Source organism: Stegostoma tigrinum, chromosome 4 (assembly GCF_030684315.1).
Source record: "Stegostoma tigrinum isolate sSteTig4 chromosome 4, sSteTig4.hap1, whole genome shotgun sequence".
In the NCBI taxonomy this organism is placed as follows: Eukaryota; Metazoa; Chordata; class Chondrichthyes; order Orectolobiformes; family Stegostomatidae; genus Stegostoma; species Stegostoma tigrinum.
This window is the reverse complement of record NC_081357.1, coordinates 10,751,810-10,880,689: the sequence shown is the minus strand read 5'-3', so window position 1 is coordinate 10,880,689 and position 128,880 is coordinate 10,751,810. Positions and strand designations below refer to the sequence as shown.

Genomic DNA, 128,880 nt, shown 5'->3' with positions numbered 1-128,880 from the left:
CATATACAACATGAAAGAATAGATTTAGTCAACTTCAAAGAAAACCAGCATCTTCTGTCAATCACAGGACCATTTCTCCATTTTCTTATTATGTGGAAGACGAAGCATAAACAATAGTATTTCCCCTTCCCATAAGTAGTTTTATTTGTGCGCATATCTATGCGCATAAATCTAGGCTGGGGTGTGCTACGATGTGTATTGCCCAATCAGTAATATTCTTGAGAGAATTATCATTTTTAGGCCAATAAACTCGTGGCCCTAGTGGAATAACTTTAATACTATGGGCAAAAATTTGCTTTGAATGCAAATTAGGCTTTGACTCCAGTGCATTAAAATATAATTATAAAAACAATATTGCAGTTATAGAAGTTTTATTTGCATATTTTGGTGCAGCAGATGTGGTTGTGTACCTAAAACAGCTCAAGTGTGGGACTAAATGAACCTTGTACAATGCCTTCCAATCAACCTGCGAAATTAGTTCTCAAATGTGCTGTTGCCTTATTCCAATATATAGCAATGTCCCCTTCTAGTCAAAGTTTGTCACTGTTTCAAAAGTTTTTTTCAATTGGTAGGTTGTTGCATGTGCCTTGCACAGTGCTTGGGCTACGTTTGAATAGCTCTGGATCAATAGGAAGACAGACTGTACATCTCTAGTCTACTCATAGGAGAAACCATTGGAAAAGCTACTTCTGGTTCATTCTTGAAGCATTATTTTTATTTTTACTTTTTAAAACAAAAATCACAGGCTGGCTATTTTCCATTCACAGGGTTTGGTGATTTGTTAGCAGAGTTGGTAGGTTGGTTTGCAGACATTTTGCCACCGTACAAGGTAACATTATCAATGTGCCTCTGAAGCATTGTTGGTCTGTCCTGGTTGTTACTTGTGGCCTGGTTGTGGTGGTTGGCCTCATTTCTCGTTCTGCTTTATAGTGGTTGGTTTATGGGGTCTATTTCCACATGTTTGGAGTTCCGGATTGAGTACCAGGCCTCTAGGAATTTCCATGTGCGTCTTTAGTTGGCTTGTTCTAGGATGGCTACATTGTCCCAGTTGAATCGGTGGCTTCTTTGTCTGCGTGTATAGAAATGAGTGATAGTTGGCTGTGTCTCTTAGTAACTAGTTGGTGTTCACATACACCGATGGCTAGGCTTCTCCTGGTCTGTCTGATGTGTTTGTGGCAGTCCTCACATGGGATTTTTATATATAACAGTCCTGTTAATTGTGGGTATGGGATTCTTTTGTTTTTGTCAGTTGTCATAATGTAGCTGAGGGCTTAAGTGCTACCACTATTGCCAGTAGTTGCAGTAGTCTGGTCATCTCTGATACGTTCTTGATGTATGGGAGAGTAACTAGCGTATTCGGGCATCCTGTCTTTCTGTTGTCCTTTTAAGTACTGACACTACGCTTTTTCGCTAGCCGTTTTTAAAGATATGATGGAGGTGTTCTTTGACTCTGCACAGTTCCAGCCTGCTGCAGTGTTCTGGCTCTTTTGAACAGAGTTCTGATGCAGCTGTTTGTGGGTCTTGGGGTGGTTGCTGTTGTAGTTAAGAATTTGGTCTGTATATGTGGCCTTCCTGTGCAAGCTGGTCTGGAGCTCACTGGCCCTTCATTTGACCACGTTGTCGTCGTCTTCCCTGGTGAATCTTAAACCAGTGAGGATTTTGAATAATGGGTGGGTTTCCTCCAGTTTTCTGTGTTTGATAATGACCCGTGTCATCCACATAGCAGACCTGTACTTTTGGCTGGACAGTGGGAAGGGGTGTCCGTTCTAGTCTTTGCATTACTACTTCAGCTATAAGTCCTGAGAATGTGCAGACTCCCCACGGATAATTGCCCAAGGTGGGAATCAAACCTTTGTCCCTGGTGCTGTGAGGCAGCTGTGCTAACTACTGAGCCACTGTGCTGTCCTAAAAACTAGATTTATATTCCAGACATATCAATTGAATTTAACTTCTGGCAATCTTGACATCATAGTGGGCAATCCCTTGGTTGACAGAAGTGGCTCTCAAATTAATTTCTTTCATCCCAGTAAGTTTCTTTTTGAGCAGCAGATTTCATTTGCAAACAATTACAAGTGAAGAGCAAGACAGTCCATTAGCAGAAAACAAAATGAGTGCATCTGTAAACTAATAGTCCTGTTCAGAGGGGCTGCAAAGTATGAGAAGTAATGCTGGAAATTCTTTGGGTGGCATTGAAATAATGTAAAGGGAAACTGCCTTCCTTACCTTTTTTAGGGAGCTTTTGACTGCCATACCATTTTTCTTGAGAAACAGCAAGGGATTCAGACCCTTTCACCTTTTTGCCAAGTGAGCTGATGAGTCACAGAACCCAAGCAGGGAGTTTGACAAATTCTCCAGATTCAGTTATTTTGCATTGGGTGGAGGGAAAAAAGCATGAACCCAACCTAGGTCAGAACTGGATTTTTGGCGCTATCATGGCACATAAGACAGATTTTGGAGAGTATGGGGTAAAGCAGAACATTTTGTCTGAGTTCTATAGTCAGTGGTGCAATATAGCACACTTCCAATGGCACATGACACTCAAATATTTACTTAAGCAGTAAATATTCAAGTAGTCTAAATATTTGTATGAAGCGTGCACTATTGTATGTGCACTGGCTGATACGTGCAAATTGGTTTTCATGCAGTCCTATCACCATTGCTTTTCCCCAGTTCTTTCCTATAAGCTTCCAGAAGTAGAAGATTGCCTGTGGAGTTGCTCATGAGAAGTCTTTATTCTGGCTACTAATTGTCCCTTTCAACCCACAGCTAACAATAACCAAATCCAGCCAAGCAAAATTCTTGAGCTCAGTCAAAGAGCACTGCTTGTACGTTTCAGGCTCATCATTCATGAAAATCTATATTCTCATATAAAAGACTTGATGCATCTTCAGATTTTTTTTGTGGGATAGATGTGTGCTAGCCATGAGGTTTTTCAATATACTAGATGACCTTTTTACCAGAAGAGGAGGAGAACATGTTCAAACTTTTTGATCAAATTTCAAGGAATTTTATATGGGAAATCTTTAAAAGATTATTCTAGTCACTGATTGTCAGATTTCCTGTTTTGGCAATGACTCAATACTTTGCAGAATTTGCAAAGTGATAAACAATGTTCAATAAATAGCAGAAGTTGTAAAAACCTTGGCTGAAACTCTGGTTTTTACAAGTGGCTCTGTGCAGAAGCCACCAATACCACTGGATGTTTGCACTACGTAGCACAATGTTGAATTCTATTTTCTCCAAGTTATTATACTTGTGTTCTCTACCTGTGCCTCTAAAATTTTGATAAATGATTGATTGCCATCACCAATCATTTGTGCTTGTAGATGGGAGTTGAGTCTTGGCACCACGGCTCAGGCCTCATCCACACCAAACTGGTTTCCAATTAAAAGGTCAATAAGTGGCAGGATATCAAGGAGGACTAGTCACAAGTCCTGGAAGTAAGCTCAGTCACATGGGTGATTCTTTGGCATAGTTTCGCAGCCGTGGTGTGGGGATTGATTGTTGCATCAGCTTTCCTGTTCGAATCTAGAAGCACAAGTTTTCCTTGCTGGCAGGAATGCCACTAGTTCAAGTAGCAGTCTGCAGAACGTACCTACATATGCACAGATAAAGTAGGAAGATGAGCAATTTCTTCATCCATGGTTGTTAAAATCCTGGATCATTTTAGGATTCCCAGGAATCTCAAAAGGCAATCGGAGCGGACAAAGTTAGTTAATTCCTAGAAGGAGACAAAGCAGGAAACTGCAGTCCTCAGTCCTTAACCTCTGTCATTAGAGATGATGTTGGTAGTTATTATTAAAGATGTAGCAGTGTATTTAAGTTTCAAGGTTATCAAGCAACATCAACGTGGCTTTGTGAAAGGGAAAAATTGCAGAACTCTTATAGTTCTTGCAATAAATGCTGTGGATAAAGGAGAACCATTGAACATACTGTGCTTGGATTTCCAGCTGGCATTTCATAATTTTTCACAATAGCCTTTCATGTGGAACCTTAACAGCTCATAATGGAGGTGGTAACACAATGACATGGTCGAAAGATTTGCTACTTAGTTGGAAAGTGTAGGCATATGGGTAATTTTCTTGTGAAAAAGTAACAACTTGTCACAATTGGTGCTGGGGCCACAAATATTTACAATTTTTATGGAAATTTGTATGAGCAGTCAAAAGATGGTGTGCCAGACTTGCCAAGGCACACAAATAAGTTGCAATGTAAGTTTATGAAGAAGACTGAAGGAATCTTATAAGTGATTATAGATAGGTTGAATGAATCAGCAAAGCTGTGGAAAATAGTGTTGTTTGGGAATACGTTTACCTGACCATTTTGGCATCAAAATAAAAAAGCATCTTATCTAAATGGTGAAGAATTGCAGAGGGATCTGGGTATCCTGGTGCAAATGTTTTGTATGCTGGTTTAGCATCTAATTAGGAAAGCTAGTAAAATGTTGTCTATTGCAAGTGAAATTGAATATAAACATAAGATGATATACTTAAACTAAAAGGCATTGGTGAGACTACATCTGGAATAGGTCTATCAGCTTCTTGAAAAATGTAGTTCAGAGAAGGTTTACTGGTCTAAGATCTGGAATGGGCAGGTTGTCTTGAGGGGAGATTGGACAAGCTAGTCATATCCACCAGAGTTTAGAGTATGAAGTGAATTGATTGAAGCATAAAAGGTTCTGAAGTCTTGACAAGGTGGATGTGAAAAGGATGAGCTGTGTTGTGAGAATCTAGAATGAGGGATGGCTGCTTAATAAGTATTACCCATTGTGGAATACTTGAAAAGGTGGTGGAAGCAGACTCCTTCAATGTCTTTAAGGATAAGTAAAAGGATGATAGGTTATCAAGGGTATGTAGGAATGCAGATTTTTTTTTGTTCACTCAAACGTGGGTATCACTGGCTGACCAGTGTTTATTGACTGTCCCTATTTGCCCTTGAAGGTGATGGTGAGCTGCATTCTTGAACTGTGGCAACCCACATGCTAAAGGTTGACTTGTTGCTGTTAGGGTGGGAATTCATGGATTTTGATCCAGTGATGGTGAAGGAATGTTGATTATATTTCCAAGCTTGGATAGTGAGTGGCTTGTAGGAGAATTTGCGGGTCATGGTGTTTTTATGTGTCTGCCTTTGTCCTTCCAGGTGCAAGTGGTCATGGTTTTGGAAAGAGCTGTCTGAGGATCTTTGCGGAAATTCACTAGTGCATCTTGTTAGTATCGTAGAATCCCGACAATGTGCAAATGGACCATTCAGCCCGTTCAGTCCACACTAGTCCTGGGAAGAGCATCCAACCACCCTTGTGCTATCCTCGTATTTCCCATTAATAATCCACCCAGCCTGTGCATCCCTGAAAACAGTGGGCAATTTAGCACAGCCAGTCCACCTAACCTGCACATCTTTGGACTATGAGATGAAACTGGAGTACCCAAAAGAAACCTATGTGCACACTGGAATTTGCACATTCACACCAACAGTTGAACCCAGGTTCCTGGCTCCATGAGGTAGCAGGGCTAATACTGAGCCACCGTGCCATCTGCCTGGCAATACACACTGCTGCTACTGCGCATCAATGGTGGAGGGAGTGGATACGTTGCCAATTAAGTGAACTGTTTTATTCTGGATAGTGTCTAGTTTCTGGAGTGTTGCTGGAGCTACACTCATCCGTGCATGTGGGGACTATGTTCCTTCACCCTTCTGACTTGTGCCTTGCAGATGGTGGACAGGCTTTAGGGAGTCGGGAGGTGAGTTACTTGCAGGATTCCTCGCTTCTCGCCTGCTGTTGTAGCTACCGTGTTTGTGGCGAGTCCAGTTGAGTTTCTGGTCACTAGTAACCCTCTTAGATGTTGATGATGGGGATTCAGTGACAGGAACATGATTGAATGTCAAAGGGCAGTGATTAGGTTGTCTCTTATTAGAGATAGTCATTGCCTTGCATTTGTGTGGCATGAATATTACAGGCCACTTGTCAGCCCAAGTCTGGATTTGCCTAGATCATGTTTTGAAAATGGACTGCTTCAGTATTGACTCTCAAATAGTGCTGAACCTTGTTCAATCTTCAGTGAATATCCCCATGTCTAACCTTATTATGGGGGGGGAGGAGGCCATTGAAGCAGCTGATGATGGTTGGGCCTGAGGAACTCCCTAGAGATGAAGTGACTGACCTCCAAAGACAAGCATCTTCCTCTGTGCCAGCTACGGTCCAACCACTGGAGAGTTTGTCCTCTATGAGCCATTGATTTCAGTTCCTTGATGCCACAGTCAGTCAAATGCAGGTTTGAGGTGAGAACAACAGCCCTTGACATCAACTATCATCAGCCATGATCTTATTGAATGATGGAGCAGGCTGAAGTAGTGTGCCCTAGTTTGTTCTGAATTTTCATGCCCTAATAGGGAAAGCAAGGTTGAGACTAAATTTGCCAGCTTAAGCATGAGTGACTGAATAGCAGCCCTCCTGTGCTATGCTATTATATACCCAAATATTGGATTTGGTGTCTCAGCTGAGTAAGCAAATGCTGGGAGGACAGGACTGAAATCAAAGGTGTTCAGATTGTAAAGTAAATTCTCTTATATTGAACATGACCTTTTGTTTTTATCTTGCTGCTTGTGCCAACACCACTGCACTAAACTTAGTCTGTTCTAGCATTGGCAAAACACAAATAATTTTTCAATCGTGGCCACACTTCATTATGTCATGCTATTCATGATTTAGCACCTGTGGGCTTAAAGAAAATGTCAGCACACCATTTCCTCCTCGCCTGGTCTTGGAACTGCTTATTGATTAATGTATATCAGTGACCACCTATGTTGAACTGACAACAGCTTCATAGTTGAACAACCACCCTTCTTTGAAAGCCTAAGATTTGGGTCAGCCTGTGTAGTAATGTTCCATTTTTCTCTCCTCAACCCCAGTAAAAGTATGTGCCAGTGTGCGTCATGTGTCATCATCTGTCAGAGTATAGAATGAAGTGCTCAGTAAGCTTTTGTTAAACTTTGAACCCTCAGCCTTCCACACACACATCCAATGTATGAATTCAACTGTAAATTCTTCTCAAGTTCAGTTTTAGAATAAAAGTCAGATTCAAACCTAGAACTAATAGCCTTTAAGTTAAAACAGATCACATGATAGTGGCAATTATCTACCAAACACCGTTTCCTCCAGAAATGTTGATTACTGTAACAGGATGTAAAGCTTGGGTGACTTGAAGCTCTACGATAAAAGAATTCTAAACCACAGTCAACAGTGTAGATAGAGAACCAAAGACACAAACTACTGGAGCAATGCAGCAGGTCTGGTAGCATCTTAGGGGAGAAGGCTGCATTAATGTTTAAGTCCACTGACCCCACCCCCCCCCCCCCCCAACCCAGCTCAGATGGAGATCAATCATCAACAACACTCCATTCCTGTGCCACCACCCTGAAGACCTGCTGTAACCAAACACCCCCCTCAAAAAAAATAACTTCAAAGAAATTAGCAAAACAAAACTTCCTATTCATCAAGGCTATTGAAAAAGGTAGAGTGCAAGTAAATGAGCTGTTGGACAATATCCATTCCTCTTGTGCCCCAACAGAGCTGTAACAGTACCACATGTGACCAGTCCAGTTCTAATCAGGTGTAGATTTCCTAGATCTCAGTAGCTCCCGTATCCACTAAAAATACTTGGTCATTATCTTGACTGTTGCCTGGAAAAGGTATATGCTGATTGCTGTTTTCCAAGGCACCATATGAAGGCTGGTCATGGTGCTCAAGTTGGCTGTTTTCAGACTTGGGTTCACGTAGGACTCTTGGGACATAGGTCTGCAATGGTTCAAAATAGATGTCAAAGATTAGAGGTCATCTCATTTGAAAGTAGCGCAACTGGCCATTCACCCTTTTAGTATCCCAGATTGCATGTGATGGTGACTATCCATGAGGTTATCTACAAACCAATTCAATCCTATCCTTGGAAGATGGCTGCAGAGGTAAAGCGTACTAACAGAAGGTACGGCACAGAAAATACTCATCAATATGACTATACCGTTCTGCCCTATGGATGATCAGTGAGTTTCACTGGTGCTATCCCACCCGAGATCAGCATGTAATAGTAAATGAGCCTTCTACCTTTCTGAGCTGACTTGCCCATGGAACAGGAGGAAAAAGGGTGAACATTATCATTTTTTTTTTGAAAGCTTATGGATGTTCATTTTATTCCAGTGCTTTCACTGGACAGCTTTACGAAGCTAATTTCAACTTCTGCTTCTACAACTGTCCATTAATCACTAACCTACAGGACTATTTGTACTGAAGGAGGCAGGAGTTACAGTTGATGTTGTCCTCTCCCATATTACCTGTGCTTTCTAGCAAAGGAGGCTAAGGGTTGTTAGTTATTAAGAGGGCTAATAATCTGTGAGCCTACAGGTAAAGGCATGTATATTGGCAGGCTAATGAAACATAGGGAAATTTCAGGCAATTGCAGGCTAGTCTGCACATTCTAGCAAAACTGATTTTAATGAGCCAGTGTTGAGACAGAACGTGGAAATGCCTGAACGCATTTCCACGTGCTAAGTTGTCGCAAGGGTGGACTCTTCTTTGCGACCAAATGGTCCGCACTGGAAAGTTGACTTCTCCATTCTCTCCATTTAATTTGGACATCTAGCAACTGCAGATTTTGTTTTCTAAACACTCCTGTGCTGGGTTTTTGAAGGATCAATTTACTCAGTCACACCCCTACCTCCTCTCCACATTCTTCCTTTTTTGGGAAGTAAGCCAAGTCTTTAAGTGTCTGAGTTGAACCTGCCACCGTCAGTCTCAGCTAACCCTATCATTTTCTACATCCTAACCATGCATTGTGTGGAAAAATTTATCCTCCTGTCACCAGTGCTACTTTTACCAATGATCTTAAATCCGTGGCCACTCATTCTCAATCCTTCCAATGTGATAGGGGGAGAAATGTTAAGAGAAACCTATAGTGTAAACTCATGATTTTGAACCCCTGTATCAAATTGGCTCTTCACTTCCATCGAGGGGAACAGTCCCAATTTATCGTATGTCTGAGAGTATGAGAGTGTGTGTGTGTGTGTGTGTGTGTGTGTGTGAGCTTTTATAGAAACATGACTGACAGCTTAATGTTTCAGGCTTTAGATACTGTAGGAAGGATAAGGGGGAGTGGTGATTTTGATAAGGGAAAACCTTCTGTACTTAGGATAGTCCTAGGCGCTTGGCCAATGAAGCTATATGGGTAAAACGCAGAAATAAAGCGATGATCACCTTTGAGATTGTACTGTAGGCCCCTCAAATTAGCAGGAAACCAAAGAGCACAGTTGTAGGGAGATTTCAGATATGTGTAAGAGTAATAGGGCTCTAATAGGGGATTTTAACTTTCCAAACACGGTCTGAGACAGTCATACTGTTGCAGGCTTGGAGGGGGAGAGAATTTGTTAAATATATTCAAGGAAATTTTTTTTCAATTTGTAGATGAACCTACTAGAGAAGGAACAAACCTTGATCTTCTCTTGGGAAATAAGGCAGGGCAAGTTACTGAAGTGTTAGTGGAGGAGCACTTTGGGAGCAGTGACCATAATCATCACAACATGTTGAGAACACCTCCCCTTGGTTCGCAATAAACAACCGCACCTCCCAGTCGCAAACCATTTTAACCATTTCTCTAGACGCCATGTCCATCATGGGCCTCCTGCAATGCCACAGTGATGCCACCCGAAGGTTGCAGGAACAGCAACTCATATTCCGCTTGGGAACCCTGCAGCCCAATGGTATCAATGTAGACTTCACCAGCTCCAAAATCTCCCCTTCCCCCTACCGCATCCCAAAACCAGCCCAGTTTGTCCCCTTTCCCCCCTGCCCCACTGCATCCCAAAACCAGCCCAGCCTGTCTCTGCCTCCCTAACCTGTTCTTCCTATCATCCATCCCTTCCTCCCACCTCAAGCCGCACCTCCATTTCCTACCTACTAACTTCATCCCATCTCCTTGACTTGTCTGTCTTCCCTAGACTAGCCTATCTCCTCCCTACCTGTACTCTCCTCTCCACCTAACTTCTTTTCTCTCCATCTTCAGTCCACCTCCCCCTATTTATTCCAGAACACACTCCCCATCCCCCTCTCTGATGAAGGTTCCAGGCCCGAAACGTCAACTTTTGTGCTCCTGAGATGCTTATTGGCCTGCTGTGTTCATCCTGCCCCACACTTTGTTATCTGAGGTTTTGCAGGACGTTGGTGAGGCATGATCTGGAGTACTATGCAATTCTGGTCACCTTGCTATGGGAAGGATGTTATTAAATTGGAGAGGGTTCAGAAAAGATTTACCAGGGCATTGCTAGGAATGAACAATTTGATTTATAAAAATATGCTGAAATTTTTTTTCCTGTAGTGTAGGAACTTGAGGAGTGATCTCGTAAGAGGTTTAAAAAATCATGAGTTGTGTAAACAAGCTTAATAGCAATGGTCTTTGCCCAGGGTAGGGGAGTTCAGAATGAGAGGGCTTATTTTTAAGGTGAGCAGAGAAAGATTTAACAGAGACATGGGTAACTTTGATCAGATGCAGGGTGGTTTATATGAATTGAGAGAGAAAGTGATAGAGACAGGTGCAGTTACAATTTTAAAAGACATTTGGACGGGTCCATAAATAGGAAAAATTGAGGGATATGAACTAAACACAGGTCCACGGGACTAATTTAGTTTGGGAAACCTGGTTGATGTGGATGAGCTGGATTGAAGGGTCTGTTCCTGTGCTGTGCAGCTCTATAACTGAAGTTCCTTATCATTGGCACTGCTGATTAAACTTCCCTGCATTTTCTTCAACACCTTCATATCCTTCCTTAAGTGTGACACCTAGAACTAGACACAATACGCCTGTTGAAGTTGATCCAGTGTTTTTTACAGGTACTCTATGCCCCTATCAATAATGCAAAAGGCATCCAAGGCTCTAAGGGCTCTTTCAATCTGTCCTGTCACCTTCAATAATTCATTCATTCATATAGATCTAATTCCTAGGACTCCTGCATCACATTTACTTTTGTACTCTTTATCTTGTCTCTGCATCTTCCTTCAAAATGAATAATTTTGTTCTCCACATTAAATATTGTTTGAGACTTGTCTATACATTTCACTAACCTACATCCCTGTGAAGTTCTAGAATATCCTCCTCACAGTTCACAAATTTTGTATCGTGCACAAGTTTTGAAATTGTGTCCGAACATCATTAAAATACATAACACATTTTGAAAGAACAAGAATCCCAACTCCAACCAGTGCAAAATTCTCTTGTAAGTCTTTGGAAGGTCAGTGAGGACTCTGAGCTGAATGGCCTTTGTTCACACTCCACAAATTCTATGAATTGACAGCATTTGGCGCATATCCTTCTAAACTTTTCCTATCCATGGATGTCATTTGTGGACAATGCCAGTTTTATGAGCTACACAAATAGTCTTTTTGACTGTAGGAAGATGTTGTTCTTCCCGTGTCTCAATGTTAAAACCTACTCTTGTGTTACTTACTTCAGATTGCCAGGCAGGGGCTGCAGCTTCTGTTTCTGTTTCCTCAGTCGGCAATTTTTTACCCTGGGGATGCAAAACATAGATTTTCTAATCAGTCATACGTCACCAGAAACAAGTCTCAAAATCAGTACCATATTCTACTTGCAGCTATGGTCTTGGTAAAGAAATATGGTTGCTCACTGCTGGAGGTATGAAAACATCACCAGGAGCCTGGGCCACTAATGTTAAGAAGGCAGCAAATCACTACTCTACCATCTTTCTAGCCTAAAGTACACCAAGTCTGCCTCATGGCTGTTTAGGAATCCTGCAGACAGGATGGATAGGACCCATTATGATGCCTCCATTCCTGGTATCCCATTCATGGCCTGTGGGCATTTACTGCCTGTCTCTAATTGCCCTTGAGTTGAGTGACCATTTCAGAGGTCAGTTGGAAGTCAACCTCATTGACATAGTTGAGTCATGTGTAGGCCAGCTCCGGTAAGGATGGCAGATTTCCTTCCCTAAAGGGCATTAGTGAACTAGAGGGTTTTTTAAACAGCAATTGACAGTGGTTAAGTAGTCAGTTTACTTTAAGATTATTTTGGTCATCAAATTCAAATATCTCAATCTGTGGTTGGATTCAAACCCATATCCCCATAACATCGGTCTAATAATGCAAAACCCAGTGAATGATCGCTATGTTGTTGCCTCCCTATGAACATTGAGGCATGCTGTAAATCTCTCTCCATTCCACTGTACTCTGTTAGGGATTTGTTACAGGATGCACTTTCTGCAGTCCACATTCAATAGACCAGGAGCACAGCCTAGTGATAGGTCTCTCTGGCTCCCTCCCCTGGCTTAAATGCATTATGTTGATTCTACCCTCTGCTTTCTGTTCTTTTCTGCAAGGATAGTGGAGATGCAATTTTACCAGTGCTTGTGATCCTAACAACCGGACACACTTCCAGTACATGAAGCCACCTCGTGATCCACCGAGTCACTGACTGGAACCGCTTTCACTACAGTCCAGTCTGGCCATACTCAGAAGCCGATAACACAATCTAGCACCGTGGGAATATCACGACAACCCCTCAAACCTCTTCCTCTCTTCTGCTGCCCTAACAATATATTGGTAATTGTAGTGCAGAGTGCAAACTCACCATCATGTTGACCGTGAAGTACTTGAAGTAGCCAAAACAACTGGAAATAATGCAGACAGCAATGGTACTCAGCACCACAGTCAAGGTGAAGATTGATGTTGCTGCAGACAGTCCTACATGACAGGGAGAGAGGAGATGCACGAAAACTAGGAAGGATCATAACTAATGAGAAAGTAGAGTGACAGGAGTTCTGTTTATGTTCAACTAACCATCTTCAGCTGCTTCATCAACCTGAAGCTAGAAGTAGGATGTTCACTGATGATAGAACACTTCATCATTTGTAACTCCTCAGATACTGGAGCAGTGCACTTCCACATGCAACAAGACCTAGACAATTTTCAGGCTTGGGTGGAAATAGCAAGTAACATTCACACTGCACAAGACCATTTCCAATAAGAGAAAATCTAACGCTCACCCTTTGTTCAATGGCATTACCATCACTGAATCTCTCATTATCAACATCTGAGGATTACCATTGATGAGAAACTGAACTGGACTAGCCACATAAATAGTGACTAGGAATACTGCAGCAAACTCACTTCCCGACTCCCTAAAGCCTTTCCACTATCGTTGGGGAGTGGGTTGAGATTACCAGATGCTCGGTTGATGGAAGGAAATGGACTTACCTCCTCTGAGCACAGAGAAGAAGAGCAGCCAGACCAGACAGATGATAGGGGCTGCCAGAGTTTGGTTCACAGCAGCAGCGTGGATCCTCCGGTTAAGTTTGGCAGGCAGGTAGGCATAGTATAAGTTGTACCTATCCACTAGGTGCTTCAGTAGGATGTAGATCAAGCCTGTAGTTGAAAGGAAAAAAAACATGACAGAAGGTGCAAGACACTGAGTGGGGCAAACTTCAGGTACTGTCTCCCATGCAGTGGAACTCATTCAGGAACATAATGGCTTACTCTGGCTCCTTCCAGATTGGGCTGTGGACATCAGGATCCCAGCTCTCCACCCATTCAACAACAGGCTATTTAACCATCTGGACTTGTCTGATGTGTTGTAGGCATCACTGCAAGCAGCGACCCTGTTCCGAGTCAATGAGGGTTAACTACAGCCCTTTAGCAGCTGTCCAGTTGAAAACAAGGTTTGACCTTGTGATCTTTCTTGTTTGTACAGCTGTGTAGTGCATTAAGCAAGGGGTTTTCTGCACATTTAGCATTAATGTGCATTTTTTTTAAAGGCAGAGCCAGACCTCTACAAGTCTGGTGCTGAGTTTTCATCAGAAGTATTCCAAGCGAGTGACTGTGAAACCTGGCAGTTTATTCTGTTTTCTCCTCTTGCCCAACACAGGGAACTCTCTAAAAACCAAAAGAACTGCAGATGTTCTTATCCAGAAACCCCAAAAAAACCCGAGAAACTGCTAGAAAAGCTCAGTGGTTCTGGCAGCATCTGTGGACAGAAATCAATTAACATTAGAGGTACGGTGACTCTTCCTTCAATGCAGTACTAAGGGAGTGTTGCACTGTCAAAGTGTTACACAGAATCCCTCCCTGTCTACAGGTGCACATAAAAGGTCTTGTGGTACTATTTCAAAGAGGAGCAGGAGAGTTTTGTTCATGATCTTGAATAGCATTTATCTCGCCCCTAACTTCACTAGAATTGAAATACCTGGTCATTTTATCCCTGTATTACAATTGGGGACTGGTACTTCAAAAATTACTGCATTGGCTGTGACAGACTTTCAGACTGCCCAACATTTAAAAGACATCAGCGTCATGCAAGTTTCCTTGTTGCCTTCTTCCAGTTGGAAGCCAAGTGCGATAACTGAATAATCTATGTAGCAGATTCACTGAGATACGAAATCCTTACCAAAGGGAACGATGGTCGGACAGGTGATGCTGTAAGCAACCACCACTGTGAATACACAGAGCATCCATGCATAATTCACTCCAAACTCAAACTCATATGCTTGATGCTGTAAGGCAATGAGATGTACATCAATAATGTTTGTAAAGAACTACTGGGTAAAGCAAAACAACAGGCCATTTACCTTCTGGTAATCTCAACCCACTCCCCAACGATAGTGGAAAGGCTTTAGGGAGTCGGGAAGTGAGTTTGCTGCAGGCCATTTAGCCCAACTGGTCTACACCCTCATTTCCTCTTCCTCTGCCATGCCATTTCATGTACTTCCTCTTGAATTAGAGCCCAGCACAGACACAGCAGATAAAAGCTTCTTTGGAAATCTCGGGTGGTGCACCGTGATATGGATTTCAACAACTCAACCCAATTCTGACAGCTCAAATAGTTCAGCATACGTTAGCAACTTCACTCCAGAAGGTATTGGGTGACTGCCTGAGAATGCATACTTGGGGCTCAGGGAAGGAGATATAAAAAGAAATAAACAAAAGTGGTCCACCTCCACTCCCATCTATTTGAGTGAAGGCTTGGTTTCATTGGCAGGAGGCACACTCTGCAAGATTTGAGTGTGAAATATAGATAGGATGCCGAGTTCCTGCACCACTATGAATAAGACTCAATGCAGGATGCATGGCAAAAGTGGGGAAAAATGAGCAAGGAGCTATCCGTTCAATAGTTGTTCTCAGAGACAGGAAATGCAATTTTTTTTGGTTTTGAAAAAGAAAAAGCTTGTCCAAGGATGCTGAATGACAAAGTCAAACTTTGATCTTGGCAATGATAACACAGGAATAACAACTTTTGTTTTTCACAGTCAGTTTGCACTGTGTCTCTATGGGTTTAGCTATAGGTTTGAACAGGTAAGTCAGTGAGCGAAGAGAACATGTCTAAGGGAAATGACATTTTGAGGGGAATGCCAGAGAAAGCGGATGACAAATTCTGAAAGCTTTGACAACATCAGAAGTCATCTCAACTCCAGTATTAAGGCTGAAGAACAGTTGAAAGAACTGGGCACGCAAGAAACCCTAGGACTCAAGATAACAAAGTTTGGTGGCTGTAGAATTAGAAGTGGAGTGGGGTTCAAGGCTCAGGGAGAGGAGGCCTAGTGCTTTTCTTTTGTGCTACATAAAACCTTCTGAAGTGAAGCTAGGTCCCAGGCAGATTTACAGAGAAGACCAGGACCTACCTGCTTGACAACTTTCCTTTCTGCTGCAGACTTGGCCATCAGCATCCGCAGAGAGTAGAGCAGCAGGCTGGGGAGGCGTAACAGAGCCATGGAGTTCCCCACAAAGGCTGATGCAATGACATAGTTCACAAAGAAGGCACCCTGGTCAGGAAGAAACACGCACCTGCAAATAAAACAAAATGACCGCATCTAGCAGGGAGCTACATTCAGACAGTCAATGGGGCTGACTTTAGTCAGCTCCAAGATTGAACATCCATGATGCACTCTGGGCAATCAACAACAGCAGAATTGTATTCCTGCACAATCTGCAACCTCTGGGCCTGGCATATCTCCCATTTCAACCTTTACCATCAGGACAAGGGATTAATGCTGGAGGGCACGTTAGGAGCAGCACCAGGCATACCTGAAGATGGTGTCAACCTGATGAAGCTACCAAACAGGACTACTTGCATGCCAAACAGCTTAAGCAGTGAGTGATAAACAGAGCTAAGCAATCCCACAACTAATGGATCAGATTTAAGCTCTGCAGTCTGGCCACATTCAGTTGTGAATGGTCGTGGGCAATGAAACTTCTCACTGGAGAAGGCTCCACAAATATCCCTATCCTCAATGATGGGAGAGACCAACACATACGTGCCAAAGATGAGACTGAAGCATTTGCAGTAATATTCAGCCAGAAGTGCCACATGGATGATCCATCTCAGCCTCCTCCAGTGGTCCCCAGCAATTCCTATACCAGACTTCAGCCGATGTGATTCATTTAAGTTAATATCAAGAAATGGCTGGAGGCACTGGATACTGCAACGGCTATGGGACCTGACAATATTCCAATGACAAAGCTGAAGACTTGTGCTCCAGAACTTGCTGTTCCCCTGGTCAAGCTATTCTAGTGCAGTTACAACACTGCCATCTACCCAGCAATGTACAAAATTGCCCAAGTAGGTGCTGCATATAAAAAGCAGGAATCCCCAACTGCATCCCTAAACCAGCCCAGTTCGTCCCCTCCCCCCCACTGCACCACACAACCAGCCCAGCTCCTCCCCCCCCCCCCCCCCCCACTGCATCCCAAAACCAGTCCAACCTGTCTCCGCCTCCCTAACCTGTTCTTCCTCTCACCCATCCCTTCCTCCCACCCCAAGCCGCACCCCCATCTACCTACTAACCTCATCCCACCTCCTTGACCTGTCCGTCTTCCCTGGACTGACCTATCCCCTCCCTACCTCCCCACCTATACTCTCTCCACCTATCTTCTTTTCTCTCCATCTTCGGTCCGCCTCCCCCTCTCTCCCTATTTATTCCAGAACCCTCACCCCATCCCCCTCTCTGATGAAGGGTCTAGGCCCGAAACGTCAGCTTTTGTGCTCCTGAGATGCTGCTTGGCCTGCTGTGTTCATCCAGCCTCACATTTTGTTGTCTTGAATTCTCCAGCATCTGCAGTTCCCATTATCTCTAACACACCATAAGCCTTCTTAACAGCACTATCAACCTGGGTGGCAACTTTCAGGGATCTATGTACATGGACACCAAGATCACTCTGCACATCCACACTATAAAGAATCTTTTCATTGACCCAGTATTCTGCCTTCCTATTATTCTTCCCAAAGTGAATTACGTCACATTTATCTGCATTGAACTCCATTTGCCACCTTTCAGCCCAATTCAGCAGTTTATCCAAGTCTCCCTGCAACCTGCAACGTTCTTCCACACTGTCCATCACTCCACCAACTTTAGTGTTGTCTGCAAACTTACTGACCCGTCCACCTATGCCTGCGTTCAAGTCATTTATAAAAATGACAAACAGCAGTGGTCCCAAAACAGATCCTTGAGGCACACCACTAGTGACCTGACTGCAGGCTGAATCTTTTCCATCAACCACCACTCGTTGCCTCCTTACAGAAAGCCAGTTTCTAATCCAAACTGCTAAATCTCCCTCAATCCTGTGCCTCTGTATTTTCTCCAATAGCCTACCATGTGGAACCTTATCAAAGGCTTTACCGAAGTCCATGTACACTACGTCAACTGCCTTACGCTCATTCACATACTTGGTCACCTTCTCAAAAAACTCAATGCGGTTTGTGAGATATGACCTGCCCTTGACTAATCCATGCTGACTATCTCCAATCAAATTGTTGCTTGCCATATGATTATAAATCCTATTTCTTATTATCCTTTCCAAAACTTTTCCTACAACAGACATAAGGCTCACAGGTCTATAATTACCTAGGTCATCCCAACTGCCCTTCTTGAACAAGGGCACAACATTTGCAATCCTCCAGTCCTCTGGTACTAAACCTGTAGACAATGAGGACTCAAAGATCAAGGCCAAAGGCTCCGCCACCTCCTCCCTAGCTTCCCAGAGAATCCTCGGAACAATACCATCCTGCCCAGGGGATTTATCTACCTTCACACATTCTAGAATTGATAACCCCTCCTCCTTACTAACCTTAATCCTTTCAATTCCAGTAGCCCGTAACTCAGTCATCTCCTCTACAATATTCCCCTGTTCCTCAGTGAAAACAGATGAGAAATTATAATTTAGCACCTCTCCGATCTCCACAGGGTCCACACACAACTTCCCACTTCTGTATTTGACAGACTCTACTCCCACCCTAGTCATCATCTTATTCCTCACATACCTATATAAAGCTTTAGGGTTCTCCTTTATTCTACCTGCTAATGTCTGCTCATGTCCCCTCCTTGCTCTTCTTAACTCTCTTTAAATCCTTCTTGTAACTCTCCATTGCCTCATCTGAACCATCTCGTCTCATCGTCACATAAGCCTCCCTCTTCCGCTTAACAAGAGATACAATTTCTTTAGTAAACCACAGTTCCCCTGCCTTATCGCTTCCTCCCTGCTGGACAGGGACATACCTATCAAGGACACGTAATATCTGTTCCTTAAACCAGCTCCACATTTCGACTGTCCCCATCCCCTGCATTTTGCTAACCCATTCTATGCCTCCTAAGTCTTGCCTAATTGCATTATAATTGCCCTTCCCCCATCTATAACTCTTGCACTGTGGCATGTTCCTATTCCTTTCCCTCGCTAAACTAAACATAACCAAATTATGTTTCTCCAAAGTGCTCAACTACCACTAAATCAAACACCTGGCCTGGTTCATTACCAAGTACCAGATCCAGTGTGGCCTCCCCTCTTGTCGGCCCTCCAACATACTGTGTCAGGAAACCGTCCTGCACACATTGCCTTATTCCCCCCATGTCCTTGCACGCTATGACTATCCATAAACAACCATCTAACGTCCTTGAATACCCCAGTTGAACTTGCCTCCGCCACATTTTCAGGCTGTGTATTCCATCCCCTGACGACCCAACTGCACTGGGCATTGTCAGGACTTTCCTGAGATTGAAGACCCCCAGAGGCAGGAGTTCTGTAGTATAGCCAGCTGGTTGGCAGCTCTCCTTTGGCGTTACCTGTAGACTCTACAGGTGACTAGTGACTGATGCCACAGGTCAGTGAGAGTGGAATGCAGATCGTGGGCAGTTTGCTGTGAACTGTTAAGGGTCAGTCAGTTAGTGATTGAAGGGAATACTGCTTGTGAGCCACCCTGAGCTGGATTTTATCGGAGCAAAGGGTTTGAGCGAGAATGGGATGGGGTGTGGTATTTAATTCCACATTTAATATCCATCCATAAAACCCTATCTGAGAGCACATCTACCGTCTGTTCACCCATCCTTCAAACTCGCAACCTTCATATATTTATTTTCCATCCATCCTGTATACATCAGCCTGTGTGTGTCACCTATCCCTATCACCTATATTTACAGCATATTAACTCAGTCCCGTATAAATTTATACCCATAAACCTTTTTCTTAAGCATGCAATTCACAAATATCCATCACCAACATATGCCAATCCATCATACGCTGATACATCTTCACCATAAATTCATCCCTTATAGTGTGATCACAAATCCTTAGATGTCAAAGACAGGATACTCACTCAAATCTAATCCTGGCTCGTTCAAGGAAACTCTTATCGAAAAGCCATCGGAAGAAGACATCAAGACTGTAACACAGATAGGGTACAGGGAGTGACTCCATTAAGACATCACTTGACAAGCAATGGTACAAGGGTACTAAAGGCTTCACAGGATCAATACAAGAGGACTTCAATGAGACTTAATTAATGCCGTCTCTGGAAGTTTAACAAATAAAAAACTGCTTATGGCTAAATTAAATCCCAAAAAATTTCAGAGACACAATAATACAAATGGAGGTCCAGCCTCTTCAATGAGATCAATGTTCTTTGGAAATGTACTGATAGTCATCATGGTCTACTTAATCTATCCTCACAAGATGATCAGCTCAACCCAAGTCTTAATCTGGTAACCATCATTCCATCTAAACTATGCTCACACAAACAATATTCCTGACAGGGATTTGCTATCAAGCTTTCAAAAGGTAAAGTTGCCATAGTCCTACCCGATCACAGGGCTGCTGTCTCATTCCAGAGAGGTGACCGGTGATGAGTTTAATGCTGCAGTGCATATTTGGCCGCCTCATCTAAATCATTGATGTAGTTTATAAATGACTGATACCCAGGCCCTGAACCTTATACCACCTGACTAAATGATGTTTGCCAATCCAAACTGACCTGTTTATTCCCTCTGTTTTATATTTGTTAGCCAATCCCGAATCCAAAACTAATTCTAACCTCAATACCAAGAGTTCAAATTACATGAAAATTGTCTTTGCATTTAATTGACTAATTCTGAACATCCAAATAGTCCACATCTATTGACTCCCCCTTATCTACCTAGCTGTTTACAGCCTTAAACAGCGTTTAATAACTTTGTCAAATATGGTTTCCCTTTAAGGTTTTGGAGTAGATCTGTGGCTCAGGTTGTGGGTGTTGAAGTTGGTTGGCTCGTCAAACTGGTTTGCTGTTCCGCAGACGTTTCGTTACCGTCCTTGGTGATATCCTCAGTGCAGCCTCTGATGAAGCATCAGTGTGTTTTCCTACCTGGTTTTTAAACTCTGGAGTCGATTGCCTCACTTCCGGGTTTCCTCCATAGTGGAATTTATACGGGGTCGATGTCAACGTGTTTATTAATAGCCTGCTTTGTGGAGTGCCAGCCTTCCAGGAATTCTTGTGCTTGCTTCTGCCTAACCTGTCCCAGGATCTTGGTGTTGTCCCAAAGTCATGGTTCTCCTTGTCCGTGTGGATTAACACCAAGATCCTGGTACAGGCTAGGCAGAGACAAGCACAAGAATTCCTGGAAGCCTGGCACTCCACAAAGCAGGCTATTAATAAACACGTTGACATCAACCCTGTATACATTCCACTGCGGAGGAAACCCGGACATGAGGCAATCCATCGCAATGAACCCCAGAGTTTAAAAACCAGGCGGGAAAACACACCGATGCTTCATCAGAGGCTGCATTGAGGATGTCACCAAGCACAGTAACAAAACGTCTGTGGAACACCAAACCAGCTTGGTGAGCCAACCAACTTCAACATGGTTTCCCTTTCCTGCTCCAGACTGACTCTGCAGTACAATCAGGTGACTTACTAAATGCCTCAACCCTAATAATTTTTTTTTAGCATTTTCCCTACTAATCACATCAGGCTAAATGGCCTATCTTTCTCAGTTTACCCCCCCTCCCTCCTTCCCTAAATAGTCATTTTATTTCTACCTTCCCATCCACAGAGACCAATTTGGAACAAGGCAAGACTTAGAAAATTACAATTATTCCATTCCACCACAGCTTCTAAAACCCCGGGATACCAGCCACCATATCCCAAAAATCTGTTGGCTTTTAGTCCCATTTATTTCTCCAATCCAGTGTCTTAACGAATATTAATATTCATAAGTTCCCCATTTACACTCAACCCTTAATTCCCCCATTCCTTCCGTAAGGTTTCGTTTTGCTTTCTACCATGAAGACAGACACACAACATTTATTTGATGCTACCATTTCCCATCTTCCATTGCACTTTTCTGCCTTTAAGGGAGTCATGTTTACTCTTGTTTTTCGAACCCGTACAAGCTTTTACAATCTCCTCCAATGTATCTTTTATTTGTTTATGCACTTCTTTGTGCCTTTACATAAAAACTAGCAGCAGGAGTAGGCCATTCAGCCCTTCAAGCCTACTCCACCATGTAATAAGATCATTGCCAATCTCATCTCAGCCTCAACTCCAAAATCTTACTTGGTCTCTCTAACCCTTCAACCCATTACTAATTAAAAACTGTCCATCTCCTCCTGAAATTTGCTCCATGTCCTAGCATTCACTGGGGGAGTGAATTCCACAGATTCATAAACCTTTGAGAGAAGTAATTCCTTCTCATCTGTTTAAAATCTGCTACCCCTTATCTGAAAACTATAACCTCTCATTCTAGATTGCCTCACATGAGAGAACATCCTCTCCATGTCCACTTTGTCAATCCCATTTAGCATCTCAATTAGATCTCCTCTCATTCTTATAAACTCTGCAGTGTATAGGCCTAAACTGCTCAATCTCTCCTCAAAATAATCCCTTCTCTTCTGGAACAATCTCATGAACCTGCTCTGAACTACTTCCAATTTAACTACATCTCTCCTCAAGTAAGGACACCAAAAACTGTATGCAGCACCTCAGCTGCGGTCTCACTAATGCCTTACACAGTTATATAGTCTGCTCCTTTTATGCTCTGACATTTATTGATAAAGGAATAAAGTTCCACGTGTCTACTTCTATTTCTCAATCTTCAAAAACCTGACATTCTCCATAAAATAAACTATTGTTTAGTAGACAGACTCAGGACACAGGATTTGAATGTGAACTTAGTTTTCTTTGAAAATGTGGCAGTAAAAATAAGCATAAATCTATCAAATCTGTGGTAAAATCATAACTGGTTGCATATGTCCTTTGAGAATGAAAACATTCCCTTCTTTATCAGTATCCTCTCTAAACTACAAACTTCTGTGATTAAACAGCAACCCAGAACAAACCTGTGCATGCTAGACATTGACAAAAAGCTCTGTGTATAAAAACTGAGAAGTCAGATGGGATGCTTGTCCTTACCTGGTCACTTTCTACCTGCAACAATAGTCCCACAACTCCTTATTGCCCTCTGGTGGCCATTGAGCTGTACCAATTCACTCAGAAAACATAGTGAACACCAGACTTTCAGCACTGCACATATCCCAAAAAATGTTTTAACAATGAGTTGCCTTTGGTTCAGAGTTAATAAAGTTCTTACCTAGTGAGGCCCAGGGATGGCAGTATCAGCACCATAATGATGAGGAAGCTGTAGAGTTTGTGCATTGTGACACGGTTTTCTGAAGACCTGAATTTTGAAAAAAAAACAAAAATGGGTAGATAATGAACTGAAAAGCTGCCTATTCCTTGGCCAGGCCCAGTCTTACCAGGGAGCGGCAAACATTCACAGTTTCGGGAAGCAAACTTGATCATAGAACAATACAGCGCAGAACAGACCCCTCGGCCCTCGATGTTGCGCCGACCTGTGAACTAATCTAAGCCCCTCCCCCTACACTATCCCATCGTCATCCACGTGCTTATCCAAGGACTGTTTAAATGCCCCTAATGTGGCTGAGTTAACTACATTGGCAGGCAGGGCGTTCCACACCCTTACCACTCTCATAATGTTTGTTTTCCCAAAGGATTAACATCGGCGGTTTAGGGAGTTCCAAATGTTCTTGTTGTGCTAAAATGAGGTCCCATGGTGTCATGTGAACATAGACATCGGGGGCAGGAGTAGGCCATTCAGCCTCTTGAACCTGCTCCACCATCCTGTGAGATCGTGGCTGATCTTATTGTAACCTTAAATCTGCATTCCTGCCTGCCGTCAATAACCTTTCAACTGATCGCTTCGCAAGAATCGACCTCAGAACTAAAAGTACTTTGCTTTCACCACCTTTACAGGAAGAGAGCTCTACAGACCCTCAATTCCCCAAGGAAAAGAAATTCACCTCATCTCCATCTGAAATGGGGGACCCCAGATTTTTAAACAGTAGCCATTAGTTCTAAATGGTAAGAGGAAACATTTTTTCCCACATCGACACTGCCACGACCCCTCAGGATTTTTGTGTTTCAATTAAGTACCCTCTTCCCTTTCTAAAGCTAAGCCTGTCCAACCTTTCCTCATGACACAACTTGCCCCTCTCCTAGCCCTTATTCCAGTCATTTGCCTGGTATACCTTCTCTGAACTGCATCCAATGTATACACATCCTTCATTAAATGAGGAGGACCAATATTGTGCACAGTACTCCAGATGTGACCTTATCAATGCCTTATAAAACTGTAGCATAACCTCCCTACTTTTGCATTTAATTTTCTTGACAATAAATGTGAATGCTTTTATTTCTATTAGCTTTTCTAATTATTTAATTAAAGATGCGAACCTCTGATTTCATGTAATCAGTCACCAGTAGAACCACAGAATTCCTAGAGTGTGGAAGCAAGCCATTCTGCCCACCAAGTCCACACCGCCCCTCCAATGAGTTTCCCCACACAGACGCAACCCCATCCTATCACTGTAACCCTGCATGTCCCACGGCTCATCCACCCAACCTGCACCTGCACATTCCTAGACACTGTGGGCAATTTAGGAGGGGCTGGCCTGACCTGCACATCTTTGGACTGTGGGAGGAAACAGCAGCAGACACAAGGAGTGCAAATTCCACACAATCACCCAAGACTTTAGAAATCAGCACAAATAAAAAATTGATCTTCTTATATTTTTAAAAATTCTTTCAGGGGATCTGGGTATGGCTGGTGAGGTTAGCATTTGTCGTCTGTTTGGGAAGTCAGTGGCTTGCAAGCCCAGTCAGAGCGCATGCGAAAGCCCCTGCACTGATATGCTACAGTGCGTTTATTGAAAGACTGTAATGTTTACCTTTTTAACCTGATTTATTTTTTTTTAAACTTTTTACTGTGTTTAATGGTAAGGTAATATACCTTTTTTTTAAATTTCTCTATTTTGGATCTAAGATTTGTATCTAGTTGTACGGAACATGGTGCCATGTGGGACAACATTGTAAACTTTTCAATGTACTCCTGAACTTGAGTAAACGTGACAATAAACCTAATTCTAATTCTAATTGCAATGGAGAAGGTGGTGGCTTTCAGCACTGCACGGAAAAGTGACTGAGCTAATCTCGTGTTATCTAGTTACAGTGGTCAACATCAAGTCAGCTTTTATTGAAGTTCCAAGCTGCAGGTGGACTGTTTAAAGGAAGAGGTTCTGCAGATGCCTGGGGTCTTTTCAAGGGTTCTACAAGAGCAGTGCCAGCCTTACACGTGTGTAGCTGCAAACAGTGAGTAAGTGGTTACCGAGTGCAGCCACCACATCTGCCTGTCCCACTGCCAGCCTCACCCAGGACGGAAGTGGCTGTTAAGGTGTGACACAAAGACCACCAGTTCTGTAAAACAAAAACCTGTATTCCCAAACATTGTTAAAACACTCGCTATGGGCACCACATCTATAGTATATAACATTACTGTGTCAATTTTGGATTGGTTCTTCAGCCAAACGGGTCAAAGATTGTAAGGGCTGCCTTTCTCATATTTCCCTAGAGGCCACTCAGCCCAACAAGTCCACACCAATCCTCCAAAGAGCATCCCACCCAGACCCATCCCCTTTCGCTGTAACCCTGTATTTCCCATGGCTAACACACCTAACCTACACATCCCTGAACACTATGGGAAATTTAGCATGGCAAATCCACGTAGCCTGCACATCTCTGAACCTGGAGGAAACCCACACAGACATGGGGCAAATGTGCAAACTCCACACAGACAGACAGTCACCTGAGGGTGGCATCGAGCCCAGGTCCCCGGCGCTATGAGGCAGTAGTGCTAACCACTCAGGCCACCACGGTCAGCTGAAGGACGGAGGTCGATTGTGGGAAACACTCAGTGCAGTGGGAATCAATTCCTTTCCATGCCTCACTGATTTTCCGAATGAAAACTGCAAGGGCACAGCACAAGGTGGATGATATTGTGGATAGTAACCGATTCAGATTTAGAAGATTCGGTTGGAATTTCGGAGGAATGTTTTGAATCAGGTCAGTTTCATGCTTCTCTCTGTAATGAGTGGGCAGGTAATCCGGAGTCACAGGGACCCCATAAATGAGGAGTACATCTGAAGCTGATTGTGTGCAGACTACATAGTGGACTTATGAAATGACAAGAAGAATAGACAGGCATGATGAGTTAACAATTTTTTTCCAGTTAGACAGGATCAGCGGTTATAGGATGCTGGGTCAAAGTTAGACCTCGGAAGGTGGCTCTCCACCTGGATGAAAAGTCAAACTTTAGAAGCAGCGATTCACCAATTTCTTTCGAACCACAGCTGGAACTGTTTCTGGCTGGGACAGACAAGTGATCACAAGCAAAAGCTAGGCACCAGTCTGCTGGGATGGCTCCCACTGCCTCAGTGAGATCAACAGAGCCTCCTCAGACACCCGAAGTTCATTAAACAAGGAATCGATCAGCTTCAAAACAGAAGCCCCTGTTTTGAGAGCCAAAGTGTACTGTTCCTTCCCTGTCTTTCCAAGATCACTTGTGCTGTGGTCAACCTACACCCAGCAAGGAGCCTTACAATATTCTTACAAATATTTATGTATGAGTACATCTTTCCTACCTTGTCCAATGGCCTTCAAAAATGGTTGAGTAGTAGACAATGGTTGGGAGCAGAGCACTGAAGGCCCACAGCAGGAGGGTGGGAAAGAACTGGCTGATGACAGGGTCCTGTGTCAAAGGCAATGAGAAGGTAACTGTTGTTTGACGTGATATAACAGGAAATCCTGTAGGCTGTGCCTCAGAGCCAGAAACTCTGGGTTCCAGTCCCACTCCAGAATGCCACGTCCACAGAAAGGGTAGCCGTTGCCAGGCAACCTAGAAATCTGCCCAGAACACTGACGACAGAAGGCAAGAGCCAGAGAGTCTGGGTGCACCATGCCTCACAGAGAGCTGCTCCTCGGCTTACAGTCTGCACTGACATTCCGCCAACCTGCGCCAGGAACAGCCTGCCACCTGACATGGCTATGTGCTCTATCTGTCTCATGTCTCAGCAAGCTTCGAAGTTCTGAGTCAGAAGTCCCTTTATTCATTCATGGGACGAGGGTGTCGGTGACCAGGCAGCATTTATTGCCCATCCCGAACTGCCCAGAGGGCAGTTGAGAGTCAACCACATTGCTGTGGGTCTGGAGTCACATGTCGGACAGATCAGGTATTTATGTTTCTTTCCCAAAATGGGAAATTAATGAACCAGATGGTTATTTTCCAACAATCAGCAATAGATTCATGGTCATTATTAGATTCTTAATTCCAGATATTTTATTGAATTCAAATTCCGCCACCTGCTGCGGCAGGATTCGAACCCAGGTCCCCAGAACGTCATCTGGGGTCTCTGGATTAACAGTCTATCGATAATACCACTAGGACATTGGCTCCCCTGACAGTGGACAGGGAAGTGAAGTGGACACCACATTCAGATCAGCCATGATGGTATTCAATGGCAAGGCACACACAAGGGGCTGAATGGTCTCCTCCTGCTCTGAATGCTTGGCCCTTATTGTGAATTCAAAAGATTAGAGAAAGCCCGGTTGAAATAACTCTACAGAAGCTGATATGTCGTCACCAAGTCACTCTTTATTTACACTTTGGAAGTCCTGGACACTGATCCAGCTTCTTAGAGCCAGCTTCAGAGTGAACTGAACTCCAAACGCTCCTGTTTATATCTGTCGGCTAGGGTTCCTTGGATGAGATTAACAGCCCAACCAGGGAACTCATATTCTATGAGATCCCACTGGCTGACCTCATTACAATCACACCCCGATGTCACAAGTAGGTGAGCATTTATCCCATTGCCAAAAAGTGGACTGTCAAATTACAAACTCATTTGGTTTGGTTTGGGTGTTGTTTTTATTCTTTAGAGGGAATTCCTGGATTGTCACCCAGCAACAGTGAGGGAACAGCGATATATTTCCAAGTCAGGATGGTGAGTGACTTGGAGAGGAACTTGCAGGGGGTGATGTTCCCATGTAGCTGCTGCCCTTGTCCTTCTAGATGGAAGTGGTCTTTGGTTTGGGAGGTGCTGCCTGAGGATCTTTGGTGAATTTCTGCAGTGCATGTTGTAGACAGTACACACTGCTGCTACTGAGGGTCGGTGGTGGAGGGAGAGGGATGTTTGTGGATGTGGTGCCAATCAAGTGGGCTGCTTTGTCCTGGATGGTGCTGAGCTTCCTGAGTGTTGTTGGGGCTGCACTCATCCAGGCAAGTGGGGAGTATTCCATCACACTCCTGACTTGTGCCTTGTAGATGGTGGACAGGCTTTAGGGAGTCAGGAGGAGAGTTACTCACTGCAGTATTCCTAGCTTTTGATCTGCTCTTACCGCCACTGTGTTTATGTGGTGAGATCAGCTGAGTTTCTGGCAAATAGTAACCCCCAGGATGTTGGTTGTAGGGGATTCAATATGGATTTGTCACAGAGCGTTGTTATTAGAGATGGTCATAGCTTGGCATTGGTGTGATACCAATGTTACTTGCCACTTGTCAGCCCAAGCCTGCATACTGTCAGATCTTGTTGCATTTGAACATGGACTGCTTCAATATCTGAGGAGTTGCCAATGGTACTTGAACATTGTGCAATCATCAAGCGAATATCACCAGTTCTGACATTATGATGAAAGGACGAAGCAGCTGAAGATGGGTGGGCCTAGGACACTGCCCTGAGGAGCTCCTGCAGTGATGTCCTGGGAGCTGAGATGATTGGCCTCCAACAACTACAACATATTCTTATGTATCAGATATGAATCCAACTACCAGAGAGTTTTCCCCCGATACCCATTGATTCCAATTTTGTTAGGGGTACTTGATGCCACACTCAGTTGATTGCAGCTTTGATGCCAAGAGCTGTCAGTCTCGCCTCACCTCTGGAGTTTCATAACAATAAAGGATTGAGTGAGTGGTTAAAGGAGGCTATGTGTTCATGAATTTTAGTAAAGCCTTTGACAGGGTTCCACGTGGTAGACTGTTTAGTAAAGTTGGATCACATGAGATTCAGGAAGAGTTTGGTAATTGGATACAAAATTGGTAAGACGATAGGAAACAGAGACTAGTGATGAAGGGTCATTTTTTGGACTGGAGCAGTGTTCCACAGGGATCATTGCTGGGTCCACTTTTGTTTGTCATTGATATCAATGATTTGGATGAGAATTTAGGAGGAATTGTTAGTAACGTGGCAGATGACACCAAAATTGGTGGTATAGTAGATAGTGAAGAATGTAATCTAAGATTACAAAGGGATCTTGATCAATTGGGTCAATGGGCTGAGGAATGGCAGATGGAGTTTAATTTTGATAAATGTGAGGATGGTTGGTGGCGTTTTGGTAAAACAAACAGGGGCAGGACTCATCCAGTTAATGGTACAGTCCTAGGCAGTGTTGTAGAACAGAGAGACCTAGGGGTTCAGGTACATAATTCGATGAAGTTTGTGTCACGTATAGATTGGATGGTTAAGGAGGCATTTAGCGCGCTTGCTTTCATTGCGCAGACATTTGAATATAGGAGCTGGGACAGCATGTCGAGGTTGTACAGGACATTGGTGAGGCCAATAATATAATATAACTAGAGAACTGTGTCCAGTTCTGGTCACCCTGCTATGGGAAGGATATTATGAAAATGGACAATGATCTGAAAAGATTTACCAGGGTGTTGCCGGATCTGGAGGATTTGAGTTATAAGAATAGTTTGGATAGGCTGGGACTTTTTTCTCTGGAGCATAGGAGCTGGAGGAATAACCTTTATAGAGGTTTATAAAATCATGAGCAGCGGATAAAGTGAATCGCTAAGGTCTTTTCCCCTGGGAACTAAGGGGCATATTTTTAAGGTGAGAGGAGAAAAATTTAAAAGGCACCTGAGGGGGCAACTTTTTCCATACAGAGGGCATACTAATGTAAATGAGCTGCCAGAGTTAGATGCAGAGACAGTTACAACATTTAAAAAGACTTTTGAACAGGTACATGAACAGGAAAGGTTTAGAGGGATATAGGCCAAACGCAGGCAAGTGGGACTAGTTTCGTTTGGGTAACCTGGTCAGCATGGACATGTTGGGCCAAAAAGTGTCTGTCTCCATGTCACAGGACTCTGAGTTGACGATAAAGGAGTGTGATTCTGATGTTCACGGCTTCAGGCTGGTTGGTACGAAGGGAAGTTGTTAGCTCCTGAAGATGGCTTACTGTGACACTGCTTCCTACAGTGTAGGTAGAACTCAGGTTCCATCCTCAGCCCGAGAAGGAATATCTAACCTTTAACAATGAAACATAGCTGGAAAGGTCAGGACAGGGAATAGTCAGCGGGATTGTCACTTGATGCGTGATCCCTGCTCAAAAGCAATAAGGCAGAACTGCATGGGACTCAGTCCTGACGCCCTCATCAGCAGCCAGTATCTGCTCTTACACACCCACAGAATGCAGTGCCCCCTGCAGGAGGAAGGGCCAAACTAGATGAGGAAGAAATGAGAGAGAGAGAGAAGAACAGACTTACGTTGAGGTAATAGATGGGTTTGGTGACGTTGAACTTGTCCATGGTAGACAGCATGATGGATGGAGTGGTGAGGAAGAACAGCAAAATAAACAGGAGGAAGTTCACTATGATACAACGGCCCCACCAGTGAATTCCCTGGATGGAGATGTTCTCCCTGTCAGAGGACAAGAGAAAGGACAACGTCAAAAGCTACAATCGCCAGCCAATATCCCTACCCCTCCAAAATCTACACTGCCTCCCATTTCCTTCCCTCCATCCTCCTCACCAATGGCTTCCTCCAATACAACAAGCTTCTCCTTGTTCAGTTCTACCTACAATTGCCTGGCAACACTTCAAGCTCACAATTGAGAGGTAGATGCTTCATTAACAGGGCAAGATTTAGACTCTGGATCATTCATCCACTCACATAATCTATTAGCTAAGCCACCACTTCCAATGACTTTTGGATAAAGAGAACTTTTCTGATACTCAGGGGTGAAGCCGTATGTTAAAGGAACTGGCAAGGGAACATAAGCGACATGAGGAACTGATTTTGTTTTTCAGGATGTAGGAGGTTCAGAAAGAAACTGTAAACGCTGACAACAGAAGCAAAGAGAGAGTATAAGAAAAGACAGACAGCTAACATAAAAGGCAATTCAAAAGTCTTCTGTAGGTCTATAAGTAGTAAAAAGGGCGCAAGGGGAGGAATGGGTCAATTGAGGAAAATTATGGGGACCAGTCTGAGGTATTAATAACTTTGCTTCTGTTGTACAAAGGAAGCAAATGCTATGCTGGTCACTGGGAGGACAGAGATAATTCCATCATTTCAGGAGCTTGGAATTAGGAGGGAGGCATTGGATACTATACTTAAAGTGGATAAGACACCAGGACTGGGTGAGATACATCCAAATATACTGAGGGAAGTGATAGTAGAAACTGCAGGGGCACTGGTCATACTTTACTAACGTTCCTTAAACTCAGCAGTGGTGTTATAGTACTGGAGAACTGCAAATGTTACACCCTTGCTCAAAAAAAAAATTTGCAGATAATTTCAGCAACTAAAGGCTCAGTAAACTCGGTAGAGGGGAAACAATAATTTGAGTCGGAATTAATTTATTGGGACAATGCAGCTTAATTAAGGAAAGCTTGCATCAATACGTTGACTCTTTGGACAAGAGTCCGCTACCATCCCACAGACCCCTTCGCTCAGCTCCACCCCACTCCCTCCACCTGGACACTTCCCTCTGGCCTTTTATCTGCACTCGATCTGCTCATCGAGAACTGTCGATGTGACGTCTCTGCCCCCCTCAATCCAATCAGTCTCCCTCTGAACTGACACTTAGGTCCAATCCTGACTTTGTTATTAAGCCTGTTGTAGTCTGGTGTACTAACCCCTACATTGCAGAGGCCGAGTGCCAGCTCTCAAATACGTCCTCCTGTCTTCCCCATAACCGCACTGTGGCACTGCAGGCTATTGTATCAACTACAGAAACTGACCTCATTTCCTCTGGTGATCTGCAACCACTTGCTTCCAAGCTGATAGTCCCCTGCCCCGCACAGCTCGCTTCCACCTCCTTCCAAAAATTCACAACCAGGACAGTCCAGACAGACTCATTGTTTCAGCCTGCTCCTACCCCACAGAACTCATCTCTTCCTACCTTCATTTGGTCTTTTCTCCCCTGGTCCAGTCCCTGCCCATGTACATCCATGTTTCCTCTGACTCTTTACACCAGTTTCAGAAATTTCCAGTTTGCAGACTCCAGCCTCTTTACTTTGGACATCCATCCCCCACCAGGGTAGTCTCAGGGCGCTCTGCTTCTTCCTCAAGCAAAGACCTGAACCATCCCCACCCACCACCACCCTCCTCTGCTTGACCAAGCTTGTCCTCACCCTCAACAACTTCTCTTAACTCCTCTCTATATTCTCCAGTTCAGATGGGTAGCCATGGATACCTGCATGGGCCTGTCTCTTCCTGGAGTTCAGGGAACATTCCTTGTTCCAGTCCTATTCCAGCCCTCAACCAGGTCCAACCTATCTCCTGCACTTCCGCCCTCACTCCCTCTCTTCCATCCCACAACAGGGATCAGGTACCCCTTGACCTTACCCATCATCCCACCAGCATCCACATCCAAAAGATCATCAGAAGCCATTTCCACCACTTTCAGCAAGATGCCACCACCAAACACCTGATCCCCTCCCTTCCCTTGTCCGCCTTCCGCTGGCACCGTTCCTTCCAGGACACCCTGGTCCACACTTCCTTCACACCGAACACCCCCCACAGCCCTACAGCACCTTCCCCTGTAACCGGCAAAGGTGCAACACCTGCCCATTTATCTCTCCCCCATACTATCCAGGGGCCCAAACATACCTTCCACGTGAAGCAACACTTTACCTGCACTTCCCAGAATCTAGTCTCCTGCATTCACTGCTCACAGTGTGATCTCCTCTACATTGGGGGGGAAATGAAGCGTAGACTTGGCGAGCACTTCATAGAACATCTACGTCCTGCTCGCATAAACGATCATGAACTACCTGTGGAGCTGGATGAACACAGCAAGTCAAGCAGCACCTTAGGAGCACAAAAGCTGACGTTTCGGTCTGATGAAGGTCTGCTGTGTTCATCCAGCTCTACACTTTGTTATCTCGGATTCTCCAGCATCTGCAGTTCCCATTATCCCCGAACTACCTGTTGCCTGCCACTTCAACGCACCACCCTGCTCCCTGGCCAACATCTCTGTCTCTGGCTTGCTGCAGTGCTCCAGTGAAGCCCAACATAAGCTGGAGGAACAACACCTCATTTTCCGCTTGGAGACCCTACAGCCCTCGAGACTCAATATTGAGTTCAATAAATTTTAGGGCCTAAATTCTCCCACGTCCCAGCCCCCCACCCCATACTCCAGGCCTTGTTACCACATAGCCTGCCATTGCATACCACCCCCCCTCCAGTTGTTAGTCACTAACAGTCCCCATTAACAGCTGTATACCGTAAGCTCATTAGAAGTAGTTCAGAGAAGCTTCTCACAAATAATCGCGATGCTATTGGGGGATTTATCGTACGAGGAAAGGTTGATCATGTTGTATCCATTGGGCTTTAGAAAATTAGCAATCTAATTGAGACACAAAAATCTATAGGCACTTGACAGGACAAATGCTGAAAGGGCAGATCATACAACAGTACAACACATGAACAGGCCTTTTGGCCCAACATATCTGTGTTGACCATGATGCCATTCTAAACTAATCCCAACCGCCTGCATGTTGTCTGTATCTTTTTATTCCCTACATGTTCATGTGCCTGTCTAGGTGCCACTTAAACAGTGCTAAAATTTCTGCTTCTACCACCTCCCCTGACAGCACGTTCCAGGCACCTACCACCTTCTGTGAAAAAGATTTTCTCCTTTAAACTTTCCCCTCTCACCTTAAACCTATGCCCCTTAAATATGTGGCATTTTCACTCTGAGAAAGTAAAAAAAAAAGAAAGAGTCTGACCATCCAACCTATCCATGTCTGGCAGTTTTACATACATCTATCAGGTCCCCTCGCCTCCAGCAAAAACAATCCAAAGTTTTTTCTCGCTTCTCCTTATAGCTCATACCCTCTAATCCAGGCAGCATCCTGGTAAACCTCTTCAGCACCCTCTCCAAAGCCTCCACATCCTTCCTGTAATGCGGTGACCAGAGGAGCTGGCACAGACCTAATGGGCCAAATGGCATCCAGCGCTGCAGCATGTGAGAAATCTCGGTTTTTTTTTGGGGGGGGCGGGTGTGTCGGGGGGTGGTGATGGTAGGAGGAGAACCGGAATGTTTCAGAGTTGCTGTACATTACCAGTAAATATTCTTGGGATCCGGTGCATAGGCCACATTCCACCTGGAAACTCTGAGGTTCTGGCTGTAACACGAAGACCGCATTTCCCCCCGACACTTACAGCCCTTGAACCTGAAGGTGTTGAAATCTCTCAGGACACTGAGGAAACAAAACAGGCATTTCTTATGTTACACACATTCGCATTAGGTTTGCAGCAGAAAAGTGGCTCTGCCCTGTAGCCTGGATTGGTATTCAGGGCCCATGACATAGAGGTGCATTGAGGACCAAAAACTGGGGTGGAGGATCTACAGCGGGGATAGCACTATGGCCTGTGCTTCCTAACTCTGTTTCTGCTGGTGTTTATACTCCAAACATTTCCAGCTACTTCAGCTCAGCCTCTCAGGAAAGGGAGGCTTCAACTCACATCGAAGCTGTTTCACAATGAGCAGACAACTTTCAAAATGCTGTCAGTGGCATAACACGGGAATCAGGATCACAGGAAGTTCCCGCAAACAGACTGTTCAATCTGCTGTATCACAAAGCTGACTGAAATGAATAAATACTATCCGAGACACCAGGATAACTCTGCTCATCTTCTTCCAGATCAGGCCAGGAGATTTTTTTTTACATCCTGATGACCAAGCCAGGCAGGATCTCAGCTTAACATCTCATCCAGATGCCAGCCCTAGCCCACCTGCCCACTTCTTCAGTAACTATGCTGGAAGGTCAGCCTGCACTGTGTGCCCGAGTCCTGGATGTGATGTGGCCACAGAACCTTGTGATAGAGAAGCGAGCGTGCTCCCAAAGGAGCCCACAGTCAACCTGATCTTCATTTCACCGTTTCTCTCACCTACCTCGTCTCATTTTCTAAAGCAGTGAAACTATTCACCTCAGTCACCATGTCTGGTAAAAAGCAACTGTTAAGACCATAAGAACTAGAAACAGGAGTAGGTGATTTGGGCCCTCGAGCCTGCTCTACCATTCAGTAGGATCCTGGCTAATCCGATAGTCGTCATGTCCACTTCCCTTCCTTTTCCCAGTAACTTTTGATCTGCCGACTGATCAAGAATCTATCTCAGCCTTAAATATGCCCATAGCTGTCTGTGCAAGGAGTTCCAAGGACTCATAACCCCCTGAGCAAAGGCATTCCTCCTCATCTCAGCCTTGAGTTGGTTCCCCTTTACTGTGACTATGCCCCTCTGATCCTAGACTCTCCCACCAGGGAAAAGATCCTCTCAGCATTTACCCTGTCAAACCCCTTAAGAATCCTATATGTCTCAATAAGATCACCTCTCATTCGTCTAAACTCCAGTGAGTAGGGTGCCAGTCTGTTTAGTCTTTGCTCATAAGACAATCCCTCCATACCAGGAACAAATCCGAGTGCACCTTCCCTGAAATGCTTCAATGAAATGATATCTATCCTTATATAAGGGAAACAAAACCGCTCACAGTACTCCAGATGTGGTCACAGCAGCATCTTGTACAGTTGCAGTAAGATGTACCTAGTCATTTACTTCAACCCTCCCCTTGAAATAAGGGCCAACATTCCATTAGTCTTCCTGATTACCGACTGCCCCTGTGTGCTAGCTTTCTGAGCTTCATGCACATGTACCCCCCAAGTCCCTTGGTGTTCCAGCTTTCTGCAGATTTTCTCCCTATAAATAATACTCTGTTCTTCAATACTTCTCCTGGAGAATCCATTGAGAGCTGAAAATCTCCCCATGAGATCCAATCAGAGTGACCCAACATTACTACAAAGCTCTTACTGTTTAGTAATGGACCAGATTTTTGGTGGGGGGGGGGGGGGGGGGTAAGAGGGGCAGTAGTGAAAGCTGACCTCTCCTCAATACATGGTGGTCAATCACTGAACATATTCATAACGTTATTTTCTAAATGGGGAGAAAACTCCGATGTCTGAAGTGCAAAGAGATGTGAGAGTTCTAATCCAGGATTCTCTCAAGGTAAACTTGCAGGTTGAGTCAGAAGTCAGGAAGGCAAATGCAACATTGGCATTTATTTTGAGAGGACTTGAATATAAAAGCAGGGATTTACTACTGAGGCTTTAAAAGGTTCTGGTCAGGCCACATTTGGAGTAGTGTGTGCAGTTTTGGGCCTCATATCTCAGGATGGAGGTACTGGCCCTGGAGCGGGTTCAGAGGATGTTCATGAGAATGGTCCCAGGAATGGAAACCCTAACATGTGAGGAATGTTTGAGGACACTGGGACTATATTCATTGGAGTTTAGAAGGATGAAGGAGGGTCTAATTGAAACTTACAGAATACTGAATGGCCTGGACAGAAGGAACATTGGGAAGGTGCTTCCATTGGTAGAAGTGCCTAGGACCTGAGGGCACAGCCTTAGAGTAATGGGAAAACCTTTTGGAACGGAGATAAGGAGAAACTTCTTCAGCCAGAATCTATGGAATTCACTGCCACAGAGGGCTGTGGAGGCCAGGTCATTGAGTACTTTTAAGACTGAGATAGATAGGTTCTTGATTATCAAGGGTGGCAAAGCGGGAGAATGAGGTTGAGGAACTTATCAGCCATGATTGAATGGTGGAGTAGACTCGATGGGCCAAATGGCTTATTTTCTGCTCCTATGTCTTATGGTCTTAATCGGCTGCCAGTGCACTTTTGACAAAAGAATGTTAGGAAATTCGTTCAAAAAGCTAGAAGACAATTTGGAAAGACCTATGATAAACAATATTGGGAATGTACACATTTGAAATATAAACTGGAAATTGAGTGGTTTAATATTTGTCACAAACATTTTTTAAAAAAAGACAAATAGGAACTATATCATCACCTATTGGTTAAACAAACAACTTTTTTTAAACGAATTCATATTTGATGCTTTTTTTATGAGACAAGCTGACACCAGGTGTCTGAGAATTCAAATAAAACCTTCCCAGCAACAGCTCTGCATTGGTTAGAAGGTACAGTGCGTCACAGAACTGCGATGAGAGAGAGCAAGTGAACTCAAATCCCAAAAGATTACGAGTGAGCCAGATCACCCTCTCTCATTCTGTGGGTGGAAGAAAACCAGCTCTGAAAGAAAAAAAAACTTGTAACTCAAAACAAGACCTGGGTCCAACAGTCCAGCCACAGAATTAAGGATCAGCACAGTCAATGTGATATCATCACCAAAAACCAATAAACTGTGAGGACGTCACCTCATTTCCCCTCATGCTATGAACATTTTGATTCCCTCAGTGCCCAAATCTCCCACCGACAAAATTGCTGCATTACAGTGTACCTCATCTCGCTTGTTCATCTTGCTTGAGAATAAATACGCACATGTTTAGGTTCAAAGCAAGTACAGCTTAGGTTTGCGTATTCATAGCTGACAGTTTTTTTGTCGCCACTTAGGGGGAAGCTAGATAAACAGACGGGGGAGAAAGCGACAGAAAATTATTGCGGCCAGTAGGAGCATGAAGTAGTATGGGGGATGTGAGTGTAGATTAGAAGCAATGGGACTGTTTCTGTGCTGTAGGCTTTATTTAATTCTATGGAATACAGAGGTTTGCACATCATGTTATGGACGCACAGCGCAACTCCCAATACATCCTTTAAAACATTGCAGAGTTTGGCCCACTTAGGGTCTAAACTTACAGCGTTGCCATGGCTTCATCCTGAAAGGTAACAAAGGCCAGTCCGAGGGACTTCTTGTCTAAGCTCTCCTTTTCCCGAGTGTACTCACTCATCATTTCATCCTCCAGTTTAGTGTAATACTCCACTGCATCCACCTGTGAGAACAGAATGAGATATACCGCCAGCTAATAGCATTGTGGGTCAACCCACAGCAGGACTGCAGCTGTTCAAGAAGGCAGCTCACCCCCACCTTCTCTAGGGGCACCTAGGGATGGGCAAGAAATGCTGGGCCAGCCAGCGACGCCCACATCCTACAAATGAATAAACAAAAAGCACTGAGGAGGCCTGTTAGACAGGTACAAAGGGGCTTTAATCCATTTAATCAAACCTGTCAGCTTAAGTCATTTCACAGGGATCTTTCAGAAGTGTTTGCTTACCCAGTAATCTACTGCTGGAAACAATAGTAGTGTTACCTCAGCCACAGTTAAATAATTCCCCAGGTTATACGCCCTCCGATACAGCTATCCATCTCTCGATCACAGAGCACGTGTGTAATTCACTGAGGTAACAGAGACGTGGCCAGTCTTTGCTGGTGCTGTCATTTCTAAGATCTAAGTGATTTCTGCATTTTTTTTGTGGGGTGTTGGGGCTGGAGGGAGACGTCTCAACACCTAGGCACCACAAAGCTCAATTTCCAAAAGAAATAAAGTCGATATCTTAACTCTGGTGCAGCCTGACTGAAAAGAGGAGTTCTGCGTGCAGCTCAAGGCTAAACTGGAAAGCTTTCACATCTCCAACTCATTCTGACACATTGTTAGAATCGGAGAATGTCAGCTTTGCTCGATTCCTGCGTCCAGACCATCGTTCGACCAATGCTGAAATATGTAACCACCCGGAACAAAACTGAGTATTGCCTTTTGGAGCAACCTAAGGTTGTAAACCATGAAGGCAGCATTCCAACATCTTGACTTCAATGCCTAAGGATAAATCTGGAAATTAAAAATATCAGATGATAAAGTAAAGCTCAAGGGAGACAAAAATATGCTGCGCTGAGCCCAGGTACCATCTGTCAGCCCACATGGCTGCCCTCAGATCGGTTCCTGCCCAGGAATATCTCCACCTGCCACTCTCAAGGTACAAGCCCCTTACCTGGGTACGTGCCCTCAGTCCACATACATGCCCACTCTCAGGTTCCTGCCCACTCCCTGGACACGTGCCCTCAGCCCACATACATGCCCACTCTCAGGTTCCTGCCCACTCCCTGGACACCCGCCCTCAGTCCAGGGACATGTCCACTGTATACACCCACTCCCTGGGCACCCGCCCTCAGTCAAGGGACATGCCCACTGTATACACCCACTCCCTGGGTACCTGCCCTCAGCTATTCTCTCCTTTCAGCCTAATTGTGTGCCAGCCTCTGAAAACCCATTGTCAATGACAGCAGTTTGAGTTCTTGAGCAGTCTCCATGTTTCCACTGGGACATCGAGAGCTGGAAGTGGCCCCCTCACCTGCTCACATCCTTTGAAGCTGCAGCAGCAGAAATGTCCACAGGGCCGTGGGTTAACGGAGACTCGTTTCCCCTCACTCTGGAACAGCTTTGTGTAGTATCTACGGCCACGTTCTGCCTTCCTCCTACAGGGAGAAGCAACACATCAGAGATTCCCCCATCAACCTGGCAAATCACACGGCACCGCCCACCCCGCCCATCAACCAGGCATTTCCCAGCACCCCCTCCCCACCCCCATCAACCCAGCAAATCCCACAGCACCCACCCATCAACCTGGCAAATCCTCTCAACGCAGGACAGAAATTAACACCAATGCCTGCACCAATGAGGACCATTTCTACTTCCTGCCTTCCCAGGGCCTTGCTGACAGATGCTGAGTGATTGACAAGGGGTCTCTGCTGTTCTGCTTAAAGCCACCCCACACCGGGATCTGGGTTAACTGACCCATCAATCAATCAGGGCTGAATCTATAGCTCCACCCACCATTCCGTGCGGCATCCCAGGGACATTAAAGGACTCAGAGACTCCAACCTTCTTGTCAACGTGATCCGACAAAGCTTAATGCAGATAAGTGTGAGGTGTTACATTTTGGAAAGGCAAATCAGGGCAGGACTTCACGGTAAGGTCCTGGAGAGTGTTTCCAAACAAAAAGAGACCTTGGAGTGCAGGTTCCCTGAAGCTGGAGTCGCAGGTAGACAGCGTAGTGAAGAAGGCGTTTGGTACGCTTGCCTTTATTGATCAGTACATCGAGTACAGGAGTTGGGAGGTCATGTTGCAGCTGTACACAAAGAGCTCAGAAAAGATTTACCAGGATTGGAGGGTTTGAGCTTCAGGGAGATGTTGGTGACCTTAAAGACGTTTATAAAATCATGATGGGCATGGATAGGGTGAATAGGCAGGGTAGGGGAGTCCAAAATTAGCTTGTATCCCACACAGGACTCACACTAAGACAGGGAGGAAAGGGAACTCCACGCTGTTGACTCGCAGTCTGAAATTTACAAGCAACATACTGAGCTCAATAATTAACAAGCAGCTCTAGGCAAAGTAAAAAAAAAATCAAAAGAACTGCAAAAGATGCTGGAAATCCGAAACAGAAACAAAAATCGCTGGAAAATTTCAGCAAGTCTGGCAGCTTCTGTGGAGAAAAACCCTTCCTCAGAACAAGCAGCTTTAGTTACTCATCTTTTCTTGGGGTAAAGCAGGGGCAGCAACTAAGTAATGGCTCTACAGCCCATCAGCAGTGACGCAGGAATGCCACCAGTGTTATAAAATACTTAGAAGTCAGCAAAAACACTCATCGTTAACAGATTCTGCCATATCAGATTGCTTACCACTCAGCATCCAGTTCTGTCAGCTTAGCCACATTGTAACAGAGTTGAACCTCCAGGACTGTACACGTGGGGTAGGCTTCACTGAAAATGGGAAACAAAGCGAGTATAACGAAGGTGAAATGAAAACAAGCCCATCTTTGGGTGTGCCCATACCTCAGCCTCTTCACCAAGTTGTAACATTAAGCACTGACCCCCGTGGCATATTGCATCTTGCAGAGCAAAAACTGACCCACTGACGCCGAATCTCTATTTTCTAATAACCAGCCAATCTTCAATCCATGCCAATATGTTACCCCTTATACCCAGGGCTTTTATTTTCCACAATAATCTTTGATGTGGCCCCTTCTTCTGGAAACCCAAGTACATCAAGTGGTTCCCCTTCAACCACAGCACATGTTGCGACCTCAAAGAACTCCTGGAAGTTGACTCTGATGATTATGTTGAACTTTTCCAAGTCCCCTGCTATAAAATCTTGAATAAATCTTCCCAATGACAAACGTTAAGCTAACTGGTTTAGCGTTTCCCCGCATTCTGTCTCTCTCCCTTTTTGAATAAACAAGTCACATTCACTATTTTCTAACATAAATGAACTTTCTCTGAATCTGGGGAGCTTTGGAAAATTAACACCGATGCATCAACCATCTCAGTAGCGATTTCTGTTCAGACCAGATACTGAAATCTGTCAGGACCCGGGACCTGTCAGCCACAACTCCAGAACATTTGTTCAGTTTCACTTCCTGTCCATTTGCTGATTTACAGCTATTTCCAAAATGCAACTTGTACCCTCTACAGTGAAGATGTTTACAAGCTCCCTGCTCAGTTCACCTGCCATCTCCATATTTTCTGTTATTAATTCGTGAGATCTGCTTTTTAATGGGAACAACATTCAATTTAACTCATTATTATTATTATTATGTTTTACCTAAGAAACTGCCTATTTTCATATTTCTGGTTTGCTTGCTCTCATTAACAAGATTATTTTCCCCCGTTATTAATCATTTTATCATACTTGGCTAGTTTTTTTTATATTCTGTCCAATTTTCTGACCTGTCGCCCAACTTCCTACAATTATATACTTTCTTTTTGACAAAAACAAAGTTGCTGGAAAAGCTCAGCAGCCCGAGCAGCATCTGTGAAGAGAAATCAGAGTTAACGTTTCGGGTCAGCTGAACCTTCCTCTGATTTTCTCTTCACAGACGCTGCCAGACCTGCTGAGTTTTTCCAGCAATGCCGGTTTCAGTTTGATTTTCAGCATCCACAGTTCTTTCAGTTTTTGTTTTCAATTTACGTTTCATACTAGCTTTAAACTTTTTAAATTAGCCATGAATGGCGTATACTCCCGTGATATTCTTCCTTCTTATTGGAATGCACGTACCCTGTGTTTTCTAAACTGCTCACAGATGTCCGCCTGTGTCTCTATTGAGCTATCCTTGAATCCAATTCAGCAGCACGCTTTAGCTGGTTCCGTTTTCGTGCCCTCATCATTGTCCCTATTTAAATTTAAAACACTAGTCTTGGACCATTCTTCTCTCCCTCATACTGAATATAATCATGTTATGTTAATTAGATCTTGACTGTCCTAGTTGTGGATACAGCTCCATAATCCCGCTTACCTCCAACAATTTCTGAACTCTTTGTTCATGAAAATCCTATTTACTTCTGCCTTAAGAACAGTCAATGACCCTGCCTCAGCTATGACTCATGACCCTCAGAAAGAAAATAACATTTACTTCTTAACTCATCTTAAATGGGAGACTCTTTAATTTCAAACTGTGTCCCTCTAGTTGCAGTCTCTCCCAGTAGGGGAAATATCCATTCAGACATCCACAGAGATAAGTCCTCACAGGATCTTATAGGTTTCAAGATCACTTCTCATTTTTATGTATTCCAAGAGATACAACCTGTCCAACCTTTCAGCGTAAAATAATCCCAAAACCCCACCCCACATCCCAGGGATCAGTCAAGTGAATCTTCTCTGGTCAGTTTCTAACACATTACAGCCTTTCTAATACAAGGAGACTATACCAGATATCGTTTTATCTGTACATCTCTAGCAAAAATTCCCTATTTTTATGATCAATTCAGCCAAAAATAAAAGACAATATTTCATTTGCAGTAAGACACAAACCTCTTAGGGCCACCTACCGGAAATGCCCAGCAATGATCTCCTCACTGGCCACCTCAGGTATCCTGCTTATAAATAAAGTGCACTTCACCTGGAGAGACAGGAATAGGTTAGAGCAGACAGTCAGATCAACACATTAACATTCTTTGCTCATCACATTCCAGTTTACTGTTATATGGAGTATATTGCAACAACTACACCAGGCTTTGGGATCAGCAAAAGTCCAATATTTGGAGCAATCTGTAGAATCTGAGATTTGTCTGTTTCTCATAGTCAGCTCAGCTGTAGCTTGGGTGCATCTAGTGAGGATGGTTGTCCAGTTTTCTCTGAGAGTGCGTAACTAACCTCAAGGCCATGACATCAAAGGGATGCTAAATCGAAAGCTACTCTCAGTGAAATTATTGTTGATTGTTGTAAAAACCCATCTGGGTCATACTGCTAGTCAGACAGTCATAACCACAGTGCTCTGCAGCACAGAAAGGGTGCTTAAGCGCAAGCAGGTCTATCATCCTTCCCCATTCTGACCTACACGTGACTCCAGATCTATAGCCAATGTAGCTGTTTCTTAACCGCCCTCCGAAATGGCCTTAGCTGGCCCCTCAGCAAATAGAGATGGGCACCAAATGCCCTTGCCTGTGAGGTCCACATCCTATGAAAGAATTAGAAAAATTCTAGATTGCAACAGTTGTTGGCATTGAAGAGATAATGCATTGTTTGCTGGTCTTTTGCAAACTTTTATCATTCATTCACAGGATGAGGGCATCATCCGCTGGACCAGCATTAATTACCCATCCCTAATTGCCCAGAGGGCAGTTAAGAGTCAACCACATTGCTGGGTCTGGAGTCACATGTAGGCCAGACCAAGTAAGGATGGCAGATTTCCTTCCCTAAAGGACCAGATGGGCTTTTCCCCAACAATTGACAATGTTATTAAACTCTGAATTCCGGATTTTTATTGAATCCAAACTCAAACAAACAATCTGCAGTGGCAGGCTTTGAAGCTGGATCATCAGGATATTAGCTGGATCTCCAGATTTAACAGTCTAGCGATAAAACCACTAGGCAGTTACCTCTTGGTCCTGAATCTGTGTCTACCAACCCATCTGCTACAGAAAACTCATTTTCCTTGCCTACGGCAGCAAACCATGTGAGGATAGAATGGGAATTCAACAAATGGACCACGCTGTATTGCGGCTGTGGGAGGCCAGCTGCCCCATCTAAGCAGATTTATCTAAAAAACGTTGCTGAGGTGTGACACAGATCATCTAAGGAGAGTGCAGGCTCATATGCCTTACACAGCCTCTCAGAGAGACGACTGACGAACTGGGTAAGATGTCGGAGTTTTAAACAGCAGTCCCATTGGGACAATGAGGAAGCGACAAAAAGAAGCGAGGGCACAAACTTACCACATCATCCTCTCTGTCTTGCAACTTCGAAGTGTGGTGCCTCAAGACAAAGATGGTGAGGAGCAGATAGATCACACCAAAAATGGTGTGAAGCCACAACAAATTATTCCTGCAACATCAAGTGAAACATCAGACCATCAAAACCATCACATCTCACAGGCACCCCACAGTCATGGATGGGTGAAAAACTATGGTTTAAATTCAGAGGTATACAAGATAATGAGAGGCATGGATAGAGTTGATAGCCAGAGACTATTTCCCAGGGCAGAAATGGCTAGCACGAGGGGTCATAGTTTTAAGCTGGTTGGTGGAAAGTATAGAGGGGATGTCAGAGGCAGGTTCTTTACGCAGAGAGTTGTGAGAGCATGGAATGCGTTGCCAGCAGCAGTTGTGGAAGCAAGGTCATTGGGGTCATTTAAGAGACTGCTGGACATGTATATGGTCACAGAAATTTGAGGGTGCATACATGAGGATCAATGGTCGGCACAACATTGTGGGCTGAAGGGCCTGTTCTGTGCTGTACTGTTCTATGTTCTATGTTCTATGTTCTATGTTCTATGTTCTATGTTCTATGTTTTGTTCAGCCCAGCCCTATTTCAAACCCAGTGTAATCTGGCACTGATCCACACAAGAACCAAGGGTTGCCAACTGGGATCAAGTCTATTCCTGAAGGTTCAATCACGTGACCTCTCCCGTCATTCCGGCCTATGTCTGTCCGGTGACACACTGCCTTCATTAACCAACTGGAGACCAAACCAATTCGCTACCCAGACAACATCTCCTCCCTTCATCAATATTTTTACATCGGGTAAGGAAACATTTCCAAAGGAAATTGGAAAATAAAATGCAATTTTAATGTGTTGATAATTTTTGTTAAAGGTTGCACACAGCTGTGTCCTGGAGACTCAACACCAATTCTAGAGGTCCCGGTGTGACACCATCGATGGGAAGCTCAGGGCCTGTATTGGGGACGACTGACAGGAGACCTAAGGTCTGTACATGCAGGAACGACATGATATTTAGGGCCCGTACAGGGCAGGGCACATGGCAGGCCTAATGCCTATATACGGCAAGACTGACAGGAGGCTTAAGGCCTAGATAGGGCAGGACAGATGGGATGCCTAAGGCCTGTATAGGGGAGGACCAAAAGGAGTCTAAGGTCTGTTCATGCAGGAATGACAGGACGTTTATGGCCTGCATCGGGCACGACTGATGGGAGGCCTAGGGTCGATATAGGGCAGAACATACAGGAGGCCTAAGGCCTATATAGGGCAGGACTGACAGGAGGCCTAAGGCCTATATAGGGGAGGACTAACAGGAGGCCTAGGGCCTGTACATGTAGAAAAAGGACAGACCGTTTAGGGGCCACATCAGTCAGGACTGACCAGAGGTTCAAGTCTTGTGTAGGGCAGGGCTGATGGGAGATCCTAGGCCATATCCATATCAGCACTGGCAATCCCATGCTACGGACGCCTTTGCTTTTCTCAACAAAACAATCAAGTAATTTATAAATTAGAGTATTTCTTTAAATCCTTTATGTGTTTAAATTCACAGGGATTTCAGAGCCAGATTGTGATTAGCAGCAGGAAACGAAACTAATTTTGGTCCAAACGTCCTGGACCAACAGGCCTAAAACCGGGTTCCCAAATGGAGATCCATTTCCAGGGCACTGCAACCCTGGAGGAAACTCATAAGGGACGTTTAAAAAAATTGCCACTTTCCAAAACATTTCTCTTCATCACACTTAAAAATATTGAAAACAGGTGAAGAAAAGTTAAGGGACAATTGGGCAATGAGACTGATTGACGTAGGCAAGATTCCATGTGTTGGCTGGAGTTGGGGGTAGGGGGTGCCATGTGATGCTGCTACTACAAAACGAATTAATTACAGTTAGCCTAGAGGTGAAGAGTTCAAATCTCGCTTTAGCATATTAGAAAACTTAATTTAGGAGGTACAGAGTAGACCAAGAAAATAGTTAGATCAAAAAATCACCTTGGTCTGGTTATGTGTGACTCCAAACCTTACTGTTCATTTTTAATGAACTCAGTGCAACTGAAGAAGGGTAAATATATTCTGCCTTTTCAGTATCATCCACAAAACAGATAAAATACCAAACTGTCTCTCTGAGGTTTTCCACACTGGGAAGTTTCTAGATTCATTTCTTGGAGAAGGCAGGAAACTGAGGTGGAGGATGATCAGATCAGTCATGATCTCATTGAATGATAGAGCAGACTCGATGGGCTAAGTGGCCTGTTTCTGCACTGATGTTTTCTGGGTCTGTATGGAATTGGTTGATCACAGCTGACTGCAAGGGGGGCAGGGGGATTATTTTTTTTCCCCCAAGTCTTGCTGTTGCCAAAAAATTATAAAACTGACTCATTTGACAGATGGGAAAAGCCATTTAGCCCAAATTAATTCACCCATCCCAGTTGTCCCTCTTATTCAGAATACCTGACGATTGATAAATGATTCCAAGGCTTCTGGCTCTGTTATTTCTTTGGTAATTAGTTACATATCTTGATCACACTGTGTACGATGATGAGCTTCCTAACAGCAATCCTAAACTTGCCTTTAACTGAGTCAGAGTCATAGAGCTGCACAGCATGGAAACAGACCCTTCGTTCCAACTCGTCCATGCGCACCAGATATCCTAGAAAAATCTAGTCCGATTTGCCGTTTCCCTCTAACCCCTTCCTATTCATGTACCCACCCAGATGCATTTGAAATGTTGTAATTGTACCAGCCTCCACCCACTTCCTCTGGCAGCTCGTTCCAAACACACACCACCCTTTGTGTGAAAAAGTTTCCCCTTAGATCTCTATTGTATCTTTCCCCTCTCACCTTAAATCTATGCCCCTCTAGTTTTGGACTACACCCCCCCCCACCCCACCACCACCAGGGAAAAGACCTCATCTGTTTACCCTATCCACACCCCTCATTATTTTATAAACCTCTCTAAGGTCATCCTGGGAAAATAGCCCCATTCTGTTCAGCCTCTCCATTTAGCAACATCCTCATAAATCTTTTCTGAACCTTCTCTAGTTTCACAACATCCTTCCTATAGCAACGAGACCAGAATTGAACATAGTCCTCCAAGAGTGGCCTAACCAATGTTCTGTACACCCTCAACATGCCCTCCCACTCCGATACGCGCTCACTGACCAATCAAGGCAAGAGTACCAAGCACCTTCTTCACTAACCTGTGACTCCACTTTCAGAGAGTTATGAAGCTGCACTCCAAGGTATCTTTGCTCAGCAACACTCCCCAGGACCTTACCAATAACTTTATTTACCCTTAGCTCCCACACCCTAATCTACCAGAACACACTATCTATCTATACATCTGAGGTCCGACATTCCACCTGGAAATTATAAGCAAACGCAGACTTGGATTAAAGATCTGAAATATTGCTGAGAAGGGAACTATAATGTAAGCATCCTCTACAAACAAAAGGAATGTGGCCAAACCTTGCAGCTTTTTAAAAAAAAATCCCAGAAATCCAATAGATCCCCTACTGCCGTATCCATGGCAACTCCTCACCCAGAGCCAACCAATCAGCACCCTTTATCCTAGGAGCACAAAAGCTGACATTTCGGAAAGGGTCTAGGCCTGAAACGTCAGCTGTTGTGCTCCTGAGATGCTGCTTGGCCTGCTGTGTTCATCCAGCTTCACACTTTGTTAGACTGGAATTCTCCAGCATCTGCAGTTCCCATTATCACTGAGCACCCTTTATCCTGTAGTTGTTGTCATTGTTTGAAATTTAGCATTTTTCTGAAAGACGAAAAGCTTTGACAACATGTATCTGACAGTCCGGACTGGAACACTACGCGATGGGATGGGGCGGAGAGGACTGGTAAAGGATGGCCACTGACAAGTAATGACAGGTCTGGGTGAAATCTGCAGCAAACCAACATCACACATGGTCATTCCATCCCAACTCCACACTTACTTTGTCTTCATGTTCCCTATTGTCGTCCTTCCGAAGCTTTGAGGATTTCGGTCTGCAAGTGTTAAAAATAGAACGGGAGTTGTAATTTTCCAACATTCCGCGCCACGTCAAACTCCCAGAGAGATTAGCGATGCGGGTCAGTAACTGGAGCGGACTCCATTTGGTATCATGTACAAAATCAACAACAACGAGGAAGACTGTTGCCAAGAGAACTTGCGTTAGTGTACCATTTTTCCACAATCTCCACGCGTGCCAAAGCACTCGACAGCCAGTTCAGTGCTTTTAATTCATTCACTTTGGGCGTGCATTAGCTCAGTTGTGACGCTGAAAATGTGTGTCCAATTCCCATCACTGTGACAGATGCTGCTTTTCAACCTCTCCCCCCGCCCACCTGAGGCACAGTGACCCTCAGCTTAAACCAGCACCAGTCACCTCTCTCCGATGGGCGAGCAGCCCTATGGTCTAATGAAGCTACAGCACTCTACCTTCCCTATATTACTGCTGAGATCAGTACTTCATGACTGCCCTTTTGAAGGCTCGCTGTCTTCTTGACTTCAGGGGACAGTTAAGAATCTGCCAATATTAAATTAGGAAATTTAACTGCAATGTATTGATTGGCAGAACAGAGCCTCCTCCCATTTATTTAGAGTCACAGAGTTGTACAACATGGAAACAGACCCTTCAGTCCAACCTGTCCACGCTGACCAGATACCCTAAATTAATCTAGTCCCATTTGCCAGCATTTGGCCCATATCCCTCTAACCCCTTTCTATTCAGATACCCATCCAGATGCCTTTTAAATGTTGTAACTGTACCAGCCTCCACCACTTCCTCTGGCAGCTCATTCCATACATACACCACCCTCTGTGTGAAAACGTTGCCCCTTAAGTCCCTATTAAATCTTTCCCCTCTCACCTTAAATCTATGCCCCTCTTGCTTTGGACTCCCCTACCCTGGGAAAGTACTCTGGATACTCATCCTATCCACATCCCTCATGATCTTACAAACCTCTATAAGGTCACCCCTTCAGCCTCCAACGCTCCAGAGAAAATAAACCCAGCCTCTCCCTATAGCTCAAACCCTCCGACCCCAAAGACATCCTTGTAAATCTTTTCTGAACCCTTTCAAGTTTAGCGACTCATTAGAAAGCTCACCATCTCGGAATAAAGATGTCTCTCCTTTATTCCCAATTGGAATGACAATCTTAATTTTCGAGACCAGTGGACATGGACCCTCTCACAAACAGTAACACCATTTCCATATCCACCCTGTTGAACCCTTTCAGAAATGTGAAGACCTCTACCAGTTCACTGCTCAGCCTGCTCTTTTCTACAGGTAGGAACCTTAATCTGTTCCGCTCACCAAACACCACCTACCCAGCAAACTGCCAGACAGGTTCACAGGTAAAATGATGGCCACAGACATGACACTTGTCGCCGCCAGCAGGACAATGAGGTGACGTTGGAACGATAAGTAGTGAATAGCATCCTCTCCACACTTCTCCCGAATCTCACTGTCCCTGCAAGAAACACAAAAAAGGGAGGTGGGTGAGCAGAGCCTGGGGGGGTGGGGGGGACCAGCGGGCAGACAGGCCTGCGCTTTCACTGCCCCTCACCAGACCTCTCGATCACTGAGCTGCTAGAATTGTCAATGCTGGCTCTGTGGTAGCACTCTGCAGCCCATTTACCTCCTGCCTCACCCATTGACTCAACACATTGGCTTCATTGGAAACAGTAACATCCAGTACCTGACCCTAACGCCCGCCCCCACCCCCGCCCCAAGCAGAAAGTGGAAGAAATCTCCTCTAGCAATTGGCCCAGTAATTTCAAAGGACATAAGAACATAAGAAATATGAACAGGACTAGGCCATTTGGCCCATCGACCCTGCTCTGCCATTCAATAAGATCATAGCTGATCTCATAGCTCTTAAAACTTCTAGTGCGAAAACAGGCCATTCAGTGCACACAGACCCTCCAAAGATCATCCCACCCAGACCTATCCCCCTACCCTATCACTCTTAACCTTGCATTTCCCCATGGCTAAAGCCCCTGATCTTTCTGTGGACTCAGCTCCACCTACTCGCCAGCTCACCCTAACCCTTAATTGTCTTACTGTTCAAAAACCTTAAAAACCTTCAACGAGGTAGCCTGAAGAAGGGTCCCAACCTGAAACATCAGCTTTCCTGCTCGGCCTGCTGTGTTCCTCCAGCTCTACACCTTGTCGTCTCAGATTCTCCAGCATCTGCAGTTCTTGCTGTTCTCAGTGAGATAACCTTGACTGCTTCACTGGGCAGGGAATTCCACAGATTCACAACACCTTTTGTTTCCTCCTCACCTCAGAGATAGCAAAAACTGCCGACGCTGGAGAATCTGAGATACCACAGCGTGGAGCTGGAGGGACACAGCGGGCCAAGCAGCATCAGAGGAGCAGGAAAGCTGACGTTTCGGGTTAGGACGCCCAAGGGGTCTCTGACGCTGCCTGGCCTGCTGTGTTCCTCTGGCTCCACATCTTGAATCCTCTACCCCTCATGATTTTAAAAACCTCTATAAAAGGTCACCCCTCAACCTCCTACACTCCAGTGGAAAAAGATTCCTGGCCTATCCAGCCTCTCCCTATAACTGAAACCCTCAATACCCAGCAACATCCTGGTAAATCTTTTCTGAACCCTCTCCAACTTGATAATATCCTTCCCATAAAAGGGCAACCAACCGGACACAGAACTCCAGAAGAGGCCTCACCAACATCCTGTACAACCTCAACATAACGTCCCAACTCCTGTACTCAAAAAGGTCTAAACTCCGCAGATACAGGACCAGCCCTAACTGACATTTCCTTCAAAGATAACCACAACAGGCCCCCACCCAGAAATCCAGTGAGTCCTTTCGGAATGGCTTCCAATGCCATCTCATCCTTTCACAAGGAAGGAGATCAAACCCGTACAGAATATTCCAGATGTGGCCTCACCGGCTGCAGTAAATCTCTCTTTTTTTACGTTCTACTCCCATCGCATCGAACGGCAACATCTCATTGGCTTCCTAGTGATTACCTGGACCTGCAAACTAACTTCTTGTGATACATGTACCCCAGGACCTCCAGATCCCTCTGCACCAACTATCTTCACATCAGTTTTACTGACACCAGGTTAGAGGGACGGGGTCTTACCCTGGGTCACCTTCCACTAACCTGTGGCACCTTCAATGATAATGACCAATCTTCATGATCCTCCTCCCCGCTTTTAATGCTCCACACTAAATCTTCAATGGTCAAATTTCTCGTGGGTGGTGAAACAGCTGATAGACCTTGTACACTCTGGCTTAAGGATTTACTCTTATATTACCCAGCCATTCCACCAACATCAAACACTACTGATGGAGAGTGTGTGTGTGTGCGTGCATGTACACACATGGAGTCCAGTGGTTCATGTGTTGTTTGACTGGGAGAGAAAACTATAAGCATGAGCAGGCCATTCGGCCCTTCAAGCCAGCTCTCCCATTCAATATGATCTTGGCTGATCCTCCATCTCCACGCCACCTCCCCAATTTCTCCCCAATCCCCTTGATGCCTTTAAATCTAAATATTTATCCAACTCTTTCTTGGATATATTCAGTGACTTGGCCCCCCAAAGCTTTGTGCGGTAGATAATTCTACAGGTTCACTACCTTTTGGAGTGCAGAAATGTTTCCTTACCTCAACCCTAAATGGTCTATCCCATATCCTGAGACTGTGATAACAAGGTGTAGAGCTGGATGAACACAGCAGGCCAAGCAGCATCAGAGGAGCAGGAAGGCTGATATTTCGGGCCTAGACCCTTCTTCAGAAATTTGTTATCTCAGTTTCTCCAGCATCTGCAGTTCCTACTATTCCTGAAACTGTGACCCCAGTTTTGAACACTCCACAATAAGGTAAAACATTGCCCTGCATGTGGTCAGTCCAGCCCTGTTAGAGTTTTATGTTTCAATCAGAACTGCACTCATACTTCTAAACTCTAATTAAATCTGGCCCATTCATACCAATCTCTCCTCAATGGGCAGTCCTGCTATCCCTTTTGTCAGCTGACTGAATCTTCACTTCACCCACACTAGCCTGCCTCAGATAAGGAGACCAAAACTGCTATCCATATTTCTGTTCTCAAATCCGAATGGTTTGCTGCACCAGCCTACTTTCATTGACTGGTGCACAAGGCCAGATCCCTTTGTACATACGCATTTCCCAATGTATCACCCTTAAAATAATAATGTACTTTTCTGGTATACACCTGAGTGTATAACTTGACATTAAGCGACTTTGTACTGCACATGCCACCTGTTTGTGACCTCGCCTCTCCCCTCTACCTCCCTGCTCTCCAACGTTAAAGAGATGGCCCCTGTCAGTCTGTGACAGGAAGACAGGACACTCACTTCATGGTAAAGATGTTAGTCACCCACGAGCAAAAACCCTGCAAGCGGAAACAAAACACAATCAGCTTTTAATCGCACCACGAGATTCCAAACACCGACAGGCCGCTGACAGTGAGAGGGTGGAGGCAGCAGGGTGGAAGACAGCAAGGTAAATGTACACCATCCCCATGCACACACCTGACACCGGGAGTAGGATGGGCCTAAGGCCTAACATTCACCTGACATGGATCAGTGCCCAGTTTCACCCCTCCCACAGCCCAAGTCCAGGTCAGGTGGACACTGGCCCGTACCGAAGTCGACATCGCTCAGTGAAGGCATTACGACAAGGCCCCATCGTTTTACCCCAATTGGATGGGCCAAAGCATCCAAGTTGAAGAGAAGTTGGAGTATACTCCCTACTCTCCTGGGCTAGCAATGACCCTACACCCAACATCACACGAAAGAAATGACCACTACCACATGGCCGCTTGTAGAAGCTTTCTGTGTGTAAATTCAGTTTCATTTTCAACATCCCAGAACAGTCCACCCAGGAGCAGGAGTAGGCCATTCAGCTCAACATGAAGGCTACCCCATTCAATTAGATCATGGCTGATGATCTCCATGCTCACAACAGCACTTAATGTCGTTAGCCTTCCAGAAAAGGCATCTATTTCTGGGATCAATGGTTGTGTTTTCAAAAGAGAATTCCAGGGATTCACCACCCACCAAGTGCAGAAATTCCTCCTCATTCCAGCCTTAAATCTCCAGAGGTGATACCCCTGGTTCTACAGTCACCAGGCAGGAGGAGCACCCTGTCTGCTTACATCCAATGGTTACACTGTGAGAATTCTCTCAGTTTCCATCTTCGAAGCTCTCCAAGTGTAAGGAGGGGCAGGGGAAAGTGTCCAAAGCAGTTTACCGGAGAGTAGACCGACTGACTCCCTGTTACTCACAGCATCTTTGACACTTTGTTCAGTGAATGAAGAGAGTCTTGTGTATCTCCTGGGTGAATCCACGGCCTCACTGTAAAACACAACGCCAAGTGACATGGAAGTCCGTAGATGGGGAGTGAGCACTAATAGGAGAGTAAAAAGGACCACCGATATAGGACACATGTGCCCTGTTACCTAGTAACAGAGAACCTGGGCCACAGGATTAGTCTGAGTAAGTACAGCAGTCCCACTGCATTAGGCATTGTTCACCTTTATGGAGAGAGAGCGCGAGAGAGAGCGAGCGAGCGCGAGAGTGTTATTGGATAACATTGAGAAGTAATCACTAAGTGATATCTGCCCTCAGCTAATTCCATTGGCACTGAAACACAAGTTGTTGAAGAAGCTCGGTAAGTCTGGCAGCATCTGTGAAGGAAAAGACAGAGTTAACATTTCGGGTCCGGTGACCCTTCCTCAGAATTGGTACTGAGGCCAAACGCCCACCAACCCCCAGTCAGTCAACCCCAATTCTGCTGAAATGTGACGCGATGTGTTTACTGAATGAGACAGCAGAGGGAGAGAGTGAGCCCATGGTACAAGAGAAAACTTGGCTCTGTTGCAGGCAATAAAGTGAGTTACCTTGAGGTGTCAGAGACCAACGCAAGGCGCCCATAATCCCATGCTGTCTTCCTCAGTATAGAAAATAGCAAGATCAAGACCTGGAAAAAAAAAATTTTTTTTTTTAAAAATCACTGCAAACATAGCTAAATACAGACCAAAAAAAAATCAATAAGAGTAAGGAACAAAAGCAGAAGTTGCTGAAAATGCTCAGCAGGTCTGGCAGCATCTGTGAAGAAAAAGAAATCAGAGTTAACATTTCGAGTCCGGTAACCCTTTCTCTGATTTGTCTTCACAGATGCTGCCAGACCTGCTCATCTTTCCTATCTAGATAATAAAATGTGAGGCTGGATGAACACAGCAGGCCAAGCAGCATCTCAGCAGCACAAAAGCTGATGTTTTGGGCCTAGACCCTTCATCAGAAAAGGGGGATGGGGAGAGGGTTCTGGAATAAATAGGGAGAGAGGGGGAGGCGGACCGAAGATGGAGAGTAAAGAAGATAGGTGGAGAGAGTATAGGTGGGGAGGTAGGGAGGGGATAGGTCAGTCCAGGGAAGACGGACAGGTCAAGGAGGTGGGATGAGGTTAGTAGGTAGGAGATGGAGGTGCGGCTTGGGGTGTGAGGAAGGGATGGGTGAGAGGAAGAACAGGTTGGACTGGTTTTGGGATGCAGTGGGGGGAGGGCAAGAGCTGGGCTGGTTGTGTGGTGCAGTGGGGTGAGGGGACGAACTGGGCTGGTTTTGGGATGCGGTGGGGGAAGGGGAGATTTTGAAACTGGTGAAGTCCACATTGATACCATTGGGCTGCCGGGTTCCCAAGCGGAATCTTTTCTATCTGTCTGTTTTAGAGCATCCGCAGTTCTTTTGCTTTCTTGATATTAGCTTGGCAGTGAAAAGTGTGCTGTATGTTATGCAGGCAGTTGGCACCTTACTGAGTGCATTAGAGTAGCAGAACAGACCAAGAGTACATTGTCACAGCCACAGAGGAGATGCAGAGCGAGAGAGAGAGAGAGAGAGAGAGAGAGAGAGAGAGAGAGAGAGAGAGAGAGAGAGAGAGAGAGAGAGAGAGATCAGCATTAACGTTTGAGAGGTCTATTCAAAAGCCTAATATCAGAGGGCAGGAAACTGTTCTTGAATTTACGTGTGTACACACTTTTATATCTCTGCCCGACAGAAGAGGGTGAGAGAGAGTTTAACCAGGAATGCTGTTTTCCTGAGGCAGCAGGAAGTACAAGTGGAGTCAATGAATGGAAAGGGTCTAGGCCCGGAATGCCAGCTTTTCTGCTCCTAAGAAGCTGTGTTCGTCCAGCTCCACACCTTGTTATCTCAGATTCTCCAGCATCTGCAGTTCCTACTATCGCTGATTCAACGAATGGAAGGCTGGTTTGCATAAAGGACTGTGCTGTGTTCACGACTCTCTGTAGTTCCTTGCAATCTTGGGAACAGCAACTGCCAAAACCACGCTGTGATGCATCCAGATAGGATGGTTTCTACAATGCATCTATAAAAATTGGTAAGATTTTATGTGGACATGCCAAATTTCCTTAGCCTCCTGAGAAAGCAGAGGAGTTATTGTTTATTCTTGACTGTCATTTCGACATGGGGGAACCATCACTTCCAGGAACTTGACACTGTCAACCATCTCCACTTCAGCACCATTGATGCAGTCAGGGATATGCCCTCCACTCCCCTTCCTGAAGTCAATGGCCAGATCCTTCATTTCGCTGACTGATGATGAGATTGTTGAGTTTATACCATGCTGCGAAACACTCGGCCTTTTTCCTGCATTCTGTCTTGTCATTGTTCGAGATCTGCCCTACAACGATAAGTACTGCCAGCAAACTGGGGCAGAATTTGGCCACACAGTCGTGACTGTAGAAGGAGAATGGTGGGGCAGGGAGGGACGAGTACACAGGCTTGCGGGGCACCAGTGTTGAGGATTATGGTTGAGGACGTGTTGTCGCCTATTCTCACTGACTGCAGTCTAAGGATCAGGAAGTCGAGGATCCAGTTACAGAGGGGCGAGCTGAGACCTAGGTCTCAGAGTTTAGAGACGTGTTTGTTTGGAATCATGGCGTTGAAGGTCGAACTGTAGGCAATATATAGGAGCCTGACGTAAGGATCCTTGTTATCCAGATGTTCCAAGGATAAGTGTGGGGCCAGGGAGACAGTGTCTCCCCCTGTCGTGCCAGTAGGCGAACTACAAAACGATCATTAGCAACGTGGGAGGCTGGTGTAGAGTCTAACCATGACTAACCTTGCGAAGCACTTCATGATGAAGGAGGTCAGATCCTTCAGGTAGTACTCATTAAGGCAGGCCGTGTGATTTTTTGTTTTGGCACCGGGACGATGGTGATCTTCTTGAAGCAGGTGGGAACCTCACAGAGTAAGGGGAGGTTAAAAATATCTGTGAATACTCCTGCCAGCTGGTCTGCGCAGGATCACAGCCACTTTCTGTGGGCTCTCTCTCAAAAAGGTCAATCTAACCTCCATGGCAGTGGTCATAGGTACAGGTGCACGAGGTTATTGCGATAAATGATACCATTTCACCGGCTTTCTGTTCAACGTGAGCATAGAATATACTGAGCTCATTGAGCGGGGATGTACAATAACTCATTATGTTGTGTTGCCACAAACAAAGGGTGTCCTTGTGGTCCGATGGGTCTCTAGTTCAGTTTGGTATTGCCTCTTGGCATCTCTGATGGTCTTACAAAGGTCGCACCTAGATTTCCTGCATAGGTCAGGGTCACCAGACTTGTATATCTCAGACCTAGACTTCAGTAGGGAGTGGATTCCCCCCCACAACCTCCCAGCTCATCCATGGTCTCCTGTTGGGGAACTATGGCACACAGTTTTCTACTCACTTACTAATGAAGTCAGTAACAGTCGTGGCATAGCCATTTAGATTGACTGCAAGTTCCTGAGAATGGACCAACTCTAAGCAGTCCCATAAAAGATCTTCCGTTGCCTCAGACAAACACTGCACTACTTTCTGTTCTGCATTTCCAGAAAGCTAAGGGTTCAGGTACATATCACCACATGTAGACAGGGCTGTTAAGGAGGTGTTTGGAACGCTTGCCTTCATTGCTCAGGCCTTTGAGAGTAGGAGTTGGGACGTCGTGTTGAGGTTGTACAGGATGTCGGTGAGGTCTCCTCTGGAGTAATGTGTGCGGTTCTGGTCGCCCTGTTATAGGAAGCGCATTATTAAACTGAAGAGGGTTCAGAAAAAATTGACCAGGATGTTGCCGTGAATGGAGGGTCTGAGTTATAGGGAGGAGATGGCTAGGCTGGGACTTTCTTCGCTGCTGTGTCGAAATTTGAGAGGTAATATTATTGCAGATTTATAAAATCCCGAGAGGCATAGATAAGGTGCATACTGAGGGCCTTTTCCCTAGAGTGGAGGAGTTCTAAACTAGGGGGCATATTTTTAAGGTGAGGGCATTGTTACTAAGTTTGCAGAAGACACAAAAGGTAGGTGGAGGGGTAGGTATTGTGGAGGAAGCAGGGAGACTGCAGAAGGACTTGGACAGGCCAGGAGAGTGGGCAAAGAAGTGGCTGACGGAATGCAAATGTGATAAGTGTGAGAATTTTGCACTGACTATTTTCTAAAAGGTGAAAGGCTTCAGAAATCAAAGGATTCTCTGCAGGTTCACATGCAGGTTCCGTTGGCAGTCAGGAAGGTAAATGCGACATTAGCACTTATTTCAAGAAAGCTAAAATGCAAAAGCAGGGACATACAGCTGAGGCTGGAGAAAGCTCTGACCAGACAACATTTGGAATATTTATAAGGAGTATTGGGCCCCATTTCTCAGAATACATGTGTTGGTCTTGCAGTGGGCCCAAAGGAAAATTTGCAAGAATGATGGTGGGAGGAAGGGTTTGTCAAATTAAGAGCGGTTAGGGACTCTGTGTCTATGCCCGATGGGGTTTAGATGGCTGAACGGGGGTGCAATCAGATGGAAACTTGCAGAATACTGAGAGGATTGGATACAGTGGACATGGAGATGCTGTTTACACTAGTACATGAGAGACTAGGACTCAAGGCCACAGCCTCAGAGTGAAAGGACAACTCTGTGCATCTGACATGAGCAGAAGTTTCTTCAGCCAGGGCTTGGTGAGTCTGTGGAGCTCTCTGCAACAGAGGGCCGCGGACGCCAGCTCATTGAGCGTATTTAAGGCAGAGATAGGTTCCTGGTTAGTAAGGGGATTAAGTATTACGTGGAGAAGGCAGGAGAATGGGGTTGAGAAACATGATCAAATGGCCTAATTTTGCTCTTGTATGTTATAGTCTTATGGTACAGGCAATCACACACACACACACACACACACACACACACACACACACACAGGAACAGACAGGAACAGACAGAGACACAGTCAGGAAGACACACACAAGGTTACAAAGTAAAAACAATGCTGAAAATTACAAACTGTTGGTGAGGTTGTGGTTAAGATATTGGGTTTGATAACTCATTATGGGGACGATGAGGCCACAGGAGTGTTTGATGAATTATGGCCAGAGATGAGAAGCTTTAAACAGAAGAGAATACAATGAACAGTTCCTGTTCTCTGAAGAGGTGAAAGACAAAACTGCTTGACATTATTAGAATTCTGGAAACTGTACACAAGGAGAAACTGTTTACACAGCTTGGTGACCTGACAACTTTATTACCACAAAAAAGAGAGACGAGCAGAATTGAAAAACACAGAGGGGTTGCTAGGCTGTAAAATCATTCCCACTCTCTGTCAGAAACAGTAAACGCAGGAGGATCCAGCCAGCTTGAAATGAATGGATAGCTCTCACATGAATTATCACTCACTCAACTGACAGATCAAGATCATCACATCTAGGATAGCTGTATACATGCTTTTAAATTATCTACAAGTTTGAAGAATAAAGGATTTAGGAGAAAGGTTGGAGGTTGGTAGGAAATAGGCGATGGGCTGACCGGAACACACACGCACACACACACAGACAGATAGGCACTATGTCAATGCTCAGCTTCCACTTCATACATGACTGAATCAAAAGGATTTTTTTTTAAATATACTCAGGCTGTAAAACAACAAGTACAGCAATCAGAATCGGACAGAAGCTCCACCCTCTGCCCACAGGCTGACATGTTCCATTGTTAGATTATCTGACATTAATGTATTGTGAATGACTTTGGTTTGCGTTGCAATGCCCGAGTCACAAAGTCACTACATTTCAACAACAACCAGCATTTATATAGCACCTTTAACAGCATGAAACACGTCAAGGCACTTTGCAGGATCTTTATGATTCATCGTAAGTATTTCCTCCAAAGATGCAATTGATAAAAAGCAAAGGTTCATCTTTACCTGAACAGTTGGTAAAATTCATTTGATTTCAGAGTGAGTTGTTACTCTATTACTTTTTGTACAGTGTGAATTTTAACCAAATTCATTCTCTGCAGTGTTACCATCTGCACTGAGTTTGAGCTGACCCCAAGTCCTTGTTTTCAAGTTCCTATGTGCCCTCACCTCCATCTGTACTCGGGGCGCCTCTACCTTCAGCTGCACAGGCCCCGAGCTCTGAAATCCCTTTCCTAAACCTTACCATCTCACTCCCTCTCTCTCTCTCCTACCTGTTGGCCACTAGTCCTCAAATGTGGCTCAGCATCGGCTATGGTTGGATAATTGCATTTACGTAGCACCTTCGGGGGGCTCTGCAGCTCTAAACCATCATCGTGTAAAGCGATTCTTGTTGTTTGCCACACAGTAGCACCTTCGAAACGGCTGCCTGTCACTTACCCAGAAACTGATGAAGTAGATAAGCAGAACGGTGGGGATGCCTCCAAAACTGTTACCCTGCAGCACTGTGGACCCGCGCTCGAGGTTGAAGCAGTCGGTGCCATTGAATGCAGCAGCCCTCAAACCTCCGGGAATTCTCCTTAGCGCTTTCTCCATCACGGTGGGCGAGATCTGGAGAACGGGCAGCTTCCGGCAATTTCATCTGGAAGGCGATCCCGAAACAAATGGATCAACAAGAGGAGGAAATTGCAGCAAGTGTCTTTTCTCCCCCCACCACCCCTTCAATAAACATTATTACCCCGTTAGTGACAATTCACCCCCAAGGACGAAGGGCTTCAGTTATGCAAGAGAGAACAGAATGTTACTCCTCATAATAGACCAATGGTGAAGGATAAAACAAAACTATTTATTGACAGAGATAACAAACAAGCTAAACTCATACCAGATGTGAAATGTTAACTCAGTTTCTCTCTCCACAGACCCACAAGCGTAAAACTTAGAACAGCACAGCACAGGGACAGCCCTTCGGCCCACCTTGATTTTGCCGTCCAAGGTGACATCTAAACCAATCCCATCTGCCTGCACATGGTGCGTATCCCGCTATCCCCTACTCGTTCATGAGTCTGTCTAAATGCCTCTTATACTTTGCTAAATTCATCTGTTTCTACCACCTCCCCTGGCAGCACATTCCATGCACCTACCACCCTCTGATAAAAAACGTGCCTTGCACATCTCCTTTAAACTTTCCCCTCCTCATCTTAAGACTATGCCCTTCATTATTTGACATTTCCACCCTGGGCAAAAGACTCCGACTATCCACCATATCCATGCCTCTCATAATTCTGTATTCTTCGATCAGGTCACCCCTCAGACTCCAACACTCTAGCGAAAACAATCCAAGTTTTTTCCAATCTCTCATTATTGCTAATAAACTTCAATCCAAGCAACATTCTGGTAAAGATAATAAAATGTGAGGCTGGATGAACACAGCAGGCCCAGCAGCATCTCAGGAACACAAAAGCTGACGTTTCGGGCCTAGACCCTTCATCAGAGAGGGTCATTTTGTGCTCCTGAGATGCTGCTGGGCCTGCTGTGTTCATCCAGCCTCACATTTTATTATCTTGGATTCTCCAGCATCTGCAGTTCCCATTATCTCTGATACAACATTCTGGTAAACCTCTTTTGTATCCCCTCCAAAGCCTCCGTATCTTTCCTTAGTGTGTTAACCAAAACTGCACAGATATTCTGATGTGGGCTGACTAAGGTTTTATATAGTCGCAACATGACTGCCACCTTTCATACTCAGTGCTCTGACTGGTGAAGGTGAGCATGTTGTATGCCTTCTTTATCACCTTACCTACTTGTGCTGCCACCTCCAGGAAGCTGTGGGACTTGTATCCCAAGCTCCCTCTGTATATCAATGCTCCTAAAGGTCCTGCTATTTCCTGCTTACTTTCATCTTGCATTTGACCTCCCAAAATGCAACACCTCACACTTGTCTGGGTTAAACTCCATCTAACTTTCCAACTGATCTATATCCTGCTGTATCTTCTGACAACATTCCACCCTATCCTCTACTCCGCTGATTTTTGTGTCTTCTGCAAACTTACTAAAGCATTAACTTACTGAACAATTTCATTCAAATCACTTACACGTTATTACAAACAACAGTGGTCATAGAACTGATCATAGAACATAGCTAGTCCACCCCAATCCGAGCAACTTCCAGGCAAACATCTTGTGAACCCCCTCCAAAGCCACCACATCCTTCGTATAACATGGCGATCAGAATTGAACACAAAATCTGAAGGGTACCCTAACCAAAGTCTTATAAAGCTGCGATAACAAAGTGTGGAGCTGGATGAACACAGCAGGCCAAGCAGCATCTCAGGAGCACAAAAGCTGACATTTCGGGCCGAGACCATTCATCAAAAAAGGGGGATGGGGTGAGGGTTCTGAAATAAGTAGGGAGAGAGGGAGAGGCGGGTCAAAGATGGATAGAGGAGAAGATTGGTGGTGAGGAGAGTGTGGGTGGGGAGGTGGGGAGGGGATAGGTCAGTCCAGAGAGGACGGACAGATCAAGGGGGCGGGATGAGGTTAGTAGGTGGGAAATGGAGGTGCGGCTTGGGGTGGGAGGAGGGGATGGGTGAGAGGAAGAATGAGTTAGGGAGGCGGGGACGAGCTGGGCTGGTTTTGGGATGCAGCGGGGGGAGGGGAGATTTTGAAGCTGGCGAAATCTACATTGATACAGGGTTCCCAAGCCGAATATGAGTTGCTGTTCCTGCAATCTTCGGGTGGCATCATTGTGGCACTGCAGGAGGCCCATGATGGACATGTCATCTGAGGAATGGGAGGGGGAGTGGAAATGGTTTGTGACTGGGAGGTGCAGTTGTTTATTGTGAACCGAGCGGAGGTGTTCTGCAAAGTGGTCCCCAAGCCTCCGCTTGGTTTCCCCAATGTAGAGGTAGCCACACCGGGTATAGCGGATTCAGTATACCACATTGGTAGATGTGCAGGTGAACCTCTGCTCGATGTGGAAAGTCACCTTGGGGCCTGGGATAGGGGTGAGGGAGGTGGTGTGGGGGCAGGTGTAGCACTTCCTATGGTTGCAGGGGAAGGTGCCGGGGGTGGGGAGGCTGAAAGGGTGTGTGGAGCGGACAAGGGAGTCGAGGAGAGAGTGGTCTCTCCGGAAAGCAGACAAGGGTGGGGATGGAAAAAATGTCTTGGGTGGTGGGGTCGGATTGTAGATGGCGGAAGTGTCGGAGGATGATGCGTTGTATCCGGAGGTTGGTAGGGTGGTGTGTGAGAACGAGGGGGATCCTCTTTGGGTGGTTGTGGCGGGGGCGGGGTGTGAGGGATGTGTTGCGGGAAATGCGGGAGACGCGGTCAAGGGGGTTCTTGATCACTGCCGGGGGGAAGTTGCGGTCCTTGAAGAACTTGGACATCTGGGACGTGCGGGAGTGGAATGCCTCATCCTGGGAGCAAATGCGGCGGAGGCGAAGGAATTGGGAATAGGGGGTGGAATTTTTGCAGGAAGGTGGGTGGGAGGAGGTGTATTCCAGGTAGCTGTGGGAGTCGGTGGCCTTGAAATGGACATCGGTTTCTAGCTGGTTACCTGAGGTGAAGACTGAGAGGTACAATCCGACCCCACCACTAAAGACATTTCTCCATCCCCACCCTCGTCCGCCTTCCGGAGAGACCACTCTCTCCGTGACTCCTTTGTTCGCTCCACACTCCCCTCCAACCCCACCACACCCGACACCTTCCCCTGCAACTGCAGGAAGTGCTACACCTGCCCCCATACCTCCTCCCTCACCCCTATCCCAGGCTCCAAGATGGCTTTCCACATCAAGTAGATATTAACCTGCACATCTGCCAATGTGATATACTGTATCCACTGTACCTGGTGTGGCTTCCTCTACATTGGGAAACCAAGCGGAGGCTTGGGGACCGCTTTGCAGAACACCTACGCTCAGTTCGCAATAAACAACTGCACCTCCCAGTCGCGAACCATTTCAACTCCCCCTCCCATTCTTTAGACAACATGTCCATCATGGGCCTCCTGCAGTGCCATAATGATGCCACCCGTAGGTTGCGGGAACAGCAACTCATATTCCGCTTGGGAACCCTGCAGCCCAGTGGTATCAATGTGGATTTCACCAACTTCAAAATCTCCCCTTCCCCCACTGCATCCCAAAACCAGCCCAGCTCGTCCCTGCCTGCTTAACCTGTTCTTCCTCCCACCTCGAGCCGCACCTCCATTTCCTACCTACTAACCTCATTCTGCCCCCTTGACATGTCCGACCTCCCCGGACTCCCCTCCCCACCTCCCCACCCATACTCTCCTCTCCACCTATCTTCTCCTCTATGTATCTTCGGTCCACCTCCCCCCGTCTCCCTATTTATTTCAGAATCCTCACCCATCCCCCTTTTCTGAGGAAGGGTCTAGGCCCGAAACGTCAGCTTTTGTGCTCCTAAAATGCTGCTTGGCCTGCTGTGTTCATCCAGCTCCACACTTTGTTATCTCGGATTCTCCAGCATCTGCAGTTCCCATTATCTCTTCTAAAGCTGCAACATGGTATCCTGTACTCAATTCCCTGAGTCAAAGGCAAGCATGCCATACACCTTCTAGTTACCTGGCCACCTTCAGGGAGCTATGGACTTGAACCCCAAGATCCCACTGTACATCAATGCTGTTCAGAGCCCTGCCATTAACGTATACTTTTCTTTAACATTTGATCTCCCAAAGTGCAGCACCTCACACTGACCTGGATTAAACTTCATCTGTTATTTCTCCGCCCATATCTACAACTGATCTATATCCTGTTGTATCCTTTGACAACCTTCTACACTATCCACAACTCCATTGATCATTGTATCCTCTGCAAACTTACTAATCCACCCATCTACATATGTAGAACACCACTGGTCACAGACCTCCAGTCAGAAAACCTCCCCCTCCACAGCTACCTTCTGTCTTCTGTGACCAAACCAATTTTATACCCAACTCACTGTCAATCGCAGATGATTTAATCTTCTCGACCAACCATAAGGGACCTTGCAAATGCCTGAGTGAAGTCCATGTGACAAAATACACTGCCCTATCCTCAATTATCTTTGTCACTTCCTCAAAAAACTCAATCAAATTTGAGACAGGACCTTCCCCACACAAAGCCATGCTGACTATCTCTCAGAAGTCCATTACTTTCCAAATGTGAGTATATCCCGTCCCAAGACTCTTCTCCAATAATTTTCCTACCACCAATGTAGGGCCCACCATCCTATAATTTCCTGCCCTTCCTGAACAGAGGAGCATCATTGCCATTCTCCAGTCTTCTGAGGCCTGACCTCTGGCTAAGGAGGATACAAAGATCTCTGTCAGCAATCTCCTGCCTTGCCTCCCTCAGCGTCCTGGGATAGAACCCATCAGGCCCTGGGAACTTATCTACTTTCACGTTTATCAAGACAGCCAACACCTCCTCCTTCTCAATATCAGATATGCTTCAGAGAGTCAGCACACCCCTCCCTCATCTTACCATTATCCATGTGCTTCTCCTTGGTGAATATCGATGCAAATGACCTCACACACTTCCCCTTTTTCACACATTTTTAATTAGAATTCCTCGAGCATCAGAGGCTAAGGGTGGGGAGGTTCTTACAGAGGTTTATAAAACCATGAGGGGCATTGATTCGGTGAACAGTCAAGGTCTTTTCCCCAGGATAGGGCAATCCAAAACTAGAGGGCACAGCTTTAAGTGAGGGGGGAAAGATTTAGAAGGGAACTGAGGGGCAACTTTTTCCACACAGAGGGTGCTGTGTGTATGGGATGAGCTGCCAGAGGAAGTGGTGGAGGCTGGTATAATTACAACATTTAAAAAGGCATCTGGATGGGTATGTGTATAGAGGGATATGGGCCAAATTCCGGAAAATAGGAGTACTCAAGTTTAGGACTCCTGGTCAGCATGGATGAGTCAGGCCGAAGGGTCAGTTTCCATGCTATATAACTCCATGGCTCTGTGACACATAAATATCCCCCTCTGTCCTTGAGTGGATCTACCCTATTCCTGGCTCCCCTCTTGCTCCTAATATACGTGTAAAACGCCTGGGGATCCTCCCTAATTTTATTCACCAAGGACACTTCGTGGTCCCTTTCAGCCCTTCTAATTTTGTCTTCAATTTCTTTTCTACTTCCTTTATAATCCTCAAGGGCCTTGTCTGATTTCGGTTGCTAAACCTTACAAATGCTTCCTTTTTCTTTTTGATTCAGTTTTCAAACTCTCTTGTCATTCCGGGTTTCCTGAATCTTGCTATGATCACTCTTCATCCTCGCAGGAACATGCTGGTCCTGAACTCTCAACAACTGCCTTTAAAAGGCTCCCACATGTGGGATTACCATCAGACAGCCACACGCCTATCTAGTTTCTGCCTAGTGCTGTTGTAATTAGCTTTCTCCCAATGTAGCATTTTCACCCGAGGACCAGTCTTACTCTTATCTCCAATTATCCTAAAACATACAGAATTATGATCACTGTTCCCAAAATGCCCCCTCACTGAAACTTCAATCACCTGGTCAGGCTTCTTCCCTAGTTGGACTATTTAAATACTGTTTGAAGAACCCCTCCTGGATGCAATTAACAAATTCTGCCCCATCTAAGCCCCTGGCACTAAGGGAGTTCCAGTGAATATTGGGGAAGTTAAAATTACCATCACAACTACATTTTTCCATGGCCTGCTTACATATATTTCCCTCTATCTATGGCTGGCTGTTGGGGGGCTTATAGTATAATGCTATCACAGTGATTGCACCTTTCATACTCCTGACCTATAGTATGCATAGGTCTCACTGGATGAACCCTCCAACATGTCCTCTCTCAGTACAGCTGTGACAATCTCCTTAATCAATAATGTAACTCCTCCCCCCTCACATTTTACATCCCTCCCTATTGTGCCTGAAATGTATAAACTCTGCAATGTAGAGCTGCCAGTCCTGCCCTTCTCTCAACCAAGTTTCTGTAATAACTACAACATCGTAGTCCCATGCACTAATCCAGGCTCGAAGCTTGTCTGCCTTCCCTGTCACACACCTTGCATCAAAATAAATACATTTCAGACCATCTGTCCCATTGTGTTCATTAACCTGGTTCGGTCTGTTCTTCCTATTAGACTTAACTTGGTTTAACCGCTACCTTCTCCTCAAATGCTCCACATGCTGACCTACTGCTCTGGTTCTCAATCCTGTGCCACATTAGTTTACATTCTCCCAAGTGGGACCAGCGAAATCTACCTGCCAGGACATTGGTGCAATATTAGTAAGTTTTCTGTATATACCCCGGTCTCTGTCTCACACCTCTGTTAGAATTGTACACTTTCATCTTACATTGCCTGTTCAAACTTACTACTTCTAACTTGTGTGTTAAATTTCATTAGCTACATGTCCATCAATCCTACCAGCCTGTTCATATCCTCCTGAAGACTGTCCTATTTCCCTCACAGCTCACAGCAATAATACGATTTCCCAGTTTTTGTGTCATCTGTAAATCGTACCCTGCACATCCATTTGTAGAGAAGCAGTAATCCTTTCACCGACCTTTGGTGAGCTCCACAATAAACTTTCATTCATTCTGAGAGACCCTCGGCAGCCACACGATTTCAGAACTGCAAATTTTGCAGATGTGAGACGGCACAGATGCGGCCAGACCTGCTGAGTCGCTGTAGCTCGTTCTGTCTGTAACTCACTATGACTTCTCCATCTCCTCTGACTCAGCTGACTTTGTGTCAAAGCTCACAGTGCCCTTTTCATCCCACGTGCTTCGGTTATCGACTGCCAAGTCTGTTCGTCACACTGTGGCAGACTGCTTTTGGGGAAAACGATACACTACAACAATGAGAAAGAATTACCACTTCAACTAAACATGGCCTACCCAAAACAAATCCCACGCTGGCTTCCTCTCATTAATCCACTCTCGTGCGAGCAACTTAATTTTCCAGATTACCAATGTTAAAAGCTTTCCCACCAGCAAGGTTAAAACACTGGCCCAAAACAATCAGGAGGTAATCATATAATTAAATCCAGCAACAAGTTCAGGAGGTGGCTTTTTATCTCCTCAGCGCTGGAGGGGGCGGGGGTGCTCTGTGATTTAAAATTAGGGGTCACTCCTCCTTCAGGACAGTGACGAGGAGAGATCATCTCTCTCAGAGTCTGTGTGACGTTGATTTATTCACTCATGGGCATCGCTGGCCAGGCCATCATGCATTGCCCCGTCCCTAGCTGCCCCTTGAGGAAGTGGCGGTGAGCTGCCTTCTTGAAACGCTGCACTCCATGTGCCGTAGGGTCACCCACGATGCCAGAGGAATTTCCAGGGTTTTGACCCAACAACAGTGAAGGAGCAGCGACATATTTCCACGTCAGGATGGTGAGTGGCTTGGCGGGTGGCTTGCAAGTGGCGGTGTTCCAATGTATCTGCTGCCCTTGTCCTTCTAGATGGAAGTGGTGAGCTTCTGCCGTGCATTTTGTAGATAGTACACAGAGTGTCGGTGGTGGAGGGAGTGGATGCCTGTGGATGTGGTGTCAGTCGAGCGGGCTGCTTGGTCCTGGGTGGTCTCAAACCTCTTGAATCCTGACCTGTGCCTTGTAACTGGTAGACAGGCTCTGGGGAGCCAAGTGGCAAGTTACTGACTGGCTTTTTGATTTTGGAATTGTCTGCTGCAGAGGGAGGTGGAGGCAAGTATCTTTAAGTCTGAGGTGGACAGATTCTTGTGGGACAAAGGAATCAAGGGTCATATGGGGCAGAAGGGAAATTCAAAACACTAACAGCCCTCGATCTTTTGGAACGGCACAGCAGGACTGAGAGGCCGAACAGCCCGCTTTGGGCCCTACTTGTGCAGACCAAGGGAATACACCATTGTCTGAAGTACCATCAAAGGCAATAAGGATACAATCACATCAAATGGATGCTAGGAATCACAGAAGGGGCAAATGAGTAGGAATCAGACCTCTTGGGGGGGTGGGTGGACTTTGAATGGGAGTGGGCTTAGGGCAGGTCATCTGGGCAGAAATCAATGCCAGAAATTAGATCCCAATCTCCTTTATCCAAGGAACTGAAGCCCCCTATGATGGAGACGGTTTGAGGTTCTCACCCTCCCTCGATAAAGAAAAACTACTTCCTAATTTCAATCTTGAACGGTCAAGATTGGGACTTCCCTGTTCTGGATTTCCCCCGAGGAAAACGAACGAATCGCATCTTTACAAACAGCTTGATCCGATCGCCCTCAAACAGCAGTCAAACCAAAGCCAATCCCCTTCAGACAACTACGTTCAGAAAGATCCAGGCCTTTCATTCGATTACCATATCCGCCCCTCGTCTGGAAAAATTCATTCGTTGTCGAACACTGGAATGTGAAAAAGAGTCTAAACGACTCCTTGCTTCAACGTTCAAATGGTTCCTTGACACTGTTTCTATAATCGCCCTCACTTTCAGAAAAGTACCGATTGTGGTGAAAGTAGAAACCAAACCACTGAAACTTCTGATGTCCCTCCCTACAACTCTATCAGGAATAACCTCCTGGGTAATTCAATAAGGAACAGCAGCTGAATCAGAATGAGTCAGAAACTCGGTTCGATGCAAAGGCAGAACAGGGCGGAGGGAGGGCAGTACTGAGGGAGGGCAGCACAGGCACTCTCTAGAACTCAGAGCACAAGCCTTATGGAACTCATTGCTACAGATGGCTGCTAAAGTCAAGTCACTGAGTGTATTTAAGACCGAGTTAGCTCGGTTCTCAATTAATAAGGGGATCAAGAATTATGGGGAGAAGGCAGGAGAAGGGGGTTCAGAAACATCGGCCATAATTGAAAGGTAGACCAGATTTGATGGGCCGGATGGCCTAATTCTGTTCACGTATCTCACGATCTTATGGAGGGCAGCACAGGGGGAGAGGCAATGTGGAGGGGGGGGGGGCAGATGGGGGGTAGCACAGAGCGAGGGTAGAGGCAGTGCAGCGCAGAGGGTATGCAGTGCACAGATGGAGATAACACAGCGTGGAGCTGGAGGAACACAGCAGGCCAGGCAGCATCAGAGCAGCAGGAAAGTTGACGTTTCGGGTCAGGACCCTTCTTCAGACCTGCTGTGCTCCTTCAGCTCCACGCTGTGTTATCTCTGACTCCTAGAACATAGAACACTACAGCGCAGTGCAGGGCCTTCGGCCCTCAATGTCGCACCGACCTGTGAAACCAATCTGAAGCCCATCTAACCTACACTATTCCATTATTATCCATATGTTTTTCCAATGACCATTTAAATGCCCTTAAAGTTGACGAGTCTACTACTGTTGCAGGCAGGGCATTCCACGCCCTTACTACTCTGAGTAAAAAACCTACCTCTGACATCTGTCCTATATCTATCACCCCTCAATTTAAAAACGATGCCTCCTCGTGCTAGCCATCACCATCTGAGGAAAAATGCTCTCACTGTCCACCCTATCTAATCTTCTGATCATCTTGTATGTCTCTATTAAGTCACCTCTTAACCTTCTCTCTAATGAAAACAGCCTCAAGTCCCTCAGCCTTTCCTTGTAAGACCTTCCCTCCATACCAGGCAACATCCTGGAAAATCTCCTCTGCACCCTTTCCAAAGCTTCCACATCGACAGTTCATACTGTCTCTGAGTAAGTTATATAACAGCACTGAAGGAGTACAGCACTGAGGGAATGCAGCGCAGAGAGAGGGAAACCCAGAGGACACACAGTAGTGAGGGAGGAGAGAGCTGAGGGACAGATGCTCGGTCAGAGGTACCATCCATCAGGCAAGCTATTTAAACTGGATCCTCAGGTGGAGATGTGAAATGGACTGGCTCTATGTCAGGGAAGTGTAGAGTCACCTCTCTGTGTCCCATCAATCTTCACCCAAGAAACAGATTCACTTTGATGAAATCATTAGCTCAGTGCAAGTTTCCATCCCTCAGTCCTCAGGACAACATCACAGTGGCATGGGATGCACTTTGTGCGACAGGCCGTGACAAAACTGACCAGCAGAGCGGACAGGGCTGTGGGGGAGAGGTTACTGACCAACAGAGTGGACAGGGCTGTGGGAGGGGAGGGGTTACTGACCAGCAGAGTGGACAGGGCTGTGGGAGGGGAGGGGTTACTGACCAACAGAGTGGACAGGGCTGTGGGGGGGGGGGGGGTTACTGACCAACAGAGTGGACAGGGCTGTGGGAGGGGAGGGGTTACTGACCAACAGAGTGGACAGGGCTGTGGGAGGGGAGGGGTTACTTACCAACAGAATGGACAGGGCTGTGGGAGGGGAGGGGTTACTGACCAACAGAATGGACAGGGCTGTGGGGGGGGGGGGGTTACTGACCAACAGAGTGGACAGGGCTGTAGGAGGGGGGTTACTGACCAGCAGAGTGGACAGGGCTGTGGGAGGGGAGTTACTGACCAACAGAGTGGACAGGGCTGTGGGAGGGGAGGGGTTACTGACCAGCAGAGTGGACAGGGCTGTGGGAGGGGTGTTACTAACCAACAGAGTGGACAGTGCTGTGGGAGGGGGGTTACTGACCCAGAGTGGACAGGGCTGTGGGAGGGGAGGGGTTACTGACCAGCAGAGTGGACAGGGCTGTGGGAGGGGGGTTACTGACCAACAGAGTGGACAGGGCTGTGGGAGGGGAGGGGTTACTGACCAACAGGGTGGACAGGGCTGTGGGAGGGGAGGGGTTACTGACCAACAGAGTGGACAGGGCTGTGGGAGGGGGCTTACTGACCAGCAGAGTGGACAGGGCTGTGGGAGGGGGGTTACTGACCAACAGAGTGGACAGGACTGTGGGGGGGTGGCGTTACTGACCAACAGAGTGGACAGGACTGTGGGAGGGGAGGGGTTACTGACCAGCAGAGTGGACAGGGCTGTGGGAGGGGAGGGGTTACTGACCAACAGAGTGGACAGGACTGTGGGGGGTTGGGGGTTACTGACCAACAGAGTGGACAGGACTGTGGCGGGGGGGTTACTGACCAACAGAGTGGACAGAGCTGTGTGGCGATAATACTGACCCAGAGTGTGGACATGGCAGTGGGGTGGGAGGGGGGGGGGATACTGACCCAGAGAATGGACAGGGCTGTGGGGTGGGGGCTGGGGGGATACTGACCCAGAGAATGGACAGGGCAGTGGGGTGGGGGGGGGGGCGGATACTGACCCAGAGAATGGACAGGGCTGTGGGGTGGGGGCTGGGGGGATACTGATCCACAGAGTGTACAGGGCTGTGGGGTGGGGGCTGGGGGGATACTGACCCAGAGAATGGACAGGGCTGTGGGGTGGGGGCTGGGGGGTACTGATCCACAGAGTGTACGGGGCTGTGGGGTGGGGGCTGGGGGGATACTGACCCACAGAGTGTACGGGGCTGTGGGGTGGGGGCTGGGGGGATACTGCCCCAGAGAATGGACAGGGCTGTGGGGTGGGAGCTGGGGGGAGGATACTGACCCAGAGAGTGGGCAGGGCTGTGGGGTGGGGGCTGGGGGGATACTGACCCAGAGAATGGACAGGGCAGTGGGGTGGGGGGGGGGGGGGCGGATACTGACCCAGAGAATGGACAGGGCTGTGGGGTGGGGGCTGGGGGGATACTGATCCACAGAGTGTACAGGGCTGTGGGGTGGGGGCTGGGGGGATACTGACCCAGAGAATGGACAGGGCTGTGGGGTGGGGGCTGGGGGGTACTGATCCACAGAGTGTACGGGGCTGTGGGGTGGGGGCTGGGGGGATACTGACCCACAGAGTGTACGGGGCTGTGGGGTGGGGGCTGGGGGGATACTGCCCCAGAGAATGGACAGGGCTGTGGGGTGGGAGCTGGGGGGAGGATACTGACCCAGAGAGTGGGCAGGGCTGTGGGGTGGGGGCTGGGGGGATACTGACCCACAGAGTGTACGGGGCTGTGGGGTGGGGGCTGGGGTATACTGACCCACAGAGTGTACGGGGCTGTGGGGTGGGAGGGGGTTACTGACCCAGAGAATGGACAGGGCTGTGGGGTGTGGGCTGGTTGCTGCCAGCTGGCGAGCCCCGGACTAACGCGGGGAGAAAGTGCACAGCAGCAGGTGAGGAGAGAGTTTCTCGGAGCTGCCTGGGAACTGCTGCTCTCGGGCAAGTTTGCAATGGCCCCAGGAGCGGTTCGTAACGAAGGGAAACCCACCTGAGAGGGATTGCAAACTACCCCCGGGGTCGCTCCGTCATCTTTGCGCCTCCGTCGATCAGCAGCTTCTGTCGGTTCAGCCCATTTGGCTCCCGTACGCTTCCTGTTTTAAATGTCCTTTCTTAGCCGACCCCACCCAGTCAAATCACAACCAACAGAAAGTCAAAGCGAAAGGAAGCGGGCCTGGTTAGCAGCTGGAAGGCGAGAAACACTCAGCTCACTGGAGTACAGCAAGATCCCATGCGGGGCCACGATGCTGACCGTCTGGTGTAGCCGTCCTGCTGTAGGGGTTTTAGGGTTCCACTACACACACACACCCACATACACATACACCCTCACAAACACATACACACCCTCACACACACACATATACACACCCTCACACATACACCCTCACACACACATACACATACACCCTCACACACACATACACCCTCACACACACACACTCACACATACACCCTCACACACATACACCCTCACACATATATACACACACACCCTCACACACACACACCCTCACACACACATACACACACTCACACATACACCCTCACACACACATACACCCTCACACACACACACCCTCACACACACACACACACACACCCTCACACACACACACCCACATACACACACACATACACACCCTCACACATACAACCTCACACACACACACCCTCACACACACATACACACCCTCACACATACACCCTCACACACACACACCCTCACACACACATACACCCTCACACATATATACACACACACCCTCACACACACATACACCCTCACCCTCACACACACATACACCCTCACACACACACACCCTCACACACACTCACACATACACCCTCACACACATACACCCTCGCACATATATACACACACCCTCACACACACATACACACCCTCACACATACACCCTCACACACACATACACCCTCACACACACACACACACCCTCACACACATTCACACATACACCCTCACACACATACACCCTCACACACACACACACATACACCCTCACACATATATACACACACACCCTCACACACACACACACCCTCACACACACACCCTCACACATACACCCTCACACACACATACACCCTCACACACACCCTCACACACACACACATACATCCTCACACACATACACCCTCACACACACACACACCCACCCACACACACACCCACATACACACACACTCACACACATACACATACACCCTCACACACACACTCACACATACACCCTCACACACATACACCTCACACATATATACACACACCCTCACACACATGTATACACCCTCACACACACACACACCCTCACACACACACACACCCTCACACATATACACCCACACACACACACCCTCACACACACACACACCCTCACACATATACACCCTCACACACACACCCTCACACACACCCTCACACACATACACCTCACACATATATACACACACCCTCACACACACGTATACACCCTCACACACATACATACACCCTCACACACACACACCCTCACACACACACACCCTCACACACACACTCACACATACACCCTCACACACATACACCTCACACATATATACACACACACCCTCACACACATATATACACCCTCACACACACGCACACCCTCACACACCTACACATACACCCTCGCACACATACACATACGCCCTCACACACACACACATACACCCTCACACACACATACACACTCACACATAAGCCCTCATACACACACACACATATATACACCCTCACACACACACACATACACCCTCACACACACATACACCCTCACACGCTCACACACACATACACCCTCACACGCACACACACACATGTATACACCGTCACACACATACACATACACCGTCACACACAAACACATACAACCTCACACACACACATATATACACCCTCACACACACACACACATACACCCTCACACACACATACACCCTCACACACACACACATACACCCTCACACACATACACACACACACACTCACACACTCACACATACACCCTCACACACATACACCTCACACATATATACACCCTCACACACACACACAAATACACCCTCATACACACACATACACCCTCACACACATATACACCCTCACAGACATATACACCCTCACACACACACATACACCCTCACACACATATACACCCTCACACACATATACACCCTCACACACACATACAACATCACACATATACACCCTCACACACACACACACACCCTCACACGCTCACACACACATACACCCTCACACATATATACCCCCTCACACACACACACACACACACATATATACACCCTCATACACATATATATACACCCTCACACACATATACACCCTCACACACACATACACCCTCACACATGTACACCCTCACACATATATACCCCCTCACACACACACACATATATACACCCTCATACACATATATATACACCCTCACACACATATACACCCTCACACACACACATACACCCTCACACACACGTATATACACCCTCATACACATATATATACACCTTCACACACATATACAGCCTCACACACATATACACCCGCACACACACATACATCCTCACACATATACACACACACATACACCCTCACACGCACGCACGCACACACATACACCCTCATACACATATACACCCTCACACACACATACACCCTCACACACATACACCCTCAAACATATATACACCCTCACACACACACATACACTCTCACACACACACTCACACCCTCACACATATATACACCCTCACACACACACACACATATATACACCCTCACACACACATACACCCTCACACACACGTATATACACCCTCATACACATATATATACACCTTCACACACACATACACCCTCACACACACACATACACCCTCACACACACACATATACACCTTCTCATACATATACACCCTCACACACACATACACCCTCACACATACACCCTCACACACACATACACCCTCACACGCACACACACACATACACCCTCACACGCACACACACACATGTATACACCCTCACACACACGCATACACCCTCACACACACACATACACCCTCACACACCCATATACACCCTCACACATACACCCTCACAGACACACATACACCCTCACACACATATACACCCTCACAGACACATTCACCCTCACACACACATACACCCTCACACATATACACCCTCACACACACACACACACCCTCACACACACACTCACACATACACCCTCACACACATACACCTCACGCATATATACACACACACCCTCACACACATACACCTCACACATATATACACACACACCCTCACACACTTATATACACCCTCTCTCACAAACACACACACCCTCACACACACACACCCTCACACACATATATACACCCTCACACACACACTCACCCTCACACACACACTCACACATACACCCTCACACACATACACCTCACACATATATACACACACACCCTCACACACTTATATACACCCTCTCTCTCACACACACACACACCCTCACACACACACACACCCTCACGCACATATATACACCCTCACACACACACTCACCCTCTCACACACACACACACACCATCACACACATACACATACCCTCTCACACACACACTCACACATACACCCTCACACACATACACCTCACACATATATACACACACACCCTCACACACATATATACACCCTCACACACTCACACATACACCCTCACACACATACACCTCACACATATATACACACACACCCTCACACACATATATATATACCCTCACACACAGACACACACCCTCACACACATATATACACCCTCACTCACACACACACACACCCTCACACACACACCCTCACACGCACGCACACACATACACCCTCATACACATATACACCCTCACACACACATACACCCTCACACACATACACCCTCACACATATATACAACCTAACACACACACATACACTCTCACACACACACTCACACCCTCACACATATATACACCCTCACACACACACACACCCTCACACGCACACACACACATGTATACACCCTCACACACACACACATACACCCTCACACGCACATATACACCCTCACACATACACTCTCACACACACACATACACCCTCACTCTCATATACACCCTCACAGACACATACACCCTCACACACACATACACCCTCACACATATATACACCCTCACACACACACACATACACCCTCATACACACAAACATACACCCTCACACACACACACACACCCTCACACACACACACCCTCACACACACACACCCTCACACACATACACCCTCACACACACACTCACACATACACCCTCACACACATACACCTCACACATATATACACACACACCCTCACACACATATATACACCCTCACACACACACACACCCTCACACACACACACACCCTCACGCACATATATACACCCTCACACACACACTCACTCTCACGCACATATACACACCCTCACACACACACTCACACACACACCCTCACACACACACATACCCTCACACACATACACATCACCCTCACACACACACACACACCCTCACACACATACACCTCACACATATATACACACACACCCTCACACACATGTATACACCCTCACACACATACATACACCTTCACACACATACACCCTCACACACACACTCACTCACACACACACACCCTCACACACACACTCACACATACACCCTCACACACATACACCTCATACATATATACACACACACCCTCACACACATGTATACAACCTCACACACATACATACACCCTCACACACACACACACACCCTCACACACACACTCACACATACACCCTCACACACAAACACCTCACACATATATACACACACACCCTCACACACACACACACACCCTCACACACCTACACAGACAACCTCGCACACATACACATACACCCTCACACACACACACATACACCCTGACACATACACCTCACACCCACACACATACACCCTCACACACACAAACATACACCCTCACACACACATACACCCTCACACATACGCCCTCACACACGCACACACATATATACACCCTCACACACACACACATACACCCTCACACACACATACACCCTCACACACATACACAGTCACACACACGCATACACCCTCACACATATATACAACCTCACATGCACATATACACCCTCACACACACATACACCCTCACACACATACACATACACCCTCACACACACACACATACACCCTCACACACATACACCCACACACACACACACTCACACATACACCCTCACACACATACACCTCACACATATATACACCCTCACACACACACATATACACCCTCATACACACACATACACCCTCACACACACACACATATACACACATACTCCCTCACACACATATACACCCTCACACACACACACACACCCTCACACACATATACACCCTCACAGACATATACACCCTCACACACACACATACACCCTCATACGCATATACACCCTCACACACATATACACACACACACACACACATATATATATACCCTCACACACACACATACACCCTCACACACACACACACATACACACACACACACATACACCCACACACACACTCACACATACACCCTCACACACATATACACCCTCACACACATATACACCCTCACACACACATACAACATCACACATATACACCCTCACACACACACACACACCCTCACACGCTCACACACACATACACCCTCACACATATATACCCCCTCACACACACACACACACACACATATATACACCCTCATACACATATATATACACCCTCACACACATATACACCCTCACACACACATACACCCTCACACATATACACCCTCACACATATATACACCCTCACACACACACATACACCCTCACACACACGTATATACACCCTCATACACATATATATACACCTTCACACACATATACAGCCTCACACACATATACACCCGCACACACACATACATCCTCACACATATACACACACACATACACCCTCGCACGCACTCACATACACCCTCATACACATATACACCCTCACACACACATACACCCTCACACACATACACCCTCAAACATATATACACCCTCACACACACACATACACTCTCACACACACACTCACACCCTCACACATATATACACCCTCACACACACACACATATATACACCCTCACACACACACACACCCTCACACACACACCCTCACACGCACGCACACACATACACCCTCATACACATATACACCCTCACACACACATACACCCTCACACACATACACCCTCACACATATATACAACCTAACACACACACATACACTCTCACACACACACTCACACCCTCACACATATATACTCCCTCACACACACACACACGTATATACACCCTCACACACACATACACCCTCACACACACACATATACACACATACACCCTCACACACACATACACCCTCACACGCACACACACACATGTATACACCCTCACACACACACACATACATCCTCACGCACACACACATACACCCTCACACGCACATATACACCCTCACACATACACTCTCACACACACACATATACCCTCACTCTCATATACACCCTCACAGACACATACACCCTCACACACACATACACCCTCACACATATACACCCTCACACATATATACACCCTCACACACACACACATACACCCTCATACACACACACATACACCCTCACACACACACCCTCACACACACACACCCTCACACACACACACCCTCACACACATACACCCTCACACACACACTCACACATACACCCTCACACACATACACCTCACACAAATATACACACACACCCTCACACACATATATACACCCTCACACACACACACACCCTCACACACATACACACACACACCCTCACGCACATATATACACCCTCACACACACACTCACTCTCATGCACATATACACACCCTCACACACACACTCATCCTCACACACACACATACCCTCACACACATACACATCACCCTCACACACTCACACACACACACACCCTCACACACATACACCTCACACATATATACACACACACCCTCACACACATGTATACACCCTCACACACATACATACACCCTCACACACATACACCCTCACACACACACTCACACACACACCCTCACACACACACACCCTCACACACACACTCACACATACACCCTCACACACATACGCCTCACACATATATACACACACACCCTCACACACATGTATACAACCTCACACACATACATACACCCTCACACACACACACACACCCTCACACACACACTCACACATACACCCTCACACACATACACCTCACACATATATACACACACACCCTCACACACATATATACACCCTCACACACACACACACCCTCACACACCTACACAGACACCCTCGCACACATACACATACACCCTCACACACACACACATACACCCTCACACATACACCTCGCACCCACACACATACACCCTCACACACACAAACATACACCCTCACACACACATACACCCTCACACATACGCCCTCAAACACGCACACACATATATACACCCTCACACACACACACATACACACTCACACACACATACACCCTCACACACACATACACCCTCACACACATACACCGTCACACACATACACCCTCACACACATACACCCTCACACACATACACATACACCCTCACACACACACATATATACACCCTCACACACACGCATACACCCTCACACATATATACAACCTCACACGCACATATACACCCTCACACACACATACACCCTCACTCACATACACATACTCCCTCACACACACACACATACACCCTCACACACACACACCCACACACACACACACTCACACATACACCCTCACACACATACACCTCACACATATATACACCCTCACACACACACATATACACACATACTCCCTCACACACATATACACCCTCACACACACACACACACCCTCACACACATATACACCCTCACAGACATATACACCCTCACACACACACATACACCCTCACACACATATACACCCTCACACACATATACACCCTCACACACACATACAACATCACACATATACACCCTCACACACACACACATACACCCTCACACGCTCACACACACATACACCCTCACACATATACACCCTCACACATATATACCCCCTCACACACACACACACACATATATACACCCTCATACACATATATATACACCCTCACACACCTATACACCCTCATACACACATACACCCTCACACATATACACCCTCACACATATATACACCCTCACACACACACATACACCCTCACACACACGTATATACACCCTCATACACATATATATACACCTTCACACACATATACACCCGCACACACACATACATCCTCACACATATACACACACACATACACCCTCACACGCACGCACGCACACACATACACCCTCATACACATATACACCCTCACACACACATACACCATCACACACATACACCCTCAAACATATATACACCCTCACACACACACATACACTCTCACACACACACTCACACCCTCACACATATATACTCCCTCTCACACACACACACACACATATATACACCCTTACACACACATACACCCTCACACACACACATACACCCTCACACACACACATATACACCTTCTCATACATATACACCCTCACACACACATACACCCTCACACACACATACACCCTCACACGCACACACACACACACACACATACACCCTCACACGCACACACACACATGTATACACCCTCACACACACACATACACCCTCACGTACATATACATCCTCACAGACACATACACCCTCACACACACATACACCCTTACACATATACACCCTCACACACACACCCTCACACACACACACACACCCTCACACACACCCTCACACATACACCCTCACACACATACACCCTCACGCATATATACACACACACCCTCACACACACACTCACACATACACCCTCACACACATACACCTCACACATATATACACACACACCCTCACACACTTCTATACACCCTCTCTCACACACACACACACCCTCACACACACACACCCTCACACACATATATACACCCTCACACACACACTCACCCTCACACACACACTCACACATACACCCTCACACACATACACCTCACACATATATACACACGCACCCTCACACACTTATATACACCCTCTCTCACACACACACACACCCTCACACACACACACACCCTCACGCACATATATACACCCTCACACACACACTCACCCTCTCACACACACACACAACATCACACACATACACATACACCCTCACACACACACTCACACACACACCCTCACACACATACACCTCACACATATATACACATACACCCTCACACACATATATACACCCTCACACACATACACATACACCCTCACACACACACACACCCTCACACACACATACACCCTCACACATATATGTATACCCTCACACACAGACACACACCCTCACACACATATATACACGCTCACACACACTCACACACAAACACACCCTCACACACACACACCCTCACACGCACGCACACACATACACCCTCATACACATATACACCCTCACACACACATACACCCTCACACACATACACCCTCACACATATATACAACCTAACACACACACATACACTCTCACACACACTCACACCCTCACCCATATATACACCCTCTCACACACACACACACGTACATACGCCCTCACACACACATACACCCTCACACACACACATATACACACATACACCCTCACACACACATAGACCCTCACACACACACATATACACCCTCTCATACATATACACCCTCACACACACATACACCCTCACACACACATACACCCTCACACGCACACACACACATACACCCTCACACGCACACACACACATGTATACACCCTCACACACACACACATACACCCATACACCCTCACACGCACATATACACCCTCACACATACACTCTCACACACACACATTCACCCTCACTCTCATATACCCCCTCACAGACACATACACCCTCACACACACATACACCCTCACACATATACACCCTCACACATATATACACCTTCACACACACACATATGCTTCTAGTGAGCTTCTAGTGAAAAGGAAGAAGCTAGCTTACATAAGGTGGAGGAAGCTAGGGTCAAGTTCAGCTAGAGAGGATTACATGCAGGCAAGGAAGGAGCTCAAAAATGGTCTGAGGAGAGCCAGGAGGGGGCACGAGAAAGGCTTGGCAGAAGGAATCCGGGAAAACACAAAGGCATTTTACACTTACGTGAGGAATAAGAGAATGGTCAAAGAAAGAGTAGGGCCGATCAGGGAACTTATGTGTGGAGCCTGAGGAGGTAGGGGAAGCCCTAAATGAGTTTTTTGCTTCTGTCTTTACGAAAGAAACGAACTTTGTAGTGAATGAAACCTTTGAAGAGCAGGTGTGCATGCTGGAATGGATAGAGATAGAGGAAGCTGATGTGCTGAAAATTTTGTCAAACATTAAGATTGACAAGTCGCCAGGCCCGGATCAGATTTGTCCTCGGCTGCTTTGGGAAGCGAGAAATGCAATTGCTTCGCCACTTGCGAAGATCTTTGCATCCTCGCTCTCCACTGGAGTCGTACCTGAGGATTGGAGAGAGGCAAATGTAATTCCTCTCTTCAAGAAAGGAAATAGGGAAATCCCCGGCAATTATAGACCGGTAAGTCTCACGTCTGTCGTCTGCAAGGTGTTAGAAAGGATTCTGAGGGATAAGATTTATGACCATCTGGAAGAGCATGGCTTGATCAAATACAGTCAACACGGCTTTGTGAGGGGTAGGTCATGCCTTACAAACCTTATCGAGTTTTTTGAGGATGTGACTAGAAAGGTTGATGAGGGTCGAGCTGTGGATGTGGTGTATATGGCCTTCAGTAAGGCATTTGATAAGGTTCCCCATGGTAGGCTCATTCAGAAGGTCAGGAGGAATGGGATACAGGGGAACTTAGCTGCTTGGATACAGAATTGGCTGGCCAACAGAAGACAGCGAGTGGTAGTAGAAGGAAAATATTCTGCCTGGAAGTCAGTGGTGAGTGGAGTTCCACAGGGCTCTGTCCTTGGGCCTCTACTGTTTGTAATTTTTATTAATGACTTGGACGAGGGAATTGAAGGATGGGTCAGCAAGTTTGCAGATGACACAAAGGTCGGAGGTGTCGTTGACAGTGTAGAGGGCTGTTGTAGGCTGCAGCGGGACATTGACAGGATGCAGAGATGGGCCGAGAGGTGGCAGATGGAGTTCAACCTGGATAAATGCGAGGTGATGCATTTTGGAAGGTCGAATTTGAAAGCTGAGTACAGGACTAAGGATAGGATTCTTGGCAGCGTGGAAGAACAGAGGGATCTTGGTGTGCAGATACATAGATCCCTTAAAATGGCCACCCAAGTGGACAGGGTTGTTAAGAAAGCATATGGTGTTTTGGCTTTCATTAACAGGGGGATTGGGTTTAAGAGTCGTGAGATCTTGTTGCAGCTCTATAAAACTTTGGTTAGACCGCACTTGGAATACTGCGTCCAGTTCTGGGCGCCCTATTATAGGAAAGATGTGGATGCTTTGGAGAGGGTTCAGAGGAGGTTTACCAGGATGCTGCCTGGACTGGAGGGCTTATCTTATGAAGAGAGGTTGACTGAGCTTGGTCTCTTTTCATTGGAGAAAAGGAGGAGGAGAGGGGACCTAATTGAGGTATACAAGATAATCAGAGGCATAGATAGAGTTGATAGCCAGAGACTATTTCCCAGGGCAGAAATGGCTAGCACGAGGGGTCATAGTTTTAAGCTGGTTGGTGGAAAGTATCGAGGGAATGTCAGAGGCAGGTTCTTTACGCAGAGAGTTGTGAGAGCATGGAATGCGTTGCCAGCAGCAGTTGTGGAAGCAAGGTCATTGGGGTCATTTAAGAGACTGCTGGACATGTATATGGTCACAGAAATTTGAGGGTGCATACATGAGGATCAATGGTCGGCACAACATTGTGGGCTGAAGGGCCTGTTCTGTGCTGTACTGTTCTATGTTCTATGTTCTATGTTCTATATATACAACCTCACACACACACACACCCTCACGCACATACACATACACCCTCACACACACACTCACACATACACCCTCACACACATACACCTCACACATATATACTCACACACCCTCACACACATATATACACCCTCACACACACACACACCCTCACACACACACACACCCTCACACACATATATACACCCTCACACACACACAGACCCTCACACACATATATACACCCTCACACACACAAACACACCCTCACACACATATATACACCCTCACATACACTCACACACACACACACCATCACAGACACACACCCTCACACACACTCACACACATATATACACCCTCACACACATGACACCCTCACACACACACCCTCTCACACATACACCCTCACACACATACACTTACACCCTCACACACATACACATACGCCCTCGCACACACACATACACCCTCACACATACACCTCACACCCACACACATACACTCTCACACACAGAAACATACACCCTCACACACACACATACACCCTCACACACAAACACACATATATATACCCTCACACACACACACACACACACACACACATACACCCTCACACACATACACCCATACACCGTCACACACATACACATACACCCTCACACACACTCACACATACACCCTCACACACATACACCTCACACATATATACACCCTCACACAAACACACACACATATACACCCTCATACACACACACACCCTCACACACATACACCCATACACCGTCAGACACCTACACATACACCCTCACACACACACATTTATACAGCCTCACACACACACATACACCCTCACACATATATACAACCTCACACACACACATTTACACCCTCACACACACACACCCTCATACACACATAAACCCTCACACATACACCCTCACACACACACATACACCCTCACACATACACACAACCCCTCATACACATACACCCTCACACACATACACACACACCCTCACACACACACATACACCCTCACACACACACACCCTCACACACACACACACACACACCCTCACACACACACACATACACCCTCACACACATACACATACACCCTCACACTCACACACATACACCCACCCACACACACACACACACACACCCTTACACACATACACATACACCCTCACACACACTCACACATACACCCTCACACACATACACCTCACACATATATACACCCTCACACACACACATATACACCCTCATACACACACATACACCCTCACACACACAACTTCACACATATATACAACCTCACACACACAGACACATATATACACACTCAGACACACACATACACCCTCACTCACACACACACACCCTCACACACACACACACACACACACACACACACAAATATACACCCTCACACACACACATACACCCTCACACACAAACATACACCCTCACACACAAACATACACCCTCACACACACATACACGCTCACACACACATATACATACATACACCCTCACACACACACATACACCCTCACGCACAAACATACACCCTCACACACACACATACACCCTCACACACATATACACCCTCACACACAGACATACAACCTCACACACACACTTTCACACATATATACACCGACCCACACACACACACATATATACACCCTCACACACACACATGCACCCACACACACACACACACACACACACACACACACACACGTATACACCCTCACACATACACCCTCACACACAAATACACCCTCACACATACACATATACACACATACACCCTCACACACACACATACACCCTCACACACATATACACCCTCACACACATATACACCCTCACACACACATACAACATCACACATATACACCCTCACACACACACATACACCCTCCCATGCACACACACACACATACACCCTCATACACATATACACCCTCACACACACATACACCCTCGCACATATATACAACCTCACACACACATACACCCTCACATGCACACACTCACACATACACCCTCACACACATACTCCTCACACATATATACACACACACCCTCACACGCACAAACCCTCACACACATATATACACCCTCACACACACACACCCTCACACACATAAATACACCCTCACACACACACACACCCTCACACACATATATACACCCTCACACACATATACAGCCTCACACACATATACACCCGCACACACACATACACCCTCACACATATACACACACACATACACCCTCACACGCACGCACACACATACACCCTCATACACATATACACCCTCACACACACATACACCCTCACACACATACACCCTCACACATATATACACACTCACACACACACATACACCCTCGCACACACACATATACACCCTCTCATACATATACACCCTCACACACACATACACCCTCACACATACACCCTCACACACATACACCTCACACATATATACTCACACACCCTCACACACATATATGCACCCTCACACACACACACACCCTCACACACATATATACAACCTCACACACACACAGACCCTCACACACATATATACACCCTCACACACACACACACAACCTCACACACATATATACACCCTCACATACACTCACACACACACACACCATCACACACACACACCCTCACACACACTCACACACATATATACACCCTCACACACATGACACCCTCACACACACACCCTCTCACACATACACCCTCACACACATACACTTACACCCTCACACACATACACATACACCCTCACACGCACACATACACCCTCACACATACACCTCCCACCCACACACATACACTCTCACACACAGAAACATACACCCTCACACACACACATACACCCTCACACACACACATACACCCTCACACATACACCTCACACCCACACACATACACTCTCACACACAGAAACATACACCCTCACACACACACATACACCCTCACACACAAACACACATATATATACCCTCACACACACACACACACACACACACACACACACATACACCCCCACACACACATACACCCTCACACACATACACCCATACACCGTCACACACATACACATACACCCTCACACACACTCACACATACACCCTCACACACATACACCTCACACATATATACACCCTCACACAAACACACACACATATACACCCTCATACACACACACACCCTCACACACATACACCCATACACCGTCAGACACCTACACATACACCCTCACACACACACATTTATACAGCCTCACACACACACATACACCCTCACACATATATACAACCTCACACACACACATTTACACCCTCACACACACACACCCTCATACACACATAAACCCTCACACATACACCCTCACACACACACATACACCCTCACACATACACACAACCCCTCATACACATACACCCTCACACACATACACACACACCCTCACACACACACATACACCCTCACACACACACACCCTCACACACACACACACACCCTCACACACACACACATACACCCTCACACACATACACATACACCCTCACACACACACACATACACCCACCCACACACACACACACACACACACACACACACACACCCTTACACACATACACATACACCCTCACACACACTCACACATACACCCTCACACACATACACCTCACACATATATACACCCTCACACACACACATATACACCCTCATACACACACATACACCCTCACACACACATCTTCACACATATATACAACCTCACACACACAGACACATATATACACACTCAGACACACACATACACCCTCACTCACACACACACACCCTCACACACACACACACACACACACACACACACAAATATACACCCTCACACACACACATACACCCTCACACACAAACATACACCCTCACACACAAACATACACCCTCACACACACATACACACACACATATACACACATACACCCTCACACACACACATACACCCTCACGCACAAACATACACCCTCACACACACACATACACCCTCACACACATATACACCCTCACACACAGACATACAACCTCACACACACACTTTCACACATATATACACCGACCCACACACACACACACATATATACACCCTCACACACACACATGCACCCACACACACACACACACACACACACACACACACACACGTATACACCCTCACACATACACCCTCACACACAAATACACCCTCACACATACACATATACACACATACACCCTCACACACACACATACACCCTCACACACATATACACCCTCACACACATATACACCCTCACACACACATACAACATCACACATATACACCCTCACACACACACATACACCCTCCCATGCACACACACACACATACACCCTCATACACATATACACCCTCACACACACATACGCCCTCGCACATATATACAACCTCACACACACATACACCCTCACATGCACACACTCACACATACACCCTCACACACATACTCCTCACACATATATACACACACACCCTCACACGCACAAACCCTCACACACATATATACACCCTCACACACACACACCCTCACACACATAAATACACCCTCACACACACACACACCCTCACACACATATATACACCCTCACACACATATACAGCCTCACACACATATACACCCGCACACACACATACACCCTCACACATATACACACACACATACACCCTCACACGCACGCACACACATACACCCTCATACACATATACACCCTCACACACACATACACCCTCACACACATACACCCTCACACATATATACACACTCACACACACACATACACCCTCGCACACACACATATACACCCTCTCATACATATACACCCTCACACACACATACACCCTCACACATACACCCTCACACACATACACCTCACACATATATACTCACACACCCTCACACACATATATGCACCCTCACACACACACACACCCTCACACACATATATACAACCTCACACACACACAGACCCTCACACACATATATACACCCTCACACACACACACACAACCTCACACACATATATACACCCTCACATACACTCATACACACACACACCATCACACACACACACCCATACACCGTCAGACACCTACACATACACCCTCACACACACACATTTATACAGCCTCACACACACACATACACCCTCACACATATGTACAACCTCACACACACACATTTATACCCTCACACACACACACCCTCACACACACATAAACCCTCACACATACACCCTCACACACACACATACACCCTCACACACACACACAACCCCTCATACACATACACCCTCACACACATACACACACACCCTCACACACACACATACACCCTCACACACACACACCCTCACACACACACACACACACAAACACACCCTCACACACACACACATACACCCTCACACACACACACATACACCCACACACACACACACACACACACACACACCCTTACACACATACACATACACCCTCACACACACTCACACAAACACGCTCACACACATACACCTCACACATATATACACCCTCACACACACACATATACACCCTCATACACACACATACACCCTCACACACACATCTTCACACATATATACAACCTCACACACACAGACACATATATACACACTCAGACACACACATACACCCTCACTCACACACACACACCCTCACACACACACACACACACACATACACAAATATACACCCTCACACACACACATACACCCTCACACACAAACATACACCCTCACACACAAACATACACCCTCACACACACATACACGCTCACACACACACATATACACACATACACCCTCACACACACACATACACCCTCACGCACAAACATACACCCTCACACACACATACACGCTCACACACACACATATACACACATACACCCTCACACACACACATACACCCTCACACACATATACACCCTCACACACAGACATACAACCTCACACACACACTTTCACACATATATACACCGACCCACACACACACACATATATACACCCTCACACACACACATGCACCCACACACACACACACACACACACACACATACACGTATACACCCTCACACATACACCCTCACACACAAATACACCCTCACACACACACATATACACACATACACCCTCACACACACACACACACCCTCACACACATATACAGCCTCACACACATATACACCCTCACACACACATACAACATCACACATATACACCCTCACACACACACATACACCCTCCCATGCACACACACACACATACACCCTCATACACATATACACCCTCACACACACATACACCCTCGCACATATATACAACCTCACACACACATACACCCTCACATGCACACACTCACACATACACCCTCACACACATACACCTCACACATATATACACACACACCCTCACACGCACAAACCCTCACACACATATATACACCCTCACACACACACACCCTCACACACATAAATACACCCTCACACACACACACACCCTCACACACATATATACACCCTCACACACATATACAGCCTCACACACATATACACCCGCACACACACATACACCCTCACACATATACACACACACATACACCCTCACACGCACGCACACACATACACCCTCATACACATATACACCCTCACACACACATACACCCTCACACACATACACCCTCACACATATATACACACTCACACACACACATACACCCTCGCACACACACATATACACCCTCTCATACATATACACCCTCACACACACATACACCCTCACACATACACCCTCACACACATACACCTCACACATATATACTCACACACCCTCACACACATATATACACCCTCACACACACACACACCCTCACACACACACACACCCTCACACACATATATACACCCTCACACACACACAGACCCTCACACACATATATACACCCTCACACACACACACACAACCTCACACACATATATACACCCTCACATACACTCACACACACACACACCATCACACACACACACCCTCACACACACTCACACACATATATACACCCTCACACACATGACACCCTCACACACACACCCTCTCACACATACACCCTCACACACATACACTTACACCCTCACACACATACACATACACCCTCACACGCACACATACACCCTCACACATACACCTCCCACCCACACACATACACTCTCACACACAGAAACATACACCCTCACACACACACATACACCCTCACACACACACATACACCCTCACAAATACACCCCCACACACACATACACCCTCACACACATACACCCATACACCGTCACACACATACACATACACCCTCACACACACTCACACATACACCCTCACACACATACACCTCACACATATATACACCCTCACACAAACACACACACATATACACCCTCATACACACACTCACCCTCACACACATACACCCATACACCGTCAGACACCTACACACACACCCTCACACACACACATTTATACAGCCTCACACACACACATACAACCTCACACATATATACAACCTCACACACACACACCCTCACACACACATAAACCCTCACACATACACCCTCACACACACACATACACCCTCACACATACACACAACCCCTCATACACATACACCCTCACACACATACACACACAACCTCACACACACACATACACCCTCACACACACACACCCTCACACACACACACACACACCCTCACACACACATACACCCTCACACACACACACACACACCCTCATACACACACACACACCCTCACACACACACTCACACATACACCATCACACAGATACACCTCACACATATATACACACACACCCTCACACACATGTATACACCCTCACACACACACACACCCTCACACACACACACCCTCACACATACACACCCTCACACACACACTCACACATACACCCTCACACACATACACCTCACACATATATACACACACACCCTAACACACATATATACACCCTCACACACACACACCCTCACACATACACACCCTCACACACACACTCACACATACACCCTCACACACATACACCTCACACATATATACACACACACCCTCACACACATATATACACCCTCACACACACACACCCTCACACACATAAATACACCCTCACACACACACACACCCTCACACACATATATACACCCTCACACACATATACAGCCTCACACACATATACACCCGCACACACACATACACCCTCACACATATACACACACACATACACCCTCACACGCACGCACACACATACACCCTCATACACATATACACCCTCACACACACATACACCCTCACACACATACACCCTCACACATATATACACACTCACACACAAACATACACCCTCGCACACACACATATACACCCTCTCATACATATACACCCTCACACACACATACACCCTCACACATACACCCTCACACACACATACAACCTCACACGCTCACACACACATGTATACACCCTCACACACATACACCCTCACACACACACACATATACACCCTCACACATACACCCTCACACACACACATACACCCTCACACACATATACACCCTCACAGACACATTCATCCTCACACACACATACACCCTCACACATATACACCCTCACACATATATACGCCCTCACACACACATACACCCTCACACACACAATTGTACCCCCTCATACACATATATATACAACCTCACACACATATACACCCTCACACACACACACACATATATACACCCTCACACACACACTTACACCCTCACTCACACACACACACCCTCACACCCACACACACACACACACACACACATATATATACACCCTCAGACACACACATACACCCTCACTCACACACAGATACACACATACACCCTCACATAGACACATACACCCTCACACACATATACACCCTCACACACACACATACACCCTCACACACATATACACCCTCACAGACATATACACCCTCACACACACACATACACCCTCACACACATATACACCCTCACACACATATACACCCTCACACACACATACAACATCATACATATACACCCTCACACACACACACATACACCCTCACACATGTACACCCTCACACATACACCCTCACACATATATACCCCCTCACACACACACACATATATACACCCTCATACACATATATATACACCCTCACACACATATACACCCTCACACACACATACACCCTCACACATGTACACCCTCACACATATATACACCCTCACACACACACACATACACCCTCACACACACATATATTCACCCTCATACACATATATATACACCTTCACACACATATACAGCCTCACACACATATACACCCGCACACACACATACACCCTCACACATATACACACACACATACACCCTCATACTCATATACACCCTCACACACACATACACCCTCACACACATACACCCTCACACATATATACACCCTCACACACACACATACACTCTCACACACACTCACACCCTCACACATATATACACACTCTCTCACACACTCACACACACACACATATATACACCCTCACACACACATACACCCTCACACACACATATACACCCTCTCATACATATACACCCTCACACACACATACACCCTCACACATACACCCTCACACACACATAAACCCTCACACGCACACACACACATGTATACACCCTCACACACACACACATACACCCTCACACACACACACACATATTCACCCTCACACATACACCCTCACACACACACATACAGCCTCACATACATATACACCCTCACAGACACATACACCCTCACACACACATACACCCTCACACATATATACGCCCTCACACACACACATACACCCTCTCACACACAATTATACCCCCTCATACACATATATATACCCTCACACACATATACACCCTCACACACACATACACATATATACACCCTCAGACACACACATACACCCTCACTCACACACACACACCCTCACACCCACACACACACACATATATACACCCTCAGACACACACATACACACACACACAGACAGATACACACATACACCCTCACATAGACACATACACCCTCACACACATATACACCCTCACACACACACATACACCCTCACACACATATACACCCTCACAGACATATACACCCTCACACACACACATACACCCTCACACACATATACACCCTCACACACATATACACCCTCACACACATATATACACCCTCACACACACACACACACACACACACATCCTCACACACATATACACACGCACACCCTCACACACACATACACCCTCACACTCACACATACACCCTCACACACACACACCCTCACACATACACACCCTCACACACACACTCACACATACACCCTCACACACATACACCTCACACATATATACACACACACCCTAACACACATATATACACCCTCACACACACACACACCCTCAAACACACACACACCCTCACGCACATATATACACCCTCACACACACACTCACCCTCACACACACACACACACCCTCTCACACATACACATACACCCTCACACACACACTCACACATACACCCTCACACACATACACCTCACACATATATACACACACACCCTCACACACATATATACACCCTCACACACACACATCCTCACACACATAAATACACCCTCACACACACACACACCCTCACACACATATATACACCCTCACACACATATACAGCCTCACACACATATACACCCGCACACACACATACACCCTCACACATATACACACACACATACACCCTCACACGCACGCACACACACACATACACCCTCATACACATATACACCCTCACACACACATACACCCTCACACACATACACCCTCACACATATATACACACTCACACACAAACATACACCCTCGCACACACACATATACACCCTCTCATACATATACACCCTCACACACACATACACCCTCACACATACACCCTCACACACACATACAACCTCACACGCTCACACACACATGTATACACCCTCACACACATACACCCTCACACACACACACATATACACCCTCACACATACACCCTCACACACACACATACACCCTCACACACATATACACCCTCACAGACACATTCATCCTCACACACACATACACCCTCACACATATACACCCTCACACATATATACGCCCTCACACACACATACACCCTCACACACACAATTCTACCCCCTCATACACATATATATACAACCTCACACACATATACACCCTCACACACACACACACATATATACACCCTCACACACACACTTACACCCTCACTCACACACACACACCCTCACACCCACACACACACACACACACACACACATATATATACACCCTCAGACACACACATACACCCTCACACACACACAGATACACACATACACCCTCACATAGACACATACACCCTCACACACATATACACCCTCACACACACACATACACCCTCACACACATATACACCCTCACAGACATATACACCCTCACACACACACATACACCCTCACACACATATACACCCTCACACACATATACACCCTCACACACACATACAACATCATACATATACACCCTCACACACACACACATACACCCTCACACACACATACACCCTCACACATGTACACCCTCACACATATATACACCCTCACACACACACACATACACCCTCACACACACATATATTCACCCTCATACACATATATATACACCTTCACACACATATACAGCCTCACACACATATACACCCGCACACACACATACACCCTCACACATATACACACACACATACACCCTCACACGCACGCACACACAGACACCCTCATACACATATACACCCTCACACACACATATACCCTCACACACATACACCCTCACACATATATACACCCTCACACAAACACATACACTCTCACACACACACTCACACCCTCACACATATATACACCCTCACACACACACACACATATATACACCCTCACACACACACATACACCCTCACACACACACATATACACACATACACCCTCACACACACATACACCCTCACACACACATACACCCTCACACACACACATATACACCCTCTCATACATATACACCCTCACACACACATACACCCTCACACATTTACCCTCACACGCACCTACACTCTCACACGCACACACACACATACACCCTCACACGCACACACACACATGTATACACCCTCACACACACACACACATACACCCTCACACTCACATACAACCTCACACACACATATACACCCTCACACACACACATACACCCTCACATACTTATACACCCTCACATACACATACACCCTCACACACACATACACCCTCACACATATACACCCCCACACATATATACTCCCTCACACACACACACATACACCCTCACACACACATATATACACACTCATACACATATATATACACCCTCACACACATATACACCCTCACACACACACAAACACATATATACACCCTCAGACACACACATACACCCTCACATACTCACATACACCCTCACACACATATACACCCTCACACACACACATACACCCTCACACACATATACACCCTCACAGACATATACACCCACACACACATATACACCCTCACACACACACATACACCCTCACACACATATACACCCTCACACACACATACAACATCACACATATACCCCCCACACGCACACACATACAACCTCACACGTTCACGCACACATACACCCTTACACATATACACCCGCACACATACACCCTCACACATATATACACCCTCACACACACATACACCCTCACACGCATACACCCTCACACATATATACACCCTCACACACACATACACTCTCACACACACTCACACCCCCACACATATATACACCCTCACACACACACACTCATATATACACCCTCACAAACACATACACCCTCACACACACACACATATACACACATACACCCTCACACACACATACACCCTCACACACACATACACCCTCACACACACACATATACACACATACACCCTCACACACACATACACCCTCACACACACATACACCCTCACACACACACATATACACCCTCTCATACATATACACCCTCATACACACATACACCCTCACACATTTACCCTCACACGCACCTACACTCTCACACGCACACACACACATACACCCTCACACGCACACACACACATGTATACACCCTCACACACACACACATACACCCTCACACTCACATACAACCTCACACACACATATACACCCTCACACACACACATACACCCTCACATACTTATACACCCTCACATACACATACACCCTCACACACACATACACCCTCACACATATACACCCCCACACATATATACTCCCTCACACACACACACATACACCCTCACACACACATATATACACACTCATACACATATATATACACCCTCACACACATATACACCCTCACACACACACAAACACATATATACACCCTCAGACACACACATACACCCTCACATACTCACATACACCCTCACACACATATACACCCTCACACACACACATACACCCTCACACACATATACACCCTCACAGACATATACACCCACACACACATATACACCCTCACACACACACATACACCCTCACACACATATACACCCTCACACACACATACAACATCACACATATACCCCCCACACGCACACACATACAACCTCACACGTTCACGCACACATACACCCTTACACATATACACCCGCACACATACACCCTCACACATATATACACCCTCACACACACATACACCCTCACACGCATACACCCTCACACATATATACACCCTCACACACACATACACTCTCACACACACTCACACCCCCACACATATATACACCCTCACACACACACACTCATATATACACCCTCACAAACACATACACCCTCACACACACACACATATACACACATACACCCTCACACACACATACACCCTCACACACACACATATACACCCTCACATACATATACACCCTCAAACACACATACACCCTCACACACACATACACCGTCACACAGAAACTCACACACACACCCTCACACACATATATACACCCTCACACACACTCACTGTCACATACACACACACCCTCACGCACATATATACAGCCTCACACACACTCACCCTCACACACACACACACCCTCACACACATACACATACACCCTCACACACACCCTCACACATACACCCTCACACACATACACCTCACACATATATACACACACACCCTCACACACACACACACACACACCCTCACACACATATATACACCCTCACACACACACACCCTCACACACATATATACACCCTCACACACAGACACATACACCCTCACACACACACACACACACACACACACACACACACACACACCCTCACACACACATACACATACACCCTCACACACATATATACAACCTCACACACACACACACACACACACATCCTCACACACATATACACACACACACCCTCACACACACACATACACCCTCACACACACACACACACACACCCTCATACACACACACACACCCTCACACACACACTCACACATACACCATCACACAGATACACCTCACACATATATACACACACACCCTCACACACATGTATACACCCTCACACACACACACACACCCTCACACACACACACCCTCACACATACACACCCTGACACACACACTCACACATACACCCTCACACACATACACCTCACACATATATACACACACACCCTCACACACACAAACCCTCACACACATATATACACCCTCACACACACACACCCTCACACACATAAATACACCCTCACACACACACCCTCACACACATATATACACCCTCACACACATATACAGCCTCACACACATATACACCCGCACACACACATACACCCTCACACATATACACACACACAGACACCCTCACACGCACGCACACACATACACCCTCATACACATATACACCCTCACACACACATACACCCTCACACACATAAACCCTCACACATATACACACACACACACACACACCCTCACACACACACACCCTCACACATACACACCCTCACACACACACTCACACATACACCCTCACACACATACACCTCACACATATATACACACACACCCTAACACACATATATACACCCTCACACACACACACACTCAAACACACACACACCCTCACGCACATATATACACCCTCACACACACACTCACCCTCACACACACACACACACACACACCCTTTCACACATATACATCCACCCTCTCACACACACTCACACATACACCCTCACACACATACACCTCACACATATATACACACACACTCTCACACGCACAAACCCTCACACACATATATACACCCTCACACACACACACCCTCACACACATAAATACACCCTCACACACACACACACCCTCACACACATATATACACCCTCACACACATATACAGCCTCACACACAGATACACCCGCACACACACATACACCCTCACACATATACACACACACATACACCCTCACACGCACGCACACACATACACCCTCATACACATATACACCCTCACACACACATACACCCTCACACACATACACCCTCACACATATATACACACTCACACACACACATACACCCTCGCACACACACATATACACCTTCTCATACATATACACCCTCACACACACATACACCCTCACACATACACCCTCACACACACATACAACCTCACACGCTCACACACACATGTATACACCCTCACACACATACACCCTCACACACACACACATATACACCCTCACACATACACCCTCACACACACACATACACCCTCACACACATATACACCCGCACAGACACATTCATCCTCACACACACATACACCCTCACACATATACACCCTCACACATATATACACCCTCACACACACATACACCCTCACACACACAATTCTACCCCCTCATACACATATATATACACCCTCACACACATATACACCCTCACACACACACACACACATATATACACCCTCAGACACACACTTACACCCTCACTCACACACACACACCCTCACACCCACACACACACACACACATATATATACACCCTCAGACACACACATACACCCTCACACACACACAGATACACACATACACCCTCACATAGACACATACACCCTCACACACATATACACCCTCACACACACACATACACCCTCACACACATATACACCCTCACAGACATATACACCCTCACACACACACATACACCCTCACACACATATACACCCTCACACACACACACATACACCCTCACACACATATACACCCTCACAGACATATACACCCTCACACACACACATACACCCTCACACACATATACACCCTCACACACATATACACCCTCACACACACATACAACATCACACATATACACCCTCACACACACACACATACACCCTCACACATGTACGCCCTCACACATACACCCTCACACATATATACCCCCTCACACACACACACATATATACAACCTCATACACATATATATACACCCTCACACACATATACACCCTCACACACACATACACCCTCACACATGTACACCCTCACACACACACACATACACCCTCACACACACATATATTCACCCTCATACACATATATATACACCTTCACACACATATACAGCCTCACACATATATACACCCTCACACACACTCACTGTCACATACACACACACCCTCACGCACATATATACAGCCTCACACACACTCACCCTCACACACACACACACCCTCACACACATACACATACACCCTCACACACACCCTCACACATACACCCTCACACACATACACCTCACACATATATACACACACACCCTCACACACACACACACACACACCCTCACACACATATATACACCCTCACACACACACACCCTCACACACATATATACACCCTCACACACAGACACATACACCCTCACACACACACACACACACACACACACACACACACACACACCCTCACACACACATACACATACACCCTCACACACATATATACAACCTCACACACACACACACACACACACATCCTCACACACATATACACACACACACCCTCACACACACACATACACCCTCACACACACACACACACACACCCTCATACACACACACACACCCTCACACACACACTCACACATACACCATCACACAGATACACCTCACACATATATACACACACACCCTCACACACATGTATACACCCTCACACACACACACACACCCTCACACACACACACCCTCACACATACACACCCTGACACACACACTCACACATACACCCTCACACACATACACCTCACACATATATACACACACACCCTCACACACACAAACCCTCACACACATATATACACCCTCACACACACACACCCTCACACACATAAATACACCCTCACACACACACCCTCACACACATATATACACCCTCACACACATATACAGCCTCACACACATATACACCCGCACACACACATACACCCTCACACATATACACACACACAGACACCCTCACACGCACGCACACACATACACCCTCATACACATATACACCCTCACACACACATACACCCTCACACACATAAACCCTCACACATATACACACACACACACACACACCCTCACACACACACACCCTCACACATACACACCCTCACACACACACTCACACATACACCCTCACACACATACACCTCACACATATATACACACACACCCTAACACACATATATACACCCTCACACACACACACACTCAAACACACACACACCCTCACGCACATATATACACCCTCACACACACACTCACCCTCACACACACACACACACACACACCCTTTCACACATATACATCCACCCTCTCACACACACTCACACATACACCCTCACACACATACACCTCACACATATATACACACACACTCTCACACGCACAAACCCTCACACACATATATACACCCTCACACACACACACCCTCACACACATAAATACACCCTCACACACACACACACCCTCACACACATATATACACCCTCACACACATATACAGCCTCACACACAGATACACCCGCACACACACATACACCCTCACACATATACACACACACATACACCCTCACACGCACGCACACACATACACCCTCATACACATATACACCCTCACACACACATACACCCTCACACACATACACCCTCACACATATATACACACTCACACACACACATACACCCTCGCACACACACATATACACCTTCTCATACATATACACCCTCACACACACATACACCCTCACACATACACCCTCACACACACATACAACCTCACACGCTCACACACACATGTATACACCCTCACACACATACACCCTCACACACACACACATATACACCCTCACACATACACCCTCACACACACACATACACCCTCACACACATATACACCCGCACAGACACATTCATCCTCACACACACATACACCCTCACACATATACACCCTCACACATATATACACCCTCACACACACATACACCCTCACACACACAATTCTACCCCCTCATACACATATATATACACCCTCACACACATATACACCCTCACACACACACACACACATATATACACCCTCAGACACACACTTACACCCTCACTCACACACACACACCCTCACACCCACACACACACACACACATATATATACACCCTCAGACACACACATACACCCTCACACACACACAGATACACACATACACCCTCACATAGACACATACACCCTCACACACATATACACCCTCACACACACACATACACCCTCACACACATATACACCCTCACAGACATATACACCCTCACACACACACATACACCCTCACACACATATACACCCTCACACACACACACATACACCCTCACACACATATACACCCTCACAGACATATACACCCTCACACACACACATACACCCTCACACACATATACACCCTCACACACATATACACCCTCACACACACATACAACATCACACATATACACCCTCACACACACACACATACACCCTCACACATGTACGCCCTCACACATACACCCTCACACATATATACCCCCTCACACACACACACATATATACAACCTCATACACATATATATACACCCTCACACACATATACACCCTCACACACACATACACCCTCACACATGTACACCCTCACACACACACACATACACCCTCACACACACATATATTCACCCTCATACACATATATATACACCTTCACACACATATACAGCCTCACACACATATACACCCGTACACACACATACACCCTCACACATATACACACACACATACACCCTCATACACATATACACCCTCACACACACATACACCCTCACACACATACACCCTCTCACATATATACACCCTCACACACACACATACACTCTCACACACACTCACACCCTCACACATATATACACACTCTCACACACACACACACACATATATACACCCTCACACACACATACACCCTCACACACACATATACACCCTCTCATACATATACACCCTCACACACACATACACCCTCACACACACATAAACCCTCACACGCACACACACACATGTATACACCCTCACACACACACACATACACCCTCACACACACACACACATATACACCCTCACACATACACCCTCACACACACACATACAGCCTCACATACATATACACCCTCACAGACACATACACCCTCACACACACATACACCCTCACACATATACACCCTCACACATATATACGCCCTCACACACACACATACACCCTCACACACATAATTATACCCCCTCATACACATATATATACCCTCACACACATATACACCCTCACACTCACATACACATATATACACCCTCAGACACACACATACACCCTCACTCACACACACACACCCTCACACCCACACACACACACACACACACACATATATACACCCTCAGACACACACATACACACACACACAGACAGATACACACATACACCCTCACATAGACACATACACCCTCACACATATATACACCCTCACACACACACATACACCCTCACACACATATACACCCTCACAGACATATACACCCTCACATACACACATACACCCTCACACACATATACACCCTCACACACATATACACCCTCACACACATATATACACCCTCACACACAGACACATACACCCTCACACACACACACACACACACACACACCCTCACACACACATACACATACACCCTCACACACATATATACACCCTCACAAACACACACACACACACACATCCTCACACACATATACACACGCACACCCTCACACACACATACACCCTCACACTCACACATACACCCTCACACACACACACCCTCACACATACACACCCTCACACACACACTCACACATACACCCTCACACACATACACCTCACACATATATACACACACACCCTAACACACATATATACACCCTCACACACACACACACCCTCAAACACACACACACCCTCACGCACATATATACACCCTCACACACACACTCACCCTCACACACACACACACACCCTCTCACACATACACATACACCCTCACACACACACTCACACATACACCCTCACACACATACACCTCACACATATATACACACACACACAGACAGATACACACATACACCCTCACATAGACACATACACCCTCACACATATATACACCCTCACACACACACATACACCCTCACACACATATACACCCTCACAGACATATACACCCTCACATACACACATACACCCTCACACACATATACACCCTCACACACATATATACACCCTCACACACAGACACATACACCCTCACACACACACACACACACACACACACCCTCACACACACATACACATACACCCTCACACACATATATACACCCTCACAAACACACACACACACACATCCTCACACACATATACACACGCACACCCTCACACACACATACACCCTCACACTCACACATACACCCTCACACACACACACCCTCACACATACACACCCTCACACACACACTCACACATACACCCTCACACACATACACCTCACACATATATACACACACACCCTAACACACATATATACACCCTCACACACACACACACCCTCAAACACACACACACCCTCATGCACATATATACACCCTCACACACACACTCACCCTCACACACACACACACACCCTCTCACACATACACATACACCCTCACACACACACTCACACATACACCCTCACACACATACACCTCACACATATATACACACACACCCTCACACACACAAACCCTCACACACATATATACACACTCACACACACACACCCTCACACACATAAATACACCCTCACACACACACACACACCCTCACACACATATATACACCCTCACACACATATACAGCCTCACACACATATACACCCGCACACACACATACACCCTCACACATATACACACACACATACACCCTCACACGCACGCACACACATACACCCTCATACACATATACACCCTCACACACACATACACCCTCACACACATACACCCTCACACACATACACCCTCACACACATATACACCCTCTCATACATATACACCCTCACACACACATACACCCTCACACATACACACCCTCACACACACACTCACACATACACCCTCACACACATACACCTCACACATAAATACACACACACCCTAACACACATATATACACCCTCACACACACACACCCTCAAACACACACACACCCTCACGCACATATATACACCCTCACACACACACTCACCCTCACACACACACACACACCCTTTCACACATATACATCCACCCTCACACACACACTCACACATACACCCTCACACACATACACCTCACACATATATACACACACACCCTCACACGCACAAACCCTCACACACATATATACACCCTCACACACACACACCCTCACACACATAAATACACCCTCACACACACACACACCCTCACACACATATATACACCCTCACACACATATACAGCCTCACACACAGATACACCCGCACACACACATACACCCTCACACATATACACACACACATACACCCTCACACGCACGCACACACATACACCCTCATACACATATACACCCTCACACACACATACACCCTCACACACATACACCCTCACACATATATACACACTCACACACACACATACAGCCTCGCACACACACATATACAACCTCTCATACATATACACCCTCACACACACATACACCCTCACACATACACCCTCACACACACATACAACCTCACACGCTCACACACACATGTATACACCCTCACACACATACACCCTCACACACACACACATATACACCCTCACACATACACCCTCACACACACACATACACCCTCACACACATATACACCCGCACAGACACATTCATCCTCACACACACATACACCCTCACACATATACACCCTCACACATATATACACCCTCACACACACATACACCCTCACACACACAATTCTACCCCCTCATACACATATATATACACCCTCACACACATATACACCCTCACACACACACACACACATATATACACCCTCAGACACACACTTACACCCTCACTCACACACACACACCCTCACACCCACACACACTCACACACACACACACACACACACATTTATATACACCCTCAGACACACACATACACCCTCACACACACACAGATACACACATACACCCTCACATAGACACATACACCCTCACACACATATACACCCTCACACACACACATACACCCTCACACACATATACACCCTCACAGACATATACACCCTCACACACACACATACACCCTCACACACATATACACCCTCACACACATATACACCCTCACACACACATACAACATCACACATATACACCCTCACACACACACACATACACCCTCACACATGTACACCCTCACACATACACCCTCACACATATATACCCCCTCACACACACAATTATACCCCCTCATACACATATATATACCCTCACACACATATACACCCTCACACTCACATACACATATATACACCCTCAGACACACACATACACCCTCACTCACACACACACACCCTCACACCCACACACACACACACACACACACATATATACACCCTCAGACACACACATACACACACACACAGACAGATACACACATACACCCTCACATAGACACATACACCCTCACACACATATACACCCTCACAGACATATACACCCTCACATACACACATACACCCTCACACACATATACACCCTCACACACATATACACCCTCACACACATATATACACCCTCACACACAGACACATACACCCTCACACACACACACACACACACACACACACACCCTCACACACACATACACATACACCCTCACACACATATATACACCCTCACAAACACACACACACACACACATCCTCACACACATATACACACGCACACCCTCACACACACATACACCCTCACACTCACACATACACCCTCACACACACACACCCTCACACATACACACCCTCACACACACACTCACACATACACCCTCACACACATACACCTCACACATATATACACACACACCCTAACACACATGTATACACCCTCACACACACACACACCCTCAAACACACACACACCCTCACGCACATATATACACCCTCACACACACACTCACCCTCACACACACACACACACCCTCTCACACATACACATACACCCTCACACACACACTCACACATACACCCTCACACACATACACCTCACACATATATACACACACACACAGACAGATACACACATACACCCTCACATAGACACATACACCCTCACACATATATACACCCTCACACACACACATACACCCTCACACACATATACACCCTCACAGACATATACACCCTCACATACACACATACACCCTCACACACATATACACCCTCACACACATATACACCCTCACACACATATATACACCCTCACACACAGACACATACACCCTCACACACACACACACACACACACACACCCTCACACACACATACACATACACCCTCACACACATATATACACCCTCACAAACACACACACACACACATCCTCACACACATATACACACGCACACCCTCACACACACATACACCCTCACACTCACACATACACCCTCACACACACACACCCTCACACATACACACCCTCACACACACACTCACACATACACCCTCACACACATACACCTCACACATATATACACACACACCCTAACACACATATATACACCCTCACACACACACACACCCTCAAACACACACACACCCTCACGCACATATATACACCCTCACACACACACTCACCCTCACACACACACACACACCCTCTCACACATACACATACACCCTCACACACACACTCACACATACACCCTCACACACATACACCTCACACATATATACACACACACCCTCACACACACAAACCCTCACACACATATATACACACTCACACACACACACCCTCACACACATAAATACACCCTCACACACACACACACACCCTCACACACATATATACACCCTCACACACATATGCAGCCTCACACACATATACACCCGCACACACACATACACCCTCACACATATACACACACACATACACCCTCACACGCACGCACACACATACACCCTCATACACATATACACCCTCACACACACATACACCCTCACACACATACACCCTCACACACATACACCCTCACACACATATACACCCTCTCATACATATACACCCTCACACACACATACACCCTCACACATACACACCCTCACACACACACTCACACATACACCCTCACACACATACACCTCACACATATATACACACACACCCTAACACACATATATACACCCTCACACACACACACCCTCAAACACACACACACCCTCACGCACATATATACACCCTCACACACACACTCACCCTCACACACACACACACACACCCTTTCACACATATACATCCACCCTCACACATACACCCTCACACACATACACCTCACACATATATACACACACACCCTCACACGCACAAACCCTCACACACATATATACACCCTCACACACACACACCCTCACACACATAAATACACCCTCACACACACACACACCCTCACACACATATATACACCCTCACACACATATACAGCCTCACACACAGATACACCCGCACACACACATACACCCTCACACATATACACACACACATACACCCTCACACGCACGCACACACATACACCCTCATACACATATACACCCTCACACACACATACACCCTCACACACATACACCCTCACACATATATACACACTCACACACACACATACACCCTCGCACACACACATATACAACCTCTCATACATATACACCCTCACACACACATACACCCTCACACATACACCCTCACACACACATACAACCTCACACGCTCACACACACATGTATACACCCTCACACACATACACCCTCACACACACACACATATACACCCTCACACATACACCCTCACACACACACATACACCCTCACACACATATACACCCGCACAGACACATTCATCCTCACACACACATACACCCTCACACATATACACCCTCACACATATATACACCCTCACACACACATACACCCTCACACACACAATTCTACCCCCTCATACACATATATATACACCCTCACACACATATACACCCTCACACACACACACACACATATATACACCCTCAGACACACACTTACACCCTCACTCACACACACACACCCTCACACCCACACACACTCACACACACACACACACACACACATTTATATACACCCTCAGACACACACATACACCCTCACACACACACAGATACACACATACACCCTCACATAGACACATACACCCTCACACACATATACACCCTCACACACACACATACACCCTCACACACATATACACCCTCACAGACATATACACCCTCACACACACACATACACCCTCACACACATATACACCCTCACACACATATACACCCTCACACACACATACAACATCACACATATACACCCTCACACACACACACATACACCCTCACACATGTACACCCTCACACATACACCCTCACACATATATACCCCCTCACACACACATATATACAACCTCATACACATATATATACACCCTCACACACATATACACCCTCACACACACATACACCCTCACACATGTACACCCTCACACACACACACATACACCCTCACACACACATATATTCACCCTCATACACATATATATACACCTTCACACACATATACAGCCTCACACACATATACACCCGTACACACACATACACCCTCACACATATACACACACACATACACCCTCATACACATATACACCCTCACACACACATACACCCTCACACACATACACCCTCTCACATATATACACCCTCACACACACACATACACTCTCACACACACTCACACCCTCACACATATATACACACTCTCACACACACACACACACATATATACACCCTCACACACACATACACCCTCACACACACATATACACCCTCTCATACATATACACCCTCACACACACATACACCCTCACACACACATAAACCCTCACACGCACACACACACATGTATACACCCTCACACACACACACATACACCCTCACACACACACACACATATACACCCTCACACATACACCCTCACACACACACATACAGCCTCACATACATATACACCCTCACAGACACATACACCCTCACACACACATACACCCTCACACATATACACCCTCACACATATATACGCCCTCACACACACACATACACCCTCACACACACAATTATACCCCCTCATACACATATATATACCCTCACACACATATACACCCTCACACACACATACACATATATACACCCTCAGACACACACATACACCCTCACTCACACACACACACCCTCACACCCACACACACACACATATATACACCCTCAGACACACACATACACACACACACAGACAGATACACATATACACCCTCACATAGACACATACACCCTCACACATATATACACCCTCACACACACACATACACCCTCACACACATATACACCCTCACAGACATATACACCCTCACACACACACATACACCCTCACACACATATACACCCTCACACACATATACACCCTCACACACATATATACACCCTCACACACAGACACATACACCCTCACACACACACACACACACACACACACACACACACCCTCACACACACATATATACACCCTCACACACACACACACACACACACACACACATCCTCACACACATATACACACGCACACCCTCACACACACATACACCCTCACACTCACACATACACCCTCACACACACACACCCTCACACATACACACCCTCACACACACACTCACACATACACCCTCACACACATACACCTCACACATATATACACACACACCCTAACACACATATATACACCCTCACACACACACACACCCTCAAACACACACACACCCTCACGCACATATATACACCCTCACACACACAATTATACCCCCTCATACACATATATATACCCTCACACACATATACACCCTCACACACACATACACATATATACACCCTGAGACACACACATACACCCTCACTCACACACACACACCCTCACACCCACACACACACACACACACACATATATACACCCTCAGACACACACATACACACACACACAGACAGATACACATATACACCCTCACATAGACACATACACCCTCACACATATATACACCCTCACACATATATACACCCTCACACACACACATACACCCTCACACACATATACACCCTCACACACACACATACACCCTCACACACATATACACCCTCACACACATATACACCCTCACACACATATATACACCCTCACACACAGACACATACACCCTCACACACACACACACACACACACACACACACACCCTCACACACACATATATACACCCTCACACACACACACACACACATCCTCACACACATATACACACGCACACCCTCACACACACATACACCCTCACACTCACACATACACCCTCACACACACACACCCTCACACATACACACCCTCACACACACACTCACACATACACCCTCACACACATACACCTCACACATATATACACACACACCCTAACACACATATATACACCCTCACACACACACACACCCTCAAACACACACACACCCTCACGCACATATATACACCCTCACACACACACTCACCCTCACACACACACACACACCCTCTCACACATACACATACACCCTCACACACACACTCACACATACACCCTCACACACATACACCTCACACATATATACACACACACCCTCACACACACAAACCCTCACACACATATATACACACTCACACACACACACCCTCACACACATAAATACACCCTCACACACACACACACCCTCACACACATATATACACCCTCACACACATATACAGCCTCACACACATATACACCCGCACACACACATACACCCTCACACATATACACACACACATACACCCTCACACGCACGCACACACATACACCCTCATACACATATACGCCCTCACACACACATACACACTCACACACATACACCCTCACACACACACATATACACCCTCTCATACATATACACCCTCACACACACATACACCCTCACACATACACCCTCACACACACATACAACCAAACACGCACACACACACATGTGTACACCCTCACACACATACACCGTCACACACACACACATATACACCCTCACACACACACATACACCCTCACACACATATACACCCTCACAGACACATTCATCCTCACACACACATACACCATCACACATATACACCCTCACACATATATACGCCCTCACACACACACACATACACCCTCACACACACAATTATACCCCCTCATACACATATATATACACCCTCACACACATATACACCCTCACACACACACACACATATATACACCCTCAGACACACACTTGCACCCTCACACACATATACACCCTCACACACATATACACACACACACACACACACATATATACACCCTCAGACACACACATACACCCTCACACACACACAGATACACACATACACCCTCACATAGACACATACACCCTCACACACATATACACCCTCACACACACACATACACCCTCACACACATATACACCCTCACAGACATATACACCCTCACACACACACATACACCCTCACACACATATACACCCTCACACACATATACACCCTCACACACACGTACAACATCACACATATACACCCTCACACACACACACATACACCCTCACACATGTACACCCTCACACATACACCCTCACACATATATACACCCTCACACACACACACATACACCCTCACACATGTACACCCTCACACATACACCCTCACACATATATACCCCCTCACACACACACACATATATACACCCTCATACACATATATATACACCCTCACACACATATACACCCTCACACACACACACACCCTCACACATGTACACCCTCACACATATATACACCCTCACACACACACACATACACCCTCACACACACATATATTCACCCTCATACACATATATATACACCTTCACACACATATACAGCCTCACACACATATACACCCGCACACACACATAGACCTTCACACATATACACCCACACATACACCCTCATACACATATACACCCTCACACACACATACACCCTCACACACATACACCCTCACACATATATACACCCTCACACACACACATACACTCTCACACACACACTCACATCCTCACACATATATACACACTCTCACACACCCACACACACATATATACACCCTCACACACACATGCACCCTCACACACACATATACACCCTCTCATACATATACACCCTCACACACACATACACCCTCACACATATACCCTCACACGCACATACACCCTCACACGCACACACACACACACATGTATACACACTCACACACACACACATACACCCTCACACACACACACATACACCCTCACACACACACATATAAACCCGCACACATACACCCTCACACATATATACTCCCTCACACACACACACATATACACCCTCACACACACATATATAAACCCTCAGACACTCACATACACCCTCACTCACACACACACATATATACACCCTCACACACACACACATACACCCTCACACACAAACATATACACACATACACCCTCACATACACACATACACCCTCACACACATATACACCCTCACACACACACATACACCCTCACACACATATACACCCTCACAGACATATACACCCTCACACACACACACACACCCTCTCACACATACACATACACCTTCACACACACACTCACACATACACCCTCACACACATACACCTCACACATATATACACACACACCCTCACACACACAAACCCTCACACACATATATACACCCTCACACACATGCACCCTCACACACATAAATACACCCTCACACACACACACATCCTCACACACATATATACACCCTCACACGCACGCACACACATACACCCTCATACACATATACACCCTCACACACACATACACCCTCACACACATACACCCTCACACATATATACACACTCACACACACACATACACCCTCGCACACACACATATACACCCTCTCACACATATACACACTCACACACACACACACCCTCACACACACACACCCTCACACATACACACCCTCACACACACACTCAAACATACACCCTCACACACATACACCTCACACATATATACACACACACCCTAACACACATATATACACCCTCACACACACACACACCCTCAAACACACACACACCCTCACGCACATATATACACCCTCACACACAAACTCACCCTCACACACACACACACACCCTCTCACACATACACATACACCCTCACACACACACTCACACATACACCCTCACACACATACACCTCACACATATTTACACACACACCCTCACACACACAAACCCTCACACACATATATACACCCTCACACACACACACCCTCACACACATAAATACACCCTCACACACACACACACCCTCACACACATATATACACCCTCACACACATATACAGCCTCACACACATATACACCCGCACACACACATACACCCTCACACATATACACACACACATACACCCTCACACGCACGCACACACATACACCCTCATACACATATACACCCTCACACACACATACACCCTCACACACATACACCCTCACACATATATACACACTCACACACACACATACACCCTCGCACACACACATATACACCTTCTCATACATATACACCCTCACACACACATACACCCTCACACATACACCCTCACACACACATACAACCTCACATGCTCACACACACATGTATACACCCTCACACACATACACCCTCACACACACACACATATACACCCTCACACATACACCCTCACACACACACATACACCCTCACACACATATACACCCTCACAGACACATTCATCCTCACACACACATACACCCTCACACATATACACCCTCACACACACACACATACACCCTCACACACACATACACCCTCACACATACTCCCTCACACACACATACAACCTCACACGCGCACACACACATGTATACACCCTCACACACATACACCCTCACACACACACACATATACACCCTCACACAAACACCCTCACACACACACATACACCCTCACACACATATACACCCTCACAGACACATTCATCCTCACACACACATACACCCTCACACATATACACCCTCACACATATATACACCCTCACACACACACACATACACCCTCACACACACAATTATACCCCCTCATACACATATATATATACACCCTCACACACATATACACCCTCACACACACACACACATATATACACCCTCAGACACACACTTACACCCTCACTCACACACACACACCCACACACCCACACACACACACACACACACACACACATATATACACCCTCAGACACACACATACACCCTCACACACACACAGATACACACATACACCCTCACATAGACACATACACCCTCACACACATATACACCCTCACACACACACATACACCCTCACACACATATACACCCTCACAGACATATACACCCTCACACACACACATACACCCTCACACACATATACACCCTCACACACATATACACCCTCACACACACATACAACATCACACATATACACCCTCACACACACATACACCCTCACACATGTACACCCTCACACATACACCCTCACACATATATACCCCCTCACACACACACACACATATATACACCTTCATACACATATATATACACCCTCACACACATATACACCCTCACACACACATACACCCTCACACATGTACACCCTCACACATATATACACCCTCACACACACACACATACACCCTCACACACACATATATTCACCCTCATACACATATATATACACCTTCACACACATATACAGCCTCACACACATATACACCCACACACACACATACACCCTCACACATATACACACACACACACACCCTCATACACATATACACCCTCACACACACATACACCCTCACACACATTCACCCTCACACATATATACACCCTCACACACACACATACACTCTCACACACTCACTCACACCCTCACACATATATACACACTCTCACACACACACACATATATACACCCTCACACACACATACACCCTCACACACACATATACACCCTCTCATACATATACACCCTCACACACACATACACCCTCACACATATACCCTCACACGCACATACACCCTCACACGCACACACACGCACATACACCCTCACACACACACACATACAGCCTCACACACACATATAAACCCTCACACATACACCCTCACACATATATACTCCCTCACACACACACACATACACCCTCACACACACATATATACACCCTCAGACACTCACATACACCCTCACTCACACACACACACATATATACACCCTCACACACACACATACACCCTCACACACAAACATACACCCTCACACACACATACACCCTCACACACACACATATACACACATACACCCTCACATACACACATACACGCTCACACACATATACACCCTCACACACACACATACACCCTCACACACATATACACCCTCACACACACACATACACCCTCACACACATATACACCCTCACACACATATACACCCTCACACACACATACAACATCACACATATACACCCTCACACACACACACATACACCCTCACACGCTCACACACACATACACCCTCACACATATACACCCTCACAAATACACCCTCACACATATATACACCCTCACACACACAGCACACACATATATACACCCTCATACACATATATATACACCCTCACACACAAATACACCCTCACACACACATACACCCTCACACATATACACCCTCTCACATATATACACCCTCACACACACACACATACACCCTCACACACACATATATACACCCACATATACATATATATACACCTTCACACACATATACAGCCTCACACACATATACACCCGCACACACACATACACCCTCACACATATACACACACACATACACCCTCACACGCACGCACACACATACACCCTCATACACATATACACCCTCACACACACATACACCCTCACACACATACACCCTCACACATATATACACCCTCACACACACACATACACTCTCACACACACTCACACCCTCACACATATATACACCCTCACACACACACACATACATATATACACCCTCACACACACATACACCCTCACACACACACATATACACACATACACCCTCATACACACATACACCCTCACATACATATACACCCTCACACACACATACACCCTCACACACACATACACCCTCACACACACACATACACCCTCACATGCACACACACATGTATACACACACACATACACCCTCACACACACACACACACATACATCCTCACACACACATATAGACCCTCACGCATACTCCCTCACACACACGCATACACCCTCACACACATATACACCCTCACAGACACATACACCCTCACACACACATACACCCTCACACATATACACCCTCACACATATATACACCCTCACACACACACACATACACCCTCACACACACATATATACACCCTCATACACATATATATACACCCTCACACATATATACACCCTCAAACACACACAAACACCCTCACACATATATACACCCTCACACACACATACACCCTCACACACTTACACACATATATACACCCTCACACACAAGGCACCCTCACACACACACCCTCTCACACACACACACCCTCACACACATACACTTACACCCTCACACACATACACATACACCCTCACACACACTCATACACCCTCACACATACACCTCACACCCACACACATACACCCTCACACACACAAACATACACCCTCACACACACACATACACCCTCACACATACGCCCTCACACACACACACACATATATATACCCTCATACACACACACACATACACCCCCACACACACATACACCCTCACACACATACACCCATACACCGTCACACACATACACATACACCCTCACACACACTCACACATAAACCCTCACACACATACACCTCACACATATATACACCCTCACACAAACACGCACACATATACACCCTCATACACACACATACACCCTCACACACATACACCCATACACCGTCACACACATACACATACACCCTCACACACACTCACACATAAACCCTCACACACATACACCTCACACATATATACACCCTCACACAAACACGCACACATATACACCCTCATACACACACATACACCCTCACACACATACACCCATACACCGTCACACACATACACATACACCCTCACACACACACATTTATACAGCCTCACACACACACATACACCCTCACACGTATATACCCCCACACACACACACACCCTTACACACACACATACACCCTCACACACACACATACACCCTCACACACACACACACACACCCTCATACACATACACCCTCACACACATACACACACACACACACATGCATACACCTTCACACACAAACACACACACACACACACCCCCGCACACACACACACATGCATACACCTTCACACACAAACACACACACACACACACACACCCCCGCACACACACACACATACACCCTCACACACATACACATACACCCTCACACACACACACATACACCCTCACACACATACACCCACACACACACACACGCTTACACACATACACACATACACACACACCCTCACACACACTCACACATACACCCTCACACACATACACCTCACACATATATACACCCTCACACACACATACACGCTCACACACACATATATACACCCACACACACACACACACACACATATATACACCCTCACACACACACATACATCCTCACACACACACATACACCCTCACACACACACATATACACACATACACCCTCACACACACAGACACACATATACACCCTCACACACAGACATACACCCTCCGACACACACATAAACCCTCACACACACACCTTCACACATATATACAACCTCACACACACAGACACATATATACACCCTCAGACACACACATACACCCTCACTCACACACACACACCCACACACACACACACACACACACACACACACATATATACACCCTCACACACACACATACACCCTCACACACAAACATACACCCTCACACACACATACACGCTCACACACACACATATACACACATACACCCTCACACACACACATACACCCTCACACACAGACATACACCCTCACACACACACATACACCCTCACACACACACTTTCACACATATATACACCCACCCACACACACACACACATATATACACCCTCACACACACACATACACCCTCACACACACACATATACACACATACACCCTCACACACACACATACACCCTCACACACATATACACCCGCGCACACATATACACCCTCACACACACATACAACATCACACATATACACCCTCACACACACACATACACCCTCCCATGCACACACACACACATACACCCTCATACACATATACACCCTCACACACACATACACCCTCGCACATATATACAACCTCACACACACACATACACCCTCACATGCACACACACACACATACACCCTCATACACATATACACGCTCACACACACATATACACCCTCACACACACACACACCCTCACACACACACGTACACCCTCACACACACACACACACACCCTCACACATACACATACACCCTCACATACACACTCACACATACACCCTCACACACATACACCTCACACATATATACACACACCCTCACACACATATATACACCCCCACGCACACACACCGTCACACACACACACCCCCTCACGCACATATATACACCCTCACACACACACACACCCTCACACACATACACATACACCCTCACACGCACACTCACACATACACCCTCACACACATACACCTCACACATATATACACACACACCCTCACACACACACACACACCCTCACACACATATATACACCCTCACACACACACACACCCTCACACACATATATACACCCTCACACACATACACATACACCCTCACACACACACACACCCTCACACACATATATACACCCTCACACACATACACATACACCCACACACACACACACTCACACACACACACACACACCCTCACACACACATACACACACACACACACACACTCACACACACACACACACACACCCTCACACACACATACACATACACCCTCACACACATATATACACCCTCACACACACACACACACCCTCACACACATGTATACACCCTCACACACACACATACACCCTCACACACACACACCCTCATACACACACACACACCCTCACACACACACTCACACATACACCATCACATACATACACCTCACACATATATACACACACACCCTCACACACATGTATACACCCTCACACACACACACACCCTCACATACACTCACCCTCACCCACACACACCCTCACACACACACTCACACATACACACTCACACACATACACCTCACACATATATACACACACACCCTCACACACATATATACACCCTCACACACACACACACCCTCAAACACACAGACCCTCACGCACATATATATACACCCTCACACACACACTCACCCTCACTCACACACACACACACACACACACCCTCACACACATACACATACACCCTCACACACACACTCACACATACACCCTCACACACATATATACACACACACCCTCACACACACACACACCCTCACAGACATATATACACCCTCACACACATATACAGCCTCACACACATATACACCCGCACACACACATACACCCTCACATGCACACACACACACATACACCCTCACACGCACGCACACACATACACCCTCATACACATATACACCCTCACACACACATACACCCTCACACACATACACCCTCGCACGTATATACTCACTCACACACACACGTACACCCTCACACACACACATATACACCCTCTCATACATATACACCCTCACACACACATACACCCTCACACATACACCCTCACACACACATAAACACCTCACACGCACACACACACATGTATACACCCTCACACACAAACACATACACCCTCACACACACACACATATACACCCTCACACATACACCCTCACACACACACATACAGCCTCACATACATATACACCCTCACAGACACATACACCCTCACAGACACATACACCCTCACACACACATACACCCTCACACATATACACCCTCACACATATATATGCCCTCACACACACACATACACCCTCGCACACACAATTATACCCCCTCATACACATATATATACACCCTCACACACATATACACCCTCACACACACATACACATATATACACCCTCAGACCCACACATACACCCTCACTCACACACACACACCCTCACACCCACACACACACACACACACACACACACATATACACCCTCAGACACACACATACACACACACACAGACAGATACACACATACACCCTCACATAGACACATACACCCTCACACACATTTTACACCCTCACACACACACATACACCCTCACACACATATACACCCTCACAGACATATACACCCTCACACACACACATACACCCTCACACACATATACACCCTCACACACATATACACCCTCACACACATATATACACCCTCACACACAGACACATACACCCTCACACACACACACATACCCTCACACACACATACACATACACCCTCACACACACATACACCCTCACACACACACACACACACATCCTCACACACATATACACACACACACCCTCACACACACATACACCCTCACACACACACACACACACACACACACACCCTCATACACACACACACAACCTCACACACACACTCACACATACACTATCACACAGATACACCTCACACATTTATACACACACACCCTCACACACATGTATACACCCTCACACACACACACCCTCACACACACACACCCTCACACATACACACCCTCACACACACACTCACACATACACCCTCACACACATACACCTCACACATATATACACACACACCCTAACACACATATATACACCCTCACACACACACACACCCTCAAACGCACACACACCCTCACGCACATATATACACCCTCACACACACACTCACCCTCACACACACACACATACCCTCTCACACATACACATACACCCTCACACACACACTCACACACACACCCTCACACACATACACCTCACACATATATACACACACACCCTCACACACACAAACCCTCACACACATATATACACCCTCACACACACACACCCTCACACACATAAATACACCCACACACACACACACACCCTCACACACATATATACACCCTCACACACATATACAGCCTCACACACATATACACCCACACACACACATACACCCTCACACATATACACACACACATACACCCTCATACACATATACACCCTCACACACACATACACCCTCACACACATACACCCTCACACATATATACACACTCACACACACACATACACCCTCGCACACACACATATACACCCTCACACATACACCCTCACACACATATACACCCTCACACACATATACACCCTCACACACACATACAACATCACACATACACCCTCACACACACATACAATCTCACACGCACACACACACATGTATACACCCTCACACACATACACCCACACACACACACATATACACCCTCACACATACACCCTCACACACACACATACACCCTCACACACATATACACCCTCACAGACACATTCATCCTCACACACACATACACCCTCACACATATACACCCTCACACATATATACACCCTCACACACACACACATACACCCTCACACACACAATTATACCCCCTCATACACATATATATACACCCTCACACACATATACACCCTCACACACACACACACATATATACACCCTCAGACACACACTTACACCCTCACTCACACACACACACACACACACACACACACACATATATACACCCTCAGACACACACATACACCCTCACACACACACAGATACACACATACACCCTCACATAGACACATACACCCTCACACACATATACACCCTCACACACACACATACACCCTCACACACATATACACCCTCACAGACATATACACCCTCACACACACACATACACCCTCACACACATATACACCCTCACACACATATACACCCTCACACACACATACAACATCACACATATACACCCTCACACACACACACATACACCCTCACACATGTACACCCTCACACATACACCCTCACACATATATACCCCCTCACACACACACACACATATATACACCATCATACACATATATATACACCCTCGCACACATATACACCCTCACACACACATACACCCTCACACATGTACACCCTCACACATATATACACCCTCACACACACACACACATACACCCTCACACACACATATATTCACCCTCATACACATATATATACACCTTCACACACATATACAGCCTCACACACATATACACCCGCACACACACATACACCTTCACACATATACACACACACATACACCCTCATACACATATACACCCTCACACACACATACACCCTCACACACATACACCCTCACACATATATACACCCTCACACACACACATACACTCTCACACACACACTCACATCCTCACACATATATACACACTCTCACACACACACACACAAACATATATACACCCTCACACACACATTCACCCTCACACACACATATACACCCTCTCATACATATACACCCTCACACACACATACACCCTCACACATATACCCTCACACGCACATACACCCTCACACGCACACACACACATGTATACACACTCACACACACACACACATACACACTCACACACACACACATACACCCTCACACACACATATAAACCCTCACACATACACCCTCTCACATATATACTCCCTCACACACACACACACACATACACCCTCACACACACATATATACACCCTCAGACACTCACATACACCCTCACTCACACACACACATATATACACCCTCACACACACACACATACACCCTCACACACAAACATACACCCTCACACACACATACACCCTCATACACACACATATACACACATACACCCTCACATACACACATACACCCTCACACACATATACACCCTCACACACACACATACACCCTCACACACATATACACCCTCACAGACATATACACCCTCACGCACACACATACACCCTCACACACATATACACCCTCACACACATATACACCCTCACACACACATACAACATCACACATATACACCCTCACACACACACACATACACCCTCACACGCTCACACACACATACACCCTCACACATATACACCCTCACACATACACCCTCACACATATATACACCCTCACACACACATAACACACATATATACCCCCTCATACACATATATATACACCCTCACACACAAATACACCCTCACACACACACACATCCTCACACACATATATACACCCTCACACACATATACATACACCCTCACACACACACACACCCTCACACACATATATACTCCCTCACACACATACACATACACCCACACACACACACACACACACACACACACACACCCTCACACACACATACACATACACCCTCACACACACTCACACATACACCCTCACACACATACACCTCACACATATATACACACACACCCTCACACACATATATACACCCTCACACACACACACACCCTCAAACACACAGACCCTCACGCACATATATATACACCCTCACACACACACTCACCCTCACTCACACACACACACACACCCTCATACACATACACCCTCACACACATACACACACACACACACACACACACACACACACGCATACACCCTCACACACAAACACACACACACACACACACACACACACCCGCACACACACACACATACACCCTCACACACATACACATACACCCTCACACACACACATACACCCTCACACACATACACCCACACACACACACACGCTTACACACATACACACATACACACACACCCTCACACACACTCACACATACACCCTCACACACATACACCTCACACATATATACACCCTCACACACACACATAAACACCCTCATACACACACATACACGCTCACACACACATATATACACCCACACACACACACACACACACACATATATACACCCTCACACACACACATACATCCTCACACACACACATACACCCTCACACATATATACGTCCTCACACACACTCACACACACACACAGACACACATATACAACCTCACACACAGACATACACCCTCCGACACACACATAAACCCTCACACACACACCTTCACACATATATACAACCTCACACACACAGACACATATATACACCCTCAGACACACACATACACCCTCACTCACACACACACACCCACACACACACACACACACACACACACACACACACACATATATACACCCTCACACACACACATACACCCTCACACACAAACATACACCCTCACACACACATACACGCTCACACACACACATATACACACATACACCCTCACACACACACATACACCCTCACACACATATACACCCTCACACACAGACATACACCCTCACACACACACATACACCCTCACACACACACTTTCACACATATATACACCCACCCACACACACACACAAACACACATATATACACCCTCACACACACACATACAGCCTCACACACAGACATACACCCTCACACACACACATACACCCTCACACACACACTTTCACACATATATACACCCACCCACACACACACACACATATATACACCCTCACACACACACATACACCCTCACACACACACATATACACACATACACCCTCACACACACACATACACCCTCACACACATATACACCCGCGCACACATATACAACCTCACACACACATACAACATCACACATATACACCCTCACACACACACACATACACCCTCCCATGCACACACACAGACATACACCCTCATACACATATACACCCTCACACACACATACACCCTCGCACATATATACAACCTCACACACACACATACACCCTCACATGCACACACACACACATACACCCACATACACATATACACGCTCACACACACACACACACGTACACCCTCACACACACACACACACACCCTCACACATACACATACACCCTCACATACACACTCACACATACACCCTCACACACATACACCTCACACATATATACACACACCCTCACACACATATATACACCCCCACGCACACACACCGTCACACACACACACACCCTCACGCACATATATACACCCTCACACCCTCACACACATACACATACACCCTCACACGCACACTCACACATACACCCTCACACACATACACCTCACACATATATACACACACACCCTCACACACACACACACACCCTCACACACATATATACACCCTCACACACACACACACCCTCACACACATATATACACCCTCACACACATACACATACACCCTCACACACACACACACCCTCACACACATATATACACCCTCACACACATACACGTACACCCACACACACACACACACACACACACTCACACACACACACACACACCCTAACACACACATACACATACACCCTCACACACATATATACACCCTCACACACACACACACACCCTCACACAC

General features: G+C 46.2%; 1 protein-coding gene across 1 annotated transcript; it reads right to left on the bottom strand.

Moving 5' to 3' along the window:
• Positions 1-7,363: 7,363 nt before the first annotated feature.
• Positions 7,364-72,364, bottom strand: LOC125452529 (CSC1-like protein 2). The gene is made up of 23 exons (XM_059645722.1): positions 72,245-72,364; positions 59,577-59,778; positions 53,825-53,904; positions 53,210-53,279; positions 52,278-52,315; positions 49,257-49,399; positions 47,881-47,932; positions 43,931-44,039; positions 42,545-42,615; positions 40,400-40,480; positions 39,070-39,193; positions 37,582-37,715; positions 33,991-34,128; positions 30,187-30,340; positions 26,282-26,388; positions 22,876-22,962; positions 19,629-19,694; positions 15,667-15,829; positions 14,436-14,541; positions 13,250-13,417; positions 12,624-12,736; positions 11,485-11,547; positions 7,364-7,792 (listed from the first exon to the last, which is right to left on the bottom strand). Exons 2-23 carry the CDS (start codon positions 59,730-59,732, stop codon positions 7,619-7,621), a joined length of 2,397 nt encoding a protein of 798 aa, XP_059501705.1. The 5' UTR covers positions 59,733-59,778; positions 72,245-72,364; the 3' UTR covers positions 7,364-7,618.
• Between the last annotated feature and the right edge of the window lie 56,516 nt (positions 72,365-128,880).

Coding starts and splice junctions, on each gene's coding strand:
- LOC125452529 (XM_059645722.1), bottom strand. CDS start 59,732: ATGGAGAAAGCGCTAAGGAGAATTCCCGGAGGTTTGAGGGCTGCTGCA. Junction 53,905..59,576: donor TCTACTTCATCAGTTTCTGG/GTAAGTGACAGG, acceptor TTTTTTTTCCAG/GTCTTGATCTTGCTATTTTC. Junction 14,542..15,666: donor AAAGGAAAGTTGTCAAGCAG/GTAGGTCCTGGT, acceptor ATTGCCTTACAG/CATCAAGCATATGAGTTTGA.